Genomic DNA, 144179 nt, shown 5'->3' on the forward strand with positions numbered 1-144179 from the left:
TAAACGAAGTCGACAAACGATGATCGACTCTTTGAATATGTGGCGGAAGGAAGCAAAACGAAGACGTATTAGGGTGGAGAAGTTATGCAAAATAAAAGGAGGTCAGACGATTACCCAAAAAGCCATAGCGTATGATAAAGAACAGACTGAGAAAAATATTGAGTGTGCAGTTAGACAACACAGGTTGCAGGTGTATAAAAGTTATGTAATTAGGACTGGACCAGAGGATGAGCTAGAGGATTTGTTAGATGCACGTCCACCCCCCCTTATGCCTCACAACGCATATTTCCTGCAGTCCCTTTAACTCCAGCTTCGGCTCCAGTGTCCTCGGCGTCCGTTCTGGCTCCTGTATCTGGTCCTCTAGGAACTTCTTCCATCTTGTCCCCTCCGAGATTAGGATCAGCTACTCTATTACCAAACACCTTGTCCCCTTCCCCCGTGCCTGTGGTAGTTTTGGCTTCCCCTTCTCCAATTTGGACTTCTCAGTCTTCGAGCACGACTCCCACCCTAGCCGATCAGACATCCTGTCGCGGTCCTGGGGGTCTAGATGTGCAGCGATTGTATACTCGATCAGCAGTAGAATTGGAAGAGAAACAGATGATTGAGAATCAGGCGTCCCAATGGTTGCGGAACTCTATGTATACTATGTATACTATTACCGATATATGGAGTACCCTGCGAGATTATGAGCCATTTATTCAACAATTCGCTCTGGAGCATATTGCTACATATCTTATTTCCTTGTGAGAACAGTGCTTTCCGGACGGAAGAGCCCCACAATTAATATATGATATTTTGGACCGGGCTCATAAATTTGAATTGGGGTTGGAAGATGTGTACCGGAATGTAGAGATTCTGATAACATATAGAGAGCGGTTACATCTGAAATGTCCTAATTTGGATTAAGCATGGGCGGAAAATCCGTTCCGCTCGCGGATTTTGCGGATTTTCGGTAAATTCGCAATCCGCGAACGCTCGCGAATTTACCGAAAATCTGCAAATTGGCACGCAGCAGATTTTTTTTTCTTGGTGATACAATTTTGCGGCGTGCGGTGTAAGTTCGCAATTGCAAACATGTAGGTGCGGCGGGCAGCAACAATCTCGCACTCGTCTGCACAAGAAATCCACTAGCAAGCAGCATAGACCTTCTGAAAATGATGATTTTTATCAGAATAACTCCTCAAGTTGACATTTGCCTGCACTTTTTTGGATTTGAGGCCTTTTGACATTCTTTGGATCACTTTTGGATTAGAAATCAACTTTCACAAGTAAGCTTGTTTGGGGCATTACAGTTGCTGTAATGCTGTTCTGCAGAAAAACGAGTTTTGCAAAAGTGAAAGCATTCAGCAGGTGCAAAAGTTCAAACTCATCATTAGTAACCATTCCCTGTAGTGCTTCCTGACTGGGGCCCCTCCAGAGTTCAGTTGCTAGTTGCAACAATTGTATGACCCTGCTCTGACCCTCACAGCAGGCTCATAGAATAGCTACAAGTAGGCCACAAAGGTCCTGGAAAAAAAAATTGCACTGCAACAGAAAGCAAATTACAGATAAGGAAGCAGGTGCCAGACTGGAATTTTAAAACAGTGACACATTAATAAATCAACCCCAAATTAATTCATGTCAGTTGAAGCAGGGCAGGTGTGCTTGCTTTTTCCCCCCATAATCTACAGTGATGATGAACCAGAGGGTGGCATTGATGTACCAGAGGGTGGCATGGGTGAAACAGAGGGTGCCAGGGGTGAAACAGAGGGTGCTGGGAACCTGTGATGATGAACCAGACGTAGAAACAACATAATCGCGACCGTTGCGAGCCGACATGTAAGTTCGCAATTGCGAACTGGTACAAAACCCTCGCGAACTGGCAGAAATCCTAGCGAACACAAAAAAAAATCCGCAAGTGCGCGAGAATTCGCGGATTTTGCGGATTGCGAGTTCGCAAATTTGCAAAATTTGCGAACGCCAGATTCGCAAAATTCGCCCATGCTTAATTTGGATTCCCAGTATCCTATAGGGGAGGTTCATCATATTTATCATCCTGAAATAAATGTGTGGAGGCACGATTCCAGGAGCAATGGGTCTACACCCCATGGAAAAGGAGTGAGGTCCTTTCCCTGAAAGCGCAACTCAACGATCCTCGTAAAAACCCTACTGCCTATTATAAGGAACTCACAGAGGCTGCTTCTTCAGCTGTCATGACCTTAACTGACATTGAGTTATTTTTTGGCCTACTGGTCCCTGTTGATGTATGGCATCAGGTGCATGATCAGAATCATTTAGCAGAATTAGGAGGGACTTGGGACCAGTTTAAGGACTGGGATAAGGAGCGAAAGCCTGGTGATATACCTAGACCTGAAGTATTGGCTTTGCCAGCCCGAATTATTACGTATATGCACACCTTGATTCCGCCTCTTAAGGTAGATTGGGATAAATTGACAGTGTGCAAGCAGAAAAAGGAAGAGAGTGTTTCGGATTTCTTTACCAGATTTGAGGGGGTATTCATTGACTTTAGTGGACAGGATTTGTCGGTGGAAGGTGGCGTGTGATTATTTGTTAATCGTTTTGTGACCAATTTGTTACCTGAGATCTCTGCACGGCTACCAGCCACTGAGAGTACTTGGGCCACTTCCACCCCCTCGATTATATTGAGCATGACTCAGTATTATGAGCATAGGGAAAATGAGAGCAAGGATAAGTCAGAAAAGAAAGCAAAGGATCTTAAGACACGAGTATTGTTACAACAAGTTATGAGGGGATGGGGCGGATATCGAGGCGGGAGAGGGTTTGCTCTGAGAGGGGCAGGAACTGGACGAGGAGGAGGTCCAGCTGTTGCTTTAGGAATAAACCAGTGCTCTTACTGTAAACAGGAAGGGCATTGGCGAGCTCAGTGTCCATTGCTACTGGCTCGGAACAGGGCAGCAAGAGGAAGAGGAAGAGGTCGAGGTGGCATGAATCAAAGTGATATGCGAAGAGAAGAAGCATCGCATGGTGAGTCGGAAAATAATTACTTCGATAATCCAAGAGGAAGGCAATACTTTAACGAAGATTGTGTGTTCGAGGGGGCTCATGGGTATGGTTATACATAGGACAGCCATGGACAGAGTAGGGGCCAGGTGTCAGTACCGTTGATCAGCAAGGGCCCAATGTGAAAGGGCGGTTGATGGGGACTTCTGAAAACTTCCTAGTTGATACAGGTGCAATGAATAGTTTGATTTCCAGTTCACTGGTCTCGGGGGCTGCTTTGTCTGGGCAAAACAATATTTCAGTGGGATTGTCTGGAATCCCGGTAGTGAGCCCCATCTCTAAACCTGTTCTGTTTACGATTAGCCCGGTCACTGTGGACTCTCCATTTTTGTTAACTTCACATTGTGGGGAAAATTTGTTAGGATTGGATTTGCTAAAGAAATTACATGCAAAAATTTATTGTACCCCTGACGGTGTTTATTTGACTATACAATCACCGGGTAAACATACCCGACAATGTTTCACTAAAAATGAGCCCCTTCCTCCGGAGTTCGCTGCTATACCATCGACTCAGTGAGCGAGGGGGGATACGGATGTCGGTTTATTAAAAATTCTGCATGTTTCTATCACGTTAAAATCAAACGCCTGTTTACCCCGCATACCTCAGTACAAGATTTCACCGGCTGGTGAAAAGGCTCTGCTTGCTGTCATTCAGGATCTGATTGATAAGGGTGTGGTGGAAGAAACAGCTGCAAATGTGTGTAATAGCCCAATATTACCGATTTTGAAAAAGGCCCCGGTTGGGAATGATGTCGATCATGTTGATACCTATTGTTTTTTAATTGATCTACGAGAAATTAACAAGATAAGGGTGCCGCAGTATCCGGTGGTTTCTGATATCACTACTATTCTCACCTTGATCCCTCCCACTGCAAAGTATTTCTCGGTTATCGATCTGAAGAATGCTTTCTTCAGAATTCCGATCCATCCTGATAGCCGTCATATTTTCGGCTTCTCCTTATCTGGACGCAGCTTTCGATTTTGCCGCATACCCCAGGGGTACACTGAGAGTCCTAGCATTTATAGCCAGGCTTTGAAAGCAGTATTAGACAAATTGACTCTACCCCCTGGCAACGTACTCTTCCAGTATGTTGATGATCTGTTGGTGGCTTCCGATACTGAGAGTGGCTGCAAGGAAGCCACTGTTAAATTATTATCTCATTTGGCAGCCAATGGTAATAAGGTATCCCTCCCAGAATTTCAATATTGTCGACAGGAGGTGGCCTACCTTGGTTATCTATTGTCAAAAGAGGGGAGGAGACTAACTCCTGAACCTGTGAGTACCATTTCTAGCATGTCTGTACCTCGTACTCAGCGTGATGTTCGTGCATTTCTTGTCATAACCTCTTACTATCGGCAATGGATTCCTAATTTTTCCCTTCTTACTAAACCTCTCGTACTTAACCACTAAAGATGTGCACGAACCCCTACCTTGGAGTGATGAATGTCCGAAATCTTTTGATTCTTTAAAATCTGCGCTTTGTTCTGCATCCGTCTTGGGTACTCCTGACTACCGAAAACCTTTTGTGATCTAGGTACATGAGGTGGACGGTTGTTCGCTTTCAGTGTTAACACAAGGCTTTGGTGGTAAGCACAGACCTTGTGCCTATTTCTCAGTGGTGTTGGATAACGTCGCCAGACCGCTTCCTAGCTGTCTGAGAGCCACTGCCGCTGTTGCAGTGGCTATTCGACAGTCGGAGGGGCTCGTGTTGAATACTGACCTCACAGTGATGGTACTGCATGCTGTGGACATATTATTGAATAAAACAAAGACTCAGCACCTTACGAGTGCTCGTCTTACTGGATATGAATTGACTTTATTTGTACCCCATATTACAATTAAGCGGTGTGCCACTCTGAATCATGCCACGTTGCTATCCCTCCCTTCGGATGAAACGATAAATGACATACATGATTGTATATTTCGGACCAAAGAAGAGACGAAGGGACGGGTAGATCTCACAGACATTCCTCTATCTGACCCCCAAGGGGAATTGTATGCTGATGGCTCTTGTTTCAAGTTTCCAGATGGCACGACAACAGCTGCATATGCGATTATGACCCTCTGCACAGTAGTTGAGACCTCTCGAGCACCCTATCAGTCAGCACAAGCATCTGAGTTAGTGGCATTACTTTGAGCTTGTGAATTAAGTGCAGGATAGAGAGTAAATATTTACACAGATAGCCAATACGCCTTTGTCGTGGCTCATAGTTTCGCCGCCTATGGGCGGAGAGAGGTTTTCTCACTTCTCATGGTCAAAGAATACAACATGGTCCCTTGATTTTACGGTTACTCACAGCTTTAACATTACCAGAGAAGGTAGCTGTAGTTAAATGCAGCTCATATAAAGCAGTGGTAGATGCAGTGGGTGAAGGGAATGCTTTCGCAGATCAAGTGGCAAAAGAAACTGCCAAATCCAAAATGTCATCCCTGTGTTTGACCACTTCTGCTAGGTGGGTGGCGGAGACCGGAATATTTGATAAGACTATGGAAAGTGTCTGAGAAATACAAAAGGAAGCTACTCCTGCAGAATTGGCTTGTTGGGAAAGGGAAGTGGGGAGATTAGACGAAAACCACTGCTGGGTTGATTTGACTGAAAAACAGAGATGGTTGTTACCTAATGCATTGGTGAACGCTGTAGTGACCATGGCCCATGGCCCAGCACTTATTGGGACAAAAGGCATCTGCGCACTTTTGGACCCTGTGTGGAATAATCCCAATATTTCCAAAACTGCTGCCCATTTGGTCCAATATTGCATGATTTGTTTGCGACACAATCCTGGCGGGAGGGAAACAGTCCTCAGTGGAAACTTTGCACCACCATCCTTGCCTTTTGAGGTGCTCCAAATGGATTATATCCAGTTGGACCGTGTTAATAATCTGAAATACGTTTTGGTTGTGGTATGTGCCTTTAGTAAATGGGTGGAGGCCTATCTGATTTTAGCATACATAGAAACGCATCAAGGCTTTGACCCAGAGGGAAATAATGGAGAAGGGACATTAGACCCAAATGCTTGTATGAATATGTACACAGAGTATGAAAATGTTACCTGGCTCATGAATGAGATCTTGGATTTTGCAGAATTTTATTTCACTCATTATTTCCAACAGTTTAAGGAAATAAATGTCACAGATGACAAGGCATCCCAGTACCCATACTGAATAGTACTTCAGCCTTTTGTGTTCAGGGAGCAGGACAAATATTAGTAGGAGAAATGTAAATGTAAATGTATTGTACTTGTACAGCCCACAGCTACCTGGACCGGGTCTCCCGGCGCTTGTACTCATACCGCTAAGGAACCCTTCCTGACTTTTCCCTGTGAAATGTCCATTCCTGGGCATCCCCAAGGTGAAGCCAGGCATCCCAGCGCTGTTGGGGCCGTTGCGGAGATTAAGCAAGCTATTGCCTAGAGTTGCAGCGTGGGACCAATGATTAGAATAGGCACCGAGGTGAGAAATCAGGTCCGAGGAATTTAGAGCTCAAGACCCCACCAAGACCGGCCGAGGCGGGAATTGAACCCTGGTCCCGGGCCAGATCTCTGCATCAGGGTCTGCCGCTCTAACCATTCAGCCACACTTCTCCAAGCCAGTGTAACTATACTTATCGACTGCAAACTTTCAGGAGCTTCCCCTTATTGACCCCTCCTAATATATATTATGTGTGTGGAGAAAATGAATATACATGGCTTCCTCGTAGTTGGGCCGGTCGTTGTTATCTATCTTTCCTATGTCCTCCAGTGTATATAGCGCCTGCTAATTATCGTAAGGACCACCGATTAGAAAAGCGAGGGCTGCCCCTCATTAGGGAGTCAATAGAATTAGACACCACTGATATAGATCAAACGGAAACTGTGGAGCAACATTTCATCGATATCATGAAGGGAGTATTTCCTATCTGGGGACCCATTATTACTAGTAAGGAAGTAAGGCGTCTGTCCAGAGTAGTTGAAAGGGTGATCAATACCACTGCAGGTATGTTAACCCGTCTAACTGTAGATGTTCAAGCTACGAGACTTGTCTCACTTCAGAACAGAATGGTATTAGACGTTATCTTGGCTGATCAAGGAGGAGCATGCCGCGTGATCGGCAGTTCCTGTTGCGTGTACATCCCTGACTCCGCCCCTTCTGTTCATTTGGCTATTCAAAAGCTACACTGCTTAGCATCCGAAGTACATGCAGACACAGGGACCTGGTCTTTGTCTGGTTGGTTCTGGGGCCTGTTATCCACTTGGGGATGGAAGATTTTGATGATATTGACGGGCAGAGCTGGCGTCATATTTACTTGCTGTCTATCTATGCATTGTGGCCTGGCTTGTTGTTCTTATTATGCTACTAAACTTGCCTCTTCCATAACCACTCCTTCCCCAGCGGCCGTGAAGGCACAATTAGTGCAACAAGAGATAAAAGATCTAATGCAGATCGATGAAGGGATATTTGAGGGCTGACTTATCTTTAGGTTAGCTACATCATACTAAAAGGGCGGTTCTGAGGGATAAAAAGCTGATTTCCCTTATATTAGTGGTATGGGTCGTGCATATATATTGTGTTAGCATGATGTATCTATATATTCCTAGTATAGAGGTATGCATAGTGCTTAATCTATAACTACTTTTGCTAGTTAGTAGGGGTATATGCTGTTTGTGTGTTCTGCTTGCATCGAGTAGGCCGAAAACTGTACAGATGCCATCTTTTCTTGTCTGCGTTAAGACACGAACAGTGATCATGTGTTGCCTTCCAATGGTAGAGATCACGTGTTGCCTTCCAATGGTTGTCAGGCCTTGGCTTAGTTGATTTGCTGGAGACAGCTGAATACACGCTATCTCTCCCTTTGCTTGGACTCAAGGTCGCATCTGGCTTTGGGTGCAATAAGCGCATTCCTGCAGGCGCTGTGCATGCACTCCTAGGCACCAAGACGAAAAGGAGTCACCCCTCCTGACCCACCCAATAATAACTAAAGCAGAGCTTTGTACTAACCATGTGTGCCATATATGGTCCTTTCGGAGGGCCAAGAGCCAAGCAGTGTTTTTCCATGTACGGTGACTTCATGTACCAGCCTAAAGTATATATATATATCGTTTTGAGTGTAAGCCAGCAGTCTTCTCCATGCACCATGAGGGGTGAGGATGGGAGAGGCTCCTCTATAGAGTATTTTGTATAATAAAGAATTGAACTTTCTACACTGCCAATGGACTGGCTATTTAGTAGTTGGTATTGGGAAATTGGGAAGTATAGCCTTTATGTTATTTTATGGTACATCAAGCAATGCGCGACAAGGATCATCTCGCTAACCTTGGCTAGGATTAAAAATAAAAAAGGGGGCGGAAAACAACATCTCAGCAGCTGCAATGGTGTCGCTTCTTGTGACTGGATTAACAAGCCCGGGAGTGGTGCGTGCGCAGTCTTCACTTTTCAAGCACTGCACTCAAGCTTGTGGCGCGCCGCTGCTTGCTCCCGCAAGGGGATGACGCCACAAGCAAGTGTCACAAACTTAGACTATGGAACCAGTAATATTCAAAAAGTGAAAATAAATATGTGCAGGGCTTGTAGGCTGTACAAGAGTCACCTTTACTGATGATTAGGGTAGTGTGATTACAGGTATCCCCACGCCAAATGCCCGTGAACGTGGAAAGTTTCCTGTTAATGCAAAACACGTAATCGCCATGTGTCACAACAACTATTACTCATCATACTTGGCCAACATGTGCTGGCGCGAGATTTCGAAAGGCGAATATTCCAGAAGCTGGCAGGATTATTTAGCTGAGTGTCTCCTAAAATTCCAATGCCCTAAATTGGAAGATGAAACAAGGAGTAAAATGGTTTACAAAAAATTAATTAATTCAACTGTTGCTTTGTTGTCAGAAGTGTGGATAAAGATGAGTTGAGAAAAAAATCCCACTTTTGGTCTATTGCCAATTCTTTTGACAAAATGATGGTCCAACCTTATTTACTCTTTCATCAAAAACCCCTAATTAAAAAGAAATTTATGTTATTAAGGTTTGGAATCTATCCAACCAAAGATGGAACCCCTAAATGGGAGTCCAAATGGGCATCAAATATTAGTAGGCTTTGCGGGCAGTATGATGAAACCTTGCTGCATATGGTAACATTATGCCCAAAAATGTTGCAGGAACGGAAAACAGTTTTAAAACCTATTTTTAAAGAAATGGGAGTCAGAACTTGTAGATCGGCACTAATATTTTGCTTAAGTGGTGTCAACGTTTATATTATACAGCAATTTGTACAATTCATTTTTAGAGTGGAAAAGAAATTATGTAAAGTTGACACCCAAAGTAAATGTTAAATTTGTTACGGCAGTGAAATGATGATGTTGCTGTTTTTAAGGGGTTGATGGATTATTTTTATGGCACTTTTTAACCATGTTATATTTGCTTGTTTTTAGAGTAATTTTTTTTAAATAATGTCCCGCTTATTATGTTTACTATTTTTATTGAATGGCGTATGTGCACTTTATCCCCAAAAAGCTGCCATCCACTGTAGACTGTTTTAAAAATTAAATAATATTTCCCTGCTGTTAACACAAGGCACCTTAGCTTTGCCAGTGAAAGATTTAATGTACCTTTCACGTTTTAGCTGATAGCACAAGCCACTTTAGTATTGATTCTGTTCTACTAGTGTATTTTAGTTGGGTTTAGTTTTAGATATTTGTGATACTGTTCTTTTGCTCTGTTGCTTACTGCCATTGAATATTTGCTGCTAGCCTATTGCACTTAATACACTGTTCACTTTACTGCCATTGAACATTTGCTGCTAACCAATTGCACTTAATGCACTGTTCACTTTTTTGATGATAGCATAAGTCCCTTTATCATTGATTTTGCAATATGACAGTTATAGACATTCTGTAAAATTTTCTTTTGCGTTACTGTAACTGTCATTGAACATTTGCTGCTAGCACATTGCATTTTAGCTTCTGCTTTGTAAGCACATTGCACTTTATTTTTGAACCTGTAGACTGCTACCAAACCTGTGAAAATATTGGCAGCACTATAATTCCTAACTTCAAAAAGTTAATCAACTATGGACAATTTTTATCTGTGCACTGTATCCCTGTATGTTCAATTAGTTATTGGGTTTGATTTGTATTTGTTTTCTTCTTTTTTGTAATGGTTTTAATTAATCAACAAATAAAATACTACTATTCACCACTACTACTCACCACAGCTTTCACCTTTGTGAGAGCTACTGAACATTTCTATGTCTGTACAAAAACTTGATAGCATGTTATTTTATTTATTTATTTATTTATTTTATTTATTTATAGTGTTTTATATAGCGCGGACATGACCCGTGGGTATCAGAGAGCTTAACATATGGAAAACAGATTGACATAGTGGTAACATTTATAGCAACAAAACATATATAGAGGTAAACATATATAGAGGGTCCAACGAGACCCTCTTCAACTCCTTATCCTCCCGGTACATTCTCTTATGTTTTTTTTTTTTACTTATTAACAAAGGCTTGCTAGGCCAAAGTCTGACATAATTGATCCTCAGTGAGTTAATGTTCATTGGAATGAGAAGTATCATCAAGCTTCTTGCCTCATTTTTACAGTTTGGCTGTTGTCCATATTCTTTCTGGTCAATCATGTATATTTTTTTTACCCTAGGTCTATTTATGTAACACCTAAGGGCCTTTTTAGTCCAGACATAGTTATTTTCTGAACTTACACAATTCTAGTTCCCATGACCCTTTTGTAGCTGTATGAATTGCACTGATTTAGAACTACTTACCCGCTGCCTCCCTGGTTTCTAAAAAGGCCTTGGTCTGGAGTCATGTCAAAGCTTAGCAGCTTGTGAGCTATCCCCAGTGCAGTGCCCGCCACTGTGTTTGTGCCGATTTTCAAACAATACAAAACAATATGAAAAATGTATTTTACGACATACGCTTCCTTTCGGGCAAAGCTAAAGTTCAAGCTTGGTCACAAATGTATTAAAGCTTCACTTTATAGTGATATCTGCAGTAATTCTTTGATAACAGTACAGGGGTGCTCCTGCAATTTATGTTAAAGTATAGATATTTCTTCAGGGGGATCTGTAGTCAGCAAGGGTCATAGTAACTCCATGTTTCAGTGTGTATGTCTCAGAAAACTCTTATCACTCCCGACAACACCACTTCTCAGAAGAAGCTTTGATCTCGACCTGCTGTCAATAAGTGAGCAGCTTGATGATTTTGGGAGCCTCTGTTCTGATTACCTATTTGTGTTTAAGTCCTGGTCGAATGAGACTCTAAATGACTGGCTTGTCCTCACATCCTTCAATGTTAAAGGAGACTCCTGGCCTAGGTTCTTCTTGGCTTAAACAGTAAACTCTGGAACTTGTATACCTAATATTGTTGACCTCTGCAATGGATTGAAACAGGCAAGACAACTTGGCAAGTAGAGTGACAGATGCGAAGCACCAGCCCACCCGTCTGGACACCCGGCCTGCTAATCACGCCATGCTGACTACCACCAGCAACGGTCTCCCTGCTCCCAGCAATCTTCCAGGACTCTTGACACAAAACTTGAGAAGGTAAACCTTCAGCTGGACTAATCTGGGGCTGTCTGTCGTGCATTCCATAATGGTTGGCCTAAACTTTTGAATTTGACCCAACCCAGTGCAACCAGATATACCCGGTTGGCGCTTTATTCTTTTAGGTGCTATTTTACAGTTGCTTCTTTAAAAATTCAGAACTTCGGTTTTACTGATTGGATTTTTGAAATTTTGGTCTTGTGTAATTTATTAGATTTTGCTCTCTTTTTCTAACCTAGTGTGGGAGCTTTTTGTGTGGTGTTTTCACTAGTTTGCTGTTCGAAGTGCTTTACAAATGCTTTACACATTGCCTCCAAGTTAAGCCTGACTGCTCTGTGCCATGCTACCAGGGGGGTGAGCACAGGTTAACTTGGGGTTTGCTTTTGCCCTACCCTGACTAGGATTGTGGTTACTGCTTGATCAGGGATCACACCCATTCACCAGTAACCCAATTTCTAACACCATGTATGACACATTTATTGCTGAAGATACGACTCTTGCCTAGAAGGATTGCTTTTGTAATTTTATAGAATCTCTAAGGTGGCAGGTTGGATGACAATGTTAACAATCATAGAGTGCACTGTACATGAACATGACCTTGAGAGCTGTTCACTTTATTTACTACAGGTAAATGAACCCGCTAAGAAAACAAAATCAATACTCATTCTTGATACCCATAATAGATTGGTGGAAGGGCTACATGTAAAATAGGTCCTTGTTACAAAATATCAAAGCTTCATTGGTTTTTAGAAAAGTAATTTTCTTTGTCATGGTACACATCTAAGTCCTAAATCGAGATATCTATCCTGGATGTGATTTGCAGATAGTGGAATAGTCTTCTACCATCTGAAATGTGAAGAGACCTTCGTAGACAAATAGCTGATCTGATTCCAGCATTTGCTGACCCCGAAGCTTTGCTAGCTGGTTTCTATAACTCCAAAATGTAAAGACAATTGTGTGGTCATGTCCAGTTTGTTGTTGATGATTATTGCCAGGTTCATCGTGTGGGTTCTGGGTGAGGGTGTGGGCCTGAGTTTGGCTGGCCACTAGTTGGAGTCTAATGGTGTGATGTTCTTGCCAAAGATACTTACTGTTGATGTTGAAATGACAAAAGCTGGCTTTCATCCTGTTAGTGACTTTGGACATGCAGGCAGTGAACTTGTTTCTTGTGTTGGGGTCTTGTCTGAAACGGAGAGTATGAGTTGCACTTGATCTGCATAGTAGACTATGTTGATATTGTGTGCGCAGATGACATTGGGTAGAGGGATCATGCCTACGTTAAAAAGGGTGGGCCTGAGCGATAATCCTTAAGGCCCTACGCAGCTGTGTTTGTGGGCTTCCAAGGAATAAGATGGCAGGCTTACAGCTTGTGTTCTATCCGTTAAGAAGGGGCAGATCCAGTGGAGAGTGGGTCCTTGGATGCCAATCTCATGAGACGCCTGATGAGGATAGGGTGAGAGACTGTGTCAAATGCTGGTGGGAGGTCCTGGAGAATGGGGGCTGCCGTGTCACCTCTTTCAAGGATTATGTATATGCTGACTGTGGCAGCGATGAGTGCTGTTTCTCTACTGACTTGAATCCTGACTGCATGGTGTTGAGGAGATGAGAGGGGGGGTGGTTGAGGTAATCTGTGAGGTGTTAGTTGATTCGTTTCTCGAAGACCTTTGCTGTGTATGGTAGGTGGGCGATGGGGCTGTAGTTGGAAAGCGAGGCTAGGTCAGCTGATGATTTCTTGAGCAGGTGCGTGATGGTAGCATAATTTCAGGTGTCCAGGACTGTGGCTTTGTTGATGGAGGCATTGAGGAGGAGTGTTAGTGCTTCACTGAATGGTAGGGTTCCTTTGATGATGGCATGGTGGGAAAAATGGTCAGATGAAACAACCCCCGAGTTGATGGTCTCCGTGGTAGCAGTGATTTCGATGGTGATGAAAGCAGGCCACGTGGTAAGGGCTCGTTCATTGGCTGTGAAGGGAAGTTGAGCTGTGACAGTGACGGGGTCCAGTTGAAAGTCAATGTTGCTGCATATGGAGGTGATTTTGTTGCAGAAGAATTCTGATAGCTTGTTGCAAAGGTCTTGTGAGGGGTTGATGTTGCTGGAGGCTACATGAGGTGTGGTGAAATCCTTGATTATGGTAGTGTCTTAGGGCTGATTCAAAGATGAGATAAAGTTGGCAGTGCTGGTTGAGACTTTGCTTACCTGAGGATAAAGTCACAGTTGTACATTTCAGACTACCTCTGTTTCTTTTGATTTGTGATGGGGACTAATGAATCGGCCAATGAGAGTGTGAATAGTGTCCCACTGACAGACCTGGCAGTGTCCCAGTTGTACCAATATTTGCTTGTCACCAGCTGTGATGCATCTAGTCTGTTATGCCCTACAAACACTCCTTAAGGATCTTTGTTTGATTTGGAAAACAACTGCAAATTTGCTAGCAATGTGGAAGGTGGCAAGGTCGGACGCGCAGCGGACACGCGCAGCGGGCGCGCCGTATGCGCGCCGAAGGCGCGCCAAAGGCAAGCCCGTCTGCGCCCGTCCGCGTCCGACCGGGGCCAGGGGCGACACCCCCTGCAAGTTTAGCCCAACACCTGCAGACACCCATTCACTATTCTCGTAGCGAACTGCTAACTCTTCAGAAAGACAACAGAGGTGCTGAAAGACACCAATGTACCCGTCATGCCAGGCTCCACCCAAGGACCCATCTTGTGCCTGGCCTGTCACTGGTCCAGTATGGCTCCAGCCCCATTTAACAGCTATTCACCCCTTATGAATAATAACCTTGCACTGAACTGCTTATATTTCAACGCCAGATCTTTACCAGGACATGCTCTAGATATCTGGGAGCTAATCACGTCCAAGACACCGGACCTAGTCTTTGTAACAGAAACCTGGTTATCTGAGTCCAACGCTCCAGACCTGGCGACTGCCATTCCCCCTAACTACAAAATCATCTCTAAAGATAGAGCCGGGAAAAAGAGAGGTGGCGGGGTTGCTGTTTTATTCAGAGAGCACTTAACCTGCTTGACCGAAACAACAACCGCCCACCCTGAACACGAAATTTTACCGTTCAAAATTCTCCTGGACGGCTTTACCATGCTAGCAGGCGCAGTGGTCTACAACCCCCCAGGACAACAGACAAACATCGGCGCTAACCTATTAAAACAACTCCTGCCAACATGTTTAAAACACAAAAACTACATGATAGTTGGTGATTTTAACATTCATTTTGAAAAAAACAGATGCCCCAAGATCTTCCCAACTTAAATCCGATATGGAAATTCTTCAACTTAAACAGTGGATTGTGGGACCCACACACTTTGCGGGCCACACATTAGATCTACTATTCACCAATACTAATTCCACCAGTATTAAAGAGATCAATCCACTGCCCTGGTCAGACCACTTTCTTATAGATTTTTCTCTCACTCTTCCTGGGCGACCCCCTAAAACCAAGACCGCTCAACAGATATCCAAACGGGCTTGGAGGTTGATTAACGAAACAAATTTTGACTCTAACTTCCCTAAAGACAAGGTCATATTCCCGAAGGACTCTTCTATCTGCCTGAATGCCGCCCTACTTGAGGAGGGCATACTGCAAACACTTAATGCACTAGCCCCGCTAAGAAAAGCCAGAACCAAAACCATATCTGAGAAATGGTTTACTCCCAATCTAAAAAGCCTAAAAAAAAACTGCCAAATAAAGGAACATCTATGGAGAAAGTCCAAAGATAGTGAAGCTAGATTAAACAACGTCAACACACGGAAAGAGTACATCCTTGCCATAAAACAAGCAAAAAAGGATTACTTCACACAACGCATCCAAGACAACTGTAACTCAACAAAAGAGTTATTCAAAATAGTCAAAGAACTTGGCAAACCCCCCAGTACGTCACAGACTCTCACCCCCTCAACAGAGGCCTGTGAACGTATTAGCACATTCTTTTCGGATAAAATCAAAAAGATCTACTCCTCTTTCATCCCCCAAAATATTAATTTGCTCGACACTTCCTCCATAATTGTCCTTCTGTCAGAATCATGCACAGACTCCTTAGACCTAGACACCGGGCCCCATCTCACCAGCTTCGAGCCATTCTCAACCGAGGAGGTCCTTGCAGTGCTGAACACAATTAAATCTGGATCCCCCTCAGACCCCTGCCCCCACTTTGTGTTTTCAAAAACTGCATCCACGCTTTGTCCCCTCATTACCCAACTGTTCAATAAATCACTAACCACAGCCACCTTCCCCCACGCCTGGAAGCACGCCTCTGTCACCCCCTTACTAAAGAAAGCCAGAACTGACATCCTAAACCCCGAGAATTATAGACCAATATCACAGCTTCCTTTTCTTTCAAAAGCCCTGGAGAAACTGGTCAACATACAGCTGACCAGATACCTGGAGACTAACTCCCTCCTAGACCCGTCTCAAACCGGGTTTAGAGCCAACAACAGCACAGAAGCAACGTTGCTGGCAGTGTCGGACAGTATCCGATCCACCACAGATCAAGGTGGGGCAGTGGCACTGATATTGCTCGACCTGTCAGCGGCGTTCGATACGGTCTCCCACGAACGCCTGCTTCACATACTTCGAAGTAAGGGAGTCCAATCTAAAGCTTTGGGTTGGCTCGATTCCTTCTTATCCAACCGTACCCAATCTGTACATATGGGACAGTTTCACTCCAAACCAAGCACCATCAGCTGCGGGGTACCGCAGGGCGCCTCCTTGAGCCCCACCCTCTTCAATGTCTATGTTTCATCTTTAGCCGACATTGGGAGGAAGTGGGGCATTGGAGTCTGCTCATACGCAGACGACACACAGCTGGTGGTGACTATGGATGAAGGCCCTGAGGTCATTAAAACCAAACTACACAACTGTTTGGGAGAAATGGCCTATTGGATGCACAAGCATTCCTTGAAGCTGAACGCCGGGAAATCAGAGATCCTACTGTTTGGGGGAGCAAAACATGTGTGGGATGCCACATGGTGGCCTCCCTCACTGGGAACGGCCCCCTCTCCCAGTCAACACGCCAGGAACCTGGGAATCATCATGGACGATGCACTTTCCATGAAAGACCATGTCAGATTACTCTGCGGAAAAAGTTTCGCCATACTTAAACTCCTTGCCAAAATATTTCCCTGGTTACCCTTGGACTGCAGACGGTCCGTCACCCAAGCCCTACTGGTCAGCCGCCTGGATTATGGCAATGCACTTTTCAATGGGATGAACGACCAGCTATTCTCACGTCTACAGATTGTGCAAAACCAGGCGGCCAAACTCATCCTCAACAAAAGTAAGCGTGACTCAGCATCAGAGTGCCTAAATAAACTTCACTGGCTCCCGATGCGTCAGAGGGCTGCCTTCAAATTACTCAGCCATGCTCACAAGACTCTACATGGAACAGGCCCTTCGATACTTCAAGGAAGGATCGAATTCTACAGACCTAACAGAAACTTGCGATCATGCCAATCTGCCTTAGCGAAGCCTAAACGCATTTATAAGGTCAGAACAGGTGGACGTTCCTTTTCCCACCTAGCAGGTAAAAGATGGAACGAGCTCCCCCCTGACCTAAGACACACCACCAATTATCTTCAGTTCAGAAGGAATCTCAAAACGTATCTTTTCCCCAAGCCATAAGTTTCAGCATTTCACCTCGGTAGCTTCTCTGGCTCTTAGCGCCGTGATATCCCTTGGGATGATTGATGCGCTCTATAAAAACCGCAAAATAAAATAAATAAAATCTCTGGCAGAACAATCACCATCCCTGGTCGACATGAAATAGGAGATGAATGTAGGTACTGAAAATGCAGGGCCAAAGGGGAAGCCTTGTGCACACTACAATATATTCAGGTGAAACCCATCAAAACCATGCTTTATGGCCCAGATGAAACCACCAAGGTGTTGTGAACATCAGATCAGCTATTGTCTTTCTGCAGTATGGCTAAGTCATGGCAGGATTGTCACATCAGGGAAGCATCACAAAAAGAAAGTTTCAATAATATTTTATTTCAGGAATATCTCATAAAATTATATCACATAAAAACAACACAGAGATGGCATATTATGTACAATTCATACACTAGTCAAAAGCATAGCTAATTAAGATTCAGGTTAGGCAACATTTATCACATAATCCCATGGCGAAGTTTAATAAACAGTGATTTGTGTTTTTCAATGCCAAACCTACTCAGATACAGTTCATATTCCCCAGGTTTTTGACATTCAGAGATTGGTCTACTTTGTACCTTGGTCTGGTATCTCATACAGAACCAGGCCTGATTTTCTTTCCTCTTTTATTTCAGAAACTAAATTTATAGTGATCGTTTGGCGCTTGAGCTGAATACTCTTTATTAAATAAAGTAGAATAAACATATACAAATCATGGCAAGCATTTGATTCCTGAATCTTTTGATTCCTGAACAGTTCTGAACGAATATGCCACGCTAGTTCGCATGCGTTTACCACTCATGCCATTACAACGCAGTCATTACAATAACCGCGTTGTTACCTAGCATGCAATTACAACACAAGTCTATACAACGACTTGCTGAGGGGGGAGCGCTGGATTTTTGAATAGCAGAAATTACCATTCCAACACATGTCGGTGCAAAAGAAGGGAAGGTGTTGGATTATAAATCCAACACCTTCTGCCCCCTACAGCAAGTTGTTGTTCCCACTTGCATTGTAATTGCATGCGTTGTAACAAAGCAGTCTTTGTAACAACCGTGTTGTAGTGGCATGCATGGTTTCGCATTTGTGGTAAAGGATGTTTACCAATCTGAAAAGTGTGCATTATTTGTTTTAAGTGCAGAGGTAAAACCAAAAGGTCAGAAGCTTAGTTCAGACCTTTTTCAGGATATGATCATGACCCCAAGTTTACAGCAAAAGATATGTCCTCAAAACTCAGTCCCATCGATGTCTGCTGAAGGAACCTTTATAGTAGATGAAGTGGCTCTTCATCCAAATCTATCTAGCAAAGCACGGTTATGCTACACCAGTTTACTGGGAGGCAATGGCAGAGATGCTTGTTACCAGTGGCGGCTGCTGTGGCATTTAAGTGGTGGTACAGCGCGGGGGAGGACAGCGCGGGGGCAGTGCAGTAGACAGCATGAGGAAAAGATTTTCAAATATAATGCTTACTTGCATTCTGCAGCATTGGTGCTCTTCTGGCCTCAGCTCCTCGACCTCGACACCTGGCATGCCACAGGGTCCCCTATGCCAATCCAGACGCTGCTCTCATGTTGGTATTTCCCAGCATGAGAGCTGCGCCGTGATTGGTGTGAGCAACATAGTTAGGTGCTCACGAAGGCCCTATGACCCCCTGCTTGTTCTCCACCCGGCCGTAACGCACAGCTGGGTGGAGAGATATAAGTGCGCAAGACAGTTTGGCTGACCTTAGACGGCCGACCAAACCATGGTGCGCACTTGAAGCAGTGCCACCACTTCTCCTTTTTGTGGCTGTGTGGTGATGTGGGAATAGGCGACCCCGCCCTCGGCTCAAGTGCAGGAAGTAAGCGAGGAAAAATAAAATTATAATAACATTTGTCATTATCATTTTGCTCAAAAGCAGTAGGAAGAGCCGCTGCTGCTGGTTAGGCTATATTTATCATCACACAGGTGCCTTCCTAAAGTGAGGGAAGCTTTTCAAAAGGAATGTATCATTGAGTCATATTCAGCCGTAAAGTCGACTCACACCTTTTACTGGGGAGGAACAATTAAGACTGTATGACTACATTTACACATGCCCTCTGTGAAAGGAAGGATGAGTAGTGTGACATCCACGTGGGAGTCTTGCCATCAAGACCACATTTGAGGCAAGGCCCAAGGAAGATGTCACTCATGGTCAGGTGGACTGCACTTGCTCAGCTAGGACATGATGAAGACCTCCACAAGGCTGGCCACCGCATGCATGCGGTAGAAGATCCCAAATGGCAGGCAGATGTTGACGATGGCTATCCATATAGTTTTCCCATAGAACCTCACTTCCTCCTCGTAGTCGAACTGTGGCCTGCCACCAAATGCTGGTATGATCCAAAACTGTGAAGAAACAAAACATCATTATAATTGCAGTGAGGAGACAGATGGTAATATATTGTTAGAGAAAAAGACAAAAAAAATTTAACTGCCACAGATATTCCCAGAGGCTCTTTTTAGTTTCACCTTCAACCACCTCCTCTTACCAGCTAGCCCAACACCCATACTGCTGTAACTACTCGTTTTAGAAATATTTGTGCCCTTGGGTAATCCGCCCCGGAGACAGTCAAACCACCCACAAAATCAAACTAGCCTCCTCGACTGCCGCAGGAAAATTACAAAATTGCATGGCCTTTGTTAAACCTCAGAGAATGTATGGCCGCTAACACTATTTTATAGAAATGATGTTATTTCCGTTTAGCTATAATAAAAAGAAATGATATCATGACATGTGAGATGTAGAAAAGAGATGACATGGCGTAGAGCACTTGTGCAGTATTCTCTTGTCCCCATTCCATGGTAGTCTCAGTTTGTGTCTGGAATGTTGAGAGTGAAGATTTAATTGAATTTGTGTGTGTGAGAGGAGTGGAAGCTGGGAGATAGGGACATTTGAAGAGAGCCCTAATAGGACCTACCTGCTGTTATTCTAATCTGTAATTGCCTTAGGTGGATACATACACACATACCCTTTATATTGTCTCATGGAGCTAATGCTGCAGTGTGAGCCTCCATCTAAAAGAGGGTGTCTTAGAGACCCTTCCAACTTTCTGTTATGTGGGCACTTTGCTATTGGAAGGGCAATGACAATGTTGGTACCAAAGTGCTGGAGCCCTTCACTGCTTACAAAAAGGCGCTATAGTAGATTACCAACAGTGCTTGCTGGGGGACACCCCTATCAATAAATGGAAATGGGTATATGCGGGTACTCCTAGTAAAATAACATAAAAGGGAAATCTATTTAAAAAACAAAACTCAGGAGAAAAGGAGAAGTTCCACGACATAATGGCTAGTCTCTTGACCTATCCTTGTTTCAGATATGTGTCATGGTCTGCTTCGATGAATGTCTGACCTAACTCTCTTTCTTCACTCAAAGGCTACCTTTCCAACCACTAATCTTCAAGAGAAGTTTACGGTAAGGGATGCAAATATAGCAACATATGGTGTTAAGGTCTTTGTAGGGCACCCGAAGTAAATCTCGTTTTTATCAGTCAGGGAGCTTTGCAAGACCTCATTCGTGAGACTAAAAGTGGGAAGACGGTCTCATGAAGCTGTCAGATGGTACAAGTTAGTAGAAGTAATATTTCTCTTTCAACTCTGAACCTGTGTCCTCTGCTCTCTGCACCAGTAGACAAATCTGAAATTCACTGATCTCCAGTGGTCCAGTGCACCACTCATCATTTTCCTGCTCAGAGCCAAAGAGCACTAAATGAAGGTCTGTAGTGTAGCTCTGAATTGATTTGGCAATTGCACTTATTCCCATTGTTCATTCATGATTTTCAAAATCGGTATTATTTTTTAACCTACCACCACCTCTCCTATGAAAATACCCACAGTGATAGAGAGTCTGAGCTGCCTTGCTATGCATGCAGACAATCACCCTTCAGAATGTACTCACAATTATGTTACTCAGAAGCAAGAACAATGAGATCTCCCTCAGAAGTGACTTCTTACAGCTGTCCTTCCTGGAGTGGAAGGTGGTATGATGTCCAGCTATATGATTCCTGGACGACACCTCGGATACTACAAGCTCTTGCCCATGTGCCTCACCGAACGAGGAAGTATTCCCATTACTGAAGTTGTGGGAAATGGCAGGGTTGACGTAGATGAGTCCCGGCAGCTGCTCTTGGTGGGAGTGCAGTGATCCGTCATGCCTGGTGTGATCCTCATTTATGGGAAAACGATGGAGACCTTCTATAATGAAAGTATTCTGGAAGGTGTGCTGGATGATGATGAGTATGGAGTAGACCAGATTGAGGATGCTCAGAAGGTCTCTTGGAGTTGTAGCCACCATGGCTACAATGGAGTAATATGAAATGCAATATTGTCCCAGTGTTGCACCCAGCAGTAACGCCACGTCCAGTGTTCTGGTTGGATTCTTGTGGTTGTCCATGTGTCGGTCATCAAACCTATAGATGATGGACCCTCCCAGGGACCCCAATGACATCAGAGTAAGGCAGACAATGTTGAAGATGTAAAACATGGTGAGGGCTTCAACCTTAGTTTCAGCTGAATTCACCTGCACTTCATAAATTATGAAGATTCCCAAGCCAGCCACAACAGTACATACCCCCATGATGATGCCAATAAAAAGGGTGTTCCAGCTGAAGCGCATCTTGGGGTGGTGAGGATGGGGGTCAATAAGCCGACCAACATTCTTCCACATCACGTAGGTCATTGCAGAGGCAAAGAGACTGTACTCAATATTGAAGGGATACAGGTAGTAATAGCCTGTCTTGAAGGTGTCGCAGATGTTGGTTGTGCATAGGCATTTGTTTGTCGATCCACCAGCAGCTGTGGTACAGAAAGAGGAGACCAGTGTTACAATACCCATACTACAGCTCACCGTTAATGTTCCAGCTACAACTCGCCAGCTCACCTACTCCTCCACCATGTCTCCTACCATATGGCCATCAAAAAGTTCAGTCTGGGAATCAGGTCTTGGATGAGCATGGCAAAATGTTTTCATGTTTGAAGGGAAGGTTAACAATGTCCTCCGAGTGGAGAGAGATCAAGGGGTTTCACTTAATGCCAATGCTATAAAAGACTGGAAGGGTGGAGGAAGAGATAGTTATCTGCTAATCATGTGGCCTTTCATGGCCACTGATGGTGCGTGTGACTGGCTTTATCCCAGTCCTATATGCTTTTGGGGAAACCACCAATTTCCCTAAAGGTAAACCGGCCCTTACACACTGCTGTATCTCTCAATCTTAACCCGCTTCCTTCTTCGTCCTTCATCCTTCAGGTTTAAGGTTCTGTTGTTTGATTGGTAAGTATGTCAATATATTTCATCACCTTAGAAAATTCCCTGACAATACTTGTTCTGCCTTCCCTTGTCTAGCGTTTCACGTTTGCCTTTAGATAAAGTCCCCGTGTTCCTGTGGTCAATGTTGACTGAGAAAAGTGGCAGTGGGAGTGTAGCTTACCTCTCGGCTCTAGGTACTGGCTCTCGTTCCCTGTTTGTGGGCGATTCTTGAATGGAATTGTATCAAAATTATTGGTTTGGTGGATAGACTCATCTGTCACTGCGGCCATCCACACAGCGAGGTTTGTGGTCAGGGTGAGCATCAGACCGCACCTGGGAGAGAGAAAAGACACCCATGGGCGCGAAAGCAATATCCACACATCACCCGCACAGGCACTCATGAAGAGCACACACATCACACCCCGAAAGAGTCAGTTTTAGCACTGAATAGGCGGGACATTGAATCAGTTATATTAAGGATTCTAAAGTAGGCTTTTAACGAGTTGTGAGTGTTTTAGTGAGTGAAGCCGGAAGCCTCTACCTAATTGCTTACCTTGTGTCCTTGGTTAGTTCGATTGCCCATTGTCCTGTGCTGGCATATGTGTGCTAAGTGAGTGATGGTCAGGCTCGCTTTTGTAACAGGTGTGCCATAGGCGTCCCTTCCTAATAGTGAGGGGGTTGTACAATTGTTTTGCGACTGAAATTCGGTCGCACAACAATTGCAGTTTACTGCCTTCTTCAAGTAGGTGGGAAGTCGGCCGCAAACAGGAAGGGGGCACTCAGGGGACCCTTTTCTCCTTTGTGATTGGCCGCAAAAACGTTTTTAAGGGCAGGCAGTGGTCCCACGGACCACTGTCTACTTTTCATTTTTCTTTTTTAAATGCATCCCGTTTGCCTTAAAGGAAAGCAAGATGCATTTGAAAAAAAAATGCTTGTTTAAAAAATAAATCACAGACATGGTAGTCTGCTGACCCCAGCAGGCCACTATCCCTGAGATTATAGGCCACTCCCAATGAGTCGCAAATTGCGACCTACCTCATGAATTTTAATGAGGTAGGTCATTTGCGACCCCATTGGGAATCGCTAAATGTGTCTGAGACACATTAACAGCCTGATTCATCAAAGACCCGTTTTGCGAGTCTTTAATAGCGATTCATAAGGAATCGCTACTACAGGCTCGCAAAACGGGATTCATGTAGGAATCGCAAAAAAAAATGCGATTCCTACATTTTCCTTATTTGCGATTAGCAAATTGCTAATCGCAAATAAGGAATAACTCCCCATTCATTCCTATGGGCCAAAAGGCCCATAGGAATGAATGGGGAGTATTCCTTATTTGCGATTAGCAATTAACTAATCGCAAATAAGATAGCGATTTAAAGGGTGCCAGGGGTGTCCAAAGGACACCCTGTAGCACCCCTTAAATGCAAATTTAAACAGGTGTTGCGCACACACATGTCCAAAGGACATGTGTGTGTGCAACATGCAACTTAGAAAAATGCTTTTAAAAGCATTTTTCTAAGTTTTCGCTATTTACCACGAGGTTTGACCTCGCGGTAAATAGCGGCCCGAAATAGCGAATTCGCAATTTGAAAATGGATGATGAACTGCATTTAAGGAATCTCAAATAGAGATTCCTTAAATGTAATTCCTCGCAAATTTTCGATTTCGCTATTACCGATTTTTGCATTTGGGATGATGAATCCCAAATGCAAAAATTGCGCTCGCAAAGGGCCAGATTCTGAGAATCTGGCCCTTTGCGAGCGCTATTCACCTTCATGAATCTGGCTGTAGTACATTTACGGCCACATGCATCATCCTGGCCTTTTGCGAATTCCAAATTGCGAAAAATAGGGAATCGCAATTTGGAATTCGCAAAATGGGATGCATGTATATTTTCGCAAAATATTTGCGAATCGGTAAAAATCGCAATTTTTACCGAATCACAAATATTATGCAAATTCCAAAGTGCGAATTCGCAATTCCCATTGATTCCTATGGGCCAAAAGGCCCATAGGGATCAATGGGAAGGCTTTAACAAATTGAGATTTTCTTTTTGAAAATTGCAATTTGTTAACGCACCCCAGAAATGTAATTTAAAATGCATGTTTCACACACACATGTCCTAAGGACATGTGTGTCTGAAACATGAAAGTTAAAAAAATGCATTTTTGAGCATTTTCAAAACTTGTCGCAAATTACCACGAGGTTCAACCTCGTGGTAATTTGCACCTCCTAATTGCTAATTCGCAATTAGAAAAACAATCATGCATTGCTTTTAAGGAATCGCAAATTTGCAATTCCTTAAAAGCAATCGCATTTTTGGAAATCGCTAAAAATAGCGAATTTCACAAAAATGCATGATGCATCCCAAAAACTTATTTAGGAAGTGCAAACGGCCGAATTTACTGAATCGCACCGTTTGCACTTCCTAAATAGGTTGATGCATGTGGGGGATAATTTTACAACTCGCAAATTGCGAGTTGCTTAAAATCTCAATTTGCAGGTCACAAAATGAAATGGTCAGACGTGTGGCCCTTAATTCAGTGATTGCGGCACTAATAAAAGAAAGACGAAGACAGCGAAAAAAAGAAAATTATCAAAAAACTAGTGTGTTGTGAGTGAAAGAGTGCATTGGAGAGAGAGAGATGGGGAGAGTTAGAGACAGCGATGCAAGATACGTGGGGCAGGGACAGTGAGTGATTGTGGAAGGAAGAAACACGCAATTCAGTAATATATGTACTTGGATATCCAGTTATTTGTGAGAAATGTTTGGCAATGAAGAACCGAGAACTTTATTTTATCTGTTAGGACTGTCTGTCCACACACATCAACCAGAAGAAACAAGAGATCCCCGGTAAAGCTTGCACTGATAAACTGGCCCAGAATCAGACTTTTGTGCACATCGGACTTTTACATTCTGCACTGCACTATCGGAATTTTTTTTGCACTCTCTTGCAGGCATTATTTATCTTTGTTTGTGGGATGCATGCCAAGCCGCACAGTCTTAGCTTTTGAGGGCACCGCCTTGCTAATTTGCAAGCAACATATATGATATGAGTTGTTGCCGAGTAGTTAACTGTGCAAACCTCAACTAGGCACGGACGTTCAGTGTAGCATGCTTCTTACCATAACTTCTTTGTAAAGCGTTTGTCTGCAGAAAGGGCCAGATGTACAAAGATTTTTTGTTGGTTGCCGTCTACGACCGAAAAAATCCTTTTTCAAAAGTACAAACACCAAACTGTGATTCTAGCGAATCGAAGTTTGGTTTTGCAACTAAAAATCAAAATCGCTGTTTGTAAGGGGCGTGATCAGGGCATCCCTTCCAAACATGGAATCATCTGACTGGTTTGTAGTAATATTTTGCGACGGGAGTGAAGTTGCAAAATGTTCAATCCTTGCCACCAACTCAAAGTTGGTGGTGGTAATCCATTTGCTAATGGGAAGGGGTCCCCTTGAGACACATTCCCCTTTGAGATTGTTTAAAAAAGATATTTTTTCATAGTAGGCAGTGGTCGAAACTGAAATGTTTTTTCATATTTTTTTTTAAATGCATCCTCTTTTACTTTACGGATAATGGGCTGCATAAAAAAAAAAACTGTTGCTTTATTTAAAAGCAATCACAGACATGGTGATCTGCTGACGCCAGCAAGCCAACATCCCTGTCATGGCAGCGAATCCTAGTGGGTCAAAAACTGCGACCTACCTCATTAATATCCATGAGGTAGGTATAGTTGTCACCCACTACGAAGCACTAATTTGGAAATAAGGGCCAGACATGACATTAGAAATAGTGATTATGAAATAGCGTTTCGCAGAAATTCACAATTTGTTAATCACTATTACTAATGTTAGTTCATCCTGCCCAAAGTTTCTTAGTGCTAAGTAAAAACACCAGCTGAGGGAGCAAATGGGAAAACATGGGAAAGGAAATGCATGTGCGTGATATAGTAAATTCCTAAGAAAAGAAGACGTCCCGCATCCATAGATTTTACAAACCAGACTGATTTTTGAACAATCAAAAGATTCCTAAATTTAAGGATGCCTTAGTGCGAATAGTGAAAGGCAGGTTGGTCAAGCCGTTTGATGTGTCCACAGAAAATTATTCCCCGTCAAAACTGATGCTTCTCGTCATAGGTGCATGCAGGAGTGACTGAGTTGAGTAGCATAGTACTCCTTCAGGTTTCTGCTAATTAATTTAAATCCAAAAAAGTAAGGGTTTTTTAAGGATAGAATTATAAGTTATCACCATAGCTTCTGTGAATAATTTTCTCTGAAACAGATGTCTGTTAGGCCAAGGCAGAATTTCAATTGTGCTGGAGTAATCTGACTAATTTTGTTAATTCTGCATTACTATTTGACGCAGAATTTACGTATAATTATGTGATTACTCCTGCTTGCGTAATTAAAAGCAATTTGGGGGAAGAAATTCAACTGCGGAGCACATTTAGTAAGCAGCTGTGCACACTTAATTTATGTGTTCTGCTGCATTTTGCGCTGTTTCTTGCACAAAATGCATCTAAGCGTCCATTTTAGACATGAGGGTGCATTTTTCGCTAAGAAAATAGCTCTAAATGCTGGGAGTAAGTTGAGGGGAAACACTACCTAAAGAGCACATTTAGCAAGCGGCTGCTCGCTTATTTGTGTTCTGCTGCATTTAGCGGTATTCCTAAGGACAAAATGCATTCTCGCGTCTATTTTGGACACAAGGGGGCATTTTGCACTAAGACATTGAGCTAAATGCAGAATTAATCTTCGCGGGTAATTCAAGCGTATTATAGGTAATTCTGCTTCAATTCAATTCAAAGCTTTATTTCGATAAATATGTGTTATCATAAAAGCACATAAACAAGATAAAAACAAGAAACCATAATTCATTGGTCACTACAATTTACAGAGTTAATAACAATAAAAAGACATCCATATTACAATAAATAGATTAAGAAACATATTAAACAGTAGAAGCTTTGTAAAGGTAAAAATTAAGAATGATTAGTTAAAAAGTGATTACATCACAAGGATTTTGCTCTTATTACCCAGGCCCAACTCAGGAATTTAGCAACCCCACAGACTAGGCGTGTGCTGGTGTCAGTTTTAAATATTCTCAAGGCTACGGAATGACTCCTGGTGCCGAGCAATAGACATGTGGGTTTTAGCCATCTCTGCCTAGGCTTTACATATGCCGGACACACAAAAAAGACATGGGCAATAGTTTCGATAACACCACTACAGGTAGGGCACTCAGACGAGGTTTGATACGGGGGCTTCCATTTACTGGTGTAATCATGTAAAGGTAAGTTTCCCAGCCTGAACTGGATGAACAAAGATCTATCCCTTGGTTTTGCGATAAAGTCCAGGTAGGGCTCCCAACGAGGCTCGATTTTGGGCTGTTTAAACTCCTCAGTCAGCCTACCCTGGTTGGGGTCCCTTAGATCTTGCTCATCCACCCAGTTCCAGTAGACTCGCTTGAGTTCAAGCTTGGGTACGGAAGCTCCTCGTTCCCATCCAATTGACAAGCCAACGTCACTCAGAAGCTTCTTAATGTTATGGATCCAACTAACTTTATGGGAACCATTAAGGTTCATAACCTCAAGCAAACCATCAAGATATTTAGAGAGCTCGGGTGTCCGCCATAACCTGGCCCAATATAAAAGGGGTCGAAGCCTAGCTAAATCCCGGATAGGGCGGCGGCCCAAATCACTCAACAGTGGTTTGATAGGGGTACCCAGCGGGAGGGATGCTAGCTCTCTAAAAAACTTGTTTTCAGAGGTAGTAAGTGCACTGATACATTCAAAGCCCCACAGCTCCGCACCATAAAGTGCGCTGCCCACAGCCTTTGCAGCATATATATCAAGGGCCGGGGCGATAGGCTTAGAGATGGACATGCGGTGTTCCCGCCCCAGAACGCCGGTCACCCTTTTGTGGTTCAAAAGCATTTTATCGATATGGGGCTGCCACTTCAGATTGTGAGAGATTCTGATTCCCAAATAATCGAATTCTTTTATGCGCTCCAGAGGTTCTCCATCGAGGTATAGGGTGGACCTGGAGGACTTACTTGGGTTAAAGTAGAGGAGCTTAGTTTTGGTGGTATTAATGACTAAGCCTCTAAGCTTACAGAACAGGCTAAAGCGATTCAACAATTTCTGCAGGCCCACAGGAGTTTTTAAAACCAACAAGGTGTCGTCTGCGAAAAGTAAGGTGGGCACTTTATCGCCTGCTAGGACCGGGGCAGCTGCATCAACTTCAAGTAAGAAAGAGACGACACCGTTTACAAACAAAGAAAAGAGTGTTGGAGCCAACACGCACCCCTGTCTAACCCCTCGCCTAACAGGGATCCTATCGGTTTTTTGCCCTTGAGAGCCCCATCTAATACGGGCATAGGTGCCTTCATGCATGCGTATCAGAAGGTTTAGTATTGGAAGCGGGATCCCCATCTCCTCCAGGTAATTCTGCTTGATTATGCTACACGGAATTATGTAAGTTATGTCCACCCCTAATGTTGGTTATACAAGATAGGAGATATGTGATATGTGATCATGATAAGATAGGCCTGAAATCACACGAGGGCACAATCAATACAGCTCAGAGTTTATAAAATATCCTGGGGCAGATTTACAAGCCCTTTGCACCAATTTTGCATCATTTTTAACATGAAAAAAGTGACGCATAAGTGGCGCAAGGGCCTTGTAAATCTGACCCCCTGTGTTTTGTTATGCAAAATGAATGCCTAATAAACACAAAGATTTTACTGTAGGCGGGATTGTTTTTTTGAATTATTTATAACTTGACTGAATATATATTTTAATTGATTATTTAATACACATTTAAGTTAGTGTGATGTAACATTTTAATTTATTAGTTCTGGGTTTAGAATAAATATTTAATAATTTTACATTAAAGAATTTTTCAAAATGTAACAATTTTTTTTTATTTTCTCTTTCTTTTCTCAAATGGAGACCTCAGCCACTGTGACGGAGGGCAACATCTACATGTGAAAAGTTATGAGTGGTAACTTTACGCTGGTAAATCATGGTATAGGATGCTCGTACGGGGCATGGAGACATGTAAGTCTGCACACAGGAGTGACTTTACCAGTGCCGGCTTTTGGGCGGTGCGAGCGGTGCCACCGCACCGGGTGCCAAGGTCAGGGCTTGCTTTAGGGCAGTGCAACTGGTGCGGCCGCACTGGGCGCTGACCTGTGGAGAGGGCGCTGTGTTAAGCAAATATTATATGATAGGAGAGATGAGGGGCACGTTTACAGGTGGTAGAACGAGAATCCGAGGAGGCAGTTATGGGACGTGGGGGCGCCAAAAGTGATTGTCACACCGGGTGACGCCTGCACAAAATCCCCAGCCCTGGCCAAGGTCAGGGGGCGCCATGTGTGCTCTAAAATCGTCGCCAGTGGCATTGCTCAAAAGCCTGCACTGTTGAAAGCTGCTGTCACTCTTTCTTTTCCACTATGTTAATCTTCGTAGAAATAGAAGAGAGAAAACAGTGTTAAACAGATCACGAGGCATGCTTTTACCCATACACGGCAGTCAAATATTTGTTTGCTTAGGAGTCAGAATATAAAATAAAAGGTTTCGCATGAACGATTGTGGATTTTATTTAATTGATCTACGCACATAGAGCCAAGCTCCGCTCTCTAATAGCACTGTTAGTATGTCTTCTTACCGCCTTGATTACTAGAGACATTCTACACCAGCTCAATTTTGAGTAAATTCACTTTCAGTTTTTTAATTGAACTAAGTATGTTGTAGGCAGGGCCAGCCAGCTCTGTTGCGTTGCAACATATGTTATGGTTTAAAAAGCACCTGCTGCTGCATTCTTTTCTTCAGGCAATTTTAAGGCAACAATAAACATATCACGATAACTCCGGTGATTAATGTTTTTTTCTGGAGAGAGAGAGATGGGTGCTTTGTTTAGTGGAAGTTTTCATTCATTGTAAGGTAGCACCGAGGGTTAATATGCCTGCTGCACAGAAGGTGCACCATGCATATCACAAAGAGCATATAATGTAAACAAGTCAGTAGGTTACTGCTTTTGTCAGAGAGATCCTATTGTTGCTTGCAGTTTATAAGTTTAAATCCTAATGTAGAACAGTGAGCAATTAACTGTCATCAAAGAGCTGCATGAAAACTGCATAGTGTAGGTTACAGCATTATGATTTTTCCCTAGTCTTTCATTAACCTAATGTTGCAAAATGGGTTCATTTGGGCAGACATCAATTTTTAGTATTAAAGAGAAACCCCGAACCATGGTGTTAAGTTTTATATTCTAAGTTTGTGCTTCTGCAGACCAAGCACTCTTAAACTATACTGCCTAGAAGTATGGATGAAATGACTCCTATTGTAATCCCCTGTCTTATGTTATGTTTCCCATAAACTGATTGACACATGTATAATTGATTTAGTGGCGTGAGAAGGGGGGAGGTGAGGGCGGTCTGCCACAGGGGGCACGAGTTTTGGTGGTGGTGGCCTCCCCTGCTCTTACCTCCTGGCTCGGTTCGGAAATCCCCCCCCCCCCACTCTTCAATCGGCCGCCGCAAGGCGGCAAATGCAAGTACCACCATGGGCAGCCAAAGGGCTAGCTATGCCACTGGATTGATTGTCTCTGTGTAATACGTGTGATGTAAAATGGTCTGACACCCTACACTAGTACAGTAAGCAAAAAAAGAAGTGTCATATGGTTTCAAAGAAAATACACGAAGGAGCAACAACAAAACGGAAGAAACTGCCACATTCAGGACGTTTTAGGAAAGCCCTCACTCACCACCTGGTGATGACATGCTTCATCATTGGGCCCCACTGAAGAGGCCGAATGCCTCTTCAGTGTGCTACGACGCCAGATCTACTGCGGAGCAGGATATGTGAGTTTAAGGCGTGCAGTGAAAAATAAACTAAATAGTGGTGAGGGGATTAAAAATGTCTTTAGTGTATCAAGAAATGATTTATTTAGGCGATCACTTAGGACATGTTATTAAAATTAAGTGCAGGAAAGTAGTCCACGAATTAATTGTGTGGTTATTTCCTTAATTGTCAGTCAACATGTTTCTGCCTCTGATCTTTTAAGCTGCGTCCCTTCCTGAAGGAAAACAAGGGTTTTTCCCAAGTTTTTTTGGTGCTGGTTATGATTTTCCAGTTTTATAGTATTCGAGAGGGTGCTGTATGTTGTGACACAGGTAAGCGGAATGGCACTGAGGTGGTCAATCTTATCCTCAAGGAGCGTTGCCTGTGGTTGGTTGCGCGCTCTTTTGTAGCCCTTGTTCAGAATTGCTGCGGGGTAGCCTCTTGACTTAAGTTTTTCTGTTAGGTCACCTGATTGTGACTTGAAGTCCTGTAGGTTGGTACAGTTACGTCTGATTCGTAGATACTGACCATATGGGAGGTTTTCTTTCAGTGGGCGGGGGTGGAAACTAGTAAACTCCAGTAAGTTGTTTTTAGCAGTGGGTTTATAATATGTTTTGGTTGACAGACTGGTCTCCGAAACAGTGATAGTCACATAAAGAAAGATGGCCTCCTTTTTGCTGGTAGCATGTGTGAATTTCAAATTCGGGTCCAAAGTGTTGATCCACGTGAGAAAAGCTAGAAGTTGTTCATCGCTGCCGGTCCAGATCACTAGGACGTCGTCAATATAGCGTTTCCAAATCTGGATGGATGAGGTAGAGGGGCCGTTATCTGGTAAGATATACTTGGCCTCGAAGTCAGCGACATACAGGCCGGCCACGGCCGGCTTCATATTTTTCGCACTTTTTCACTTTTCTTTTTCACTTACACGTCCCTAGGCAAGGGTGGGCCTTAGCATGCTCATACCGCCAGGGTTTAGTACACCTATATAGTCCTGATGAATGCCTGGTAACTTTACACCGTTTCAGAGGCAGAAACATGTTGACTGACAATTAAGGAAATAACCACACAATTAATTCGTGGACTACTTTCCTACACTTAATTTTAATAACATGTCCTAAGTGATCGCCTAAATAAATCATTTCTTGATACACTAAAGACATTTTTAATCCCCTCACCGCTATTTAGTTTATTTTTCACTGTCCGCCTTAAACTCACATATCCTGCTCCGCAGTAGATCTGGCGTCGTAGCACACTAAAGGGGCATTCGGCCTCTTCAGTGGGGCCCAATGATGAAGCATGTCATCACCAGGTGGTGAGTGAGGGCTTTCCTAAAACGTCCTGAATGTGGCAGTTTCTTCCATTTTGTTGTTGCTCCTTCGTGTGTTTTCCTTGAAACCATATGACAATTCTTTTTTTGCTTACTGAACATAACATTGCGAATAGAGAAAGGGTCTCCCTGACAACCACCCCTACTCTCACTGACATCCTCGAGGTTAATAAACTTATGGAAATTGGCTCTGAGGTCACAGTTGATAACCCCGATAAGATAAATGAAGACTTGGATTGTATAATATCAAGCTTAAAACAAACTAAAGCCTTGTCAGTGGGAAACTTAATGGGCAACGCAGGAGATCAACTAGAAACGCTAAATATAGCAACTGAGGAACAAAATTCAAATACTTGCCCACTGGAAGTTAGGAACGACCTGGCAAATAAAATAATTACGGATACCCCCCATTCAATTCCATCGCTGGGTCATACATCGATACCCATACAGGCACACAAGACGGATTTATCACTAAACACTTCAAAAACAACATCAACGAGCATATCTATGGAATCAATTATGCAAACTCTTCTGGCTCAAAGAATGGAGAGTCAGCAGCAATATTTGCAGTTGAGAGAAGACAACACCAAGCTACAAGACTGCATGAGAGATATCTGTCAAGGCCTTGGTGGTGTGACAAAAGATATAGAGGACATTAAACAACGTATAGTGGAAGTGGAAGAAGGTGCCAGCAAGACTGACTCAACAGTTAAAGAAAATGCGTCAAGGGTTTCCAAACTAGAAACTAAAGTTGAGGATTTGGAAAATCGGGCACGGAGACAGAATCTTAGATTATTTGGAATTCCAGAAGGAATGGAGGGGGCTGACCCTAGAGCGTTCATGGTGAAATTATTCCAAAGAGCCTTCAGTGATCTCTCAGACTGGGACTGGGATTCCCAGTTACAGAGAGTACATAGACTGCCGCTTTTTCAAAAAAATCAAAACAGCAAATTCCCTAGACCATTTTTGATTTATTTCGGGAATTTTCTACTTAGACAAGCCGTTTCACTTAAAGCCAGACCAAACAATCCTGTAACTGTTGACAACCTTACCTTCTCCGTGAAATCTGACCTAAGCAAAGGTACAATGGACAGACGTTGGGAACTTCGAAAAATGATAGACGCCTTTAAAAATCTAGGATGCACGGCTTATCTCCAAGAGCCTGCACGCCTCAAGGTTATACGCAATGGTCAAGTGTTTTTTTTTACTGACCTATCTGCGGCTGAACAAGCTCTAGAAAGAATCTCTTTGGAAAAACAAAAAGAAAAAGAAAAAGAGGATAACTGAACTAAAATACTAAAAAACTAGAACTTAATGATACTTATGATACTACTTCATCCTCTATTTTGAACCACTTTGGCCGCTATAACACTTAAATAATTTGTTGACTTATACGTTTCTTTACTCTAATATCTCATTTCTGATTAATGACCTTATCTTTCTTTTTGAGCGTGGGCTTATATATTTCTTTCTTTAGGTGTGGTCAAATATAGATATACATATGAAGTGGCAGGGGCAGCTTCTCATGTAAGCTTCTTCACTTCGCTGCCCTTCCAGCGGCAGCAGAAGATAGAGGGGTGCTCCCCCCTAAGGGACGGGAGGGTGCGAGGGTGGGGGGGGGGGGTCCTTGCAAGGGAGGGGGTGGCAAAAGGTGGGGGGGAAAACGTGGGAAAAACTTGATTGCAAGATTCGACTATGTCTTAAAGAATACTCACAAATACGTAGCTAAAAAAAAGAAGGCAGCGACAGAGGGGAAACATTCACACGGGAGAAACATTTTGTTATCAAAATGTTCAAGCTAAGACTGTTGAGTTGGAATGTAGATGGTCTAAATAGTAAAAGTAAAAGGAACCTAGTACAAGAAGAGATTAAAATGTATAATCCTAATTTTGTACTAATTTCAGAAACTCACATTAAATATCAGGATCGAAAACTGCTCTCTCAGATAGGATATCAACTGGTTGTATGTTCCACGCAAAACGAAACCATTAGAGGGGTAGCTATTTTAGTGGAACTCGATTTGATACAATCAAAACTGCTTCAGATGCTCGGGTAGGTGGGCAATAGCACAGATGCAAGGTGACAACAAAAAATTTGTTTTATGTGTAGTATATGGACCAAACATTGACGTCCCTAAAATGTTCGAAGAATTAAGTTTAGAGCTACTCGAATGGGAGGGAGAAATTATAATTGCTGGGGACTTCAACTGTGTGATTGATTATAAAGTAGACTCTACTGGGCAAAGCAATTCTAAAAGAATGTATAAAGTTCGATCAGCAATATTAGAATTAGCAAGATTAAACAATCTGAGAGATTTATGGCGGTCCAAACATCCTCTGATAGCAGGTTATACCTACTTTTCTGCACCACATAGATCTTGATCTAGAATAGACATGATATGGGCATCGGACCAAATATTAAATAATTGTGAAATCGAAATCTGCCCAAAAGTCACCTCAGACCATAATCCTCTGCTTCTCGAATTTGTTATAAAAGACCAAAAAAAAGAACCACGAAATTTTACATTGCCAAGATACCTATTGGCTGATACAGGATTTATAATAACACTAAAGAAACATATTCAAGAGTTCATTTTGTTAAATATTAGCTCTGCTAATATTAACATCGTATGGGATACTTGTAAATGTAGTATTAGGGGGTTTGCTCAACAATATATACTCAGGTCTAACGCAGTGAGTCGTAGAGCCAACAAGAGAATCACTTCTACTATATTAGATACTGAATCACAACTTGCTGACGCAACACGGTATTCAAAAAATGAAATAGATAAGATCAGACTAAAATTAGCCGAATTACAAGCAGGATTAAAAAAAACCCTAAGAGAAAGATATAGTGCTAAAATACACAAATATAAGTTTGCTCAATACGAAGGCGGTGATCGCATAGGTAAAATACTTGCTTATAAAACTGCGGACAAAAAAGCCAAAACTAAAATTAAGGCGATAATAGGAGCAGATTTAGACACTTATGAACAAACTGATCAAATATTGAACCAATTTGTTAAATATTATCAAAAACTCTATACCCCCGAAACTACACCCTCTAAAACCTCAATAATACAATATCTTAATAAATATTTATCAACACACAGGGTGCCAAATATAGAAGTCCTCCAACAACTAAATTCAGAAATAACATTAGTCGAAATAGAACGTGCAATCGATAATTTACCTTTAGGTAAGGCGGTTGGAGAGGATTGTTTGCCTTTGGAAATATATCAATCTTGTGCTCAAGAACTACTACCATTATTAGTAAATGTGATAAACTCAATACTTTTATCCAAACAAACACCAGCTTCTTGGAAAATTGCTAAAATAATCTTTTTCCTCAAAAAGGGAAAACCCGAAAAAGAGTGTGGATCATACCGCCCAATTTCTTTGCTCAATTCAGATGCTAAAATCTTTTCCAAAATCCTCGCCAACCGCTTAGCCCCTATCATGCCAGATATGGTTAACCTACAACAGCATGGTTTTGTAATGGGTAGAGACACCACCACTCATGTAAATACGTCTATCACAGCCTTTGATGTGGCGGCAACAAATGACACCCCACTCGGTATGATTATGTTAGATGCGGAAAAGGCATTTGACCGAGTGGGGTGGGAATATTTGTGGGAAGTATTAAAGAAAATGGGAATATCTGGTTCATATTTGGAATGGGCAAGCTCTCTATATGATGATCCATTGGCCAAGATAAGCTACGGAGGCAAAGATTCAGTTAGTTTTAAGATACGAAGAGGAACAAGGCAAGGTTGCCCCCTCTCTCCATTACTTTTTGCTCTCTCTCGTGAACCCTTTCTAAATGCACTAAACGATCAGGCTAATATTATCCCAGCTAACCATGGGGGCAAATCCCTTAAACTAACTGCCTTTGCGGATGATATCGCAATATACACAACGTATATAAATAAAGCCATGCCAGGTATCATCAACGAAGCGGAAAATTATGGAAAAGTATCTGGGTATAAACTTAATGTGAGTAAAACACAAATTATTGTCAATTACACCCCTGATGAACCTATATATGATATCTGCCAAACTGCTATTTATTTAGGAGTTAAACTAGCTGCTAATGTGGGAAAAATATTGGAAATGAACTATGAAGCTTTTCTAAAGGAAACCACTATAAGTCTTAAAAAATGGCATAAAATACCTCTTAGTTTACTAGGACGACTTAATTTGATTAAAATGAAAATTTTACCCAAATTACTCTACTTATTTAGGGCTATACCACTTCAACCAAATAAATTTTTCTTTAAAAAATTAGATGGTATATGTAGCAGTTTTTTATGGGGGTACAAAAAGGCACGCAGGGCTATTAAATTTTGAAATTGTCATCATCTAAAGGGGGACTTGTTTTTCCAGATTTTTATCTCTATTTCCTAGCTACTTTTTTTGTCGAATTAGGAGCCTAATAAAGAATGAAACTCCCTTATTTTTTCATCAATATATGTTAGGTTCTGACTGTAATCAATTCTTACTTCGCGCACACGACCCAAACTATTTTAAACGGGTCAAATTTAAGACTGCGAAGCACATCATAAAAATTTGGGATAAAATTCTGTTCATTGGTAAAAACTCATTTTTTAATGCTGAACTTAGACTCTGGAATAATCCTGGTCTGCCCGATATTTTTTCAGACGGGACAGGGAATCGTTTGGTTAGACATGGAATAATCACATTGGGGGATCTTTATGGACCAAATGGTATGTTAGATTTTGAAAACTTGAAAATAACAAACGGCATAACTAAGGATATGCACTTTAAATATAGACAAATAAGAGATTTTTTTCATAGTAAAATGAAAATAACGGAAGTTACCCAGTCGGACATATTAGAGTGTATATATTCCGATAAAAAAAAATCACTAATAAAACTGGGTTATCAACACTTAATTAAAGGCCAGTGTGATAATACGATCGAAATTGCATCAAAATGGTCTGGCAGACTTAATCTGGACATAAATTCTACACAAATTGCAAATGCACTATCGCACTTAAACAATATAGTACACTCTTCTAATCTCAGATTGCAATCCTATAGAACAATTACTGAACTTTATTATACACCACAAAGAATCGCTACCTGGGCACAGGGGAACTCCACAACAGATAAAACTAAATGCTCAAAATGTAATCTATATGCTGCTGGAATTGAGCATATGCTATTCTCCTGTCCCGCATTATCTATATACTGGAACGGAATAATGGAAATCTTAAGAACCAAAAAGATAGCAAATCCGGTACTCTCCGCACACTTAGTTTTACTAGATATTCAAGAAACTAACTGTCTCAACAAGGATCTCTTAACCATTCTGTTGGCATGTGCAAGATTAGTTATAGCTAGTACATGGATATCTAAAGACCCTCCAAATGTTTCTGAATGGTGTGCTTTGGTTAGCGAAATAAGAATTATGGAACTTACATTAGCTAAACATAGAGGCCCAAAAGCCTTCATGAAAAAAGAAAAGATTTGGAAACAATTTTTTTGAAATATAAAAGTGTGAATTTGTATCTATTTTGGACTATCTAATTTCTCTGAAAACTTTTTACAGCTAGGTCACAAGTACTTTAACATCTCTTTATTTGTTTTCTTTCCCTCTCTGCTGACATTCTTTACTACCTCCAATTCCAATACAAAGCTAATATTATATCAGTTTATTGTTATATGATTTATGTATCTGTTTTATTACGTTCTATGTCGTATCTTGCAATAATAAAAAATTTTGAAAAATAAATAAATAAATAAATAAATAAATAAATAAAGAAAAAAAAAAGAAAAAAAAAAAAAAAAAGAATGCCTGGTAACTTTACACCGTTTCAGAGGCAGAAACATGTTGACTGGCAATTAAGGAAATAACCACACAATTAATTCGTGGACTACTTTCCTACACTTAATTTTAATAACATGTCCTAAGTGATCGCCTAAATAAATCATTTCTTGATACACTAAAGACATTTTTAATCCCCTCACCACTATTTAGTTTATTTTTCACTGCCCGCCTTAAACTCACATATCCTGCTCCGCAGTAGATCTGGCGTCGTAGCACACTAAAGAGGCATTCGGCCTCTTCAGTGGGGCCCAATGATGAAGCATGTCATCACCAGGTGGTGAGTGAGGGCTTTCCTAAAACGTCCTGAATGTGACAGTTTCTTCCATTTTGTTGTTGCTCCTTCGTGTGTTTTCCTTGAAACCATATGACAATTCTTTTTTTTGCTTACTGAACATAACCGGGGAATAAGAGTGTCTCAAACTACTCCCTACCTCTCCTTTTGTTGATATATACCCTACACTAGTAGGAATGGTGCTATTAAACTAATTTAATACATCTGTGAGAGAGTAGTAATAGAGACATGAGAAGCACTGTTGTCGTACAGGTCTCCACCAGCGCCTGGACTTTACACTCAGAAATGGCGCATAGATACTAAGTGCAGTAGGAGATTTACACACGATTAAACTCACACATGTATATATACCTTTGTGACTAGGCCCCATCAAGTAATAGTAGCACTTTATACACATTCTTTTGTTCGAAAGAGGCCCGCAAGATGCAACTTAATGTTCGGTGATGCGAGCAATGCATTATCTTGAGAAAGCTACACACATGTAGTTGTTACAAGGGTGTTTCCTGCACATGGTCCTGAAGATGGTAATCTTGAAGATGGCCTAGGCCCCAGAATACAAATAGTTCATCATACTGGGATTAACCACCGGCTAGTGTGCACCACATCAATTGAAGGTTACTTTTTTTAGAAACAGGTTCTGACAAAGGCTTCCTTTCTGGGTTTTTTAGCATTGATCTGGAGTAATATTAACTAGCCACGACAGTGTCTCACTGTTGTGTGGATGGGTTGACTGAGTGTTTCTAAATGTGCATGTACTCACACACGTACACGTGGTCTCTCCCCCTCTCACACACATACATATACACTCTTTCAATTAGTTAAGGGTCACACTCTGTGTCCGCACACCAGGATAAAAGGATCTAGTTTAAGGACTGGAGTAGGTAGTAGACTCTCACCTGTTGATATTGAGATTCGCCTGCACACAGTCTTTTGCAGAAACCCACAGAAAATAAGTCTGAAAAATAACAAAATAAACATGAAACCTCCCATTCAAGATCCTGATAAATGTGAGACGAGATGAAAAGAACATGATGTGCCTGGAAATGTCACCAACCTACCTCAGGAGTTCACATGCACTATTCCTCAAACTAAAGCCTGTGTTTCACACACACTTCATATCCCACCCTACTCCTGAGCAGTTCCTGTCCCAATTCACATGCACCTTTTTGTTGGGTCTAGATCCACTGACCTCCTTGTACACTTGCAGCACTCAGTATCCCACCAGTTTGTGACATCCTCATTCCGCTTAGTTTCCCATCCCACTCTAAGTGTTAAGGCCTCATACCTTCTTAAGGTTCATCTAGCTCCGCAGTGATGTCTCACCCTACAGTCGTCAGAGTCCCTCACAATTCTGTCCCATCATGCACCCTCCTGCTATTCCACCTCTCCACTTACTGATGTTTTGCTGCGCTTCCCTAGCCCAAACCACATTGGAATGGAACACATACAGACACACACACACAAAACACATACACACTCACGCCCACACCAAACACACACACACAGCTCCCTCTCTGTGCTGAATTGATACAGACACAGCCATTGCAGAAATGCATGTGCGCTCACACAAACACATATCCTGATATATCACACATGGCTTTATCTCTATCTAGAATGATCACACGTGGTTACAGCTCTACCCTTTAAACAGCTTACACCCTCACACAGGTCCTTCTCTGTCCCCAATTATTTCCCTATATTAATCCTCATCCTACATCTCATAATATTCCTGCACAGAAACCCCAACAGATATGCTGCCCTATTAATCCACATAGACTCCTGACACATCTATCCCCCCTAAACCAGCACCACTAGTCCCAATTCCATCACGCTTATCAATTAATTCTCTGCTACAGGCACCTCTTACATTGCTCAACAACCCTAACATCCTTTTAATCATAGAGATATGGCCCCAAACCATCTTATCCCCAGTATTAGATGAACTTGTTAGGGCAGCTGCCTAGTCCCACCTCAGACACCATCTAGTTAGTAAACCTGAGGCCAAGTTCCTTGTCCTGTCCCCCTTCGATCCATCCACCCTCCACTCTTTCAGACCTCCTCTGAATGATTCTTGAAGCTTGCATGTGGGCAATGTAACCCTGCTGCCATGTACAGCAATACCTTGGATCAGGTTTGCTCTCTGTGACCACGCCTAGTTCAATAAAATGAAACTTCTTAAATTATCTGAATCTGTATCTTGGATTCTTACACGTATCACACAAGTTCTACTTTAATTAGCAAAAACATGCAAACATACTGTTACATACACCGTTCCTTCTTGATCATGACCAAGAACATGCAGATCCTATCTAGGATCATCATACCTGTGTCTATAGCTCTTAGCTCTTTTCTGCATACAACAAACATGGGTCCAGTCTTGCCATAAATGAACACACCTGTGGCTCGATCTTCATTGTGACTTATTACATATAAGACCGCAAGTGGGTTTTGGGGGGCAGCCGAGCCTCGAGGTCTGCCCCCCGGGCAGATTGGGAGGGGGAGGGGGGGCGAGATGGTGGCAGCCATGTTGTTCTGCTTTGGGCTGCTTTGGGATAGCCCAAAGGCAGCCCAATTGCGAAAGAAAGCCCAAAGGGTTTATAGGGGGTTTCAGTGCCTGCCCAGCCACCATTTTAGGTTTTGGAAACCTGGTGGCTGGAAGTGCTACAGGATAGGTTTTTGGCCCGCGGTGAGGGGCCCAGCGTGTCTCTGGTGGATGGGGCCGGGGGCGCGGGGGGAGCGGGTGGAGCAGGGGGCCGGGGGAGGCCTTTGTGGAGGGGGCACTCTAAGGGTTTGCCGTCGGGTCAGGGTGTGGAGGGGCGGACCGCCCGCTGCTTCGGGGGCGGTCTTGTCCCTGTGGGCGGGGAGGTCTGGGGCGGAGGTCGCGCTTGCAGGAAGACGGATAAGGGGTTAGGTTTTGGGGGGTAAGAAGGTCAAAGGTTATGGGAGAAGATTGTGTATTATGGTGGATTGATATAATGTATTTGCATTTTATGTATTGTGTTTTGCAGGGTGGGAGATGTTTTTATTATGTGGGGATCGTAGGGGCGGGGGAGGAAAGGCAAGGGGTCAGGTAACTCGATGTTTAGAGAGGTTTTAGTATTGTAAGGAGAGGAGCCAGTTAATAAAGTTTGTGATGTGCACCTGCTTCAATAAAGCGCCCTTTTACACACACAACAAGGTTGTCAGTCTGGCGTGCCCCCCTTCTCCCTCCCAAGGGGGTTTTGGGGGGCAGCCGAGCCTCGAGGTCTGCCCCCCGGGCAGATTGGGAGGGGGAGGGGGCGGGATGGCGGCAGTCATGTTGTGCTGCTTTGGGCTGCTTTGGGAAGCCCAAAGGCAGCCCAATTGCGAAAGAAAGCTCACAGGGTTTATAGGGGGTTTCAGCACCTGCCCAGCCACCATTTTAGGTTTTGGTGACCTGGTGGCTGGGAGCGCTTCAGGATAGGTTTTTGTCCCTGCCCACCCTCCCTGGGGTTTAGTGGTTTTTGGGGAGGTTTTTGTTAAAATTTTTGTTAGGTTTTGACAGGGCCCGTTTTGGAACAGGTGCGCAGGGGTTTATTGAATTGTATGTTGTCGCTTGGAACAGGTGCTGGTGGTGTTTGTTTTGGAAGTTGGCCAAGTTTGGCTAGAGTTTTGGTAGTAAGCGTTAAGTTGCAGAGTTGGTCTTCAGGAACGGGGAAAGGTTAAACAGGTTGGAGGTTTTACATTGGTGCTAATTAGTTACAGTTGCAGGAAGACGGATAGGGGGTTAGGTTTTGGGGGGTAAGAAGGTCAAAGGTTATGGGAGAAGATTGTGTTTTATGGTGGATTGATGTAATGTATTTGCATTTTATGTATTGTGTTTTGCAGGGTGGGGGATGTTTTTATCATGGGGGGATCGTAGGGGCGGGGGAGTAAAGGCAAGGGGTCAGGTAACTCAATGTTTAGAGAGGTTTTAGTTTTGTAAGACGAGGAGCCAGTTAATAAAGTTTGTGATGTGCACCTGTTTCAATAAAGCGGCCTTTTACACACACAACAAGGTTGTCAGTCTGGCTTGCCCCCCTTCTCCCTCCCAATTATAATTCCAATTATGTCATAAATTTTTAAGTGGTGCCTGCCAACTCTATGCAGAAGGATCACAAACATGTCTTGGGCTCACCTGGAGGATGACAAACACCAGCTGCACTGCAGGGTACACCAACTTGATTGGAGACTCACATTCGATATAGCCGATGTAATAACCAATCTTGAAGACGTCCAGCACCAGCGTGCATAACCCGAACAGTGCCAGCCCGCCTGGGGATAGAAAGCACGAGGTAAAGGAGTGGGCTAATCACAGACACCCATAAGGACTGTTCTGCCAATCAAAGGCATCAGAAAAGACTGCTTTCTGATTCACATGCAGACATGACACCAGAGTCACTATAGTCAACAGATGAGCAGTGACGCATCTGTATTTAGATTTGGCACCTCATTCTATAGGAAAACAAGCATATGCACTGTTAATAACGTTACCTTCCCTTGACCAGTTTGCACCAACATTAGAGCAAACAGCGTTCAAAACTCCAATCTTGAGCATTCCAAATTTGGTGCAGTTAAACCAAACTGGTCAAATAAGGGATGTTGCAATTTTCTTTTCAAATTTTAATTGCTCTGCGGCCTTTCAGTCATTCGGTGCATTTTCTTGGTTTGGTTAATTTTTTCCATCTATGCATATGTAAATTATGTATATATTGTTTTAGGCTTGTGATAGTGGTAAAAAATAGAGAATTAATCGCAAACAAACAGTAAAATAATGAGGTAACTGCACAGTACATATTCTCTTTTCTACCTCCCAATGTCCACGATCAGAATGAACGTGAGGGAGAAAGATCACAAGCATGCAGCAGAATGCGGCCCAATGTGGAAGTACGCGTATATTGGCAGCATCTGACCCCTCACATATGGATACCTTTCCCCAGATTGTCTGATAGGCCATGGAGTGGTATAAACAAACAAGTACTGGCAAAGCCAATATGTTTCGCCTAAGCAAGAGCTATTGGCATCGTAAATTATTTTTAGACATGTTGCACGCCAGAGCAGGGCGGCTACTGTGCAATATGGCTTAAAGTTAATAAAAACCTATTGGCTTTACCAATGTTGTTTGACCCTATTGTGTAAAATATGAGTGAAAGAATGTTATGATGGGAACAGGGGCTGGGCAGAGTGAGGCTTTCTCCTGTAACTATGACAGGACAGGGAAATTGATCTGATGTTACCGATAAAAAGACTGAAGGTGTTTCTTGTACATCCAGCAGAATTAGTCAAAGAGCCAAGTCTTCAGCTTCTTGCGGATTTCAAGAAGTAAGGAGGAGACCCTGCTGTGTTGAGGGAAACACATAAGGGGCATTCACCAGCGATCCAGTCTTTTATAACTTTAAAACTTAACAGTGGGCAAGCCAAGAAGCCCTTGCAGCACACTGGGTGCACAAAAGTAGGAAGCAGGCAGCAGGCCAGCACAAAGAAGCAGTTTGCAGAGTGGCATTCGCTCCATTAGCCCATCAGCCCAGCATACAGGCAGGCTAGCACAACAACTCAAACAGTCCCTATGATGGTCCCTCCTGGCAACAAAGCAATCCTCTGGGAATGTGCATATTGTACAGCCAGCAGTGTCTGGTTACAAGTTCCACACAGTGTCTAAAAACATGGGGTCAATGCCCCTGTACTTCTATGCAAAAATGTCTTTGTTCACCGGGTGACTTCAAAGGAACCCTTTCAAGTGTCCAACAAACCCCTTTCAACCCAGCCCTGGCTCCAGACATTAGTAGGGGATACATCACCCCTTTGTGCGAAGTTAGGACACAGCCTATACATATGTAAGGTGTGAACGACTCTTCTTCTCCCAGCCCAGGAAGAGCATCAGTATGCAGATGTAATCCCTGTCACACCAAATTCTTCCTGTGCGATGACTATCTGGAAAGTTTGCACAAAGTGTAGCTGTCACCCAGGCATAGATTTGGATTGGAGTCAGGCTGCAAAACACAAAGAGTCATAAGCACAGATAAATAACCACTTTCTAAAAGTGGCTTTTCTAAAATAATAATGTAAAATCCAACAACACCAGTAAGCAGTATTTATCACCACTATTCGAAGCATGGCAACACTTCTCCTTTCAGATCAGGAATTACCACATAAAAATATACAAGGGAATTCACAATGCTAGCCTATGAGAGGAGTAGGTCTCACAGAGGGTGAGACACAAATTAGTTTGTCACTATCAGGACATGCCACACAATAAAGGCACATGTCTTTTATTGAAATCAATAGGTTATGGATCCTGCATTCCCTGGGTAGTCTTAAATTCAAATTCTCTTTGTATAGCGAGTATATTAGTTTGTTAGGAGTGCAGTGAGGTATTGTCCCCTGAACCGGGACGTGAAATTCAATAAAACTGTTGCGTTTCCCCACTGGGAACCGTCACTTATGTGCACCGCCTGTGTCCAATTGGAAAAATTTGTAATCAACTTAGATCAAAGATTAGGTATGTAGTTTCAATGAAACATTTTATTTTAGCTCACCATAATCATCTGTTCCATTTCATGAATTAATCACATCATTCATTTTTGTTTTTTTAAAAATATCTTTATTTGCATTTTGTCAAACAAACAGGTTACAGTGGACATAAATGAGAAAGAAAAGGGAAGGGGAAGGGAGGGGAAAGGGAAGACAAGTAATCAATCAGACTCGGATGAGACATTGAATAAGCAATCAGTACAGGTGCAGGAAACGGCGAGCAGTCATTTCCGGTGCAGTCACAGACTGTGGAACACATTAAGTCCATGTAGCTAGTGACTGACCATAAATTGCATGTTCAATATACCGACTATCCAAAGGACCACTTTTAAATAGCCATATAAATAAAAAAACAAAAATTCATCTTATCTCAACTTTACACATCCATGTCTGTACCTGGCTATATGGCTCAATGTCAAGTTGTGACAAAATCAAATCCAATTTGTTGTTTTTATAAATCTACAATTAAACATAAAAACACAAACAGAGAAACCATTGTCACATCATCACACCCTGGTTGGTGTATATAGAGGGAATGTGTCATCTACGTAGCCATTCTGCATTAGATGAGTCCCCAACCCTCTTGGCGATTAAGAGAATTGATGATAATATTGCCGCTACCTAGGCCCATGGAGAGGTCAGGCATGCCCGCCCCTTCTTCATCATTTCCGTCTTGTCTCTCAGCCTCCTGGGAAGGGCTGCACCCCCCCCCCCCACCCACGCACAACAGATCCATCAGTATAGCATCCAATGGCTGGGCAATAGGTTATTTACGCAGTCCTGCTATTTCCTCCCTGTGCAATGACGTACTTTCCATCTGTGCCCATACTAGAAGCAAATTCCTCCAGCTGGCCATTACTGGAGGGTCAGCATGTTTCAAACGTTTAGTGATTAGCCTTTAAGCGACAATAAGGCCCAGGTCAATAAACTTGGATGTGACTCTGTACTTCTTCGTTCTAGGATACAACCGCAGTATTCACACCTCCCATGTCTGTAGTGGTGTCCTTTCAGTGCATGCTGCAACTGCCTCGTGAACCTCCCGCCAGTATGTGTGCATAGAAACACAAGACCACAGCATATGTAGAAAATCCGCATTCACCTGCAGACAGTGGGGACATGCTGATGTAGTCATATGAAAATATGTATTTATTTTATCTGGAGAAAGATGTGCCCTATGCACAGAGAAAAGGAGGTGGACTCGCGGTTATTCACCACAATACAATGATGTCATCTTTCAACCCACTAGTTAATGAGGAATGCGAAGCCTTAGAGTTTTGTCTAAACCTTACACACCATGATTCCTTTAGAGGCACCCTTATCATAGGCCCCCTGGCCCGAGAAGACGGTTCGTAACTCAAGTAGGCAATGTATGAAAAGTAGGCTTAAACACTACCTCATACACAATTTTGGGCAACTTCAATTTCCACCAGGGACACCCTTCATTAGGGCTATCAGATTGGCGGTGCCAGGGTCCGCTAGTCGCGGACCCTGGCACCGCCAATCTGAAAGACCTGATGAAGGGGGGAAATCTAGAATAACTTGTAATCGGACCCACCCATCAAGCAGGTCACACTCTTGATGGCATTTTTTCAAACAACCCTCAGCTATCCATTACGAATCTTCGCCCTCTAACATGGTCTGATCACACGGCTATACTGTTTAAGTTCATCACATACAACCTTTCAGGAAACAAACCCCCCCAAAAATTTCTGGAAACAAGAGCCTGGAAAAGTATAGATGAGGAGGAGCTACTTAGACTGCTCTCGGCAGTGAATACCAGCTCCCTACAGATCTGTACCAAATAACCAAATCCTACTCTAATTGGTTAGAGGAGGCAGGGAATAAGCCCCCAAAACTGGGGTACGCATCCGCAGGCAACTGCCTTCATCACCCTGGTATTCACAGGAGTTCAGAGACCAAATACTAGTTTTCAAACATAGGGAAAGAAGCTGGAGGAAAGATTATAAAGATGAAAATAAAAAGGAATACAAGCTGAGCCTGGCTTTACAGAAAAAATTCAGGAGGCCAAAAACTCGCCCAAAGTGATGTTTAAAACAGTTAATACACTAGCCCACCCCAGTTCCCCTCCCATCCCAGCGAGTCAAGACTTATGCAATAAGATAGCCAAATTTTTCTTCGACAAAGTTATTGTCATTTTCCTTACCTTCTCAAACACAAAGCCTCCTGATACACCTACTCGCCAGAAAGAATTAAATGATAACATCGAACTTAACAGGTTCAGCCCCCTCTTAGAAGGGGATACCCATTGTCTACTTGCCATGGTGAAGTCAGGCTCCTCGTATGACCCCTGCCCGACAGAGATAGCTAAACTAGCATCAAAGATAGTGGCTGGTAAACTGACATCTATCTTCAACTTAATGTACACAGAAGGATACTTCCCGAAAGACTGGAAACAGGCTTCAATATTACCCCTATTGAAGAAACCCAATTTGGATGCTAAAGATCCGAATAATTTTAGACCTGCGTGGTATACTCATAGAGGTGGTTAATATCAGGGCTCATGCACTGTCCGTCCATGGGGTACCTCTGTCTGCTTCCCATCTAGCACGAAGAGACGTCAGCGGTTGTACAGTATGTGTTGGAAATGCTTCCGCTAGCCAATGGATGATGTGGTACACATTACATGTAAATATAGCAATAATAGGTGCGTCCCCGGTTCAGTGCTAATGTCGCCCCATGCTGCAGTGAGTGACCGCAAGATAGAGGTATATAATAAGAATGACCTGTGAGTAAATTATATTCTTCAGCTAAGCTTTCAAAAGATATCAGGGACCCCTCGGTATAAAGGTCACCTAGTGTATGTAGGTCCGCCTCATACCAGGACACCAACACCCCACTCGTCTTGCCTACAGGCATTCCTAGAAGTGGTAATGACGGGGCGTAAGGGATTACATTCCCAGTGAGTTATAAACTCCTTTTATAACAATGATGTGTCAGGGCAAGACATGCCTGAAATGGGCGTGAGGGCCGGGCAACAGGATGAAATAATTAGTATATTTGGGATTGGGACCATGATGGTTGTGTGGTAGCTGTGTAGTCCAGTTTAAGACCCACAAGCCACTTCGTCACCCACTGCAGCTGTGCTGCCAGGTAATACAGCTCCAGGTTGGGGACTGCCAGGCCACCTCTATAGGTAGGGGCATAAAGTTTCCAGAGCGCCATTTGGGGCTGACCCGTGTTCCAGATGAGATAGCAGAGCTGTCGCTCTAAATCGTGAAAGATAGCGGCCAGGACATAAACCGGGAGGTTGGCAAAATAATATAATAGTTTCGGCAACACCACCATCTTGGAGAGCGCTACTCTGCCCATCACGTTCAGTGAGAGAGTTTTCCAGAATTGAATCTGTGCCCTGATTGCTGATATTGCTCTAATCAGGTTACCCTCCAGGATGTCGTTAGGTTCTCTGTAGATAAAGATGCCAAGGTAACTAAATGTGGATGGGTGCCATCAGAGTGGGGAGTAATTCATACGTACATTAGGATTAGAGATTCCTTCTTGGAAGGGGTATAGGCCCAACTTAGCCTAATTTACCCGAAGACCTGAGATATCTGCAAAGGCATGGAGGGTGTGTGCAATAGTAACGGAAATATCATGTAAGTCCCTCAGGTATAATAGCAGATCATCGGCATACAAAGAAACTGCATGTAAATTGACCCCCAGTTGGATGCCCCAATCTACTCCTTCCCTGGGCATTAATCAGATCATTCATATCGAAAAGTTATATTCGTTACTGATATAGCATCAAAACATAAGGTGTAAGTCATAGACAATGCATTTTGGAAAATTTTTACTTGTTATTCCCATCCAGTATTTGTCATTCTTTTCATCCGCATGACTGCTTACACCCTTTAAGACATCATTCCTTCACATGTATAGCTTACACAAGCGGTCTATACGAAACCAGCAAATATCTTATCAACGTGATGATATCTTGTTTTTCACTTTTTTAACTTTTTTACTTCTTTTCACTCGAGTTCATATTTTGCAAGTCACTTCACACCTAGGAGTGTGCGGATCTCCCACACTGGAACCTTCACTGAAAACTGGGAATAGTGGCAAACCCACACCCTGGTATAGTCATTTCATTTTTGTTTTTCTTTGATTTTTCAGGAACATACCCCCTAACGAAGGGCACTCATTATGCCCGAAATGCATTGGGGATGACGTGCACCTTATGTTTCGATTCTACATCAGTAACTAATATAACGTTTCAATATGAATAATGTGAATAATTCATGAAATGGAACAGCTGATTATGGTGAGCTAAAATAAAAAGTTTTATTGAATCTACATACCTGAACTTTGATCTAAGTTGATTATAAATGTTTCCATTTGGACACAGGCAGTGCACCTGAGGGACGCTTCCCAGTGGGAAAACGCAACAGTTCTATCTTTTACTTATACAGCACCCTGCCCATAGGGCTACCTAGTGCCTACCTAGGGGGTGACCTATGTGTAATAAAAGGGGAGTTTAAGGCTTGGTAAATCGATTTAAATGGCAAGTCAAAGTGGCAGTAAAATGCACACGCAGGCCCTGCAGTGGCAGGCCTGAGACAGGTTTTACAGGCAATGTCTATGGGTGGTACAAGCTGTAATGCAGTCCCACTAGAAGCATTTAATTTACAGGCCCTGGGTGTATGACATACCATTTTCCAAGGGACCTATAAGCAAATGTAATATGCCAAACAGGTGTAAACCAATCATACCATGTTTTAGGGGACAGAGCACATGCACTTTAGCTCTGATTAGTGGTAAAGTGCCCAGTGTCCTAAAGCCAACTAAAAAAGGTCAGAAAAATAGGCACAGGAAGGCAAACAAGTTTGGGAATAATTCTGCAAAAACAACCAGGTCCAACACAAAGTATGGGGTTAAATCATTCCAAAAGGTCTGGCAGAAGGGTACTTCCTAAATGCTCTTGCAAGTATAGAGTCATTATAGGAGTAATATTAGGAACAATTAACATGGTTGAATTGTTTGTGTTTTTCACCAGTCTAATAATGCTATTGCAATGATGTGTGTTAATAATTGCAGCTCATCTTTTATATACACCAGGATCAGATCATTTCAATAAATATTTCAAAAATGTTTTCTCATATCTTTTTTTGTGACGCCTTGGGCATGCAAAAGTAACTATTGAAAGGATTAGATTTGTTTTTATGAAATCTTTGGGAATAGGGGTGATGATGATCGAGGTTACCGACAACATCTGTAACTCTGTAAGGTTAGGGGTTTGGATGCGGTACTGTGAGCAAGCCAAACCAACATTTACTGATGATATAAGAAGAATCAGTCTTTGTATTATGAAGTTTTGTTGACATAATACACAGTCCTACCAAATTCGTGGGAACCATAAAGCAATGACTTTTAAAATGAAGGTATCTGGATGAGAAGTCTGCTTGGCACCATATGGAACATTGAATAAAAGCGTTATAGAAGGTTAAAGGAAAAGTTTGGCAATGTGCTGGAATATAATCTATGGGGAGAGCTATTTCTGAAGTTATACGAAAATTTTGTATTTTCAGGGTTTGAAGCAACATGAGGGAGGAGCACACGTGGTGTTTAGGACAACGGATAGTTGGAGGATGAAACAATGTAGAGAGGGAGTAGGGAGGAAGTGCGTGAAACAATGGCGAGCAAGAGGATTGGAACACTGGAGAGCATTAGGCAGGTGGGGATGCTTGAAAAATAACAGAGAGAAGGGAGAGGGGGTGGGTGAGAGCAGAAGGATTGGATGGAGTACAGGGGTAAAGGAGAGGGACTGCAGACAAGCACTATCTGGGAGTGAATGTCAAAAAGTGAAACAAAGAGTACCTGCAAGAGCCTGCGACCATTGGGAAGTTATGTTATGTTATGTTGGCTTATATAGCGCATGGCTACCCCAGCAAAGGGGCGTCCCAGCGCTTGCAGACATGCCTGAGGCCAAGGCGACCTAGCCCATAGAAGTGGCGTGTGCACCTTTTAAGATACCCTAGGTAGAGGGGAACAACCAGGTTTTAATTTGTTTCCTAAAGGACAGATAGTTCTTTGTCGCACGTGCTTCAGATGGGATCAAATTCCACAGTTTCGGGGCTAAATACCTGAAGGAACGACCGCCAGCTCTGCTCCTCCGGATTCTGATAGTACAGGCAAGGTGAAGGTCTGCCGAGCGGAGGTCACGTGTAGGAACATAGAAGGAACACATACCTCGTAAGATTTGGGGACCTGAGCAATGAAGAATTGTGTGCATTAGACACAGAGTCTTTAAGTGGATGCATTGTTTCACCGGAAGCCAGTGTAACCGCCGCAGGATTTGGGACGTGTGACAGTGTTTTGGTAGGGCAAACAAAGTGCGGGCGGCAGCATTTTGGGCCCTTTGGAGTCTGTTGATAGCTGTCAAGTTGGAGCCAAGCATTAAGCCATTACAGTAATCTATATGCGATAGGACAAGGGCTTGGACAATTGTCTGGCGTACCGATGGTTAAAAAAAAACCAATATGGGTTTAAGAGACCGTAGGCGACCATAACACGTGCCAGCCACTCTTTTTGCATGGGACTCTAGAGCAAGTGTGTTGTCCACAATCACGCCCAAGTTTTTTACTTCCTTCTTAGGGATGGGAGGAGGACCTAACGTGGGGGGCCACCAGTGGTCATCCCACTTGTGTGTATCTTTGCCAATCAGAAGTACCTCAGTTTTTGATTAATTTAACTGCAGGCAATTCGTGGTCATCCAGTTAGAGATGGCCAGAATATCTTCTTGAAATTTGGCTCGTGACTGGCCACAGACAGGAAGCTGTACTAGGTTCATGCTTCATGCCAGAGACACCCAGAGAAGCCCCAGGAGGAAGCGGTTCAAAGAGGAAGCTCTGACTAATGAGAAGTAAGGAAAGGAGAGTGACATGGGAGCCAATCAATGGTAAGTAATTGACGGGCTAGTGCTATCCAGGTGAAACCTTAAAAGGCCCTTTGCCTACGGGCCAATAGGGATGAAATACACACTTACACTCACATATAGCCCAAGTGCAGAAGGGCAACGTTTGCTCCCTGCACCTGGGAAGTTGTATGTCACAATATCAAGAGACTAAATATTGCCTTGCGATAATATGGGTAAGTATAGATTTACTAGCACTAGCCATATCACAGCCCTTTTTTAATACTTTGCCCAACCATGTCCTTGTCACCTGTGTTGGCTCCCTCCTTGTTACCTCTCTTCCTCTGTGTTGTTCTTAGGGGGTATAAAAAAGTGCTATCATGCAGCCAGCAGAGTGAGTGATTATAGGAGTAATCAGTAGTGAATGAAAGTGCCTAAGAGTAAAAATAAGATATGTTTAAATCCCCGCAAAAAACAAAAATTGGTAAAGGAGTAAGGGTTGACTAATGCATTGGCAATGCCTAGACCATAAAAACGTAAAAGCAAGAAAATGAAAAGTTGAGATAGGTGCTTGGTGCACTATCATTCCGCATTACCACTTGCTGGCTACCTAAAACCCTAAATCAATACCACCCTAAATCAATACCACACTACTACCCCAAAGCGTGACTGCGTCTAATTATTCACTGGAATTTACTCCTCAAATGATTGTTCTGAAAGGTCACAGAGTATGTCAGGCCTTATCTTTATAAGAGAGTTGAATATTGATCAATTTATATTTTGCTAGTATTTTTGGATCGGATTGTATTCCCACTTTGCCTAATGCCACATTGCATCCAGTAACACGGTGGCCATCTTGAAAGTATGTAAACATTTTCTATACATTGTATCAGGCCACATTGCACCATGCACCTTAGCAGCCATGCAACGTGACAGGCATCATAAAAGTATCAGAAATACGCTTTCAAGGTAGCTGGTTGCTGCTGCTCTGACCTTGCTAATATTGGTACATTACAGAAGTACTCAGAAGTGGTAAAACCAATAGTGTCACACAGTGTCCATTGTGGAGGTATAGAGGGGCAGCAGGAGGGGCGCATTGGAGAGAGAGAGAGAGCCGAGGAAAGGGAAAAAGAGGGGAAGAAGTGGAGAGAGAGGCAGAGAAAGAACACAGCACTGAGATGCATCAGTGCTTGAGGCCAGGTGCTCTGAGGGAGAATTGGAGGAGAGAGACAGGGCGGGGGAGGTTGGGTATGAGACAGAAAGAGTGTGAGCGTGCTCTATACTCACACAGAGTCAAAGGAAGGAGCAGAGCATGCACTTCTATGGCAGTGGCGGTGCGTCCATTGGCGTGCTGAGGCAATTCCCCACCAATGCCACATGGCCCCATTCATAAATTCGTTCTACTTCTAGTTCTAAGTTGTCTATAATAAATAACTTGCTCACTGATGCTAATACCACCGGCTCACGCCTAAGGCAATCGGACGCTGAAGGGGGTGGGGCTGTGGCAGCACTCAGGGTATGACTGACAGACTGTTGTGACAGCACACTAAGCGCAGCAGCAGTAGTGCGAATGTTCGGTTTTACGACCAGCCCGAACATGCGCACTAGCTTTCCCCTTAGGAGAGCGAGGGTTGCTTCATGCCGCAGCCCCGGTCTCCTAATGGGCGGGGAGTATCCCTGCTCAAGCCAATCCTGGCACTGCTAATGCAGCGTCTGGACTGGCTGAGACACGTGCAGTCTGAGGCATAAATAGCATTTGGTGCCGCGTGTGGGTGGCACTTCGGCACTTGGTGAAAACGTATGGCCAATCACTGTGTCTTATGTGAAGCCATGCGGACAGTGATTGGCCATTTCGTTCGTGATGTGACGGCGTCGCAGCAGACCGTCACCGTGCCACACAACACACCTTGTGTTCAGTGCCTACTGCTGGTGGCTCGTGTACTTCGGATCACCTCTCAGCCTTGGTTGGTTGGATCATTTACATCACCAAAAGAAATATCCTGATCATCCTTGAGAACCTTGATAGACGTAAGTGTGCATTCCCGTGAGACACCTATGAATTACACATTGCGTCAATTTTCGAAAGTTCTATGTCACATATTGAAAAGTAAGAGTTTGCCACTCAGCTGGCTGGACCCTCAGTTTTCCTCTAGGCATGTTGAAAGAAGCATTATCGGATTGGTTAGCTTTTGCTGTTATTCAATTCAATTCAAAAAAACTTTATTGCGACTGTTATAGCCATAAAAGCACATTAAATTTACATCAATTACAATCCAAGCTAGATTAAAGTTACAAGATCATAATGTACATTAGCATCCAAGCGTAAATAAAAGATAATACCATTGATTAAAAATATAGAATCATCATTATGGGAATTTCATGAGTTAAAACATACAATAAAAATATAAATTAAGTATAGAAATTTGATAAAATTCTAAAAGTCCTGTGATCGACTTCCGATCCCAAAATACATACTACTATATCTCATTTGGGTTTACCTCCGTCCACCTCAGACCGAGATTGGGGATTCCATAATTTTAGGCATGATACCGGGTGTAAGAAAGGAGAAGATGCTACAAATTACTTGTGGTCTGCTCCAATTTTAACAAATTTCTTCGTGTTGACAACATAGAAAACAAGAATTTTGATATTGCAACCACGTAAACTGGGTCAGTATCTGGTTTTAGGATCCTAAACAAATCAAGATAGTTCCTAATGCCCAAGTTCCTACAAAGTTGGATACTCCATTTCAGCCTAGCCTGTTTATATGCCACGCAGAAGAGCATTACATGAACTATAGTTTCTTCCTCCACATGGCAACCAGGACAAAGGCAATTGGATACTCCCACCCACTTGTTTGTAATCGCGTATAGCGGTAGTGTTCCATATCTAAATTGTAGAAACAACTTCTTAGCTAACGTCGGTTGTAAAGAATCCAATACCCGCTCAAATTCATAATGACACTTGAAATCCAGAAACCCATAAGTTAAACTTGTAGAGTTAACTGACTGCAGGATTTTAATCAATTTATACTCTTTTAGTGAACTTGCCAAAATGTTCTTAGAGATGGCTGGGCAGGATACTTCTGGATTAGTCTATAGGTTCTCCCTACCAATTGCCCTAAAAGAGTGCCTTACAAATGAAAGCCAGGGTATACTGCCAGCCCCTAATGATGTCGTTACCGCTTTTAGTTCCTCCCTATAGCAGCCCAGCTCGAGAGTACTCCACAACCGCCGCCAATAGAGCAACGGACGTGTCGAGATAAGATCCGCAATAGGGAGGATATTCAGATCCATCCTTAGCGGTACTAGTGGTGTATTTTTCGGTAGGGTCAGGATTTGTCTGATAAAGTTGTTTTCAGTTAGTGTGAGGGCATTAGAAGATCTGTGCCCCAACAGTTCCGCCCCATATAGGGATGCTGACCTAGCTTGAACTTTGTATATTTCAAGTGTTGGGCTTATAATTTTTAGAACACAACTCTTCTGAACTTTAAAAATTCCCCCAGCAACCGGAGTTAGTTTTAGATTAGCCTTATCTATTTGAGGACCCCACCCCATTTTGTCATTCAAAGAGAGACCCAAGTAATCAAAAATAGGTACCCTTTCAAGGGGTCTGTCCTCCATCATCGGGTGAGGGCAATTAGTGGAATTGGCATTGAAGACCATGTATTTGGTTTTGTTAATATTAACCACCAGGTTCCTCTTTATGCAAAACTGGCTGAATTAATTTAGCATGTGCTGCATACCCATGGCTGACTTCGAAAGCAGCAGGGTATCGTCCGAGAACATTAATGCGGGAAATCTGCGGAGTGCCAATTTCGGGGAGTCTATGTCCTTGATGGCAAGTAGATCTTCAATCAACCCATTTAGGAAGAGGGAGAAAAGGTTTGGCGCAAGCACGCAACCATGCCTCACCCCCTTACCAACTGGAAACGGAGCTGTCAATTGCCCGTTCTTGCCATACCTTACTCTGGCAAAGGTACCTTCGTGGAGTCGTTTAAACTGGAAGCAGAGATATGGTGGAACTCCCATAGCCAGCAGAATACTCCACAGCTGGTTACGGTCCACCATATCAAATGCTGATTTCTGGTCCACGAAGGTTAGATATAAGCTCCCACCTTCCAAAACTACATGCTTCCAGTAAATTAGCTGGAGCCTAAATAACTGATTTATAGTAGAAGTTTTGCCCTTAAATCCTGCTTGCAACGGGGTCAAAATATCATGGTCTCGAATCCATTCCTGCAATCTTTCCAATAACACCCTTGCATACATTTTTTGAGATACGTCGATGAGGCTAATTGGCTTATAATTGGCCGGTTCCATGGAAGACCCCTTTTTAGAAATAGGGATGATCTCAGCCCCAGCCCACCTGCAAGGGGTTTGGAGGCCCTGAAGGATTGTGTTAAAAAGTAATTGGAGATAAGGAACCCACACTACCTGTTCATTTCTATACAGGTCTCCGGGAAATCCTATCTAATCCTGACGCTTTATTCAATTGGAGCTTAGCTAAGTCTAATTGCACCTCGAGGTGCAGGATGGTATACTCCATGAGGGATCGGAGGTTAAGAGACAAACCGGCGACTCATTTGATTCAGTTAGCAAAATTGAATATAGTTCTTTAAAATATAGACGCCAGGTTTCCTCACCTATATTTGGTTCGATAATGGTCTTGCTCTCTGACTTCCCTGTATGGACCAAATTCCAAAAGGCCCTCGCATCTTTTGCATCTAGGGCAATCTTGATAGCTTGCCATCTGTCTGCTTCCCATTCTGATTTCGCTTTAAAAAGGTTTTTTTTTTAAAATCTGCCCTAGCTTCCTTAATACGTATCACCCCCCTTGAGGGATGATAACAAAGTTCGCTTTGCCACCCTACAGCCCCTGCTAAACCAGGGGTTTTTATCCCCACGGTGTTTACACTTTGTTGGCCTACTACTATAAAAGTAGTCCCCCAAGGTTACAACCATTTCCTGGTGAATTTTCCCCAGGTCATCGCCGTATCCAGTGTTAGAAAGATTTCCGGAAGCAATGCTTGCCTTTTCTAAAAAGGGGTTAATACTTTTATACATTCTTGAAATTGTTTCTGGGGATTGGTTGATTGTAGCCCAGCGAATGCGCCTCCCTCCATCGACTATTCTAAGATCGTTTCTAGGAGGAATTACAGTACCTTGGGCTGTCTCAATCATACAAAAATCTAGCAAAATGACCAGAGGATTGTGGTCACTTTCAGTGCGCTGCTCGACACTAAAATCTGCCACTTTATGCCAGATTTCAACACTAGTTAAAAAATAGTCAATTACTGATGCCTGGCCTAATCTCTCAAAAGTTGGATGCCCTGGATTATTTCTCGGTAATCGCCCATTGCAGGCCCTCAAGGAAAAAGTAAGTGTAAGAGAGGTCATTCGAAGGACTAGTGGGGTCCACCCCTTTATCGAGTATGTGTTAGGCTGTGGGATTGACCAGATTGCATCCTCATGGCTAGTAATAGGTTTCATAAAACCATTAAGGGGTTCATAATGACAATTAAAGTCCCCACCAATCAAAAAGGACACATCACCCGAGAGGGAATTCAAAAGACTTGCAAAGGAATCTAATGTCGAGGATATCGCACCATACTGAACTGGCCAAGAATAAATATTAATGAGTGTCAGTTTTGGTAATTTTCTGTGAGTCAAAAGGATACAAGTTATATCTGGAGAGTGGGTGTCAACTCTTTTCACCACACATCTGAGGTGGGTTCCTACCCATATACACAGACCCCCCGATGGTCTACCTCTAGGGCCCTTAACAGCTGGCTCACAATATGTCACTACCCCCACTCTATGGACGGGGCTTAGGGCCCAAGTTTCTTGAAAGAGGCAGATCCCATGGGAGTCAATATAATCTCCCCAGTTCGGCAGGTCAAGTTTAGCTACAAGGCCCGCAATGCTCCAGGACAACATTTTTAGGCCACCAATGGAACCTTCCAGGCCACTCCCTACATTTACCTCAGACCCTGCAATGTCCAACAAACCAGAAAGGTTAGTACAGGGGCGGGGAGGGTCTACAGCTTCAGGGGATCGTCTGGCTTCACTGGGTGGGATATATATATCCATCATTAGAGCATGATTCCCATCCTCTACATCGGAATCAACTATAAGTATTCTTCCACTATCTCTAGACCCTATTGCCTCATTAATCAGAAGGTCTCAATTCTTCACCCCGGGGGTCCTTTCTTTATTTATATCCCTCTGCCTCTTTGATGTTATGGCTGTAGATGGAAAAGAGGATGGTAGTCAATCTACCAGATCTAATACACTAAATCTGTTGCTTACTGTAACACATAATGAGTGCTGATTTCCACCCACCTCTTCTCTGTGACTCTGGCTAACATATTGGGCTTGCCATCCCCTATTGTTTCCATAGTAGCCTTGATTCATACTGTGATTAGGTGGAAGATAGAAATAACTAAAGTCCAAGGGCTGGATTGTCGATTGGGAGTTTTTGGAAAAACCCATACAAACATGTTTGACCACCCTACTGTCCTTAAAATTAATGACAATGCAATCCCCCTCCACATCTTTAGGTCTTCCTCCCACCCATCCCACTCTTCTGGCAAATAAGATTTGACATTGCACATTTCTTGGAAGAGGTCTATTGTTATTCAACCAGTGGATGGATTTATTTTTTAGTTCAATATAAGATTCAGTTCCATTGTTGCCCAGTTTGGGAACCCCAGCCAAGACAACTACATAAGGTGCACTTTCGGGAGGTAGGTCGATATATGCAAGGTTGATCTTCGGTTCTTCAACATTGGATTTTCTTTTTGGCATTCTGCCTACAGTTTTCCAGTCTTCCTCTCCCGAGTGTTGTAGAGCTTTACTTGTTTTAATATTGCAAACCAGAGTTGAGTGGTCATCTGGATAAGCAGTGGTAATTGGGTGAGTTGTCGTATCCCTAGTCACAGTGGAATCCAAAGGATTGATAAAGTCCAGACTTGACCTAAAGAGTTCTTCAATTTTTGTTAACCTTTGCTCTATTAGTAGCAATCTTCCCTCGAGGGGCTGCAATGATGATAATATGAGAGCACCTAATTCCAACATAAATGATTCTTCTGCCATGGATGATGTATGGGCAATATTTGCCACATCAGGTACAATTATTGCAGGTGAGATCTCCTGCGGGCCTTCAGTGGATTTAGGCTCCACAATAACAGAATCTTTATTGTTGTTAAGCTTTGGCATCTTAGGTTTTCTACCCCGCAAAGCAACTCCCGCCCGCTTCCTTTTGGGGATAGCCCCCTCGGTGTGCCCATGTGACTGTGAAAGGGTGCTGGGGACTTCAGAATTACATACTACTATATTATCATCACTATTTATCAATAAATTGTCAGTCATTACTGCCTGTTGTGTCAACTCTCCAGGCAAAGATATATTGCCCATGTCTTGAGGTGGCTGAGTGTTGGTCCCACTCGGAAGCCCAACAGCGACTGCCCTTTGCTGACGTTGCTCTGGTGTACGAGCATTTGACAGAGCCCCTATCGAAGATCTTTTAGTAAAGACTGGGTCCTGAAAGAGCTGATGCTCTGTTAGGGCTATCTCATGCTCCAAAACGGGCATTGCCCTCGTGATAAATTGATCTAATGTCCCGGCTACATACCCACCCGTCATCGCTTTCTTTCCCCTACCTTCGTGCCCAGCCATTTTAGAGACCAAGTGCAATTAACTTAATAAGTACTTACGAGACGGTGGGGCAACCTTCAATGTAGCAAATGCTAGATGATAGATGGAGGGCCCGGTCCGGTCTCCTCCGGCCTACAACGGGCTTAAACGGGCCTGCCCTTGGCCCGGACTTCACCCGAAGCGCACGTCCAGCGATGCGGGAGCCGGGAGCCGTTTTATGTCAGAGGCACAAGTGGGCGCAGGTGGGCTGGTTCCCAAGGCTCCTGGTATTGGTAGTCCCCACATGGCCGTAATGAAGAAGAGCAAAGTCCCTGGCTGCGAGCGGCTCCCGCGGTGCGGGGGGCGCGAGCCGTTTTATGTCAGAGGCACAAGTGACTGGTTCCCAAGGCTGCTAGTATTGGTAGTCCCCACACGGCGGTAATGAAGAACAGCAAAGTCCCTGGCTGCGAGCGGCTCCCGTTTTATGTCAGAGGCACAAGTGGGCGCAGGTGGCTGGTTCCCAAGGATGCTGGTATTGGTAGTCCCCACACGGCGGTAATGAAGAAGAGCAAAGTCCTAGGCGCAAGCCGTTTTATGTCAGAGGCACAAGTGGGCGCAGGTGGGCTGGTTCCCAAGGCTGCTGGTATTAGTAGTCCCCACACGGCGGTAATGAAGAAGAGCAAAGTCCCTGGCTGCGAGCGTTATAATGCTGTTATAATGGATCTGCAGTTTGCTCTTCGATGCGGATTCACTTCCTGTTTCAAGGGTTGCATGAAGTTGATAAAATGTCAGAGAGCCTATCTACGAAAAAAATAATTGTACAAAAAAAATTTTTGAACAGGGAAATACAGAAGAAGCAGTAACATCAGAGATAGTAATATTTTATTTTTTGAAAAAATACGACGGTGTGAAAGTACCTGAACAATATTCTTTTTTTAGTTTCCATGTAAGTAGGGGCAGCTGTATTTACAATTTATGAAAATGATAGGAGCATTTCTTTGAAAAGTCTTTGACTGCCTTTGACCCTGGAGAATAGGGCCCGCTAGCTTCAGTCTCATAGACCTCAGTCAGTGTCAAATGCTGCAATAACTCTGCTAACGCTAAACCAGAACTAAGGCACATGCGTTTATATCAGGGTGTCGGAAGCATGAGTGCCACTCAACAGCAGGGAAATCGTGCAGTCTTGGGTTCAAAGTTGATTGATGACGTATATGAGGCAGGATGAGATGAGACCAAGATTGTTGGTGCCTTGTAGTGGTCATGTTTTTCGTGGACTGCAACTGCAATGAAAATAAGCTTTTTTGTATTGTCGTGGGTCATTGGTCTTTATCGATCTTTACCTGTATATACCATTTTATCAGGGCGCTCGACCCAGTCCAAAAAGGTGGGGGATGTTGAACCAGAATTTGTTTCTACAGAATTTGAGACTTCAAGTAGAATTGTTGTAGGTTTCTTGTCGGCGGGGCTATTCAGATTCAGATGTGGGCACAACACAGATGTTTTGAGAAAGAGGTATTCATTTGAGTGATAAAAAGATTAAGATTGGAACTCAGTCTTTAGCAGACCTGCAGACCACCAGATGTGTGTCCTTAAATGGTGGTTTGAATTCATGTAATGTAATAACTGCACTTTCACAATTGCTTTATGAACAATCCTGCTTTCTCAAATTTGCTTGAAAATGCACCATTTGTCCACTCTTTTTTCAAAATTTTCTCGGGGGGAGAACCATCCTGATCCCCCCTTAGGTTGTTCACGGCTCGCTCACTAAGCTCGCTCGCTACAGTGCCGTATGACAATAATTTTACTCCTCAACACTTTAAAATTTCACCAGCCGCCACTGTTCTATGAAGACTAAAACTAGAAATGAAGCAAACAAAAAATATATATAGTTCCATGATGTCAGCAGTCGAAGGACATAACTAAGCCAATTAAAAGTGAGGCCAAAGAAGACACTTTCCAGAAGTGGGACAAATACAAAACTAGGGATGAAAGCCAGCCAATATGGTTACTAAGACAGAGAAGAAAGCCAACCAATCATGAGCAAAGGTCTGATCCAAAGACCACTCTATGTATTACTATATGTAGGTCTGTCTGTGCAAGTCAAGAAAAGCTATCTCCAGTAAGACTGCATAAAAGGGAGGGGCGGAGATTTACAGTCGTCTGAAAATCTTTGACATTCCTAATTATAATATGACACAAATGTATACAAATCAATCATTAGAGTTGGATGAATGAGTGCAATAAGAGATCTGGAGAGCCATTCGAATTATACTTCTGGGGTTTATCAGTACTCAATAATGGAATGAACATAACATCATGCAGTGCAGTAGGTGAGATAAAAAAAAGGTTGGGGCTGTAGAAAGAGCGCAGCTTAAGAAGTGTGGCCTTTGTAACTAAGGGCCTGGTCTACGTGTACAATAGGACCTTGTGCTTCACAAATGAATAAAGATAAACCTAACTTAGAAGGCAACAATATTTATTTAGCAGTTTATATAGCATCATTATCATTGCCGATAAGCAACACTTGACAAAGTACATTTAAAAGTAAGAGTGTTTATTGTGCTTGATTTGTCATTTGAATCTTAAGGACTGTGCATCTTGTCTTCTATATTATGTGTATATTTGCTCTTTTTATTTTGTTTTCAATTCTTTTTTATAGCATTAATGGTTATTTATTTAACCAAATAAAGAGTTTACTACTACTACTCTACTACTACTAAATGATGATAGCATGGCTATTCAATTGGAATGAAATATTATCTTAGACTATGAGATTCCAATGGTAGTGCGTTGCTTCATGCCCATGTCACAAAGACGACTTTCAGTGAAGTGCTGGAGCTCTAGCATGTTACAGGCAGGTACAGTTTCTTTTCATTAGCTCCTCAAGCACAGAACTAGAGGACCCCACAGAGATTTGCTTCAATATCTTTTCTTCTGCTTTTCCAGGGCTCAGCCCTGGCAGCCACTTCCACACTTAGAGCACTGGCACCATGATTCTGAAAGTTCCTATAAAAACATACACAATGTATTATACATAGTATGGTGTTCTATAGAAATATATTGTCACAGACTGCAGTGATTCACAAATTTTTCACAAAAAAAATGCTCCCTCTCTCCTTCCCCTGCTAGGAATTGTTGTGTTGTGTTATGCATATTGGGTGGTATTGGCCCGCCCGCACATTCCAAGGTTACCTAGATATAAGTTTTGAGGTGTGTAAAAAATACATCATGATATATCATGAAGACATAACATTGGAAAAATAAGGTATGTTTGCTTGGTGGTGTAAAACTTGAAAGACAGATTGAAGAGTACAAGACATATTTGTGGTGTGGTCACATGGCCTCAGAGTAGACCTCAAAGCAGCTAGACTGGCAACGGGTTCCAACAAGTTCAACTCACTCATTCAAGCGCCTGGATACCCTCTCGGGTGATTACTGCGCCATACAAATCCATATTACAGAACAGCACATTCAGATCTCGATGCAGTGGCGTCCTATGGAAGCCAGGAAGAGAGACAACTCTTTCGCAGCTGTAAATCTGGCAGTCCCTTCTGTTACTGTTTGCAACTAATAGATAACAAGAGAATGATGTAAGGTAAATGGTGATAGAAAGGAATAGGCACTTTGAAAGCATGTTAAGGACTCTAATCAGGTAAAAAAAAATGATTCAGTACAGCTAGGAGATATCAAAAATGGAATCTTAGCGCACAGTAGTCTGATTTTCTTTCACAACTGGGTTAACCAATATGGTCCTACTATTCTGCTGCTCGATTTGAATACCTAAAAGCCGAAGGAGCAACCTTCTGTTCTACCAGTTTGGTTCAGTACTTGCATATGAACTACTGGCAGTGGTTTGTTTTTTTCCAAGTGGTGCAAATGTTTCACATACAATAAAGCACAGATGCGATGTGTAAGCAATGTGTGCAATATGTTCTACATTATAAACAACATATGTACATTCTGATGTTGGTAGGGAACACCCTAATAACTAAATGTAATTTGTAGTTGCATGTATTTCTTTCGACAACTCAGTATGTTCTGCCTTCTCATCTGCTTATGAAAAGCAAGGTGAAATTTACAGATGTTGGGGCCATGACTTAGGGGGGGTTTCACCATTTGAGCCTAGTGTCACAAGTGTGTATAGAAACCAATTAAAACCCCCTTAAAGTCTACATTTATTCGGCGCCAGAACTGTAGCATGTTTTTTCTAGGAAATCCGGTGCTAACCCTTTGCTCTCACTTAGCAATTCATATTCCAGGGTAGTGACATTTGGAAATGCAAGTTCAGGTCTCTTGCAATTCGCTTTGCAACCTGCTCGGGCAAGGGTGGCAACTTCCCTCTCTACCTGGCAGAGGAGTTCTGTGATAGAAAATGATATCAATGTAAGAGCCCACATTTGGATTGTCTTATAATAGTTATATAATACAAGTTCCGCAAATCAAATCTTATGTCTCTATGGGATGTCGAGAATGTAAAATGCAAACTAGCAGTGGCAAATGTGGTCAAATACTGTGATTTTAGAGAAATACTCTTTGCACAGAATCATTACTTATGTCAAAGCTAATTTTATGTTTTTTGCACAAGATTTGTCCAATGCCAATCTATAGGTGCTATTACATTTAACTCCGTGCAACATTGGAGTGTAGAGTCTAGAGTACATTGTATTATGTTTTTTGGTATGTTTTTACTCAACTGTTTGTATATCTGTTCTTTTATGGTTTTTAACCGATATAAAGCCTTTTGATTGACTGACTGATATACATGACAATGAACTATCAGTACCTACATTTAATCTAAATTGCTATTTTTTTTAAAAATCCCTCTTAGATTCTGGCTTGAGTGTGTGTATACTATGCTTCACCCTCTACTTCACAATTTAATGAGTATGTAGACAAAATATCGAGTTGGAAATGTCAACCTACACAAATATCGAGTTGTTAATATTGTGACACATAAATATCGACAGCAAGAATATCTTGGTCAAGAATATCCAAATTAAGGTAAGAAATATTGTTTAAAAAATGTAAAAGTCATTAATATCGTTTGCAAATATATAGTTTAAAAAAATCGATTTTTTAATTAGTATAATGTATCTGAGTTTATATTTTAAATGTAAGTGATGTACTTTTTGTATAAGTATTGATTATGTTTTCTAATATATGTGTTAAATGTTTAGTAATTATCAATCTTACTTTAATAACATTTTGTATTTTTTTAGTTCCGTAGCGGGTTGCGAGTTTATAGGGGAATAGGGTGGGAAGTAATTTAATTATAATACAATAATGATTCTTTTTTATTTATTAATATTTATTTAATCAAGATTTTATAATGTTAATTGTCCTTTTATTTATTTTTGTAAATTTTATGAGTGGGTTCTGGGGTTTATAGGGGTATAAGGTGGGAAGTAATTTATGTTGTATTAATTATTAATTGGTTGTTAATTATTATTGATTCATTGGTAATTAATTATGGTAATTGTGTAGTTTTCTTTTAGGTGCGGGATGTGGGGTTTATAGGGGTAAAGGGTGGGAAGTAATTTATTTTTAATTAAGTAATAATTAGATGATAATTAATAATTGATAATTAATGTTGTTAATTGTTTAATGATTTGTTTTGGGGTGTAGGTTTTGGGTTTATAAAGGTAAAAGGCGGGAAGTTATTTATTTTTAGTTAAATTATAATTTGTTGTTAATTAATATTAATTAATTAATTAAAGATTAAATATAGAAATTTTGGAATACATTTTAGATGGCTTTCTGGGGTTTATAGAGGTAAAGAGTGGGAAGTAATTTACTTTTAATGAATCAATAATTAGTTCATAATTAATATTAATTCATTGATAATTAATTAGGGTAATTGTTTACATTTTTGTGTGCATAGGTTTTGTTTTTTGTAGGGGTAAAGGGTGGGGAGAAAATTAAGTTTACTTTCTTTATAGTTAGTTGTTAAATACAATTAATATTTTAATTGAAACATATTTTTTTTTAAATGTAATAGTCTAATTAATTTTTTACAGTTTAATTTTAGGTGTGGGTTGTGGGGATTTTAGGGGTAAAGGAAGGGAAGTTAATACATTTATAAGTGTTTTAATTTCTTTTTTAATTAATAGTATTTCTTTAATTGATCATTAATTATGTTAATTATGGAAGTACATTTTTATTTTGAATTTAGATATAGGTTGTGAATTGTGTGGTGTTATATGGTAGGAAGTAAATAAACTAAATTTATGTAATAATCAATGTTTTTGTTCATATATAATTTCTCAATGAAAATATTTGTTTGAAAAATATTATTTTTTATGTATTTATTTTGATATTTGTAGGTGTTTGTGATATGTATTTAACATTATATATTGTTTTTATATTTTTCATTTTTATTATTACATATATATATTTGTATTTATATTTCTAACATAGGTATTTTGTTTATAAAATATGTTTTTTTGGTTGTTGATATTTTGTTTGTTTTTAATTTTGAACTGACTGGAGTGGGAATTGTAAATGTTATCCCTCTACTATCCATCACTTTCCCTACTGTTGTACTCATTGGAGTAGGAATAGTAATTTTTACCCCTCCGCTATCCAACACTTTCCCCACTGTTGCACTGACTGGATGGGGAATAGTAAATGTTATCCCGCTACTATCCATCACTTTCCCTACTGTTGTACTCATTGGAGTGGGAATAGTAATTTTTACCCCTCGACTATCCAACACTTTCCCCACTGTTGCACTGACTGGAGGGGGAATAGTACATTTTATCCCTCTACTACCAAACACTTTCCCTACTGTTGCACTCACTTGAGTGGGAATAGAACATTATATCCATCCGCTATCCAACACTTTACCTACTGTTGCACTCGCTGGAGAGGAAATAGTAATTTTCATACCTCCGCTATCCAACTATTTTCCTACTGTTGCTGTCATTGAAGTGGGAATAGTAATTTTTACCCCTCCGCTATCCAACACTTTCCCTACTGTTGCACTCATTGGAGTGGGAATAGTAATTCTTACCCCTCCCCTATCCAACACAGTCCATACTGTTGCACTCATTGGAGTGGGAATAGTAATTTTTACTCCTCCGCTATCCAACACTTTCCCTACTGTTGCACTGACAGAAGTGGTAATAAAAAGATTTTAGCCTACCGCTATCCAACACTTTCCCTACTGTTGAACTTACTGGAGTGGGAATAGTAATTTTTACCCATCCGTTATCCAACAGTTTCCCTACTGTTGCACTGACTGGAGTGGGAAATTTTGGTTTAAAGAATTTTGAATAGTTCAATGTATGAATTTATAATAGAATGTTTTTATAATAGATTTTATGTTATTGGTATATATATATATATATATATATATATATATATATATATATATATATATATATATATATATATATATATATATATATATATATATATATATATATATATATATATATACATATATACATATATATATATATATATATATATAGTCTTTTTTTTATAATTTAAAAAATTCTAAAATAAATTAAAATGAATAGTTTATTTATTGTTTTAAAGTAAATATATATATATATATATATTAATTATTATATACGCATGTTCAACTTTTTTAAATTTAGTTTATTTCTTATATTAGTTGAAAGGTATATTAAATCTAATTTATATTTTTTTAATTAATTTTATTGTTTAATATATTTAATTTGTATTATTTTATTTTAGATATAAAAAGCCAATATTTATAACAACTATATTTATGATATCGATATTTTTTTGTCGCTATTTTTGTACTTACCATTATAAATATAGGATGTCCATATTTTTGACATCGATATGTATAACTCGATATTGTGGTATGGGGATATTTATGTGTCAATATTCTGTCAGTGAGCATTTTAAAGTAATTATCGCTGGTTGCGTCTCTACCTCAACCTGCCTGATGTTTTCGAGAGCAGGAGCTTGTTTTGCAGCCGACTCTCTAAAATGTGTATCACTCAGTGACATTGGCAATCCTGAGAGTAGGGCTCGAATGACGATTCTGCCACTCTGATGTTTCCCTGGTAGACTGTAGTAATGACGATGGTTCTAGTCTGGCTCTGCCAGAGAAAATGCTTCAATGATAACTTGCTCATCTTCTAGCTTCGTCAATGAACTTAAGTGGCCAATTAACTTCTGCTCATATTATATCTATGCTGTTGACAAATGAGATCAAATTATTGTTTATAGGGCATTTTACGTCATCTACTTGAATCTTAGCACACACCACATCAAACCTACAAATTAAATGTCCTTTATTGGCCACAGACCGCATAAAATGAAGGCCCTGACTACCAACAAGCAGCAGTAAACTAATCACAGAGAACCCCAACCAGTGTCATTACAAGATTTCAGGTGACTACACATTGCATAAAGAAACATATTACCACACACTCCTCTTTCTTTCCTTAAAGACAAGATCATTTGAGCAAACTCTCAGAACATGGGTAAAATAAACTCATACACATTTCGAATTGAAGGAAGATAACAATGCTACAAGACACGAACCAGAAATTTTACTGGAGTAAGTATTTGCCATACATAACCAGTGAGTTGACAGTTACTCTCCTGACCCTTGGTGGACCTGTACATTATATTCTTCCCTGATATACACCAGAAATCCTCAACAGCCACCAGCACTCTCAGACATTTCACGTGTAGCCACCCACACACTCATTATCAGTCAGTACAGTTCTCACCCCATGCCCTATAGCTTCCTCCACACTGAACACCCTTATGATAAAGGGCCAATCTCCTACTATTCCTTCTCTGGCCATTCTGCAAATAGTTTCTCTTACAGCCACAACTTTGTAAGACCCTCGGAATTCTGAGTGATCCCCACTGAGTCACCCGGGCTTCACTTCGACCCAATCTCCTTCAGCCACCCATTGCCATTTTTACTTTCTTTCAAAGTAATTACATTTCTGGAACACACCATAACTGTTATATTATTTAATTACTTCTTTTTGACTGTTTCTTCCCTTTAGCAAGGAGAAAGCTGTGCACCCAGTAGTGTTATTCACATAAGAATGGCTCCTATGAGGGCGTGACTATGAGCGTCAGGATGGCAGTCGCACTTCGTCATCCGTTCAAATCCCTGCTGAGCTCAGGACAATTAGACACAGTTGATGGCTGCTTTGTCTACTGGTGACTAGCTTGCAGCAATCCTATGCCTAAATTTGGTGCTGTGGGAGACCTTCCTAGACCGTGTCGCCAGGCCGTCCCATTGCAAAATGGCAGGCCCCCTGTGAAGGCAACAAGAAAAGATCGCAGCCCGGGACTCTGCCGGAAGTGCCTCAGACCTCTTTGACCCGAACACTTACCAGAGCGCCGGTGCGTCCCTGTGACTGAGGCTGGCCTGGAGCCGACCAGCTTCTCCCGAGTGATGCACAGGGTGGGTGCACAGTCCCGCCGTCTGATGGCTTTCCTGATGAGGAGATGGCCCGGGCCTCCGGACCTGCCAATGGTACAGCGGCAACGGCCCCTGGTGCTCCCTTGATCAGAAGGCAGCCAGTGAGTGGGTGGCATGTTCGGGTGAGTGGACGGGGTGTTGTCAGGCCGAAGAGTGGCACAAATCCAGAGAGACAGAGCTGGGGATGAGATGAGAGATGTTGCCCCCCGTCGAAGGAACATATCTGGTGACGGAGCCTGAGCCCCCCCACCCCCGGGCTCTGTGGTAGAACTTGTCTGTTGAGGAGGGCCCGACTAAGGAGCAGTGGTGTCTCGGTACGGCCTGGCCCTGTCCTGGACCTGCAGGTGGAAGCTCCTGGAAGGCAATCGACTACACAGCATCCGCCCAGGTCAGGAGGTAGAGGGAGTGGCTGGACAGTGGCACCAGATCCCGGAGAGAAGGGAGTCTTCAGGAGTCTTCTGGCCGGCTAGAGGGAATGTGTGGCCACCCCATCAGATGAATAGAGAGAGGTCCCCCCGATAAAAGACTTGCTGAGACCCTAAGAATGTAATATACGATTGGGTGGCCCCAAGGAAAGAGAGACTGGACCCGCTCCCAGGGTAGGCTTTCTCCCACGACTGGGCCCCCATGTGGAAAGAGGCAGAGAAAGGGTGTGACACAGCACCAGATGCCACTGTGAAAGATTGGGTATCGACATCAGTGCTGGGGCAGATTGGAAACCCCGACCATGTGAGGAGGCACACTGAACAGAGGGGCAAAGCTGAGAAATTCCAGATCCTGGCAAAGGGCAGGATGGGGACCTGGGAGCTCGAGCCTGCTCCCTTTTGGAGGAGACCCCCAGCCGACCTGGGGCAAAAGAGAAGAGCCAGTTGTCATAGAGGCAAGAGGACTAGAGTGAGTATGGATCCTGGATATCCCTGACGTTTGGGTGATTGCTGACCTGAGGGGCCACCCCCCACCTCTGCGGATGGCGAGGTGACTGGGTATACAACCATGGGCAAAGACAAAGTAAATGTGTTTGTATTTATATAGCGCCTTCTACCCAGAGGTCTCATAGCGCTGTATTCATACCGCTGTGGAACCCTTCCTGGCTTTCCTGTGAGATGTCCACTCCTGGGCACCCCCAAGGTGAAGCCAGGCATCCAAGCTCTGCTGGGGCCATTGTGGAGATTAAGCAAGCTATTGCCCAGAGTCACAGAGTGGGACCCATGATTAGACTAGGCACCGAGGCGAGAATGATCAGGTCTGGGGAGATTGAGTCCAAGAGCCGCCGAGGCGGGAATTGAACCCTGTTCCCGGGCCAGACCTCTGCATCAGGGTCTGTCGCTCTAACCATTGAGCCATGCTTCTCCACAAAGGGATCGATACCGCCTCCCTCTCAAACCTGCATGGAACAATACACTAGGGACAATGCAGGTGTCAGCGTTGCGGCCCAAACCAAAGTGCCTCTGCTGGAGGGAGATCTCACCACCATCCTCTAGGCAATATGCACCTCACAGGTCTCTATTGAGAATAAGACAGGGAGGTGTGCGTAGATGTGGTGCCTATCCGGCAGGACATCCGTAATGCCACAGCCAGGATCTCAGAGGCTGAGTCCTGCTTGTCCACTGTCGAAGACAAAATGGCGACAATGAAGGGCCAGATATTTGCGACTCTTAACCCACATGGCCAAACTCCAAAGAGGGGAAGATGCTGTGAATCATTACTGTGGCTGTGGAAACAACCTCCGCTTTGCGGGCATCCCGAAAGGGAAAAAATAAATCTAGGCCGCTCCCTTTACTCCCTTTATAAAGAACTGGATTAAGACATGGATGCCCCTGGAACGCCTCTCGGCATGGTTCGGGGTGGAGTTACCGCACCGAGCGCTTGCGCCCAGGCCGCCGCATCTGGCCCCACACAGACCAATTATACGGTCACTCAAGATATCCTAGACCCCCAGGGATGCTTCTTAGCCCTCACAGGGAAGATGGGGGGACACACCCTAAATCTCCTTACGATCTATGTGTCTCTGACACTCCTTGAGACATCCCTCTGGGATCTTACAGGCCTTCTATTGTCTCTACCACATGGACTGACAGTTTTCGGTAGGGACTTAAATGCAGTCGTGGACCCGACTAGCGACACTACAGGCATCCTCTCCCATAGTCAGTGCTCCTGTGCCATGCGGCTCTCAGATTGGGCTTCTCTACTTGGGCTCGGTGATGTCTGGAGAACATGGAACACCCAGTTCTGCCAATAAACTCATACATCAGCAGTCCACCCCACCCACTCATGTATTGACTTAGTGTTTTTGCCAGCGCTTGACTGTCACATTGTGGCAAGCATCCAAACACTTTTCCATGGAATGTTCAACCATTCGCCTCTAATCCTTTGCCTGGTGAGCCCCGGCGGCACGCTCCGCCAAGTCTGGCAGCTTAACACCTAGTTTCTCCAACACAAAGATTCCAAAAAGGCCCTGAGAAAAGAACTTAAGCTATATAATCAACATAACAAAGGTACAGTTGGGTCACCAAGCACTCAATTGGAGGCTGGTAGACACGGAGGGGCATATTTACAAGCCCCTATCATCTCCACAAATTCACTTTCAGTGGCGTTGTGGTGGCGATAGGGGCCTCGCCTTATATACAAGGTAGCATTAAAAGACTTAACGTGGGTTAACTCTGCGCATGTAAATAAAGCCCCTTTCACGCTGTATTAGCGTGAAAGGGGAGCAGCCGTGGCCTGTGGAGGGAGTTGCGGTGGGGCAGAGAGGCGGGGCAAAATGCGATGCAGCGCACGCTATGAAATTAGTTTTATTAATTAAATTGTTTACTTACCTCCAATTATCCATATGCCGGTTTTTAACAGCCCCTCCCCCGCCCCGCTTCTCTGCTCCACCGCACCTCCCTCCACGCGCCGCGGCTGAAGGGGAGGGCAATCAGTGTTGCAGTGTTCCACCACAACACCCATTGTTTTTGGCATTGCCTCCTATTTACAAGGGAGGCTTAAATAGGAGGCAGCACCAAAATTAAGATCAGGGAAAACCTGGTCTTAAACAGGCGAAAAGAAGAGAAACGCTATATTTCTCCTTGTTTTTGCTGTTTCCATGTACACACAGCAAATTGCCTATGATTGTTTATGCTCAGGAAGGCCCCCCTTCCTGTATATAAACAATATATATTTTTAATGCTGTTTTGCAACTCCTATGTGTGATGCATCAATCAGCACACATGGAAGTTGCAAAACAGCATTTAAAGATTGTTTATGTGCAGGAAGGGGGACCTTTCTGCACATAAACAATCTTCCCTTCAACACAGGCACCCTTGCACTAATGTGCAAGGGTGCCTGTGTTAGTGCTAGGCAGCTAAAATTAGCACCAGTGCAGGGGGAAATGCAGGGCTGCCCCATATTTTAGTAAATATGGTGCATCCCTGTGTTTCTAAAGTGACAAAGTGTGTTCATAGCTTTCTTGGCTTAACAACACGGTTCGCCACTATCTAGTAAATATACCCCTTAGTCCAGACATCTCGAGCTCATACATGAAGAAATTCACCATGTCCCCTTTGAATCGGCCAAGCAAATGAGGCGATCTTCCATGGCCCGTGTCTACGGATGGGGAGATAAAAATGGTAAGCTTTTATACTGCTTAGCATCCCGTTCCTTAGCTAGATAAGAGGGATGCATTCAACGGAAGCCGGAGGCAATAGCTCAGACATTTGCAGTGTATAACAAATGCCTCTACTCCATGACTCTGGCCCCAGAAGCAAGGGGTGGCTCCGACTTCTTGCGAGATGTGTTGCTCCTGGCCTTGTCAGAGACACCGACGTCCAGATGCTGGATCAGCCCATCTCATGGGAATAAATAGACCAGGCCATATCGGCGATAGCAGCTGGCAAAACTCCGAGCCCAGATGGCTATCTGCCAGAGTATTATTCGGATTTAAGGAGATCCTGGTACCACAGTTGCAGGACCTCTGTGGGGATGCAGTGAAATGAGTAAGTGTCTCACAAGACATCGAAGTAGCCACAATCGTGGTCATACTCAAAGCGAACCCACCGTTTACTTCTTGCTTGGACTACCGATCAATCTCATTAATTAATACAGAAGTAAAAATGTATGCTATGATCCTCGCTGCCCACCTCAAACACGTACTGACCACCTTAATACATCCTGACCTGTGCAGATTCATGCCCCGTCGTGAAACAAGGCACTGCCTAAGATTCCAACATGTGGCACTGGCACATCAACATCTCCTTTCACCATATCTGGCCTGTCTCCTGATAGACTTTGAGAAGGCTTTTGATACGGTGGACTGGCATTGCATGGACTGGTGCTGGTCCGGACAGACTTTGACCCATATTTCAGTGGGGTGATACGATTACTATACTCGAACCCGTCGGCCCGAGTCTTGATCAGCGGGGTTCTCTCACAAGACTTTCTGATCCGGTGGGGTACGAGGCAGGGTTGCCCCATGTCTCATTCTTTTCGCTCTGGCAATAGAGTCACTAGCTTGACTTATTAGACGTAATGCCCAAGTCCAGGGATGGCACTGGAGCACCTCTCATGAAGAGCGTATCGCCCTCTATGCAGATGATGTTCTCTTGTTCATGACAGATCCCGCTGTCTTCAGATCTTAGAACTCTTCGGAGAAGCATCAGGGCTGAGGCTTAATCTGACCAAATCAGTTCTGGTCCCCCTTCACACCTCAAGGGAATGTATAGACTGGCAATCAAACATTCCCATTAGGTGCCTCAGTTTCCAGTACCTGGGGATCTGGGTGGCACTTCACACAGAGCTGACTTGGTCCCTCAACCTGACTCCACTTCAAAAAAAAGTCCAAAGATTGTTTGCGGAAGTGGCAGACCCTGCCACTGAATCCGATGGGGAAATCAGCGTTGTACAAAATGATGACACTCCTGCGCTTCCTTTATGTATTGCAAAATCTCCTGCTCCAACTCCCATGCCAATGGTTCCACTCCTTAGACAAGCTAACAACATTGTTCCTCTGGTGCAATTCTAGACCGAGGGTGGCGCTGACCCACTGTTAGAAAGCTTCATGTGGTGGTGGAATGGGAATGACCAACCTCTTCCTTTTTTACATTGCCACACAACTCCTGGTAATTAATGACTGGGACGCTGGGGGATGGTCAGACCCAGCCTACCAATAAGAACTAGAGAGCCTAGGGTTCTCAAGGTTTTAAGCAATGCTTTATGGATCACCAATCCCTCAAAATGTCCCAACTGTGATGAGAACAGTCCTCCTAGCCTAGCCTGGCAGTCAGCGTTGCATTATATCTGATGGGACACCAAACTCACGCTACAGACACCGCTGTGGCGGGGTACTTGGATGGGGGATGTGAGGGCACTAGAGGGGTTCCAAAAGTGGGACCTATTTGGTATCTCACAGAAACTAAATGTTTGGTTGGGAGGACATATTTCTACCTTTCAAGAACTGCAGAGCTTACATTCCCTCAATGCCACTCAGTTTTATTAATACGTACATCTCTGACACGCTATCACCCCACTCATCCCGATGGGTATCACACTTCCAGAATCTAGCCTCTTTGATGCCAAAATCCTCATGGGAGCCCTGGGGTGGGGGGTGTCCCAGATTTACCGGTCCTTGGTTAATAATTACCCCACCACACTAGATCAGTGCGGTCCCGGTGGGAGGGATGGTTGGGTCTTCTGGAGGATGAGAATTAGCAGGACGCCCTCATAGCCTCCCGAGCTATTACCATCTCAACGAGGTTTAGGTTGATCCAGCTTTATTATCTCCATTGTGCATTTCTCACACCTGCTAGCCTCCACTTGGTAGGGTACCTGCAGACTTCTATCACATGACATGGTCCTGTGAGGTCATACAGAAATACTAGATAGAGATGATTGGAGAGTTGAATGAGGTCCCAGGCTGGGAGGTCCTGCTTACTCCCTGAACCTTGCTCCTGGGGGTGATGGAGGACATAGTCACGTGAGGTCTTTGATGCATTGACAATCAAAATTACAGGAAGAGTAAATCATTCTGAGTATCCTAAGTTATGTATGCCGTGCTTTGTAGAAGATAGTACACTGATTTGTCATGTCTATTGGTATATCACCTGGATCACTGAAATAATATCGATGACACAAATATAGAACTACCATAATATCGAGGAAAAAATATAGAATGCAAAAATATCTAATTCCTATCTTCAAACAGGTAAGTACAAAAATATTGAATCAAAAATATTGTTGTAAAAAATATAGGGGTCGATTATGATGGCGGTGAATCCGCATCCTCCGGGCCGGTGGAAGTCACCGCCGGCCCGGAGGATGCGGATTCACCGCCACAGTCACAGAAAATACCCACCGCCAGATTATGATGGCGGTGGGAACAGCGGCGGACGTCAGGTCCGCCCGCCGCTGATCCGCGGGGTGTTGACCACAATTTGGTGGCGGTGTCTGCAAGACTCCCAAGCCAACTTAGGATGTGTGTTTAAACATGCTTTTCCACTGCGGATTTTCCGCCGTGGAAAAGCATGTGGACCTTTGCTTCTGGGGCGGGGGGTGAAGGGGGGTGGGGGTGCACATGGGGGGTACCGCATTAAATATTCTGTTTGGGTTCCAACCGAGTATTTTTTAACCTTGCACTCACATATTTTGCACATCTTTTTGAGTTTAATCACTATTACACTCACCATCAACCCGCTCCGCTGTAACTCAGGTGTTGTAGCACGCTGGGGGGGCATTCGGCCACCCCAGTGGGGACCCGATGATGAAGCATGTCACCAACTAGTTGTGAGTGAGGGTCCTTTTAAACAAGAGGTTACTTGTCTTTCCCTGTTGGATGCAGTCATTCCTATCCACTGGGTTCTTACCTCCTGGTAGTTAGGATTGGAATTGCCAAATCCTTGAGTTGCCTTAACCAGGTAGGGGTCTTTGAATAACCTGTCACTTTTATTTGTTTTCACACATATTACGTTTCACGGAGTCACTCCTTGGTTGTTCACCTAAAGTTTCCTCAGATTCTGAATGTGTTGGGACAGCCCGCCGCTGGGGAAATGATACCACTTCCCCGGGGATCACAGCTTACTGGACTTTGGACGCAACTTTGACTCGTCTACAGGTTTGTGTCCCCATCACCCTCCCCCTCCTCTTTCCATGCTGTGTCTCTCATCCTCCCCTACTCTTTCGCTCCTCCATTCTCTGTCTTCTTTCCCTGCTCCTACCCTCATACCTGAATCTCTCCCCTTGCCTGCTTTTTCCCTTACGTATATTTCTTTTTTGTTTGTCACAACCTTACATGTAACTATGTCTGCCAAGCTCCAATAACTGTGTAACCTTTGCAACAATGTAACCTGCAACTATGGTCTGATACTCATGTAAAGCGCTCTGATACCTCCGAGTCTAGCCAGCGCTATGTAAAACCTTCAAAATAAAAAAATACAAATAAAATAAAAATACCTTCAGTCTCTTCTGCCCTTCCTTGCATACTTTACAATCTCTCACAAATTATAATGCATCTTCAAATAATTTTAACTACCAACAACACTCTAAATATTGCTTTACTGTCATGATTTTCCATAAATGACTTTCATGTGTAAGTTCAGACTGCTTCTTCCTTGTGTGGTATAACCTCTCATCACACAGCTAGAGGCCTTCATCCTTGGGTGTTAATTTACTAAGCCTATTGAAATATTGTGCTGCACCCACACTGGAATTAGCACTCCACTCCTTCTCTTAATTAGGTTTGCATCATGTCCTGATATTTTTCTTCTACCTGAACATTACCCATTCCTCCTAGGAAATGGCACTCCTCTGCCACATGATGTACACAGGCCACAACCTTCTCTGAGAAAACATCTCCATCATCGTCAACTGAAGGCAATGACAGGTGAAGTAAGCAGTCTGCCTACTTATTGTTCCTACCCAGGATGTCTTCTAGTATGTACCTGTAACTTTGGAATATGGCCACTAACCTTGCGTGACATGCATAGACACATTCCTTCTACCGTGTTAAAAAAAGATCTGAGCAATGGTTATTAATTGGTATGTAATACCACATTTAAACCCACACATAATTAGTGAAGTAATCCATGGCCCTTGCAGCAGCCAAAGCCTCCTTCTCAATTACGGAGTAGTTTCTCTTCGTATCTGTCAGAGAGAGCAACCCCAGAGACATTTTAATGCATGGGCAGCCTTTCATGGTGCCCCTTGATAGAGTCAGCTCCCTACTCCAGAGTTTTGCTCTAATGACCTTGAATATTTCTTAAACGGATTATTTTAAATACTGTTTTCCTTTAATTTATTTTTTATGTACCTGATGTGTGAGAGTCTAGTACAACCATTTTGCAGAGAAATGTTGTGTTTATGTTTCATGCAATATACATACAAAAAGTTTATTTTAGATCAAAACAAGGTCTAACATATAATAAATGGGAGGACGTCACAGAAATTATTTGCAGAAATATTGGTGAGCTGCTGCTGTGTTAGAATATTGAAAACACACATAACTATCCCTGAATATTAGATATAAACACATTTAGGGCCTTATTTAAATGTATGATGCATCACTGTGTGAAAACAGGGATGCATCACTTCTTAGTGCGCCCTCATTGCAACATGATGGATACGTCATATTTACTGTATGACGCATCATGTAGCAAGGAGTTACAGATATGTCAGTATTTCTGACATATCTGTAAGGGCAAAAGTGATGCATTGCTGGGGTGTGTCTGAAAATAGACGCCACTCCAGAAACGTGTCCTTTCACATGGGCCAAGCCCCATGTGAAAGGGCCTGCATCAGTCTTACACCTGCTGTGATTCAGGTGTAAGATATTGACGCAATGGCATCCTAGAAGTGGCGCACTGAGTACTCGTGGATTTCAATATGCCCCTTCTACAAGACTTTTTGCGGGGCAGCACCCACCCTGCATATATTATACCTGGTGCAAGTATAATGTGGTGCAGAGGTTTACAAAGTGAAGCATCTGCCTAGATGTGTCACTTTGTATATAGGGCGCAATATGGCACATTTTGTACGCTGCCGGTGCTTCACAAGAAGTGATGTACCAGCGGCATAAAAGTGAAGCAAGGCCTCATATAAAAGGCCCTTAGAATTTGGACAAGTGTTCCTGTGCACTATCAGGGACCTAATGAAATGAAATTAAATGAAATAGTGTAATTAATAAAGCGCAGCCACTCAGACAAGAGTGTACTGGCATGTGACAGCTGGAGGAAAAAATGCGTAATAGACCCATCAGTTATTAAAAAGCTAGGTTTTTAAGTTCTTTCTTAAAGAGAGTCCGTCTGTGGTTAATTTCAAAGACTCAGCGAGTCTATTCCACAATTTTGTGCCTAGAAAGCTGAGGGATCTGCCTTCATGCAGGCACGGAATATTTTAGACACGATGGCCAGGTTGGCATTGGAAGATCTTAGGGGCCTAGATGTTCTGTAGCAATTAACATGCTTATTTAGGTAGCCGAATCCTAAACTGTGGAAAGCTTTAAAGAAGATGGTCATCGCTTTAAAGTTGATCCGTTCTTTTATGCGGAGCCAGTGTAGAGACTTAAGAATAGGGGTCATACTAGATCTGGGTTTAGGTCTCAGGATGGCTCTGGCCGCTGTGGTTTGTACCACTTGTAGGTACTCAATAAGGAATTTAGGAAAACTGAGGTACAAGTTGTTGACATAATCAAGCTTTGAGGTCACCAGAGGCTGCACCACGATCTTTCTACTCTCAAGCGGTAACAGTAGCAGGATTTTTTTTTAGCATGCGGAGTATGCCAAAGAAGCGCCAGTTAGATTTTGGATTTGAAAGCGTATGGAGATTGTCTTGTCTATGACAATTCCTACGTTTTTTACTTTCTCCTTTTACGAGGGCGGGGCGGCAGATCTTTAGGCCACAAAGAGCTCCAGTCAGGCATTTCTGGATTTCCAAAGAAAACAACTTCAGTTTTGTCAGGTTGCACTTCAGCTGATTGATCTTAAGCCAGTTAAAAACCTTTGTGGGGAAAGACCTAATCATTGCCCCATCAAAGTCTGTTCATTTTTCACATGTAAAAATCAGCTGAGTGTCATCAGCATCGGAAACAATTTTGGCGCCCTCTTCCTCTACCAGAAATGCAAGGGGGTTTGATATATAGTAAAAAGGGTAGGACTGAGAATGGAACCCTGAGGGACACCTACATTCATGGCCGGAACTGGGGATGAGAAAGGAGGGAGCCAGATGTCCTGAGATCTATTTGCCAAGAAGGATGACATCCAGCAGTATCAGAACAGCTTTGCCTCCCTGGTCCAGCTTACCCTTGAGAAATTCAGTCACTTCCAGCAGAGCGGTCTTCTTACTGTAGTTACCCCTAAAACCGGATTGGGACTCATGAAGGAGCTTCCTATCTTCAATGTGCTTTTGGAGGGCCTTGTTTACATGCTTCTATAATACTTTGGAGAGGGTAGGAAGAAGGGAGATTGGCCTGTAGTTGGCAGGGTCAGTAGGTTTGGCGTTATCCATTTTTATCAGGGGAAGAATCTTAGCATTCCTCCATAATTTCGGCATGTTGCATGAGAAGAGGGAACCATTAAAGAGCTGGTTTACCCTGGGGTTTATGGTGGGAGTTAATAGGTTCAGGATATTTGCTGGACATTGGTCGGAAGAAGAGCTAGACTTAATGCTTTGGAGAAGAGTCAGTGACTCTTCAAGCTGAAACTCATGGAATGCTAGTAAAGATGGAGGATCTAGGAGGTGAAATTTGCTATTAGAACTAAGGTAGAAGGTCAGTCCTTCCTCTGAGATGTTAGTGTAAGCTTGTTGGATCACAGTGATCTTTTTGTGGAAGAATTGAGCTATTTGCTTAGACCATTCTTCCATGCATGGCCCTTCTTTGTGCCGGCTTTCGGACGGTAAAGGATTTAACTATGCTAAAGATTTCCTTACTCTTATTTTGGGCATTTTCTATCTTGGTTTGTAAGACATTTTTCTTGGCTGCCTTCACAAGAATGTAATGAGCTTTTAAGGGTCTTTATACACCTTCCTGTCCTCAGGTAGATAGGATTTACACAATTTCCGTTCCATTTTTCTACAATTTCTTTTGCTAGATCTGAGGGAATCTTTAATCAATCTCTTTGAGGAGCTGGAAACAACCGGTACTGCTGCACCAATGTTGGTTCAGAGTCATGAATCTATTGAGAGGGCGTCCGAGGCGGGGCAGCCAGACAGCTCCGGTGAGGAACGACAGAGGGCGTTTGCTAATATTGGGATGGATATTTTATGGGACGTCCCGTAATTAGGGACCCTCTGCCCGGAGTTAGCCCAAGGGGCTGTGGCAGAGTTGAATAACGAATTTTAATAGGAGGTGGTCAGACCAGGTAATGGGAAGAAGTAGGCTTACTGATATGTCAAAGTTGTGAAAGAGTTGGTCTAGGGTATGGCCCTTCTCATGGGTGACTGAAGAAATAGATGGAAACATGTTGCAGGCCTGCTGCGTCCTTAACAAGGAAATTGTTTGAGGGTCTTTTCCATTGTCCATATGTATATTGCAATCTCCCAGAATAAGGCAGTTGTTGTATTTTAAGGCCAGGGAGGTGGTGGCTGTATTAAGCGTAGTAATAACATTTCCATTGCACCAGGAGGTCTGTAAATCAGAAAAACATCTATGCTATAATGGGGGATAAGGTACAGTGGAAGCCTTAGGACTCTGAGCCCTCGATGTTTTCCATTGGGATGGGAGAGCAGTCTAGTTTTTCGTTGTAAATTATGGCGACACTGCCCCCTTCCCACTCAGTCAGTCCTGCCTAAGGATTTTATTACCCAACAGGATGGCTGAGGTGATAGTAGGGTTGGAGGCTTCAGACAGCCAGGTCTCAGTGAGAAATAAAAGATCAGGCTGCTCGTCTAAAAGTAGGTCATAAATGTGTGGTTCATGCATTTGCATAGAGCAACAATTTAAAAGGGTGGCCTTAAAGTCCTCTGTTTTCTTATTATTTTTACACTTATTGTTGCGTGGGAGGGTTTTGGTTGCGAGTTTCCTGGGCTGGAGGAGATATAGTTGCACTTATTGCATCGAATGTCTACAATCAAACTCGGATCAGCCGCTGTACACTGACATAATGGTAGACACTTAAGTATAAGCAGTTTTTCCCCATTGTAATACAGTGGAAGAAACTCACTGGAGGAGAACTGGACGGCATGCCCACTGCGCGCGTCCGTTTGCATCAGGAATATATGGCTAATGCCTATGATGCAAACTGAATGGCTAACGCAGATGAGGAAGCAGAAACTGGGTGGGCGGAAGTGAGGAGCTCGATGGTAGCCGCAGCCCTCCGCACATTCGGCGTATCAGCCGCGGTGAACCAGGACTGGAGGAAAAGCTAGATGCAAATTGGAGCAGCTAAAGAGGTGTAAGGAAGCAGGATCAAGTAAAGTGCAAGTGTGTGTAGGTAGGAGAAATTTTTAGAATGCCCAGAGTAATTCAGCCACACATATACAATTTAAAAAGTATTAAAAACCTAGTAGCAGGGCAGGAAACACTAAATTCTACCGCTATCAGCTGCGCAGGTCTGTTTTTATTAGGAATATATAGGCTAAAGCCTTTGATGCAAACTGGATCACTAACCAGCTGAGGAAGCAGAAACTGCGTGGGAAACAGGGGCTCAAATTGGATCATAAATTCCTCGCTGTTTTGAACAGGGGCCCCCAAAATATGTTTGGCCTAGGACCCCCAAAATCCTTAAGATGTCCCTGCTCAAACCAAACACTTCTGCTCTCTCTGAAACCCCTTGCATTTGAAACAACACACGCACAGCCAATGTGACTCTGGTTTTTATTTTACATCAAAATGTGAGAAGATGTTTGCACTGACAAGGTTGTTGTTAACATTCTCCAATGCTCCGCTTTGTTCCTCTACCTCACAAAAGAGATTCAGGTTTGTCCACAAAGTTCCTTGCAAATTTTGCATAGCTTTCCTCAGACCCATGAAAAACCTTAGTTTATCTATATCCTGTGGCTCAGGGGTGTACTGTATTGCTTTCACCAGATCAGATTATGGCTTTACACCTCCGGCATAAATGATGTATCCCAAACATTCAAGTTCTTCTTGGAAGAAAAAGCAACTTTTCTTTCTGCAAAGTCAATCCAGCCCACCTAGTTTGTTCAACGTGTTTTAACAGCAAATTGCGTTCTCCCACAGACCTGGTGAATACAAGGATGTCATCCTGGAAAAATAGAACAGGTTCCTGTTACTTGTAAATGTCTGCTATCATGCATTGAAAAAAACTTGCTTTCTACCCTATTCTAGATGATTAAACTTTGAAAAATGAATTCAGTTGTTACAAAGGCAGTAGGAGCCTTTGATTCTGGGTGCACATTAATTAGATGAAGTCAAAAAATATCTTGTTTTCTTCAGCATGAGAAACATTTCCCCAGTATTAGGTAGCGCAAAATTATCTACCACAATGCCTTAGTTAAAGCTGTTAAGGCCAACACAAAGTCTCAGCTTACCATCAGTCTTCTTAATAATAACTACAGGTGAAACCAACTGTGCTGACTTCACAGGACCTATCACGCCATCTCAAACCATTTTCTCTAACATATGCCTCACCAGTTCCCTGAATTCTAGGGGTGTCATCTTTGCTCTGTTTCACAGGCTATGTACCTTCCTTCAATATGATCTTATGTACATATCATCTCAAAGTGTCTAGCTTACCCTCAAGCATCCCTTGTTATCCTACACACATTCATCCACATTGGGTTCTTCCACCACCATGACCTTAGATTAATAGTGTAGAGGTCACATTGAGGTACTCAACGTGATATAAGAGATCCTGATTTTGCTCCAAAGACCTTCCCTGTAGCTTCTACTCCAGAAAATGAATGTTGACCTACATGTAACAAAACACATCGCTGGTACTTCCCTGAAAACCAGTAGCCGTCTCCCCCACTTTCTTAATGTCTTTAGTGTCCACCTACTTTGTATGGGCAGTTGATTCCTTGATGATTTTAGCAATGTCTGTTGCCTCCTACAACTTTGCATTCTGCGCTGCCGACAGCCTTCCTTACATTTTATTGAAACACTGCAAAATGAGTTTGTCTTTATTAACTCTTCTGCCATTTCACCAAATTGACACTCAATAACCAACTCCTCAACAAATTATTCTACTAACTCATTAGGTCTTTGTGGTTCATATAAAATGTATGACTTGCCAGTGAATCTTGTTTTCCAATCTTGTTTTGCACACATTTGCAAGTGGATTATCATTGTGGTCCAGAATCGCTGGCAGATATTCAAAGGTATGCTTACCTCTTTTGCCCAGGGCACTTTTTAATAATGACTTTTTCCTGTTTTGGCTGTAATTGTGTCTATCCATGCAGCTATATAATTGTCAAAAACTTCTATCTAGTCTTTTCACTTTAATGGAGGTGGACCTAAATGGGAGAAAAAGCTGGGAGTTTGAATTACTGCTTGATTATATTGCATTTTTCTGTAATGTAGCAGATGGTTGCTGAGAAAAATAAAAAACAAAACAAAACAGTATGTGTTTAAAAATCATAGGTACTGGCTGCAGTACATTAGTTCAGGCAGAATTTGGCAGTGCATCCTAAGTCAATAAGGACAAAAGTAATGGCATGAAATCACTTCCTGGCCAGAACTAAGAAATAGACCAGAGGTGGGGGTTAGGGTTACTCAATGATTAATAACCATGTCTTCTACCAGGTATGATTGTGAGATGAAGTGTGTCATTATTACTGCTGAGGTAAATGCTGGTTGGTTGCTTTGGTAATGTCGCATGCCATTGTATTGTTTTGATGAAAGGGGTGAGAGCTTGTGCTGGGGAGTGCTGATTATATATATATTGTAAGCTTGTAAGCCCGAAACGTGTCATCAGACGTAGCTGAAGCTGGATATAAAGGTTCAATAAACATCTTGCCTGGATACAGTGGTCCGTTTCTCCTTCTTCGCCGCCGCAGTGGAAGTAGCAGGAGTTGCAAGTTTGTGGATATATATATATATATATTGCAGTGAAGCAAGGGACGCTGTCAATAGGCAGGCTGTGACTTCACGGAGGTAGCTGGTGCACTGTTACCAGCCCACGACCCAGCGGACCTGCACCCTGCAGGTTGAAATGTTGCGCAGGGACTCGAGGGGTTTTAAGAAGTACATTCGTCTGATTCAAGTGTGCTCTGCTCTGCTTACGCCCAAAACACTAAGATTGAACTTTGGTTTCCCCACGTCCCATCCACCCAGGTATGCAGCATTCTGGGAGTTGCAGTTTTCATCAGGGTGGCAACTTGGTGGACGGTCACATGGTTGGAAGTGGCGTTTACTCCGTAAATTAGGAGTGCTGCGGATTACATCAATAGGCTGAGCGACACGAACTTTCAGTTGGGCAGCAGGCGTCTGAAGAAGGATGTTATCCGAAATGCATTATGCCTAACCTACCATTTCAAATAAAGAACCCCGTCTGAAATCGCTGCTTGTGGCTCCTTCCTTCGGCAATGTTGGATGGTGTGTTGCATATATATATATATATATATATATATATATATATATATATATATATATATATATATATATATATATATCAGAAGAAACCCGACCGCTTCTAGTCGCGGTCACAAGCGGGCGCAGACCACCTCTCCTCCAAAGTGTATTTTGAATAATATCAAAACGCCATCACACGATTAAAGTGTCAGCAGTGCAAATTTATTGCTTTCCATGGCAGAGCAAGTGCTCTCCCTGACGCGTTTCGCTCCACGGGCGGAGCTTGATCAATATATATATTCCAAGGATAATCCGGCACGGCGCAGACTTTTTCCAGGCTGCAAGTACGGACACGAACCCAATTTCGGTGCAAAAAGTGATTTATTCAGCAATGGTGTTCCCAGTCATCACGACGCGTTTCGCGCTTTACAGAGCACTTGATCACATGACACAGTAAATCACCAGCCATTGGTTTAAATACATTCAACACATGATATCTAAGCCTACAAGTGGCATAGAAATAGAAGAGTTTTTGACTAAAAAAACTACTCAAGCTCTTTCTTCATACCATCGAGTTTGCAGTAATTCATGCTTGGAGTTCGACAATTTTTGTTAAAAAAAGCAGAACACAGTTATAAATATGTGAATGTAAAACCTTTTTCCTAAGTAAATAGTGATAGTGTTTTAAACAAAAACAAACAAAATGTGTAAAAATAAAGATTAACGAATAATATAATTAATGTTAGTAGTGCAGCGATATTTCTGATGTTCGTGGTATTGCAAAAGTTGATATTTTTACAATATTTTCATTTGCATAAGTTTTAAATGGACACAGTATGGAGCCCCATATGCTATTTATGTCCAATTAATATGCTAATTTACGGAAAAGGAGAGAGTAAAGTGCCTGTGCAACGTTGCATTCAAAGTATTGTCCAAGATTTATACTGCCACTGGTAAGATAGGCTTGCATCAAAATAGGAAATACTAACAGTAAAATACCTTATTGACCCTTTGTGCTAACCATATTACCAGGCTGCCACTTGAATTTACATAAGAGGATGTGCAAAGGAACGCATGTTTTAAAAATCAGACATCATTTTTCATTATATAAGTTTCAACAATCAATACCCAATTAGGAATAAATATACATGCAATCATAGGATTCATGAATACGCCTATAAAAAGCCTTAAAATGGTTATTGAATGGCTAAAAGGATGAATTCATATGATATATATAAAATCCAAGTATAAATCGATCGTTAAAACTATAAATAACATAGAACAGTTGATAAAAGTTCTATATAAATAACAGTCAAAGAGGAATAAAACATGCTTAATAATTTACAAATCCCATGACAAATCTATGCAGCGTAGCATAGCAGAAAGGCCATCACATTTCCCATATTAGAGACAAGTGTAAAGATCTTCAGTGATATTGAGGCCTGAGGGATGTTTGGTATTGAGTTCAATTATATACTGTGTTTCGAGGCGGCGTAGTTTATCCTCTCTGTTGCCACCTCATCTGCTAGCCTGCACACAGTCAATATCAAAATATTTGAGCTCACTACTCCTGGAATTGTGTTTGCCTTTAAAGTGTCTAGCTACAGGGTAGGTATTATCCTGATTCCCTATTGCCCGTAGATGCTGTAAAATTCTTTTGTGTACGGGAAGCTTCATGCTTCCCACATACAGCAAATTGCAGGGACACATTAACACGTAGACGGCATATTCCGTCTTACATGTTAATAGTTTATTGATCTTGTGTTCTCTGCGATCAAATGGCGAATAGTAGCTATTTTTGTTGGTAGCTTGTTGACAGGCTTTACATACCTTGCAGTTAAAAAATCCTGCATGTGTTTGATACCAAACTGAAGCTTCCAGGACCTCAGGACTAGTTTTTACCAGTTCCTCTTTCATAGACTGCCCTCTACTGTATGTTATAGATGGCCTCTTAGGGAGATCTTTCCCTATCACTGGATCACTGAGAAGTAATGCCCAATTCTTGCTGATGATGTTTTCTATCTCTTTGTGTTGGGCACTGTACTGTATAATAAATCTGAATTCCGGTTGTTTTGTGACACTATCCTCAATGTTTGGCAGTATTTGTGAGTTACCGGCCAAAAGTTCGGATCTATCTTTTTGATTAGATTTGGAAATTGCTGCATCTATGATTTTAGAAGAATAGCCCCTTTCCAAAAATCTCAATTTACTGTCCCTCTGTGCGTCCTTCAAATCAGTCAGTCTACTGTGTATTCTTTTCAGGCGTAGCATCTCGCCATACGGGATGCTATTGATCAGATGTTTGATGTGTGAACTACTGGCATGCAGGGTAGAATTTCCCGCTGTGGTCTTGCGGTGTAGTCTGGTTTCTATTCTACCCTCTTCGATAAAGACCTCAGTATCCAGAAATGTAATGGATGTCTTGCTTAAAGTGGCTGTGAATTGGAGATTTAAAGTGTTTTTGTTGAGGTCTGACACAAAGGTCTCTGCCAAAGTCATATCCCCCTCCAAATCACAAAAAGGTCATCAATAAAACGTAACCATGTTACCACCTGAGATTGCATAATTTCTGAGTGTTGAACCATGAGGACCAGCTCCTCCCACCAGCCCATGTGTAAACACGCGTAGCTGGGGGAGAAACTGGCCCCCATGGCAACACCCTGCAACTGCCTGTACATCAAGTTGTTGAACATGAATATATTGTTATCCAGGCACATTTTTACCATTTCTAGCAACATTTCCCTGTGGTCTGGCATGTCTCGTAATGACCTATTAAGATAAAATCTGAGGGCATTCAGACCATCCGAGTGTACAATGCTGGTATACAGCGAACAAACATCCAGTACAATCAGAATATAATCAGTTTGCCACTCAATATTCCTGATTTTGTTAAGAAAATCACTAGTATCGCTGACATATGATGGAAGACCTTTGACCTCCCCCTGCAGGAAGAAGTCAACGTATTGAGACATGTGTTCCAGGCAACTATTCCTGGCAGAAATGATAGGACGTCCAGGGGGATTTATAGGGTTCTTGTGCAGCTTAGGTAGAAAGTACATTGTCGGTAAAACCGGATAATCATTTCTGAGGAATTTGTGCTCTTGGCTGGTAATGAGGCCCTTAGATTTCCATTTGGACAGTTTTTTTGTAGCAGTTTGTGTACATAGTCTTTAGTTCTGTTCCTGAAAATCTAATATAGCAAGTTCTATCATTTAGTTGTAGAAGAGCTTCCTCCATATACATGTCTCTGTGAATCAGCACAATATTCCCTCCTTTATCCGATGCTCGAATAATTACATTACGTTTTTTTTGTAGTTTAGTAATTAGAGCTCTATAGTCAGCTGTTACCTTGTTGTACTTGTATCTACCCCTGTGAATTTCCATATTTAGATCCTTTAATTGGCTGGTAACTTGTTCATGAAAGAGATCTATTGAGTCTTTGAACATGACTGGAGTATACGTGGACTTGGCTCTGAAATTCGTTAAGGATTTTTTCTGTTGTTTAGCCAGTGCGCTACCAGATTCATAATTTAATTCCGATTGGGTAAGCATCATGCCACTCTCATTTTGTGCATTGGATTGCCACAATTCTGCAAGTTCCTCCATTAGGGCTTCAGTGGCTTGAGAGTTTTGGCTGACATTCGAATCTCCAGTATCTGGCGGCGCTATTTGCTCATTTTCAAGTTTATTCGTCATGAAGTATTTTTTAGTTTAATTTTTCTTGTACTTTTGTAGACATCCAACCGTGTGTTTACATAGTTAAAATCCCTTCTGGGACAGTATGTTAGACCCAGGCTGAGAATTTCCTTCTCCTTTTGGTTCAGTTCTATTCCTGCGAGGTTAACAATGGTTTTATCCAGGTCTATGGGGGTTACTGATTCTTGTTCCATCCCCCTTTCTTTTTGTTTTTGTTTTTCCAATTTGCCCCTGCGTTTGCTTGCTTTACTCCGCTCTCTTCGTTTGCAGTTTTTTGAGCGGCGTAGTGCTGTTGCCTTGTCCGAGGGCGCAAGGTTTGTCATCTGTCCTCGCAAAAAAGGGCTAGCTCTTCGTCAAGTGTATTCTTAGGGCCTGCTGCCCTCGCCTGTTTATCCTTCTCTTGGTCACTGTCGGGATTAGAGCTGTCTACCGACATAGATGATCCAGTTGTTGTATTTTCAACTCTTGCAGTTGCAGTCTTGGCGATTGGTTGTTTTCCTGCTTGCCTGTTTTTCCTTAATACCTCATATTTTCTGGAGAAAGTAAAAATCTGTCCTGTTTCATAGTCCGTTTTATCCCTGAAGAATTTGTAAGTTTTTTTTAATCTTATGCACATTTCCTTTCTAAGTTTAGTTGCTTCATCTACATCATTTAGAGCCTCGATTTCTTCATTAATTTTGTTGATTTCTTCCAATAATTCAGCTCTGTCCAGCTCCGCATGCTTCACTAAGATTACCATAAGCCTTTTAGAATTGTCCAAATTGCAGTCGGCCCATTCGCGCATTAGTGTGGGATTCGGTTTGTCATAAGTAGGTGCCAATAGACTACGGAGCCCACGGGGGACCCGATTTACGTCTAAGTACATTTTTAGTGATCGGGCCTCCCACCATTTACTTTGTTCTGCGCGACTTTTTTTCTCTAATAGTTTAAACTTTATGTCACTGACCATGCCATGCATGATGTAATATGTGACATCATCAACAGTGGATTGCGGGCGCGCGAGATATAGTTAGTGCAACTAACTATATCAGAGGAATTTGAATGGTTTTGTACGAGTGAAATGTCCAGCTAACTATAACACCCCTAAAACCTATGGTTTTTTCAGTGAATTGCTAAGGTTTTTTTAAATGCTAATTCCTAACTATATCAGGCCCGAAACCTAGGGTTTTTTCAGTGAATTTCAAAGGTTTTTTAAATGCTAATTCCTAACTATAACATGTCTGAAACCTATGTTTTATTCAGTGAATTTCAAAGGTTTTGTAAATTACACTTTTTAAATGTATTAATTGATACATTTCTTTTTTTGATACTGATTTACTACATTTTTTAAACTATTTATTTTTAGATATTTTTTTAATTACATTTTACATTACAAAATATACTTTCTCAGAATGAATTACTTTAATTTAAATACCTTGCAAACAGGCAATAGACTTTTAAGTACAGTAGTTACAGTTGTTGCAATGGGCAACACAATTTCAAATACAATGCAACATTGACCTCAATGTGAATTTCTAGTTAAATGCAATTAGTTACTTTATGGATTACTTTTCTAACTACCTCAATGTGAATTTCTAGTTAAATGCAATTAGTTACTTTATGGATTACTTTTCTAACTACAGGTCTGGATCCTAGATTCAGTCCTTGGACATCTCCTGTAAACAGTTGAGGAAAAGCGTTTTGGTTACAGTAGTGATTTTTAAGGAATATTATTGTATTTTAAAAGTTGACACTTAGAAATGTTTTCACATAGAAGCACCAATGTTATCCTAAGGCAGGAAATTCACTTAGCTGGTAAGTAGTGTTATCTTCACTTTTTCTTACTCAGTGGTGGATCCTGGATCCAGCACTGGTGCATCCCCTGTAAACAGTTGAAAGAATGCGTTTAAGTCATACAGGCGATTTCTAAGGAATATTTTTAGTTTGTGAAAATAGACAGAGAAATATTTCTGATGAAAACCAGACAATGGATTCCTATGGAAGGAAATACAAGTTACTGGTAAGTATAGTTAGAATTACTTTTCAGGGTCAGTGCTGGGCTAAAAGATGCAGCACTGGGTTCTCTCCTGATAACAGGTGAGTAAATCAGAATTCGTTCTTCGGATGATTTTAGGTGAATATTTTAAAGTTCCAAAACTCCACACTTGGAAGAATTTCCAAGTGAAACCAGTCAATGTTAGCATTTGAAAGGAAATTCAAGTTACTGGTAAGTATGGTTAGAATTACTTTTCAGGATCTGTACTGGGCTCAAAGATGCAGCACTGAGGACTCTCATGATAACAGGTGAGTAAATCGGAATTCGTAGTTCTGCTGATTTTATAGGAATATTTTAAAGTTCCAAAACTCCACACTTAGAGGAATTTCCAAGTGAAACCAGTCAATGTTACCCTATGGAAGGAAATTCACTTAGCAGGTAAGTAGTGTTATAATTTCTTTCTCTTTCTCAGTGGTAGATTCTGGACTCAGCACTGGTGTATCTCCTGTAAACAGTTAAAAGAATGCGTTTAAGTCATACAGGCGATTTTTTTGGAATATTTTTAGTTTCTGAAAATCGACACTTTTCAGCAAAAAGCAGGCAATGATATCCTATGGAAGGAAATTCAAGTTACAGGTAAGTACGGTTAAAATTACTTTTCAGGATCAGTACTGGGCTAAAAGATGCAGCACTGAGGTCTCTCCTGATAACAGGTCAGTAAATTAGAATTCATAGTTCGGCTGATTTCACTTTGGTCCAGTATATATAGAGCCACTTTCCTACACCATACCCTCCCTTCACCGCTGTGCAAACATGCCCTCCAGTGCGTTTTAAGTTGTGGAAATAATTCCCCTTCAATCCTGAGGGTCCCTAGAGTCCAACTAGCCCACTAGGTACATCCAGTAAGCGCCACAGAGCTGCGTAACAGAGAGATGTAAAAAAGGGACACAGCCTGCACCACCTCTCTGCAATGCAGTGCAGTGGCACTTCCTGGAAGCACCTGGTGGGCTAGTTGGCCCCCATGGTCCCTCATGATTGAAGTGGAATTAATTCCCCAACTTAAAACGCGCCACAGGGCGTGTTTGCACACATCACCTCATGCCCCGTCCCCTCCCTTCACCACTGTGTAAATGCGCCCTGTGACAGTTCTAAGTTGAGAGATTAAGTCCCCTTCAATCCTAAGGGTCCCTAAGGTCAAAGTAGGCCACTAGGTACCTCCAATAAGCGCCACAGAGCTGCGTAGCAGAGAGGTGTAAAAAGGGGCGTGGGCTCTGGAAACCTGTCTGCAGTGCAGCTCCCTGGCGCATACTGGAGATCCCTGTTGGGGTATTTGGCCCTCAGGGACCCTCAGTATTGAAAGAGAATTAATTCCCCAATTTAAAACGTGCCAGAGGGCGCATTTGCACAGTGGTGAAGGAAGGGGGCGTGGTCTGAGGTGACATGTCTGAAAACACGCCCTGTGGCGCATTTTAAGTTGGGAAATTAATTCCTTGTCAATCCTGTGGGTCCCTGGGAACCAACTAGCCCACCAGATACTTCCAGTATGCGCCAGGGGGCTGTGTTGCAGAGAGGTGTTCAGAGGCCACGCCCCTTTTTGCAACACTCTGCAACACAGCTCCGTGGCGCTTACTGAAGGTACCTGTTGGGCTAGTTGGCCCCAGGGACTCTCAGGATTGACAAGGAATTAATTCCCCAACTTAAACCGCGCCACAGGGTGTGTTTGCACACACGTGAACTTAGGCCCGCTCCCTCCCTTCACCACTGTGCAACCGCGTCCCGTTGCGCGTTTTAGGTTGGGGGATTAACTCTCCTTGAATACTGAGGGTCCCTGGGGTGCAACTAGCCCACCAGCTACCTCCAGTAAGCGCCACAGAGCTGCGTTGCAGAGAGGTGTAAAAAGGGGCATGGCCTCAAAACACCTCTCTGCAAGGCAGCCCCCTGGAGCATACTGGAAGTTCCTGGTTGGCTAGTTGCCCCCCAGGGACCCCCAGTCTTCAAGGGAAGGTATTCCCCCCAGTGATGCTGGTCGGGGCGTGGCCTCCGGCGCGATACCGTTCTTTTTCGTCTTTTTTCGGTATGCCCCCTAATTTTTTTATTAAAAATTCTGGAAGGGGGCTGCGTGACTCTCCTCCAGAGGCCATACTCGGCCCGAGGACCCCATCCCCCGGGGCATGGCCATTTAAAAAAAAAAAACATTAATCTAGGAGGGGGCTGCCTTGCCCCCTCCCTAGGCCATTTTTGGCCCCGGAGACCCCTTCCCCCGGGGCCGGCCTTTAAATTTTTTTTTTAAAAATTTTAATAGATTTTGGGGAGGGGGGGCGCGTGGCCCCCCTTCCGGGCCACTTTTAGCCCCGGGGACCCCATCCCCCGGTGCTGGCCCTCTTCGTTGGGGACCATGGGGGTCCCCAATCCCCCCACGATCCCAGCTGGCTCTTCGCATCCTGCGGGAGCCTGCATTGCTTTTCCACACGAGGAGCAGCTAACATGCTGCTCCCCCTTTGGAAAAGCAATCTGCTTTGCTATTTGGAAGAGAGAGCAGGAAATTTGCTCTCTCTTCTAAATAGCAAAGCAGTTTTTAATGGCAGGGTGGGAGCTACGAGGCTCCCGCCATTCCATAGCAAACTACAGTGTCCCAGGGGTGGGCACCCCGGGACACTGCGGAGCCAGCCCTGGGGGGTGGCGTTTCCCATGGTTCTACCGAGGCACACGATGGCTGCCAACCAATTAGAATACAGGTTGTGCACGGCAGGGTGCGCTTAGGGTACGCGGATCCTGCGCGGCCATAGATATGTAAATACTTCTAAATGTCATTTTCTCAGGAACTACTGAACGGATTTACACCATTTAAGCAAAAGACACGAGTCTGAACTGAGGACTACCTCTTTGACAAATTTGGTGTAAATCAGTTCAGCAGTTCGGGCTGTAGCTGCGTCAAAAGGTCCTATGGAAAATTACATGGGGAAAACACGTTTGGGACACCCCATTTTTCGCTGCCCCCGCTTGACGAATCACCCCGAGACTTTCAGGATAGGAGCGGATCAGAGCTGATATTTAGTTTTGAAAATTTCGCCGAGTTTGCCTTTCCCTGTTCTGCAAATAGTTTGAAAGGGAGGGGGGCCTGGGTTGGTTCTAGCCAATTTGAGACCCTAGGTTCGCTTGCCACACACCACCGGCACAAATTAAGCACTGGAGGACGCAAGTAAATAGGCAGTGCTCTTGGGAGGGGCAAACATAAGATGGACAAGGAAAGCCATCAAATAAGAAGCAGGCAAATGAGAATGTCAGGAAAGCCATTCAATGGTAATCAATGGGAGGGCTCTAAGCTACTGTTGTTCTTAGTAAGCCCACTGTCTGTATTGCAACCGTGCATGCACTGTCTTAGAGGCTCTACCTACAAAGGACTAGGACTCAGACCTGGAGGCAGAGAAATATACAATGAAACTGACACTAGCCAAGGCTAACAAATATACAGAGAGACAACTGGACGAACGGAGAGCTAATAGGCCATTAATGATTTATACTTTGGAGTTTATTATATAAAGCAAATTTTGAAAGAATGACAGGCCTGCCAACTTAGTGAAGAGTGTGGAGGAATTCAATTACAGATGTCTTGACTTAAACATTATTGTTCTGGCAGCCCCAGCACTCCTTAATTAAGTGAAATGTGTTAATTTAGTGTTGCTTGCTGATAACATGCTTAAAAGTATCATGAAAGGATATCGTATGCAATTGCTGAGTGATGCCATTCATGTTTTTGTGTTTATTTGTTATGGCTGATCAGATATTCAAATGAAGACTTTAAACCATATGTACATCGCAACGGAAAAGAGCTCATCAGAGAACATTTGGCTTTTTATGGAATCATTGTCCCCGCTGATCTCTTCTCCGGAGTGGCATTTAATTAGTGGGATACCAATGATTAGCTCATATCCGCCTCACATCCAGAGATGGCGCCATTTTAATTGTATTACTGTAATTATATGCAACTGTACACAAATTACTTTGCAACATTTATTTCTTACCGTTTCTTAGATCTCTTCAATAAGGCGCGCTGGCCGTCTGGTCTGTCGCCTGAGGCGGTCAGGCTGTTCCGGTGTCCCGGCTCGGCGGCGCATGACGTTATCTTGTCTTGCTGGACTGGGATGGTTTTGGTCACTGCTTCCGCTTCGGCTTTCTGTGTCAGTGGTGGATTCCCAATGTTGACTTTTATTTCGCCCGTGAGAGTTACATTTCTTGAAATGTGAAATGTTTCTAGTTATCCGTTTGTGGTCAACCTCTGCCGTGATCATAGTTCCTTTCCTGCTGCTAACCATCAGGGGGTGAGCGAGGTAGCGGCTGTCTGCTTTTGTTCTTCGGTCACGCCAGACCATCACCCAGTCTCCCTCTTGAATGTCAGCGTGTCTCGCGTGTCTGCGCTGATAGGCATATGTCTTCATTTGTAGTTTTCTGTCATAGTCCATTTTCACCAATGTCTCATGATCGATGTTTGTAGCTTGAGGTTGGAGTGCACTGTCCAGAGTGGGCAGTCGAGTACGAGGGACTCTTCCCAACATCAGAGTGGCTGGACATTGATTGGTAGTGTTGTGGGGCGTAGTGCGATATGCCCTCAGCACTTCATTCAGGGCTTGCTGGATGTCCCGGTGAGCCAATTCCGCTTGCTGCACTGCTTTCTTCAAAGTTCCCATAAAGCGCTCCACCATGCCGTTGGCTTGGGGCCATAAGGGTGTGATCTTTTGATGTTTAAAATTAAGGTGTATTGCGAATTCTGCAAATTCGTGGCCATTGAACGGTGGTCCATTGTCCGACTTGACTCGCAATGGAATGCCCCATGTTGCAAAGGTTTCATCGAGAACTGGAATCACTGCAGTCACCTTCGTGGATGATATCAGGTGTGCGAGCGGGAACCGGGAGTACTCGTCCATAATGACGACAATGTATTGGCTTGATTTTAGAGGGCCAAAGAAATCAACAGCGACTTGCTGTCATACTCCTTCTGGTAATTCTGACATTTGTAGGGGAGCCGGTGGTTCGTCACGGCTTACCAGCTGACACGAGACACAGTCTTTGAGTGTGGTCTCTACCATCTGATCAAGTGTCGGAAACCAGACACGTTCTCGTAGAGCCTTTTTTGTGGCACTTATCCCTCTGTGACCTTCATGAGCGAGGTTAATCACTCCTTGTCTTAGTCTTTGAGGAATGACAATCCTCCCCCCTCTCAGGATCAAACCGTCTTCGCTGATAGATAGTTCTTCATGAATGTGTTTGAACGCAGTTAGTTCTTCGGACCTCAGGCCAGAGTCCTGAGACATGCCCTTCACGTGTCGCCATGAGTTGTTGCGTATGCGATCCGTGACGTCTTGAATGATTGGGTCCTGGGCAGATGCTTCTCGGATCGCCACTAGGGGAACTGTGGGCGGACACGCCGTGTCGATGACAAAGTGGATATATTCTTCAGCCAATGAGCGCTCCTCATTGGTAGTTGTATTAGGGTGTCGGGACATCTAGTCTCCCGGATTTTCCCACTTCCCGGGCTTGTGGACAATGGTATATATGTAATCCTGAAGTCGTAGTCCCCATCGTTCGATGCGTGGGGGCATCTTGGCTTTGGGATTACCAAAAATGGTGACAAGTGCTTAGTGGTCGGTGATGATGGTAAAGTATTTGCCATAAACAAAGAGGTGGAAATGTTCACAGGCCCACACCACCGCCAGGCTCTCCTTCTCCGGTTGAGAGTATCGTTTCTCAGTGCTGGTAAGACTGCGACTGGCATATGCGATGATATGATACTGTGCCAGGATGGCGCCGAGGCCCACCGAGCTGGCGTCAACGGTAATTTCAGTTCGTTTCTTAGCATCAAAGTAAGCCAGGTTGATGGCAGAGCTGACAGCGTGTTTGATTTTGTGGAAGGAGTGATCACAGGCATCTGTCCATGCAAAAGGCTGACCCTGACGAGTGAGCTCTCTGAGGGGGTGGCTGATGGTAGCGAAATCCTGGATATGCCGTGCACAATAGCTTGCCATTCCGAGGAAGGAACGGAGGTCACTCACGTCTTGCGGTGTTGGTGTGTCCGCAAGGGCAGATACTTTGTCAGGATCGGGTTTCATACCATCTTTGGAAAAGATGTGGCCATAGAATTTCAAGGTCGATCTGTGAAACTCGCATTTTTCTGTATTCAGAGTCAAGTTCGCATTCAGCAGTGCGTGGCATACTCTGTCTAGAGCTGTGTTGTGTTCGGTCTGATCTTTTCCAAACAGATCATCGCTGTAGTTGAATGCGTTGGGGATCCCTTGAATTACTCGTCTGATAGCCTCATGAAAAATTTCGGCAGCTGACGAGATGCCAAAGTTCAATCGCTTGTAGCAGAAGAGTCCTTGATGGGTTGTAAAGGTAGTGATGTAGCGTGACTTGTCATGGAGTTCTAGCTGATGGTATCCCTTGTTGAGATCAAGTTTCGAGAATACATTGGCTCCGTTAAGGCGAGCGATCATATCACTGATGTGTGGTCCAGGGTGGCGTTCTCTTTCAATGGCCACATTGGGTGCACGCATGTCCACTCACAGGCGCACTTTGTTGTCTTGTCCCTTTTTTGGTACGACCACCACAGGCGACACCCATGGAGTTGGACCTGAAGTGCGCTCAATGATGTCAGTCTTTAGCAGATCTTGGAGTTCGTCATCAACAGCTTGCTGTAAATGGAACAGTACTTTCCTGTGGTGTTGTGCCACTGGAGTCACGCGCTCATCAATATGTAGTTTCACCTTGAATTGGTGTAACTTCCCTAGCCCCTTGAAGAGATTTGGAAACTTCGCAACAATGTCCGGGGCATCTTCAGTCATGTAAAAGAGTTCCACGAGCTTCAGCCTTTCAGCTGTCGGCAGGCGGAGCAGACAGTCGGCCACGTCTGGGCCTTCGACAACGTGGATATAAGCTGGGATTTGTCGATCTTTGTACGACAAAGTCGTGCTGAAGCGGCCTAGGCATGGCAGTGGCTTCCTGGACATCCACGTGAATATTCGGACAGCTGCAGGTTCTAGTTTGGGTCGTGGTTTCATGCTCTGGTATTACAGTGCGCAGATGTAGTTTAAAGAGGCTCCTGAGTCTAGGACAAACTTTGCCGGGTGTTCTCCTATCCGGATGTCTAGCTTCGGATATCTCTTCAGTCGGTCTGGGTCTGATACCATACAGATGTATTCGACAATGTCTTGTGACACGGGTGTGCGTGACGATGACTCGCTGGATGTTGATTTTCGTGATCGATATGAGCTCACAGACCGGACACTCGACCGGGAAGAAGTAGATGAGCGTTCTTCTCTCCCCTTCACTGCACGGGCGTGATGCTGTGTGGTAGTTCGAGTTTTGGATGACCTTCACCCCGAGCGTTGGGTCTGACAGACAATTTCAAAGTGATTTTCCCTGCTGCAGCGGTGGCACCTTTGCCCGATGGCTGGGCATTGTTCTGAATGGGGGTAGTCCTGGCCGCATCTGTAACACGCGAGTGCCGTTTTGCTGAGTTTGGTGTGTCGCGATTCATATCGTGACAACAACCTCTGGGAAGACGTAAAATGTGTTGGCTTACTCGTTTTGTGGTGATCGGTCCGATGCTTCTTTTCCTTGTGCACTTGCATTCTGAATGCTTGCTCTTTCCTATCAGTCTTATTAGTCTCCATCTTCTTTGCGTGGTCCTCCCCCTGGTCGTTAATGCGTGTCATTTCCTCAATTTCTTCGAGGGTGTAATGCTTCTTCAGCAGTCGGCGACGTAGCGACTCAGAATGACAACCTTCAATTATGCGGAGCCGTAACGCGTCCTCAGTGTTGAAGTTGTCAAATTCGCAATGACGAGCTAGCCGTCTGATGCACACGATGAAGTTGCACATGTGCTCGTCTCTCTCTTGAGTGGCTAGGTTGAACGTGTAACGTTCATAGTCCAAGTTGCGTTTGTGTAGAAATCTTCGGTCAAGGGCTCCCTTGACATCGTCGTATGGGGCGGTGGCCGCGTTAGGCAGTTCCTTAATGATCTGCGCGATATCTTTCCCCACCAAGTTCCGCAGGGCTATTAACTTCTGCTTGGGGTCTTGTACTTGGGACCCAGTCATGTAGTCTTCAAAATCCTCGGCCCAGCTCTTCCACTTAGGTCCCATGCTGTTACCGGACGTCAGCTGCAGGGGGTCCGGTGGCCGCAGGTATGGTACTCCCATGAGTGCTTGGTGGGCTGGTGCTAGCAGTGGTGGGTTGCCTGGGGCTGCCGGTGCTCCTCCTGAGGCACCTGTCGAGCTGGTAACCGACATCTCTGCTTGTTGGTTCACTCAGCTGGTTGCTGCAGTTTAATCAGTAAATTCGGCTTCTCCAATGTCCACTGAGCAAATTTATGTATGTTATTTAGTGACGCTTGACCTCAAAATGGCCGACACCAAAATTTCAATGAATGTCTAATGGCGGTGCCTGACCTTAAGATGGCCGCCGCTCGTGACACGTCACGTCGTGTAAACCTGCACTTGCAGTCTTCAGTGTCTCTTGCTGGGTCTCTGCAGACACCAAACTCGCCTGCCACGTCTTATAGTTGAATTTCCAGGCCTTCAGGACTCACCCTCGCACCACCGATCGTGGCAGTCTGTCCCCAGGCGCTCCCTGGCTTCCGTGCCGTTTTCACGCCGTTTCTCTGTTTCTGGCCCCTTCTCCCAAATGCGCTCTGGGTGGCCCTCCAGCCGTGCAGGCAGTTTCGTGGTTGCTGGTTGTTGCGTGCTAGGGCAGCATTCAGGCGCGGCATGTGGAGCGTTCCGTTTTTCGCGCTCCTCACACGCTGCGCCGACACAGGCTGCAGGCTCTCTGTTCTTCGGCCGTTCACGGACGGCAGGGGTTTTAGGCAATGTGTGGGCTTGGAGCATATCCCACCCTCGTCGCCAGTGTCGCGCCTCACCCCCATTTATCACAGGAGCCCAGAGTAGAGTAAAACACGTCTTTATTTTCTCATGACTACTCGCAACTAACTTCCCCAACCTCATTTCCTCTTCCTCCCCATGCCCCTTCCTGTCCTGCCTGTCGCAGACAGGGGTCAGGCAGTGACGATATGACACTGCAGAGCCTCCAAGCTGCCTCCGACCACAGCCCTGCTCAAGGCTTAACTCCTTGCCCCACCCGCCACAACTGACTGACTCTGGTCGAGCCTCAAGCAACAGCCAAAACCCCACCATGAACAAAGTCGCCACTTGCATCAGACCCCTCGAGCATCCCCCCTTGGCTCTCAATTCAGTAGCCCAGAGAAATATGTGCCGGTACCAAGCACCAGAAACCACTGGTACAAATTAAGCACTGCGTGGCAGGGCATTGGCTTTCTGTATGGTTATGGTATATTATTTGGAGTGGTGTGGCTCACTGGTTAGAGGCGGCAGACCCGGAAGCAGAGGTCGGCCCGGGACCAGGGTTTGATTCCCGACGCGGCAGGGTCTTGGGCCATGGTCAGCGGACTCGATAATTCTCGCCTCGGTGCCTACTCCAACCATGGGTCCCACTCAGCAACTCTGGGCAATCGCTTGCTTAATCTCTACTAACGGCCCCATCAGCGCCGGGGATGCTTGTCTTCACCTTGGAGATGTCCAGGAGGGACCATCTCACAGGGAAAGCCAGGATGGGTTCCCCAGCGGTATACAGCGCCGGGACGCCCCTTTGCTGGGGCAGCTGTGCGCTTTACAAGTATACGACATTTAACATTTAACATTTAACATTTGATGCTAAAAGAAAGACTTGGAAATTCACTGAAAAAAAGCAAAGATTAAAGTGACGTTATGGTCAGGTAAAAATTACAGTGACAACGTAATGTTTTAAGCTAAAAAAAAAAGAAGAAATTCACCAGATATAGTCATCTCTATTAGTATAACTCGTGCCCTAAGGTACCTATAACATGCGTTCTCGCTGTGCACAGCTAATTACCCCACATATTACATCACTCATGACATGACTGCATTATTTGAAATGGCACAATTGATGAGAAAACTTTGCATGACAGGGGCAGAAGTTATAGTTATCTCAGGGCACGAGTTATAGTTACTAGAGATAACTATAACTGGTGACTTTCAGTTGTTTTTTTAGTTTGAAACATTCATTTGTCACAAAAACGTTAAGCTAACTATAAGATCACCTTAACCTTTGGCAGAAGCAGCAAGTCTGTTTTCTTTTGGAATATTTTCACGGCCGACGCCCATGCAGGAGCCCCGACTCGAGAGAATGAACATAACTCAATGGTACTCATTTTATCGACCTCAGATAGATAAATAGGCTGAGTGATATATATATATATAAACTGTCACTCACTCTGTGGTTATAGCTAGCGTTACCTTAGGTAGGACTCCGTGGGATGTTTGCCCATTAAAAGCTTTGAGCCCATTTATCGAATCTCCACAAAACTTTTCAGACTATTGCCCCTTCTCCACTGGTGGAGGATGCAAAGTGTCAAAGTGATTGGTCAAGACGGTGCAAAGAAAAAGGAAAATCCCAAAACTCCTTTTTTCCCAGATGCATTTTCCATAGACTTTCTACTCATGAGTACCGGCCAAAGACACAGGCGAAGTTCCATGAAATTAGGCATGATTGTAGATTATTGTATCAAAATGACTCTTTTTAGGCTTAGAGGTAAGTAGGGTAATTTTGTTTTTAAGTTATAATGTTTTTTAACTTAGTGATATCTCAGGCCACCGTAGTTCTGCTAAAAAAATTTAAATGACCGCAGTACATGGCATGACAAATTATTATGTGATTAGCTAATGACCGCCTTTACAAAAGGTAAAGGCCGCCATGTGTGCTGGGTTAGGGCCTAAACTCAAGGTCAATATTAGGATTTATATTTTCCCCTACCTATTACCACTTTATTAAAGGGAGGGAAAAGTAATCATAAGTTTCTCTGAATTAAAAAAAAAAATCAGAGAGTACCCCGGTACTACCCAGGTAGTACCATGGTACCTTAACAAATAGTTTTTAAAATACTTTGGAAAATTGAAAAAAACACTGTAATAAACTATATTTCAGAAATATAGTGTACTACTGGTTATTTACAATTTATAGCACATTTCATTATTTTAAAAAATTACTAAAAATAGAATAATTTTTTTTTAATTAAATATGTACTTACTAGGTAATAGCACAGTACTATGGAAACTGATGTAAAATATGTAAAAAGATATACAAAAACAGTTCCCTACCCCCCCCCCCCACCATGTTGATAAAGTAGTAATAAGTAGGGAACAAAAATAAAACCTACTAGTTACCTATATCGAAGACCCTTACCCAGAATACAGCCAAAGTGTACTAAATCAATATGACTACCTTGTCATCGCCATGTACCACGTCATATCTGGAAGTTACTGTGGCATACTGTGGCACAAGATATAACTAAGGTATACCTGGACTATTATATTGCTTTACCATTGTGTCATGCATGGTGATGCATGGGCAACATAATGCTTGAGTCACATTTACAAAGCAATGCAACGCCACCATGCCTGACCCTGCATTGCTTGGTAAAGCTGGAGAAACACAAGGCAGCGCAATTTGCGGATTTGCGTAATTCTGAACACCATAATCTACCTTCTTGTTCAATTTCACATACATACATATGCACTCCACTGTACGCCACAATGCTCTATGTTTTTCAACTGTATGCAACTCAAGTATACGCCACTCCACTGTACGCAGCTCCACTATACGGTACTCCACTCTACATCACTCTATGTGAATCCATTGTACGCCACTCCACTCTACGCCACTTCACTTGATGCTATTACACTCTACCCAACTCCCCTCTATGCCACTAAATGTTTTAGTATTCCACACTGCCCCACTACAATGTATGTCACTCCAGTCTACGCCACTATAAGCTATTCCACTCTACAACAATCCACTTGACACCAGTTCACTGTACGCCACTCTACTATATGCTATTCCACTGTACGCCACTCCACTCTGCGCTACTCTACTATATGCTACTCCATTGATAGCTATTGCACTTCATGATACTCCACTGTACTCCACTCTAAGCCATTCCACTGGGCACAACTCCACTCTACACCACTTCACTGCTTGGTATTCCACTGTACCCCGATTCCCTGTACCCCGCTCCACTGTACCCCACTCCAGTCTGTTCCACTCCACTATACACCACTCCACTGTACGGTACGCTACTATATGCTATTCCACTGTATGCCACTCCTCTGTACACCACTACACTGAACGCTATTCCATTATATGTCACTACACTCTACAACACTCCACTGTATGTAATTTCACTGTATTCCATGCCACTTTATGCTACTACACTTTACACCACTCCAGTGTACGCAACTCCACTCAACACCACTCCATTCGGCACTATTACATTGTACGCCACTCCACTGTATGCCACTCTACTGTATGCAATTCCAGTATGCCACACTCCATTGTATACCACTCCGCTGCACTCCACTCCGCTACACTCCACTCTATGCTATTCCACTCTTCACCAATACACTGTACTCCACTCTATGCTATTTCACTGTACAACTCTCAACTCTACGTCACTCAACTCCACACTGATATACGACATGCAGCTAACCTCTATGCTACTCCACTATACGGTATTCAACTCAACCTTACTCAACTGTATGCAACTTCAGTATATCCCACTACACTATATGCCATTCCACTGTTCGCTACTCTACTATACAGTATTCCACTCTACACCACTCCGTTGTACATTACTACACTGAACGCCATTCTACTGTATGCGACTACACTGTGACTCTCCGCTGTACACTATTTCACTGCATTTACCTTTACTGTATGTTGCTTTACTATACTCAACTCCAGTGCATGCCACTCCACTATACGCCATTCTATTCTATTGGATGCCACTCCACTCTATGACACTACACTGTATGCTAATCCATTCTACCCCACTCATCTGTATGCCACTCCTTTGTGAGCCACTTCATTGTATGCCATTAAACTGTATGCTACTCCACTATACGCAATTCCATTCTTCGCAACTTCTCTCTACGCCACTCCACTCTGTTATTCCACTGTATGACAATCCACAAAAGTCCATTGTAGGTTATTTCAATGTATGCCACTCCACTGTACGCTATTCTACTCTACCCCACTCCAGTGTATTCCACTGTAGTACACGCCACTCCATTGTGTGCTACTAAACTTAGCACTATTTCATTGTACGCCACTCCATTGCACTCCACTCTACGCTATTCTAGCATATGCCACGGCACTCTACTCCACTCCAGGCTACTCCAATCTATTCCCCTCTACTACACTCAACAACAACCCACACCTTTCCATTGTACCACAAAATGCTCCCCTCTACGCAAGTTTACAGCACTGTAGTTTACTTTATGACACTACATGACACTCTACTACACTCTAAATTACTCTACTCAACTTCCTCTATGCTAATCTACCCCACTTTACTCCACTCAACTCTATCACATACTATTCCACTCTACTCTACTGTACTCCACTCTACACCAATTCACTCCACCCAACTCTATGACAATCAACTCTACAGCACTTGAAGCCACTCCTCTCTACCACACTGTACTTCACTTTACACTACTCCACTTCACTCTACAACCCTCTAACCCACTCTGTGCCACTACACTCTTCTCCACTGTATGACAGCAGTCCACGCCACTGTACGCAACACCACTCCACTCAGGCACTTTACTACACATGAGCTGAAAAGAGTGTGTTTGCAGATGCCCTCAATATGTTGAGGCTGGTAGACACATTGTAATTGAAAGTTATAAGTATAACTTTAGAATTTCTACTATTTTTGTGAATTTTAAGTTTGTATTTTATAGGGAAAAAAAGTTTCCCTAACTATAATTAAGCTTTAACTGTTGTTTTTTTCTTTGCAAACAAATTAAAATATATATGTTTAATTATATACATAAATACATACACACATTTACCTTAAATATATCTACCTTCCGTTGTAAAGGCATGTATGGTAAAGGCATATGCATGGTAAAGGTATTGTGTGGTAATGCCTGCATTGTAAAGACTGCTTCCTGTAGCAGCAAGCCTGTATCTTATTGTTAAGAGAGGCTTTACTTTCGGCAGAAACATCATTATACCGGTATTTGGATATATATATATATATACTGTCGATGGCATCTGAGGAAGGCCTACGCTAGGCCGAAATGCATTATGCCCAACAACAGCTTTAATTAAATGGTGTCTCCGGTTTCCCCGCTGTGGCCTCTGCTTCTTCTTATTTTGGGAGGAGGTGTTTGTTAATATTGCGCGCGTTGCCAGATAACGCGCTTCAGAGGCTCTGTTCCAGTAAAGAGGCTTGGGCTCATCTGGATCCTGCGTTTGCAGTTAAACAATTGAGCAAGGTATTGCTACAGTCCCGAGCCCGCCCCCGAACACCGGTGTCTCTCTGGGCGGCAGCAGCTGCTGAACCGTGACCTCACGGGGGACTCGCAAGCACTGTCTTTTTCGGTCCCTGCTCGCTTCACATCGGGACTAGGAGGCTGGAACGAAAGGGGACCGGAGGGAGCATGCTGAACACTTCACTGGACATTGACTTTTTTGCTACTTGCTACCCTGCCACATTAACGCTTTTCCACTGGGACACACCACCAGCAGCACTCACCTGGCTGTTGCATTATGGACCCTGCAGTTCCTACGAGCAGCGGGAATCGTGACTTCACTCCATTGGTGGGCGTGGCGCCTATTAACAAACGGGATTGTGGCAAGGAGTACTTTCACGAGCAGCAGAGTCGCCAGAACACTGTCGATGGCATCTGAGGAAGGCCTACGCTAGGCCGAAATGCATTATGCCCAACAACAGCTTTAATTAAATGGTGTCTCCGGTTTCCCCGCTGTGGCCTCTGCTTCTTCTTATTTTGGGAGGAGGTGTTTGTTAATATTGCGCGCGTTGCCAGATAACGCGCTTCAGAGGCTCCGTTCCAGTAAAGAGGCTTGGGCTCATCTGGATCCTGCGTTTGCAGTTAAACAATTGAGCAAGGTATTGCGACAGTCCCGAGCCCGCCCCCGAACACCGGTGTCTCTCTGGGCGGCAGCAGCTGCTGAACCGTGACCTCACGGGGGACTCGCAAGCACTGTCTTTTTCGGTCCCTGCTCGCTTCACATCGGGACTAGGAGGCTGGAACGAAAGGGGACCGGAGGGAGCATGCTGAACACTTCACTGGACATTGACTTTTTTGCTACTTGCTACCCTGCCACATTAACGCTTTTCCACTGGGACACAGCACCAGCAGCACTCACCTGGCTGTTGCATTATGAACCCTGCAGTTCCTACGAGCAGCGGGAATCGTGACTTCACTCCATTGGTGGGCGTGGCGCCTATTAACAAACGGGATTGTGGCAAGGAGTACTTTCACGAGCAGCAGAGTCGCCAGAACACTGTCGATGGCATCTGAGGAAGGCCTACGCTAGGCCGAAATGCATTATGCCCAACAACAGCTTTAATTAAATGGTGTCTCCGGTTTCCCCGCTGTGGCCTCTGCTTCTTCTTACTTTGGGAGGAGGTGTTTGTTAATATATATATATATATATATATATATATATATATATATATATATATATATATATATATATATATATATATATATATATATATATATATATATATATATATATATATATATATATATATATATCTTCAAGGTACGTAGATCTGGAGTTAAGAATAGAAAATTGATATTTACCTATTGGCGTGTACCTATTCGATATTCTTGTCCTTGATATTTTTAACTCGATATTCAATCCACATGATATTTGTGTTTCCGATAATTTGTCACTGATCCTTATGGATTGAGAGCCATATATATGCATATATTCGCAAATATGAATCCGCATCTTGTGCATTATTCCTATTGGAAGATACAGTGTCAGATATACAGAATCTAGAGGATTTGCTTTACGAGAGATCAAGAGGAAACATGTATGGCAACAGTGGCATATGTGCCTCAGTGTTATTAGCACCTGTGAACTACGAAGCTGACTTATTATGACAGGTGGTTTGGAGTATTTCAGAGTGGTTGCCCTGTTCCAGGGATGGCTATGTTGATTTACAATGGTCGTCCCTAGTAAACACGGTTTTAATCTTCACCCCCTAGTTGCTGCACAGAACTTCAATACTTCTCCCCATTCAGTTATTGGGAATCTGCATATTAAGCAGCCTGTACCCACCCCCGCCACCCCCACAACTCCCACCCGCTGCAACCCAGCTTTACCTCTCAGCCAAATAGGTCCAGCGTGGGAGTCCTTGCAGGCGGTGTCTCTGTTCTTTCTGGCAGTGTACAGCAGGTAAAAGAGTATCCAGGCGCTGGACAGAATCATGAGCGTGGTGATGAAAGCCAGCACCTCCACCTCCTGAACAGCCACTTCCCCGAAAGCCCCGCTACTGACCAGTGCACAGCCCAGCAGCAGCAGGTTAATGGTGAGCAAGGCAGAGAACAAGCGGCCTCCTTTCTTCCAGGCTTCAAAGGTGCCATAGAAAGGTGAATCCTGGAGCACCAGGCTCTCCAAGTGACCAGCAGGGACCCCTAGAGGTATCTTTTCATGTCTGGGTGGAGCTTCCTCTCCACAGCTGCTTTCTCTCTTCGCAGGATCCTCGGACATGGCTCCCACCACCACAACACTGTGGAGGGAAACACAAGAGTAAGGAAGAGTCAAAGAAGACAAATATAATGTGTGCATGCCTGAGGGACAGGAAATAGGAAAGAGGATGGTGAGACATGCCACTATTCAAGAGGGGTGTAAGGGAAGGGCACAGTGTGACAGACCACTAATAAAGGGGAAAGTAGAGGGAGAGTATAGTTACACAGGCCACTAATTATTGGGGATTTGGGTGAATGGTGTAGTGAGAAAGGTCGGTAATAAGGGGCAGGGAAAAGAGACATGGGCACTTATCGGAGATCAAGAGACCTTAAGATAGGTCACGCATTCATGGGGTTATGGGGACAGGATATAGTAAGAAAGGCTACTAATAAGTGGGTAAGGGAGAGTGTCATAAGGCATTATTAAGGGATCGGGGACCTTGAGGAAGGTCATTTACTATGGTGGTTATGGGGAAAGGGTATAGTAAGAAAGGCCAATAATAAGGGGGCAGTATAGAGAACAACAGGACAATAAAGAGGCAAGACGACAGGGCACTGATGTGTGCTGTACAACAGGACTCTAGTAATAAAACCAAAGGACCAAAGGCAGCAGACCAGGTCAAGCACTACGGATCATTTAGTTCTTAGGTTAAGGTGGTGCAATCTCTTCCAACATCCGCTGCCGTAGGATGTACAAATTATTGAAATGCAAGGAACAGAATGGAAGGTGCACTCAAATAAAGTCAATAGAAGTAGTAATTTTAAATATCTTCTTCTTTTTTCAACAAAGTGTTCATGAAGCATAGGCACAGCCACCGCGTTTCGTTCCTCTTTTTTTGCCTTTTAGGAACTTCGTCAGGGCGAGTTCTTTTTTCAGGAAGGGCTGGACTCAAAAGCCAAGTAGGATTAAACCGAAAGTGGTTGCCAGTTCGGTGGACCAGCGATAATAGCCTTAAATTTAGAGAAGTGCACCTCACTAGTGGTGGCCTCGAGTAGTTTCTGTCGATGTGGTACAATTCAGTGTGTTACGGAAGCTAATGGCAGCCCCAAGAAAAAAGCAACATTCAATTTATTAAGGTCATGGCGTCTTCGACAGAGATTCTAGTATGAGTGCGGCTGCGCATATAATTAATCCCACGTTATGGACCTCCGAAGTGTAGAAGTCGTTCGCGTCACCTAACCGCCAAAGGTCCAGTAATGACCCGAGTCGGAAGCCAAAAGAGTGGAGCCGCACCTGTGATAGGGTTCGGGTTCCTGAAACCTTGACATAAGCGGCGTCTTGCAGGACTCTAGTATGTAGGTTAGGAAATGTAAAGTCAGGGAAGGGACTAACAACTGTGCAAAGAGATGAGAGGAAGCACTACATTAACAGTGGCAGGACAGCTATCAGTGTACGATAGACCACTCAAACATGGGAGGAGTAGAGAGAAATCCATCCTTTCACAGGCCCCTCAGATCTTGTCTTTTTAGGTCAAGCCTAGAGCCAGAGCGCATGCGCTGCTCTGTGAGACTTATTGTAGAAGTGTAGGGAATAGAAGCCCCGCCCACTCTCCACCCATATTTGACATTGACTTGTGTCATTGTTGCCCTTAATACTGGCTTCTGATTTGCAATAGGCTTGTTAGTCCCTCCTTAGTACCGCCTCCTCTTCACTTGTCACCTCCCATGGCAACTAGCCCCTTTACTTTGGTTGTTACATGGTACGTGTTATTTGGACTGTGAGCCAGGCCCGGACTGGCCATAGCGGGCACCGGGCAATCCCCTGGTACGCCGCATGGGTGGGAGCCAGTTTTGGGCCCCTGGGGGCCGTTTTTGTTACAGGGCCGTTTTTGCAGCATAGCTGCAAAATCGGCCCTGTAACAAAATCGGCCGAAAACCGGCCCCGGCAAAGAGCTTGGCGGCACCTCCAACCCCTCTCCCTCCCCAGTGGGGAGGGGGGACCGGCCGAGCACTTTGCCAGGGCCGGTTGTGTTTACCAGTCCGGCCTGCTGTGAGCACTCTTTTCTTTAATGAGGTACTCCTACTGCAGGCACGACATGCTTTGGTGCTTTCTTTCCCCCCACCCTGCCCTCCCACCCATTGTTCGTGCCTACTCCCCTCCCCCCGCCTGCTTTCTCGTTGTCCGTGCCTTCTCCCCTCGCCCGTCCGTTGTCCGTGCCTTCTCCCCCTCCCTTGTCCCCGCCTTCTCCCCCCTGCACGTCCTCCCTCCCGTTGTCCATGATGTCTATCATTTACAATGCAATAGGCCTCGCATAAATGCAAGACCTATTGCATTGCAAATGCTTGCTTGATGGAAAGTGATGGCTTAGTTAGACTCTGCCCACTGGGAGGCAGCTTAATACCTGTCAGTGTATGTGACACCTAAAAAACGGCATTTAATTTGTAACACAGCTGGCTTTATTTTACTTGCAAGTAAGGCTACTGAAATAATGCGATAAACTATAACAGTGGCAAAAAAGTCCGATGTCTCATATGGGCTACAGTGTGGCTTAGTACTGTTCATATGAAATACTTTAAAACATGGCATGCTGCTGCCCTGGTTTGTCTGACTGGGACAAGCAGTTGCAAGCACATGTCAGAATCAATGGGCTGGAGATGATGAGTAAAAGCATGTCTCTAACATTGTCTTTCATAAAAATGTTCCATGGAGCCTAAGATCTATAGGGTTTAAAGCGTGCAGAAACGAGACATACCAAGCAAATAGCTGGTATGGCTTCTCTGTAACACAATTCAAGACTTTTACTTCCTCCACATGCTTGAGCAACCTTTACTTTTACGAAGATTGATGTGTAAACTTCACATTTCTGTAGCATTGCTTAGAAATAAGATAGAGAATGTCTATCCAATGCATTGTAATTAATTGATGGGCTTAAATTGCTGTAAACATTTAGTAAAGATGCCTAGGCCCTGGCAGCCCCAAGACTGGATCAGCCAGACTGGGAGATTCTTCCAGAGGACCATAGGAAAAGTATTACAGGGCCTCACACGATCAGGAAACATCTGCTTGCACTTATCGGAGGAATGTGGGGAGAGGGAAGGGAAGATGAACCCAACTGATGCTCACAAAGAACAGACAGGAACCTCTGGGGATTTCATGTTTATGGTGCAGTGGGCGAAAAATGAAGATTTGGAAAGATACCCAGACTTGTGCTTTAGCCTATTTGCAGTACAAAAGGGGGTGGTGATGGACGGAGCATCTGAATCAATCAAACACTCACACCCAGTCAAAAGATCTGGGTTTAATCCAACAAACGGTGATGGATTAAACCCAGATCTTTTGACTGGGTGTGAGTGTTTGATTGATTCAGATGCTCCGTCCATCACCACCCCTTTTTGTACCGTTTTTTAGCCTATTTGCAAGCATTTCTCCCATCATGTTTGTCACGTAGATCTCCTGCGTGCTGTGCCACACGATCCAAGATACACCTCACCGATGAGACCTACTATGAATGTTTGCTTGTGTTCTCTGCTGGTGGGGACCTCACCTGGCAGCTCGGGATGGGCTGTTCCCATGAGGAGCTATGTTAGTATTGATTTGCATAAAGAAGGCCTCTAACTAGAGTGGCACAGTGAGCGAAAAACAATGGGTTGGAATGCTACCCAGAGCAATTGCTAGTGGTTTAGACCAGTGCTTCCCAAAACTTACAAAACCACAACCCAATTTTTAGAATGACCAACCAATATGACCCACCTAGCTTTATGAGCGAGGCAAAATAAATTTAACGCAACTAAAGCTTAGTGTAATTTACAGGAAGCATATTTTCCATTTAAATGGCTCCAGAATTTGCACAGGCATACAGTTTTACTAATAAAACTATTTTGCGCACAAATGATGATGTGTGAATAACAGGTTTCAGTAAATATTTATCATTTGTGCATCACCAGGTAAAGTGCCTTGATTAGTTTTGACCCTATTAACATCTTTGTTTCCATCACACTTACAAAGAAAGTGATTATTTTTCCCCCCAAATGCTGGATATGTACGGTTCATTGACACTTATTTACATTTCATTGTGTGTTACAAATAAATGACATCCTACAGCCTTAACCTTTCACGCCCCCTGTACCTCAGCAAGATTGCCACAAAATGAACTTTACTCTCTATGACTGCAAAGTGAGAGGAGTTTGTAGATACCAATACCCATGGTAAAAAACACTGGTCTAGACTATTTAAAAGCATTACTCCCCATCACCTTTTCTGTGTTTAATGCTTATGTCAACACAAAGATATAGAATAGGCCTGAATTTAAACCTAGTTCTTTCCCAGCCACGCGGGTACCTTTCAGAGCGTGGGTACCATATGGAAAGGAAAGGTCTGAGTAGGTTTTCTACTGGTGGAGACAGAGGGCAGATGAAACAGCATTCCGCTTTCCTAGATAATGCATTGCATACTACATTCAAGGATATTCTAACCCATAAGTGGGTGAAGTTGGTATACACTTGGGAAGGGCTGGGCTTGGGTACTCGGTGAGTACAGTGTCAAAGCCCTGGACAGGAACATTGGCACTGTACCACTATATCTTAAAAATCCATTTATATTAATGACTGCCCTCCTCCCATCTGTGCTGCTGCCAGAGAAAACACCATAGCTCATCTAGGTATCCAATACTGTTTAATAGCATTGCAATGCCCCTTAAAGTTCAATCTCAGGCAGCTGGATCAATAAACAAAGTAATTACAGATGCGTGGAGGGCAAGAACATTTTTGAGGGGACACACAACTTCTGCTCAATCAAAGTTACTCCTGGCTCCCAACCTTTAGGCAGTGCCACTGCCCCTCTCCTGGTGATCCTCACATATTTGTCTGGCAAGAGCTGCGCTGTCAATCCCGACCATAAAAGCACATTATGTCAAACCCAAAGAAGTCTAAGCAGAATGCATAAGGACTTGCCAGCTGTAGTAGACCAGTAGCCAACACACCATGAGTTGCAATCGTTTTCCATTCACCCGCAACCAATGCTCCCTTCTACCACGCAGAACACACCAACTGCCTAGGACACTCAGACTGCAGGATGAGACGTAGCATAAAACACTGCTCTTTAAAGTAAAATAGAAGATGCTGACCACACAGTCATACTCGGCTTGTCCGGAGCCTTTCACCATTCAAATTCTTTCAGCAGACTAAAAGAGGTGTTTGGAGTAACCAAAACTTTACTTAACGCCTCTCAACCTTCTTGACCTGCCAGCTTTTGCCCCTGTCGCTTGAAGACTTAGGTTCGCAAACGCCACTAAAAATGCGATATACCAGAAAGATAAGTCCCTTCCCCATCCTCTTGCATAGGATTGGAAACTGCTTTTGTTACATGCTTGCACACACCTTGACGACAACACTCCGCTGTACTTTAAAATCAATGGAAGCAAAACACTGGATGCAAACACACTAAACAACCACCCCCTAGCAGTGAAGGGTGGATTCGAGCTCGTCCTAACTGAATAATGGAAACTCAACTCCTGTATACAGTCTTCAAATAACGAAATCACCAGACATTCCCTTATATGCTCAACAATATTATTGATGCCATATCCAACCATCGAAAATACAGTGCAAAGACAACCCAATCCCAATCCAGCTACAGGCCAAACAAGGAGAAGCAGATAATCTGCTGACAAAAATAAAGCCTTCATAACAGGCTGTTGAAAATCAGGGTCACCAGAGCAAGATCCATCACCAGAGGCAAACGGGGCTACAGAAGAGCGCTCGGTGTAAGGTATTTTGAAGATTCCTGCATGAAGAAGCGGGACTACCATAGCAACAAAGATCTCAGAAATATAGGATACAGGAACTAATTTTACCTAGGCCATTCCAAAGATTGTTGGTTGAAGAAGGGGACCACAGCCGAGTGATCACAGGAGGAAAAGTAGGGCATGGGAATTTACTCTACCTAGGATTACCTAAAAAAGGATACTCAGTTCCTATCAAATCTGAGGCTGCCAAAAATTCATGCACATCCCACCATTCTCAAAACACTCCCGTTTTTAACACATCATCACAGGTGAACCATACTCCGGTCTAAGGTGGCGACCCTGGAAACATAGGAAAGGTCACAGGACTGCTGAAGCACTACAAGACCATACTAGTGGCTATTTAAGTGCCAGGAACATTACACAACACAACTAAAATAACATAACTTGCATGACATAGGTTGCATATTATGCCCTTGATCCCATAAGGAAACCCTGAGATGGCAACCCTGGTACCATGTGAAAGGTCACAGTAATACTGATGGCACCAAATTACCTGCTGCACTACAAGACCATTTAAGTAGCAGGATCTGCGCTACTTAAACGTAAATGCCAGAAACATAACATAACATAACACAACACAACTCCACACAACATAACATGGCCTCAATGCCCTGGCCTCTGATCCTCCAGGACAAACGTACGTTGCCCCTGTTCCTCTGTTTCAAATTCATGTCTTTCTCTCTCTACTTCCAAAAGGACAGATTGTGGTTCGGTCTCTTTCTTGCACCATCTTTGGGAAATGTTTTTGCTTGTGTCATACAGCAGAAGGGATCAGTATGTGATCACTTCCGAACTGAAGCTTCCGAGAGACACACAGACATTACAATCGGCTAGGCTCAAGAATCCAACATGCAAACGCATGTACTCTCCCTAGAGGAGAAAAGACTAGCCCCCCTCCCCCCCCCCCCCCACCCGCACCCTCGATAATATGTCGGAGGAATAGAAGGGATCCATTCTTGCCCTTTGGGGTAGGAAATAGACCATGCGGCAGAAGGGCTGCAGGGGCGTAGCTTGGTGAGTAAGAGTGGGGAATGTGAGCTTCAGATTTCAGGAGTCTTTTTCACCAAATTCTTATGCAACACAGCAGCCAAAACTGCTGCGCTGCGTGAGGAGCAGAGAGAAGGAGAGTATTGGCACTTTCCTCCCTTCTCCCTAGTGCCTGCGCACAATCAGGTAGCCCTGCGCCACGCACGCACCTTTGCAACAAAGTGCAAGGGAGTCTGTGTGAGTAGCATAGTTTTCGTTCTGGAAAGGAGCCCTTTGAATACAAAATACCATGCTTAGAATATCTTTAAACGTTTTCTCACTTTGTATGTGTGCTGTACACTGCAGCAGACATACAAATTCGAAAAGAAAAGTGCCTATTTGAAAAGGGCGTTATTTTCAGATGCAAACCTTGGTCTACTTTTTTTTTTGTGAATAGGTTTTTGCGTCAATGCCCCCCCATTGATCGCTGCTTGGCACTAAGTACAGCAAAGCAGCTCTATGCACTGCATTGCATTGCTTTCAAGTGAATTTCAAGCGTGAAACAGTTTCACGCTGGACAGCTAATTGAGAATTAAAGATTTTGCATCAATTGCGTTCTCTTTTATGATGCAAACACCGCACAAAATCTTAGTGAATACACCCCATAATGTTAAAATACATTATAAAACAATCAGGGAGCACACGAGGGTCTTATGGGCAGTGAAAAGGGACAGTAATGTGGATTGGTGGGGATACTAAGAGAAAAACATTTTTTTGGGTGAATTATTTTATTCTCTTTCCAAGTAGATAGTGGGAGAGTGTGATTGTGTGTTGTCACCCTGTGTGTGTAAAATGTCTTGGTGAAATCCGAAGAGACGCCTCACCATACCCGACCGAAGGCGCCTGTGTCCAATCATTTATCACAAAATACATTTATTAGGGGGGTGTAACACCCTAAACACCTACCCCCCCCCCCAAAGCTATGCCCCTGTGAGGAGGGAGGGGTTCACTGTGCTATGGGCAAGAATAAGAACATCTCCACAAGGGTCAGAGCACCATTACTCCTGACACGTCCAGAAACTCCTACAGACGTACTTATTCTCAACAATGAAAACCGTGCCACTCTCAAAGAGTGACTGAAAGACAACACTTTCCAGTCTATACCAGAAAAAGTTCCTGGATGCCACCTGCTTTAAAACCTCTTGGAAAACCCAATATAAAGATGCTGCATAGAGTGAAGCAGGAAAGTAAAAGCTTGTGTTAACTCACTAGAGGTAGCTACAGATATTTCACAAAAACAACCCTTCTCCCCTTCAGTGAGCCGGACATCAGCCTTACCTGCTCCTGTTCCTGGTTCCTCTTTTGTGGACACAAACATGCTGTGGAATTTATACCTCCCAGTACATCTTTGATTTACAATGCCCGAGCCTTCCTGCCCAGACCCTGACAGAAGCGCCGGCTCATCTGGTCCTATCAGAGTGCTCTTAGCGCACTTCCCCTGTTTAAGGAAGAAAGAGAGAAGGAGAAGTGGAAGCTACAGGAGGGCGCTAGAAAGGACACTCAGGAGTGCCTTTATTGCCTACGCTGCAGGATGAGGCTGGGATCTCTCTCTACATGTATCTCTTCCCCTGTCGCCATCTTGAATACCATCCTAAATGACATCTTAGATTCCGAATACTTTTTTACAGTGCTTGATGTTCAATCTCGTGGCTTCATAGCACTCCAGCGTGACTAAAATCCCGTCTAAAAGCTCCTTCTGAAGCAGTCCGTATGCCTCTCTTATCAAACATGCGATCTTCCCCTTAATCACAGTGTTGTTCGAGACTCAGTGTTATCATCCCACTTGTTTAACATCCATGCTTATACATATAGCGAGTTCAAAATGCGGCAGCCAGAGTAGTGATAGGTCTGCCAAGGCGTTGTTCGGTCGCTAAATCTCTACATTCTCTTCACTGGCTTCCCGTACACCAGAGGATTAAATTCAAGGTTTTATGCCTTGCGTTTAAAATTCTCAAGGGTACGTCTCCCCAAATCTTGGAGAATTTGCTGACACCGTATGTCCCTTCGCGAGCCCTCAGATCCTTGGGTCAAAATCTGGCTGTGGTTCCGCGTTTCAGACTAAGTAGAGCTGGTGGCCGCTCCTTTCGAGTTTTAGCTGCAAATTGGTGGAATTCTCTCCCTCTGCATATTCGAGTTATTGACAATCTTCTTCAGTTCAGACGGGCCATCAAGACTATTTTATTTGTTTAGCCTCCTTGTTGCGTTCTATGGTCCCCCTGATATTTTGTGGTGTTGTGTTGTGTTGACCTTGTCAAAGCGCCAGGACGCCCCTTTGCTGGGGCAGCTGTGCGCGGTACAAATAAAAATAACATAACATAACATATATGTGTGCCAGTACGTTCCGAGGCCGCCCTACAGGGTTGGAGGCTCCTCTGAATTCTGAGGTTCTTTTGGTGTTTTGGCGTTACTGTGTGTGCACTGGGGAAGCTGTCCCAGCACGTACTGACACACACGACGGGGGAGGGGGGCGGGTTCTGAAGCCCTCTGAGCTCAATGGGCGTTGCGCGCCTAGTCTCCCCAATGGAGGCATTCAAGTGGGCAGCAATACTATGACCGCTTTTTGAAACAAGATATTATATAGCGGAAAATCAATGTTTTATAAACCACAGCATTGTATAGTCCGTACAAAGCATTACATGGGGACATAACCAAATGTTGGTAAAGAGGATGCCAAAATATTAAAAAAATCACTTAGATGTCAAAATATGACTGATTGGGCCGCAAGATCATTAACCTGAGCCCTGCCAAAAATATTACACGGGCATGCCAACGTGAAAAACCACCAAACTAATGTGACAGCCAAGGAGCACCAAGGATAACAACGCATGTAATATCGGTGTGGTGCGAGTAAACGCAAGCTTCATCTGACACAGGCTGGTAGTGGACCGGGCACCGAGGGGCGCAGCCCCTGATGTGCTTGCCAGCGTTGGCACTTTTGGGGGCCAGGGAGCAGGTGGTGTGGGGTGGATGCTGTGTGGCCTGGACACTGCATAAAGGGCAAACACGTTGGTCATTAATAGTGAGCGCGGCTCTGCCGACCGTGTGGTGTCTTTACACAGGCACAAGGTAGGTAAAAGCATAATGCGGGGAGCCCTTCCCGTGCAGGTATGGAATGTGGGGGTACAGAGACAGGCCAGCTTTCTGTTCCGCAGCCTGTGCAGGCAGTGTGTGGTAACAGACCTGGACCAGCAAATTCCATCTTGCCAACTCATGCAGGTAGGGTAGGGAGTGTGGGTCGCTGTGCTACCTCCCACCGTCCCCGTGCAGGCATTGTGTGGTGGCAAAGCTGTGCCGGCTCCCACACCCACATCTTTCCGTGCCTCCGGACCTGCAGTTAGTGTGTGGTGAGGAGCTGGGCTGGCTCCCAATGTGCCGCTGTCTGTGCAGGGCTCCTGAACTCCGTCCTAGCTCGCTAATGAGAACCATATGAGGTCTTCAAAGGGGGCACCTTATCTCCCAGAATGCTCTGCAGAATGAATCCCCATCCGCGCCAAACTAAATATATCACTTGCAACAGGGGATGCATGTTGCAAACTTGTAGAGCGTTGGTCGTTTTGGGTTTCAGAGTCAGGGATCAGATGAAAAAAAAAGTGGAGTGGGAAATAAAGTAAGCGCGGTGTCCCTAAAGCGGGCGCCACGCTCAAAGTAGAGTACAAGACGTCAGCGTTTAGTTGCTTCGGCCGTGAAATGGATCCCAAAAAAAAAATAAGAAGCTCGTGAGTGGTGCAGCGCGCACACCACTGCGAGCATATGTCTTCAATTATGGCGGCAGAGTCGGGCCGCCATAATTGAAGACATATGGGCTTTGGTGCGCGTAACAGACACCAATATTCCATAGGCGGAGCTACGCGACCACCTATGGCCTATTGCGTGTTCTGTTATAAAACAGCACGCATGCAAAGCCCAATCAAAATGGACCTTGAAATGCACATGCACGAGCTATGTGGAATTTCAAGGTCCATTTTTGAAACCCTAATAAAAGGGCTTTTCGCTCGCTTCGCTTGCGAGCCCTAAAAATGAGAAGCGGGGGCCCACGCGGCAGCCCCGTGGACCTCCATCTCCCCAGGGCTTTAATCTTTTTTTTAAAATGCGTGGAACGCACCTGCCAGGGATAAAGGACAGGAATGCACAGTGTTGCATAAATGCAGTGCATTCCTGCCCTTACACAGTAAGGTGCTTTGTAGCACTGCCCTAAGCCAAAATCCCATAAATGAGGCCCAACGTATTTATCCAGCAGCTGGATCCAACACAAAATTAAAAAAATAGGTAAATATCACACTGAATCGGGATCATGATTTTTAGCAATCCATTTCTATTTTTGTCATTGTAACACTTAGTTTGAGACAATAAAAAGCATTCTCCCATGTCAAAGCTATACTATTTTTCTGACTGGAGAAGTGCCTTATGATGCCTAGCTTTTCTGAGTGCTGTGAGCTGAGGCTGAGCAGGGAGGGAAGGAGGGCTTTCAGTTTAAGATTGCCAGTCTGCAGCCTGGGATACTTGAAGATCAAGGGCCCGATGTAGGTAAATCTACATTTACCACTTCATAAATACCGAATCATACCGAATCGGTCTTTATGAAGTGGTAAATTCGAGGGCGGGAGATGTAGGTATTTCAGATTCGGTAAATACCGAATCTGTAAGATTCGGTATTTACCGATTCTGTAAATACCGATTCGGTATCCCCCATTGCTTCCTATGGGCCTTGAAGCCCATAGGAATCAATGGGCACTACCGAATCGGTAATTACCGATTCAGTAATTACCGATTTGTGCAAGGGTGCAGGGGGTGTCACTTTGACACCCTCTAGCACCCCCAAAACAGGCATGTGAGCCATGTGGCACACAGACATGCCCTAAGGGCATGTCTGTCTGTCACATGGCATAGGTGTGCATGCACACATGTGCATGCACACCTGGATTCAGTATTTTAACACCCAATTGGATTGGGTGTTAAAATACCGAATCTGAAGGGCCTGTGGGACAGAAAGTAGTCCCACCTACATCCCAAATTAAAAAATCGGTAAAATTACTGATTCGGTATTTTTGCGATTCGGTAATTTTACCGAATCGGTAAAATACCGAATCGGACAAAAAAAGGTCCCCTACATCTCAGTAGGCCAAATACCGGTCGGAAACGGCCGAAATCGGCCGTTTCCGACCGGTATTTGGTATCTACATCGGGCCCCAAATGTGAACTCTTCTCTGAGGTAAACCACAAAGACAAATCTAACCTGCATTATTGGTATCCCTCGGTCATTATGAATGAATTAATGTGCTATAGCGCTCATGCCAACCATGGAAAAATAAAAGAAAAAGGGCAAAAACTTTCAAAGATGGTGTACACAATTTAATGTGATAGTTACATCAATAAGTTTTAGGTACGTTTTTAGGGCCATATTTTGTGTCATAATAATGTCTTGACACTACAAAAGGCAATTGTTACACTGCTGCCTTTACTCCGAATCTGGCTGGAATGTTGCCGGGCATGTGAATACAAACAACTAATTATTTTGAGATCTTTAAATAAGGACAAAAACGTACATACATAACTTCATCCCTGACTCTTGCATTTCAATGCAATACATGCCAAAAAAACAAAAAACTGCTTCTAATAATGTTGTAACCCAGTTTAGCTCAGTGTTCAGCTCCTTCCAACCTGAGCAGGAAGTGACTGTAAATATTGTTCTTTTTTTTGAGAAGTGCATGAGTTATCTAAGACAGCAGGAGTTTCTTTGGCGGCTCCTCCGCTAAGGCGGAGGAGCGTCGCCCCACACACTGCTTTGTAGCAGTGAAAGAAAGGAAACATAAAATGATATTAACTTACTGGTTTTATTTGTTCCTGCTGCTGCAGCATGGGGGTAGGGCTGGTCTTCTCACAGAGCAGGGCAGGGTAGGAGTGGTGGGCACACTGAAATGCGCATAATACTTTGGCTGGCTGTATTGGGCCAGCCAAACAGTCATGCTCACTTGCATTACATCCTGGGTGGAGACCATGCCCTGGGCCCCCAGTCCCTGTCTGAGCACTGAACTAGCGCTCAGACCAATCACAACGCTGCATTGCAGCCTTGTGAATGGCTCAGGGGAGCCTGGCTGCTTCCTGTTTAGCGGACATGGAGGAGAGACGACGTGGGACAGAGAAGCAAGGAGGTAGGTGTCTTTTTTCACTCCACCTTACCCCCGTCACTCCAGATCCATGCCGGCTGCCACTATCTAAAATGGTGGCATGCCAGCCCCTCACAATAAAAGCATACTAAAGTAATACAAACGATTGGCTTTGTCAGTGATCACATTCCTAATGCTGTAGTGAGACTGCTGTGATTTGCCATAACTATCTATCTAGACTCGAATGTTATCCCAGTGTCACAGTAATTAACAGAAATGCTAAGGGTGTGCGTGATCCCGCCCCTTGGGAGCCCTCAGAGTCTCGCTGTAGTGCAAGTCGATAGCTAACCGCCAAGATATTCCTGGTTTGTGTTAGGAAGATCAGATCACACCGCCATACTGGTGTAGACTTCCTTAGGGGATGCGTGTTCTATGTACAGCAAGCATGGCATTTTATGTTTATCAGCATGTGAAAACACGCTTGCAGGAAAAACCTTGTATTTTCTTTTTGACAGTAGGTTTTCAAACAGTAGCATGTTACCAGAACAAGGTTAACATGATCAAAGAATCTGGCTATTTATAAAACAACCTTGGTTAGAGGGACATCATAAGGCATTGAAATGAAGACACAAGTAGTAATTGCCACTATGTGCAAGTCAGCGCAGCCATCAACTGATTTACATTTGCTCTAAACTCAAACTGGGGGCAGACAAACTGTAGAGCGCATTAATTATTATGCAAAAAATTGGGGGTTTTGACATGATGGAAGCAGCTTCTGCTCACTCGATGAACAATGCGCAACCCCTTCCTACCGCCCCCAGCACGCACACAGACCTTATTCTTCAAACCGTTTTTGAGTCTCAGCGGGCCAACATCCTGTAATTCAGAGCAAATCACTTGGGGCCCGATGTAGGTAAATCTCACTTACCGACTCTAGAATACCGAATTTTACCGATTCGGTATTCTAGATTCGGTAAATGAGATGTAGGTAATTATTCGGTAATACCGACCGGTATTTGGCGACCTACATCTGGCCCTTAATCTCGCCATACCTAAAAATAAATGTGTCCATGTGTAATGCAATTGGCTCCTCATGTAAAGCGATCTGGGTTGAGTTTGCGTTATGTAAAAGTGCAGAATAAAAAAAAAAGAGACTACGTTTATACACTTAGGGGCATATTAACAAGGAGATGCGATAATTATCGCTAATCGCGCTTCGCGTGATTTGCTCTATTGCTGGATTACATTTCCGTGTTAGCGACGTATTAACAATATTTTGCTAACAGGCGATGTCATTCCAGCGATAAAGGGCAATTCACAGGAAGAGCGCGTGAAATCCAGCTATGATTTCACAGCGCTAATGTGCAGCTTGCTAATAGGCAGGTGTGGACTCGGCCTGACAATCCACCTCCCATTGTCAAGGTGGTTAAGTCAGGTTTTAATCAGGCGTTAAATACCAGCGAGAATCGACTTTTATTATCGCTTCGGGGGTCTGCTGCATGGCTTGCTAATATCGTGAAGCCGTGTTAGCGAGCATTCCCATGTTGTTAAGCTCAGTAACGTCTACTTTGCATGTCATTAGTGATATTGCTCGCTGACACGCAAAGTCGCAAGGAAACACACGCTAATGCTGGTTAGAGTGTCCTTGATGATATTGAGATAAAAAATCGCTGCTTTTTCGGCGCTATGTGCTGAAAAAGCGGCGATATATCTCTTGATAATATGCCCCATATACTCGTATGAAACGCGGGGACAAAGATAACAGATGTGGCGTGATGGCTGGAGTGGTAGTCTTTGAAGTTGGGGAAACGAGTTTGAGTCTCAACGGGAGGCTCAACATACAGAGCTGTTAGTGGACGACCAAGTGCATTAACAAAAAATGTGTTCGCAATAAAAAAGATGCATTCTGAAAAATTATGGAAGTCCTTATGCAATGTTACAGAATAGATGTCAAGATTTACATGACTGTTTACAGAAATGGAGCTCGGAGCATCAACATTACAAAGAAACATAAGGGAACCTTCCCAAAACACGGGCTGAAAGAAATGAAAAAACCAGTGTGCATGCACATAATGAAATAGACAGGAGTGAAAGGATACAATTAATAGGCCACTGCTCCGTGGGAGGTAGCAAGACACAAGAAGGAGAGACAAAAAACACAGATTACCCACATGGAAGCATGCTTTTGGGTCTTTTATTGCCAGTAGTATGCCTACAAATCTGGGACTGGCACAGCTTTCCAAGCCTACTACTGCAAATGTCTGTGAATTCTAAACAGTAGTAAATTTGTACCCAATCAAGGAGTGCTTCTATGGGTACAGGCTGTTATTTTTTGGTAAACTAGCCTGCTACTCAGTTTTATCTTACTGAATAAGAAAATTTGAAAAATGTGCCTTGGGTAATCCTCGGATTAAGCATCAATATTTAATTGTTAGTGTATTTTTTAATTCTCTGTGCACCACCCAATTTGATCATGAGTCCAAATTTATTTAATCAATATAGATAATATAATTAAGTTTAATGCGAGTACTGTGAGTCCCCCGTTTGGGTACTGCAATGTTATTTAATGAGTGTTTCCATCCTATCTGTCGTACATTTGTACCTCTGCAAGCGAATGAAACTATTCTGTTGCAGCATGTGCATCGCTAGCACTGATCTTGTAACTAATCCACATTATATAGCTGGATCTGACGATTTTTAATGGCAAGTGATGGGTGGTTATCTTTTGCAATGTTTTACATGAATGTTCACCTTATTAGATTTTTTATTCTTATTTACCATTAGGAAATTTGGTATTTCAATTATTTTAAATAATTGTACATTTTTTAAAAATAAAATCTAAATCACAAAGGTAACTTACAATTTGGAGTAACATATTCTTTTGAGTAAGTTCCCTACATTTGATCTATTTACAGAATCTGGGTATACATTTATTCCAAAGGTGTAACTTACATGTCTTCACCCATCTGAAGGGCAAAGGAGCTTGTCACATCAGAATTGTGTTGTACTTTTGCAGTACTACACTAGCACTACAATGTACTACAAATTGCTATTCACAAACTGCACTTCTAACGTACTACTGCAAAAAAAAAGCAATAGTATTTTTGAAGTGTAGTGTGTGAATAGGAAACTGTACAAATAGGGGTGGGCTCGCCAGCATCCTAATAGGGCGAGCCAAGCCAGTGGTCTGGCAAGTCTGTGCATGAACCAAGCCTTGAAAACATTTCTTATGTTATTATGGAACAAACATAATGTAAAAATATGATACAGTCTCTTCAACATTAAAAAAGTGTCTTTCTTTAATATGTGAAAGTGTTTCACCATAGTACATCAGATTATATTACTGCACAGACAGACATTCATTAAAAGTGATAGTCTTTAAGCATGAACTTAGAAACATTAATGGCTCGCTCCTCAATGACAATGCTATTAGTGAACCAATATGCAAGTCAGTAGTCATGCAAACCCTTTACGTTGCCTAGATTCTTATTGTAGATGAAGCAACATCATAGTCTAATAAATCAATCATGAGAGGTGTTTGCACACTACACGTCCTGAATGCAAGTAACCACAAGTGCTCATTCATATGATAATAAACTAAAAGGAGGAACAGTGAAATGAAATGTTTGCTCACGATCACACAATTTGTACATGCAGGGAAGCCGGTATTGATTCCATGTTATCTAGTTTCACATTTTTTTATTCCACCACCAGATGTATATGTCTGTCTCTCTCCTGCTTTACACCAAATGTCACTGTTTTGTCTTTTCTTCCTGGGGCACAATGAAAAACCGACAGACATAGCAGACCCGACTCAAAGACCCAATGACCAGGCCAAGAGCGCTTTTATTTTGGGTGTGTCAGGCCCCAAACACCCTCTCTAAAACTACACCCCTGGTCCAACTATCTATAATTATGAAGAGTGTTTCCACTTAGATTATTTGTTGGGAACAGAGCAATTTTATCTCATACCACATTAATTGAATGACGTAGATTAAGATGGATGCTGAAAAATTTGAGGTTTTAATAGTCCACTGAAGACCCAATCTTTGGATCAATTCCCCTTGCCTCCTGAGATGGGCGACCTCCCCCAACTAAATCAGTCAAAAGCATGGACTTTAAACTTTATGATGAACTTTCCATGCTTGAACAATTATCTTTCTTGGCATCCACTTGTTTCTATCATTTGAAAGTGTTAAGGAAAGCCATGTCATTCATTAATGAAAGGGGGATAAGATGAGTCATTTCAGTGCTGACCTGATCTAAATTAGATTATGGCTACTCTCTAAAATTAAGTCTCACATATAATCTTCTTCAGAGACTGCATGTGATGCAAAATGCAGCATATCATCCAGTGACGGCATCCTAAATGTTCCTATTGCATGTGCCTATCCTTGTGCAACAATAATGTCTCCTGATACAGGAACAGATTTAAGGCCCTATATGTGGTTCATAAAGTGCTCTAAGAAATATCTACTCTTTGAATGAAGAGCCAAATAAAAAAAACTGTGCCCATTTTTTAGGATTGACCACAATCAATGGCCTAATAACTCCTAAATTCCCCAAAACAAGATTAGGAAGGTCTCATCAGCAAATGTATGATATTTTCTATTGGGATATACCTAGTAATGACTCTTTTAGCCTTTCTTTAAATATGTGGCTCTTCCTTAAGTCATTTAAAATATTTTTTTGTTCTCACCCAGACTAAGTCTCGATAAAGTCTTCACTGTCAAGATTCCACTTTTGAACAAGGGCTTTGCAAATACCATTAACTTAACACGCTAAATTGCAGCTACTACTTGTTTGGGGCACATCTCTCATTTGCCTACCTTTTCTTGGTGCGAGAGTGCCTTCATTGATGTGGCTTATCCTAGAGAAACTTGAGAGTCCTGAACCACAAGATGCTATATTTTACAACCTCATCAGGCGGTTTGTAGTTTTACTCCTTCTTGGCAAGGTAGCCTTGAGTGCACTGTCTGCAAAGTGCACGGCACTGCACCATACTCTCAGCTCTATTTGGTTTGCTGAACAGTAACATCTGAGGAAAGAGTCACTAACTTGACTCATTTTAATGATGTTGTTGCTAGTATAAGATGTTCCCCTTAAATTACTTGATAGAGGTTTTAACAACTGTTGGCAATCACTCCTTGGGCTGTCTATGATATTGGGAAAAACATGAGCAAAAGCAAATTTACATACTGAGTCATAGTCCTGGTGTGCTATGTGTGAGTGTGCAAACCACTTTGTCATTGCTCTACTATAGATAGCAGTAGCTCCAGCTTGGTCATCAGGTCTAGGAATCTTAATCACATCTCAATTAGTAAAGATTCTCAAGTGATAGGCTACGTGCACTCTTGTCTTTCCAGTGCAGGCCAACTCACTAGTTCACAAGGAAATAATACCAGAATATTTACAATACTCCCCCTACGCCCCTCCCCCCACCTCATCGTCACTATTAGACTTGGCCTTTTTTTGCAGGGTCATCTCTGAACTTTTTGCCTTCCTCCTGTATTTTCTCTGACCTGTTTTTGTTTGTTTTATGACTCTGGTCACTTTACAACTGCTGATCAGAGCTAAAAGTGCATATGCTCTCCCTATTGTAAACTGATGTATGGATTAGTGATTCCATGATTGGGTTATTTGGAAAGCTACACAGCCCACAAGAACGCCACCCCAGACACCACCACCTCATCAGAGCCGCCAAAAGGACCTCCTTCAAAGACCACCTAGACAACAACGCACACAACAACAAGAGCTCTTCAACATCGCGAAGAAACTCTCCAACCCCAGCACCAACACAAAAGACATCCTACCTTCACAAGACCTGTGCGACTCGCTGGCCACCTTCTTCCATCGCAAGATTGCAGACATCCATGACAGCTTTGATGCCATCAACACCCCGGCAACCGCCGAGACCCCGGCTCCCACAACCACCACCCACACCAACCGCCTGCTCTCCTGGACCAACATCAACGACGAAGACCCCATCAAGATCATGAACACCGTCCACTCCGGATCCCTGGAAGACCCCTGCCCACACCACATCTTCAACAAAGCCAGCGGCACCATCGGACCCCATCTCCGGAAAACCATCAACATCTCCTTCAAGACAGCGACCTTCCTGGAGAGCTGGAAGCACGCAGAAATCAACGCCCTACTCAAGAAACCCAAGGCGGACCCCAAGGACCTCAAGAACTTCTGACCCATCTCCCTGCTCCCGTTCCCGGCGAAGGTCATCGAAAAGGCCGTCAACAAACAACTGCCCAGGTCCCAGAGGAAAACAGCATCCTGGACCCGTTCCAGTCCGGGTTCTGCAGCAACCACAGCACCGAAACTGCCCTCATCGCCGCCACCGATGACATCAGGATCCTGCTGGACAACGGAGAAACCGCGGCTTTCATCCTCCTGGACCTGTCAGCTGCCTTCAACACGGTCTGCCACCGCATACTGCGAACACGCCTCTACGATGCCGGAAACCAAGAGAAGGCCCTGGACTGGACCACCTCCTTCCTCTCCGGCAGAACACAGAGCGTCTGCGTCCCCCCCTTCTGCTCCGAAGCCAAGGGGATCATTTGCGGCATACCCCAAGGCTCATCCCTCAGCCCAACATTGTTCAACGTCTACATGGCACCGCTCGCCCATGTCGCACAACGGCACAACCTCAACATCATCTCCAACACCGACGACACCCAGCTGATCCTCTCCCTCACCAAAGACCCCCACTCTGCCAAAACCAACCTCCACGAAGGAATGAAGGCCGTCGCCGACTGGATGAGAAACAACCGACTGAAGCTGAACTCGGACAAGACAGAGGTCCTCATCCTCGGATCCACCCCCTCGGCCTGGGATGACTCCTGGTGGCCGACTGCACTAGGAGCACTTCCTACACCCACCGACCACGCACGCAACCTTAGGGTCATCCTCGACTCCACTCTTTCCTTGACGAAGCAGGTCAATGTCTTCTCCTCCTGCTTCAACACCCTCCGCATGCTTTGCAGGATCTTCAAGTGGATCCCCACTGAAAAAAAGAAGGACAGTCAGCCAGGCCCTCGTCAGCAGTAGACTGGACTACCAAAGCGCACTCTATGCAGGAGCCCCGGCCAAACTCCTGAAACGGCTCCAACGCACCCAGAACGCCTCCGCACGCCTGATCCTCGACATCCCTTGCTACAGCCACATCAGAACCCACCTGAGAGACCTGCACTGGCTCTCAACAATAGGATAACCTTCAAACTCCTCACCCACGCACACAGGGCACTCCACAACACCTGACCAGTGTATCTCAACAGCCGACTCAGCCTCTACACCCCCACCCACCAGCTCCGCTCCGTAGACCGCGCCCTCGCCACCGTCGCCCGCATCTGAAGAGTGACCACCGGCGGCAGATCATTCTCCCTCCTCGCCGCCAAAACATGGAACACCCTCACCATCCGCCTGCTGTAGACGGAAGACCTTCTAACCTTCAGGAGACTTCTCAAGACCTGGCTTTTCGAACAGCAGCAGCTCCTCCCCCTGCCAGCGCTTTGATATCCTCACGGGTATGTAGTGCGCTCTATAAATGCTATGATTGATTGATTGATTGACATGTCAGACCCTAGTACAGTGAACTGTTTGATTTGATTTGATTTATGAATTTATAAAGCACGCGATTGCCCATGGGCGTCTTGGCGCTGGTTAGAGGCAGAGAGAACAGGAATCTGCCAAGACTAGGATCTAACCTGAAGTAAACAGCCGTTTTTTTACTTCTTTCCTAAACAAAAGCAGAGGAGGGCTATTTTTGATTGCAATTGGGAGGAGATTCCAAGCCTTGGCTGCATGCATCAGAAAGCTTCTCCCTCCCCCACCTGAACTGTTTGTATTTTGGCACCTGAATCAGTTTTGCTTGGCTAGATCGTAGACTCCTGGATGGCTCATTCAATTTCAAATGAGTTTTTAGAAACTGAGAACCCATCCCATGAAAGACTTTATAGGCCAGACACGCAGACTTACATGTTATTCTTTTTTCCAATGGAAGCCAATGGAGGGATCTTAATCTGTGTGCAATCGGCTCAGACCTGGGAATGTCCAGCACCAACCTAGCTGCTGCATTTTGCAAGCACTGCAATTTTGCTAGGTGCTGGACCTGTAGCCCAGCATAAAGAGCGTTCCCATAGTCTAGCCTTGATAAGGCCAGAGCTGTTACCACCCTTTTACGGGAATCAAGGGGGATAAATGGCAGGATCTTCCTTATCATTTTCAGGATGTACCAAATAGTGGATGCCAATTTGTTTGACTGGGCGTCAAATGACAATTTGTTGTCCAGTATCACTCCCAGATTTTTCACTTTGTTAACTGGGGATGGGCAGTCGCCTAAACTCTCCGGCCACCACTCCGGAGACCAGCTATTCGTGTCTGTCCCCAACAGCATGACTTCGCTTTTATCTCCGTTTAACTTTAAGGAATTACCCTGCATCCATTGATTGACTTGCCTCATGCAGTTTTTAAATGTATCTGCCGTCTCTTTGGCATTATTTGCGATTGATACCACTATTTGGGTGTTATCATCATAGGAGACCGGTAGGAAGCCACAATTCTTTATAATGTGTGCCCAGGACTCGTAAATCAAATGCTGCTGGTGGGCGTGCAGCACTGGTAGTGCCACCCACAGAAGCAGCCTGTAAAGTGTGTCTCAGGCCTGCCATTGCAGAGCCTGTGTGCAGTCTAGTACTGCCATGTCGACTTGGCAAATGCACCAACTTTCCAGTCCCCAAACCTTCCCTTTTCAACATTTTAGTCCCTCCTAAGGTAGGCCCTAGGGCAGGGTGCATTGTATGTAAAAGGTAGGTTATGCCCAGATGTGTGTGGCATGACCTGATAGTGAATTACAGTCTATTTCGTTTTTCACTATTGCAATGTTACCTGTTCCTATAGGCCAGAATGGGCAGTTTGAATATAACATCTTATAATCCTAACTGACCCAGGGAACATGGTAGAAATTCGAATTTAGCATGCCTGAACTCAGAATGATAAAATACATCTTTTAGTAAAGTTGGTTTTAACATTCTGTGTTTGAAAATATCACTTTTAGAAAGTAGGTATTTACTTAACTAACCATCCAGCCTGCCTCTGCTAGCTTGTGTATTGTATGTCTGGTTTGGGAGTGACAGGGGCTGGGGTGGCTCCAGGAGACAGGGTGAGTAAGCACAAGGCTAAATAGACCTATCTGCATGTAGATGGGTGGGAAGAGTAGCACCTGGGCCACCTCCTGTGGCGCGTCTGATGACCTTGGCCCACACTGACAAAAGAGAAAAGGAGTCCTGTAAACAAAGTGCTCCAGGACTGCACATAACTAGTTTGGACTAGGTACAGGACCCTCTGCCTTCAGAGGACAAAGGATTTTGCAGTATAAATATGGGGACCCAGACACCAAGATTTTAGATCACTTCTGGAACAACAAGACAAACCTCTGCCAAGGAGAAGAACCAAGGAAGCTGAAGGAGTTGGACTGCCCCCTGCCAGTGTGCTGTGTTGCTGGGTTGGCCGTCTTCTGTGGTGTCTTCAGTGGTGCCAGGGAGAGTAAAGGGAACTTTTAAAGAACTTCCATTATCTTGCAGAATATTACTCCAAGGGCTTGATTTGAGCTTGCCTCCTGACCGAAGTCTCAGGGATACCAGACTTTACCCCTTCTGTTTGCCTGCATCTAGAACTTGCTGTTCTAGCTGCTACAGAAGGAGTTTTGCAACACTGACGCCGGCGAGCGACGCCGTCATCTGTATCGAAGCTGTGAGCGCTGCTTCAACTTGCAACGTAGACCCGATGCGAGCCGCCGTACCACATCGACGCCAGCGAGCGACATCGTAATCCTGGCATAGCTATGAGCGCTGCTTCGACTTGCGACGTAGGCCCCACACCTGCTGCTGTGGCGCATCTACTCCAAAGCCGCCATCATTGCGCAGCCGATTGTCGACGTGGGTGGTCAAGAATCCATCAACATCATGACATCGTATGGAACCGTGGTTTCGGCGCCATCGTGACATCACCTCCTCTCCAGTCCGGAACGGACACTTCCCCTGCCTGTGCAGGCATCCAGGAAACCGACACATCATCTCCCCTGAAGCAAGGAACTGACGCTGCAACGCGCCAATGACGCCGCACCTACTCGACGCCGTGAGCTGTATTTTTTTCGCTTTTCCAAGGTATTGTTCTCTGTGGGTCTGTTTTGACTCCGGGAGCGACGCTGCGCACCTCGCGGTCGGCGCCGTACATTGGGATTTCTTTGACCTTGACGTTGTGATAACTGCAGTTGGGGTTATCTGTTGCTAAAGACTGCTTTTAAGTGAATAGCCTATTTTTGAACTATGTCTACCATCTTTAAGAATTATTATGGATTACAGTATTGTGGATTTTTGTCATTTGTGGTCTTGTGTTAAGTCTAAATAAAGAATATTTATTTTTATAAAACCTGTGTGGTGACCATCTGTAGTGTTTTCACTGTAATACTGTATGTGTTCATAAATGCTTAACACACTGCCTCTGAGATAAGCCTGTCTGCTCGTGCCAAGCTACCAAGGGGAAGAGCAGGGGTTATCCAGTAGTGTAATCCCCTTTCCCTGACTTAGAAGCAAGGGTCCTTGTTTGGTTTAAAGTGAAAAACATTGCCAACTAGAGACCCCCTGTTCTAACAACCAGCCTTAGCGATTCAAGCGAGCCTATTTCTAAGATTTACAGCTAGTCCTTCAAGTCCTCAGCTTCTCTGGAATGAGAGACTGACTCTTCTGATAGGGTCTAACACTGTATATGACTTGGGATCCCAAATATGCCCTGCATCACCCACACAAGTTGATAGCCCATTAGTGGTAATCTTCCAAGTCTCCCCTCACAGGAGTCTGTTGGATATAGTACCTACATGCTTCTGGCAAAACCTTTTGATAATTATGTTTGTCATTATTGTGTTTTATGAAAATTGGGTATCAGTAGAATAGTAGAATAGAAGTAATTTCCAGCCATGGCCAATCCTTTAGTATGATCCACTATTAATCAGCTGCTACAGTACTTCTGCTATTTGTACACGTTTGTGCCATACTTTGCACATGGAACACGGTTGGGGAAAATACATTATTTCTTAGCATTAAAGAGACATCAAGAATAAAGATCTAAAATGTCCAGTGCGTGACAGTCCATTTTTAGGATTTTAACAACAGGTTCCAGAAAACGTATGGTATCAGAGCATTAATATCTAGCATTGGCAAAGCCAATAGGTCTAGCCTACGCAAACTGGTGCAATGGCTATTATTGGAGAGAAAATGTCCCCTGTGTGATGGCTAGTCATGTATAGCCAATGCTCCCCTGCCTTAAGTGCCCAACTGAGCGATTCCGTTATACTGTGTTTTAATTTTTGGCCCTAGCATCCCACTAAGCCAGTATGTGCCTACAAGCTTAGACCTGTCCTTTGAAATGAGTGAGGTCCTGGACCTACCTTGGGATCTGGAGTGGTGCCCCAAGCATACTTTCATTTACCAACAGATGACTAATGACTCTTTTGCTAGTTTATCATGTAGAGCAGTGGTTCCCAAACCTTTTAAAACCACAACCATATTTTTGGTTTGAGAAACTTTCATGACCTTCTGAGCTTTAATGGACATGAGGTAGGTAATTTCTTTAATGTAACTAAATAATTGTGTGGTAGAGCACTGTAATTTACTGGCAGCACATTTTCTATTAAAATAGCCATTACATTTAAACAGATATAAAGTTGTACTGATAATCTATGTGAGAAATTAGGTTACTTGTAGGGGGGGTGAAACTCAACCAACAACCACAATGCTTGTCAGGGATAGGTCACAAACAAACCCAAATTAACCTGTGCACAACTCTCTGGTAGCTTGGCGCAAAAGCAGTCATGCTTAACTTAGAGACAATGTGTAAATTATTTATGCAGAACTTGCAGTGAAAACACACAAAAGAAAAATCTCACACAATTTTAGAAACATAGAGCAACCTTTTCTAAATTATTTGCGACCAAAATGACAAAAATCCAATCAGTTGAATCGGACATATGCAATTTTAAAGATTTAAGGTAAGGAAAGCACCTAAAAGCACAAAGTGCCACTTGCGGTTATGTGGTTGTGCAAGACCAGGTGAAAGCCACAAGTTCAGGCCAACTGCGATGAAATGCAGTTCGGAAACAGGGACCTTGTTAGTCCTGCTCAAAGAGTTACCTTCAAAAGTGCAGCAAGACAAGTGGACGCGACTCGAGGAGCAGGGACATCGTTGTGGATGGTTGTTGATATAGAGTGAAGAATAAGCTGGGCGTCATAGACAGTCATCAATGTAGATCATGTGAGAGTTGCGAACGGTCATTACTGAAGTTTTGTATTGGTGGTCACCGAGAGCTGTCGATGCCAAAGCACTTAGTACAGCTCTCGCGTTGCTGGCTGTCGCTGGTGGTTGCTGTTCTTTGGTGAGGACCTCACTTATGTCAAACCAAGGACCTAGGACCTGAGGGGTACCTCTTGGGGGTCAGGAACTCACTCCAGCAGAGGGCAGCAGGGCTCAGGCAGGTCAAAGTAGCAAGTCCGCTGGGCAATTGCAGGGAGACTCAGGAGTTTGTTATGTCCCTATAGCTCAGAACAGCAGGCCAGTCAGCCGATACTTAGAGTCAATTCAGCCTGAGATGAAGTGCACAGGTCCAGTCTTCCTCCTTAGCAACCAGGGCAGCAGCAGCAGCAGGGCAGCAGAGTCACAGGGCAACAGAGTGGCAGTCCATCTTGCAGCACAGCAGTCCTTCTTCTGTAGTATTCACAGGTCCAGCAGCACACTGTAGTGTTGGGACCGAGGGTTCAATATTTATACCTAGTCCCCACTTTGAAGGAAGGGAACTTTCTATAGGATTTCCTTCGCAGTCCTTTAAGTTTCCTGCTTCTCCTGTCCAGGCTCCAAGCTGTTTGCATGAACAATGCAATGGTGACAAGTCCTTTGTACAAAGGAAGGGCACATCCAATCAGTTGCAAGTGGGGCTGTGCCCAGCTCCGCCCCCCCATCCTGCTAGTTGATGGTCCATCTAGGCCCAGCGAATCCCTCTTTTGCGCCGATGTTTGGGAGGAATAAACAAAGTCCAGCTGTCAAATACACCCAGTCATGTGACCCAGAAATTGGCTGCAGGTACCAAATAAATAGGAAAATGCCAACTTTCTAATAGTTGCAAAAAGAATTGATGGACAGAATGCTGACCAATGTCATACATTCACCCCAGTACAGAGATCTGGGCCTAAATCCATCGTTTTGTTGCTCACCATGCCATTCCAGTTTGGACCCAGCCATATACAAATCAGTCTTGACCCTGAGCCCAATGGGAACAGTCCAGCCCGAAGTCCCTGGCCAGGTCCTCCCTGGAGTGGAAACAAGCATCCTAGGGCCAGTTTTGAGCTTTCAGCCCTCATCAGCCAGGATAGGTTTACTCCAGTGGCATAGAGAGCAAGGGACCCGCGTCTGGGCCTGCCCGTCCCACGTGGGGTGACAAATGCAAAAAGAACAATTGATGGACAGAACGCAGAACAATGACATACATTCACCCCAGTACAGAGATCTGGGTCTAAATCCATTGTTTTGTTGCTCACCATGCCATTCCAGTTTGGACCCAGCCATATGCAAATCAGTCTTGACCCTGCGCAAAATGGGAACATTCCAGACCGAACTGCCTGGCAAGATCTTCCCTGGACTGGAAACAAGCATCCTAGGACTGGTTTCGGGCTTTCAGCCCTCATCAGCCCGGATAGCTTTACTCCAGTGGCAAGGAGAGCACAGGACCCACGTCGGGCATACCCGTCCCACTCGGGGTGACAAATGCAAAAAGAACAATTGATGGACAGAATGCAGAACAATGTCATACATTCACCCCAGTACAGAAATCCATTGTTTTTTGCTCACCATACCATTCCAGTTTGGACCCAGCTCACTGTGCCACTGAATTCAAGCTAGCCTGGCTGATGAAGGGTGACATACCTTGAAACCGGTCCCAGGATGCTTGTTTCCGGTCCAGGGAGGACCTGGCTTGGCAGTTCGGTCTGGACTGTTCCCATGAGGCACAGGGTCAAGACTGATTTACATATGGCTGGGTCCAAACTGGGGTGGCGTAGTGGGCAAAATTACGATGGATTTATCCCAGATCTTTTGACTGGGGAGAATGTTTGCATTGTCAGCATTCGGTCCATCATTTGTTTGCTGTAACACTTTTCTCCCTAAGTGGGATGGGTATGCCTAGACGTGGGTCCCTTGCTCACTGTGCTACTGGATTCAAGCTAGCCTGGCTGATGAAGGGTGACATACCCTGAAACCGGTCCCAGGATGCTTGTTTCTGGTCCAGGGAGGACCTGGCTTGGCAGTTTGGTCTGGACTGTTCCCATGAGGCACAGGGTCAAGACTGATCTGTATATGGCTGGGTCCCAACTGGAGTGGCCTAGTGGGCAAAAGAACAATGGATTTAACCTAGATCTTTTGACTGGGGGAGAATATTTGTATTGTCAGCATTCCCCCCATCATTTGTTTGCTGTAACACTTTTCGCCTTAAGTTGGATGGGTATGCCCAGACGTGGGACCCTTGCTCACTGTGCCACTGGATTCAAGCTAACCTGGCTGATGAAGGGTGACATACCCTGAAACCGGTACCAGGATGCTTGTTTCTGGTTAAGGGAGGACCTGGCTTGGCAGTTCAGTCTGGTCTGTTCCCATGAGGCACAGGGTCAATACTGACTTGCATACGGCTGGGTCCAAACTGGGGTGGCATAGTGGGCAAAAGAACGATGGATTTAATCCAGATCTTTTGACTGGGGGAGAATGTTTGCATTGTCAGCATTACCCCCATCATTTGTTTGTTGTAATACTTTTTTCCCTAAGTGGGATGGGTAGGCCCGGACGTGGGTCCCTTGCTCACTGTGCCACTGGATTCAAACTAGCCTGGCTGGTGAAGGGTGACATACCCTGAAACCGGTCCCAGGATGCTTTTTCTTGGTCCAGGGAGGACCTGGCTTGGCAGTTCTGTCTGGACTGTTCCCATGAGGCACAGGGTCAAGACTGATTTGCATATGGCTGGGTTCAAACTGGGGTGGCGTAGTGGGCAAAAGAACGATGGATTTAACCCAGATCTTTTGAATGGGGGAGAATGTTTGCATTGTCAGCATTCCGTCCATCATTTGTTTGCTGTAACAACTTTCTAATAGTGGCATTTTCAAAATCGTAACTTAAAAACTGACCTTAACATAAAGAGGGTTTTTAATTACAAATTCTCAGACAACAAACATGAAGTGTTTTCCTGTTCCCAATCAAAGGAATGCACTTATTAAATGTAATGGAGAAGTGTGGCTCACTGGTTAGAGCAGGCAGGCCCTGAAGCAGAGGTCAGACCTGGGACCAGGCCCCGACGCGGCAGGGTCTTGAGCTCAAATGTCCATGGACTCGATAATTCTCGCTTCGGTTCCTGACCTAATCATGGGTTCACACTCTGCAACTCTGAGCATTAAGCTTGCTTAATCTCCACAACGGCCCCCCCGCGGCGGGATGCCTGGCTTTCACTTTAGGGATGCCCTGTAGGGGCTATCTCACAGGGAAAAATCAGGACGGGTTCCCAAGGCAAGCGCGGAGATACCCCTTCGGGGGTCGATTCAGGCGCTATATAAGAAACATAATAATAATAATAATAATATGTGAACCCAAGGTTATCCTATGGGAGAGGTAGGCCTTGCAGTCGTGCAAAAATAATGTCATTAAGAGTTTTTCACTATCAGTACATGTCCAACTTTTTAATACACTGCACCCTGCCCTATGGGCTGTCTAGGGTCTACCACGGGGGTGACTTACATGTATTCAGAAGGAAAGCTCAGTCCTCTCAAAAGGTTTATTTTGCCAGGTCAAAATGGCAGTTTAAACAGCACACACAGGATGCAATGTCAGGACTGAGACATGTTTAAAGGTCTACTTAAGTGGGTGGCACAGTGTGTTCCACAGGCCAACTAGTATCATTTAATTGACATGCCCTGGGTACATGTAGTACCAGTTTACTATGGACTTACAAGTAAATTAAATATGCCAATTATGTGTAATGTTTAATGTATAAAGAAGAGAGCACAAGCACTTTAGCACTGGTAAGCAGCCATCACAAAACAGAAAACAGGAGGGTGAAGGCAAAAGGTTTAGGGATGCACACAAATGGTAATTTGTGAAAATCAGGTTTCAGTGAATATTTCTCATTTGTGCACCACCAAGTAAAGTGTATTGATTTGTTTTGAAACTATTAAAATCTTTGTTCCATCACATTTCAAAACAAATGTATTATTTTGCTTTCCTAACTGCTGAATGTGTATAGTTTGTTTACAGGTACTTACATTTTGTTGTGTGTTATAAAATAAATTACATCCAACAACCATTCCTTTCACACACCTGTACCACAGCAAAGTTGTCATAATTCAATTTACTTTTTTTCCCTGACTGCAAAGTGAGAGGAGGTTTAAACACCAAGACCATTAATAAAAACCATAGGCAGCAATTTGTGGGGAGGACGGACACTTGACCTCTGTTGTGAAGTGCAGCAAATGTGACAATATAAATACAGAATTCAAAGCATCTTTACTTCTTGCTTGCACTTTTGCGACCTACCTAGTTAGTCGCAAACCACAATTTGGGAAAACTGATGTAGAGTGATAGTGGCAGCGTACCATGTTTTGTGGATCCATAGTTGTGGCCAGACTTTTCTCCATTATCAAAGGAGTGGCAGCCTACTTGCCCACTTGTTTAAAGTGCTGCCTCTGTGCAGTAATCCAGATCCTTGTGCTAACATCCCATGTGTATGTTATGCATGTGTGCGTATATGTGGTTTGTGAGTAATATACATTGTGTTTATATTGAGCCGCCAGAGTAAAGGAGGTCTGTGGGTTCCATTTTGAAAGCCCTCAGCTTGTTCCTGTTTTCAAGATGGATAGAGGTTGTTTTCCCAGACACTGGAAGTGCATTACTGACATTCCAGAAGCTGGGGGGAGGAGACCTAGATACTGAAGTTGGGACAGAGGAGACAAGGTTCCTTTAGTAATCCAATTAGACCTTTTGCAGAGAGGAGCTGTTAATGAGTCTTCCGAAAGCACTACCATTTGTTAGATGGTGGGGTTGAAGAATAGCATTGCAGTTTCTGTTGTTAAAGGGAATGATGCACATTTTGTCTCTTTGCTGATTAGAAAGCTCACACCTATTTGTGCCTCTTTTGGGTAGTCTTCAGCCAGCAGCACCCACGAACCTGAAGCATCATTCAACACAAATGCTGTGTCTAGAAAATATCCTTGGGAGGACAAACAAGAACAAAAGAAAATGCATTAAAAAAAAGCACATTCCTGTAGGTTGGCTGCCACCTCTCGGTCCTCTTTGCCCTCTTTTAGGGGTAGGATCCAGGAACAGGAAGCACCCAGGTTTCCAGTCTCCCCTAGCCAATCACAATGCTGCTGATAGCAGCGTTGTGATTGGTCTGAGTGCTGTGGTTTGGCACTCAGAGAGGGACTGGCGGCCTGGGCAGTTCTTCACCCAGGCTTTTATACAGTCTAGGTGAAGAAAATGCAAAGTGCGAATGACTGTTTGGCTGGCCCAAGTGGTCAAGCAGTCTTACGCACTTAAGTAAGTGCCTACCACTCCTCCCCTGTTCATGTTAGAGCCAACCCCGCCCTGCCCCTAACCAGCCGAGCCACAGAAAAATAAAATGATAATAACATTCGTTATTATCATTACATTTTGCCTTTTTCAATTTCTCACGGAGCAATGGGGCGACACTCCTCAGCCTTAGGGGAGGAGCCGCCTAATCCTGCAGGAGGTATCCAGGGAGAACCAGAAGCAGCTTGGAATCTGGGTCCTAGGATGCGCCAGTACAAGAAAACTGAGAAGAGCTATCTGCGTGCCCTGAGAAGCCTGTGTCTGAGTAGCGTGTTCTGCCGCATCAAAGAACTATGCCTGAGTGAAGGGTGCCAATGCATGGGAGAGACTGTACCTGATGTGGATTACGCTGCATTAGAGACTGCCTGTGAGGTGGACTGTGCTGTTATGACCTTTGACCCCTGTGGTCCAATCCTCATAACTCACCCAAGATACCCCATACACCTGCAAGTACTTTAGGCAGAGGACTCCGCTGCTACCTGCTGCGGCCACTCCTAGAATATGGGAAGAACCCTGACACATCTCCTCCCAGAAGTCTGAGCGAGAAGGATGTCTGCTATAGGACCCTACTGACTGTCTGAAGAGAAATGAAACAACACATCTGTGGTGAGAACTGTAACATGGGGACTTTTTAAGATAACTCAAAGCCCAAAATATTCAAAGGGTAATTTGCCCTTGGGCCTTAATACCTGCTCAATAGAGCTAAAGCCCATAAGTGGGGGCCTGCACAAAGAACGGACACCCACGAGATGTGGAAATGGAGCATTCTGCAGTAGCCCAAGTGCTGGTAAAGTAATTGTACCTGTAGCCTGCTTCTGTGACATGTTACGTTTTATGAGTGTGTTAAAGTACTTTTCAGCATAAAGCTTGTATTACCGGACCATACGTCCTAAGGTCAGACCTGGATGTAGACGGCTGCCATCAGTCAGACTGAGCATATACTATTGTGAAATTGGTCCAGATCTGGGACTGAATTCTTCAACTTTACGCTGTACCAACGTCGGCCTGACCAAAGGACTAAAGTCCACCATGCTCGAAATTCACAGAATGGGTGTAATTTAGATTATGATTTCCGGGGATTTTCCAAACGGCAATATCATTCTTTGGATGTTAATACAGAACCATGTTGTTAAAAAAAGGGGTCTCTACTTTGCAATGGTTTGGACCTTTGTCCAAATAGGGACCCTTCTTCCTAGTGAGGGTAAGGGGGCTACACTTCTAAAATAACCCCTGCTCACCCCCTTGGTAGCTTGGCACGAGCAGACAGGCTTATTTCAGAGGCAGTGTGTAAAGCATTTGTGCATGCATACAGTAACACAGTGAAAATACTAACAAGCATTGGAAATGCAATAGGTCTCGCATTAGGAAAGTTTGAGCTATGTGGAAAATAACGAAATTGATGTACATAAGCAGCGTTCATTTGCCCTTTCCCATTCCCTTCCCTGTACGTTAACCACACCACTCCGCCAGTAAAAGCCCGTGCCCACATGTACCTGACAGCCATTTTAGGCACCATGGCCTTTTTGCCCGCTCATCAGAATCCCCGGCTTCCCTCCTGCGCGTATTTGAACCCCCCCCCCCTCTCACATACATAGACCATGAAACCCTCTCCCTCTGTGCGACCCTGCTACGAAACGCAACCCTCCTGCTTGACCCACGCAAAGTCCCCCATTTCCTCTTGAAGAAGCATCCCTCGCCTCAGCTGACATAACCCCCAGCTGTATCTGACTGCCCCCGTTCTCTCATGCGCGGGTCATAAGATCTCTCTCTATGTGCGACTCTGTCCCTGTGCGCACCCTGGCTCTCCCCTCCTCCCTCACATGGACAAGTCATAAACCTTCTTCTTCTGCAAGACCCTGTCCTTGGGAGTCACGGCCGCGCCTGACCAACACCTCCTTTCCTTTCATGAATAACCCCTCTGTCAGTAACCCTCCCTCCGCAGTGGACTATCCACACATGTCCGAGGCCATCACCTAAGCCGGGAGACACTGTTTACTGCCCCTTATTGTATGAAATCGCTCCTCCTCAAAGGACCCACTATTGATTCTGGCCTCCCCACCCCCTGGGCTATGATCAGGCGCACATGTCCCAAGAATCGGCGGAACACTCAGCTGCTTGACTACCCCCTCCTCTTATCAGCAGGTCAAGGGTTTCTATTGTGGATACATGTGGGGTGGGATTGACATGAGGATTAGGGGGATGTCGTTTTCTTGTTTCACAATGCTGTTGTTGCAATAAGGAATGTTCTGTAAAGGTATAAAAAGCGATGCCTCCGAGAACTTGGCGGAGCACCTCCCGAAAGACACTGTGTTTCGTGTCCGAAATGACAGGCTCTCCTCATGAGTAATAAATCCTGTTCTGGTATTCCTGTCCCCAGCGCCCGTCTCTTTATTTGGTAACTACTCAGAATGGGAACTAAGAGGCGACTTGCGCCAGCAGTCCGGGCATCGATACTAATATGGGCTCATTTTCCACAATTGGCGTCCCAACGCGGGGTCCATCAGTGACATAAGGTCCAGTAAGAGAGATCCAGACGATGAGGTGAACATCTAAATGATCGGAGTATACCTGCCTTGAGAGGGCCCTCGTCCGGCTGCCGATCGAATGAACTTCACCGACTCTGAACGGACCTCTCTCGAGTGACCTACTGTCCTGACTGGAATCCCACAGGAATGCTGCATGGAGTAAGAGAACGATCGGGCGCTGGAGGAGGAAAACAAAGAACTGTTCGTATGGTCCGGTCCGGGTAAGATTAAGTAGGGCGTTTTACGCCTGATTGGTAGGATGGTTTTATCCATCTGATTGTTTGATTGATTGTATTGGAATCGGTATTTGGATACTGATATTGTTGTTATTGGTTCATTTAGCTTTGGATGCTACTTGAAATATTGGTTCTCTTCTTGAGAACGAGACATTCTCTGTTTGCAAACAGCGGCGAATAGGAACGTTCGTCTCTCTTTGCAGATAGAGAAGGGTAGGTAATGCAGACTTTTGTCCCCGTTGTAATCCGTCATGCCTACCTTTCTCCCCACTGATTGTTTGATATCGATTAATAATCGATCGTTGCTCTTTGAGATCTTCCCTGTCCACAAACAGAGACGAATAGAAATATTCTGTCTCCCTTTGCAGATAGCGAGGGGCAGGTAATGCAGACGTTTGTCCCCGTTGTAATCCGTCATGCCTGTTTTTCTCCCCACTGATTGATTGATTGACTGGACATTGTTGTCCAAGGAATTGTTCGTTTGAGGTATTTTCTGTTTGCAAACAACGTGGAATAGAAATATTCTGTCTAGTCTTTGCAGATAGAGAAGGGTAGGTGATGCAGACTTTTGTCCCCGTTGTAATCCGTCAGGCCTACCCACTCCCCACTGATTGACTATTTATTGGGGGTAGCCCACCTGGTCCGCCCAGGAGGCTGCCCTAATGGAGGGACATATGCTCCCCACTCATTGACCATTTATTGGAGGTAGGCCATCTGGTCCGTCCAGGAGACTACCCCAGTGATTGGAGGTACATCATTCGGTCCGTCCAGGATGATACCATAATGAAGGGACATGTGTTCCCCACTGATTGATAATCTAGTTCCAACCCGGACCATTTATTGGAGGTAACTCACCTGGTCCGTCCAGGAGTACCCCTAGTGAAAGGACATATAAAAATGAAGTGATCACCGTACCCTATTAACAGAAAACTTTAGCTCGAAACACGCTTAGGAAAGGAAGGAAAAATAAAAGAAATCGGGCCAAGTCAGTAACCCCCTGATGAGCTTTCGACTTCACTAAAAATAAGAAACATTAGAAACAGTTCGTAATAAGAAATATAAAATGGCGAAAAGTTTGACAGCAAAAATAGCCACGAGGTAGCTAGGCTCCACTGCCTATTCCTGCTCCCAACATGTCTGCCTCATTGTCTGCCACACCCAAATAACGGTAACATGAAATAGATACAAATCAATAAGACACCTACCCCCATTCCGGAAAACTCCCGAAGTGCAACAGGTCCGCGGTTACGCCCATCCGGAAGGCGAGGCCTCGGCGTGTGCAGAGCATGGCCTGGCTGGCCGCCATTGGAAGGGGAGGCTGCAGGGCGGACGGCCCGAAAAATCTCTCCTTTTCCCCTCTTCTGCTGCCCTGCAGGCCACGGGGGGGGATGTCTTGCCTCAGCCACCGACCCCCCCTCCCCCCTCTCTTGCCTGATCTGGCCATCATCGAAGACCGGAGCCAAGGCGAGGTCGGACAACCCTGAGAGTTGCAGGTAGTCCCGCCACATGAAGGGGGGGATGTCTTGCCTCAGCCACCGACCCCCCCCCCCATCTTCATCAGCTGGCACGGCCAATACCGAAGCGCTGGAGCCGAGGAACGGCGCAGGGTCGCTGGAAGGGGGAGGCGGCGCGAACGAGCCTCCCCCACCTCCCTCCAGGTGGAGGCTTCCAGCGACACCCCAACGCTCCTGCTTAAAGAAGGTCCACATCGAAAAGCGGTTTTTGCCCGGGACGGGCACACGCCCCGTGCCTTCTCTCCTCAACTTTGAAGATTCTATGAGAGCCGGGAGGGCCCCCCGACCCCTCCGCATGGGCGCCCCCGTCCCCCTCACTGGGAACCGCGACATCGGCGCACTCCTGCCCGCACCAGCCTCAGTTTGGAAATGGCTAAAATACAGCAAAGGTACAGACTTGTTCAGTTCCGGTGGAACACCAGAATGACCCGGTAGGAAAAATTGTTGCCGCCCTCCCCACTCTTTGACTGATGGTCCATATTGCTAGCCTGTTACCACATTGCAAAAAAAACTTTTGAACTACCAACGGAAGGTTCTGGTCCTACTACGAGTCAGTGGAGGCAATCTGACTATACTGGGACTTGCCTGACCTCGCCCAAAATGGCGCCGACACAAAATGAAACTTTTAAATAAAAAAAAAAGGAAAAAAAACCTTGTTGCACCCTGATTGCTCAGCTTTGATGCCCCGAGATATGTATGCGGTTTGTGGACAATGAAAGTAGATAAGAAGGATATTGAGTATGTGCTTGGAAAAGAAAGCGATATAAGATGGATATTGACTATGTGCTGGGACGACGAACTGATTTAGAGTGGGTACTAATTATGTGTTGGAGGCAATGAATTGGTATGAAATAGGCACTGATTGAGCATTTGAACAATGAATTGATAAACGTTAGGTATTGAGTAAATAGTAGAATAATGAGATGATATTATTGAACGATTGACACGCATTATACTTGCCCCTTAAGAAAGTTCGATATGATTTTCATTGCACTGCTGCACTTTATGAAATAAATGGCCACCGATTTCGTTCCTCTTATGCCCAGTTCCAGTCTGCTCCGTAGCCGGCCCACTGGGTTGTAGGCCCGTATTTGTGCGCCAACCTTTTCATTAAAGTTTTTTGAACACGCAAATATCATCGTAGCGTTTGTATTTATGAATGTTATTGAAATGTATGGCTACTGTCACCGACATAAAATACGTGCAGTATGACTAAGGTTGAAGGTTAAAGGGGCCCGATACTTAGCAACTACATTCTGTGTCACAGACAGCCGGAAAAGTGTTTCAGACGCCCTTAAAACGATACCGAAGAAATGCCACTTGACCACCACCCTTGCACATGACCTAAAAAGCCACGATCAGGTGATTCATGTAGATACGCAGACCATCAATGATTATCTATCTAACACTACTGGTCCCTCTGGGCTTAAACGCCGAGATGGTAGAGAATGCACCCCGTGGAGATAGGTCAAGTATGTGGTAGGTAACAACATTTTCGGATCTATGCTCGTTGGTGTGTTTTGAATGCTGCTGCCCCCACCCCCTTCTTCTTCTCCTTCTGCAGGTCGCGTCGGAACGTCGGCTGAAGTATGGAAGAGCGATGATCGAACGGCCGACGATAAGGGAAGGAGGGGATTTGAGCATAGTACTTATGCTAGACTTAGATATGACTGTTCCTCCTTAGAACATAGCGACTGGGAGGATGGACTGACATAGAATCTCGACGGGTACTGTATGACGGAAATTGACTCGAAATTAGCACGTTAGATCGACTGGGAGGATGGACTGACATAGAAACTTGACGGGTACTGTATGACGGAAATTGACTCAAAATTAGCACGTTAGATAATGCAACCATGACGTTTAACTAGATAGGGAAAGGACAAGGAAAAGTCCTGAGGTAAGGGTTACCCAGGCACCACCCGTCTGGGAAAGTAGAAATGTTGTTGATGTTCGAAATGTACCACCTCCTTCTCACACTCTTATAGATATAACCAAGCTGTCCGACTACACTCCTGATCAATACCCTCTGTTGCCTCAGCCTGGAGAACTTCCCACCAAAAGAAGAAACTCAAAAGTGTTTTAAGATCCAACCGTGGGCAATAGCTTGACCAGGTTAATTTCTGACCGGCTGACCGAGGTGTAAGTATCAGTAATTGAGAACGCTCGCAAAAATAGCAAGCGAGAGGAAAAAGGAGGAATAGGTAAAAAGAACTCAACCCGTAGATAAACAGGATATTAAAGATGAAAAGAGATCTTTTTGGCCAATAACTGTTCTATGTCTTGTCATGAATTTCTTTGTATGTAATATATGTACTGTCTTCCTTCGTCTGAAGTTTTGTGTGTATGTATTGTATGAGTTTATGTCTCCCCTCTGTTCGTGTCTC

At 43.9% G+C, this 144179-nt stretch overlaps 1 protein-coding gene across 1 annotated transcript; it reads right to left on the bottom strand.

Moving 5' to 3' along the window:
- Nucleotides 1-17534: 17534 nt before the first annotated feature.
- On the bottom strand, nucleotides 17535-115102 carry LOC147702153 (proton channel OTOP2-like). Its single transcript, XM_086930798.1, has 7 exons — nucleotides 115031-115102; nucleotides 106617-107023; nucleotides 42941-43077; nucleotides 39702-39760; nucleotides 22666-22817; nucleotides 21138-22033; nucleotides 17535-19585 (listed from the first exon to the last, which is right to left on the bottom strand). The coding sequence occupies exons 2-7, from the start codon at nucleotides 107002-107004 to the stop codon at nucleotides 19415-19417; spliced, it is 1803 nt and encodes a 600-aa protein (XP_086786924.1). The 5' UTR covers nucleotides 107005-107023; nucleotides 115031-115102; the 3' UTR covers nucleotides 17535-19414.
- Nucleotides 115103-144179: the final 29077 nt, after the last annotated feature.

Source organism: Lissotriton vulgaris, chromosome 7 (assembly GCF_964263255.1).
Source record: "Lissotriton vulgaris chromosome 7, aLisVul1.2, whole genome shotgun sequence".
NCBI classification, from domain to species: domain Eukaryota; kingdom Metazoa; phylum Chordata; class Amphibia; order Caudata; family Salamandridae; genus Lissotriton; species Lissotriton vulgaris.

What these genes read in the sequence shown, in the direction of transcription:
- LOC147702153 (XM_086930798.1), bottom strand. Translation starts at nt 107,004, where the DNA reads ATGTCCGAGGATCCTGCGAAGAGAGAAAGCAGCTGTGGAGAGGAAGCT. An exon ending in CCAGTACCTAGAGCCGAGAG is followed by an intron (nt 22,034 to 22,665) that starts GTAAGCTACACT and finishes TCTGTACCACAG; the next exon opens with CTGCTGGTGGATCGACAAAC. An exon ending in TGCTTCTGAGTAACATAATT is followed by an intron (nt 19,586 to 21,137) that starts GTGAGTACATTC and finishes GTTTCTTCACAG; the next exon opens with TTTTGGATCATACCAGCATT.